The 121,896-nt window shown below is 36.3% G+C and overlaps 3 protein-coding genes across 5 annotated transcripts; all 3 read right to left on the bottom strand.

Annotated features, from left to right (window-relative positions):
* Positions 1–1,101: 1,101 nt before the first annotated feature.
* Positions 1,102–14,131, bottom strand: LOC120475930 (uncharacterized). Its single transcript, XM_039666755.2, has 5 exons — positions 13,846–14,131; positions 13,402–13,472; positions 13,059–13,218; positions 5,105–5,234; positions 1,102–1,590 (listed from the first exon to the last, which is right to left on the bottom strand). Exons 2-5 carry the CDS (start codon positions 13,419–13,421, stop codon positions 1,388–1,390), a joined length of 513 nt encoding a protein of 170 aa, XP_039522689.2. The 5' UTR covers positions 13,422–13,472; positions 13,846–14,131; the 3' UTR covers positions 1,102–1,387.
* Positions 14,132–15,240: 1,109 nt separating this feature from the next.
* Positions 15,241–17,802, bottom strand: timm21 (translocase of inner mitochondrial membrane 21). Its single transcript, XM_039666754.2, has 6 exons — positions 17,408–17,802; positions 17,053–17,115; positions 16,123–16,220; positions 15,945–16,018; positions 15,764–15,869; positions 15,241–15,668 (listed from the first exon to the last, which is right to left on the bottom strand). Exons 1-6 carry the CDS (start codon positions 17,661–17,663, stop codon positions 15,564–15,566), a joined length of 702 nt encoding a protein of 233 aa, XP_039522688.2. The 5' UTR covers positions 17,664–17,802; the 3' UTR covers positions 15,241–15,563.
* Positions 17,803–20,149: 2,347 nt separating this feature from the next.
* Positions 20,150–105,893, bottom strand: neto1l (neuropilin (NRP) and tolloid (TLL)-like 1, like). 3 transcript variants are annotated; one of them, XM_089125475.1, is made up of 13 exons: positions 105,674–105,893; positions 104,777–105,557; positions 103,875–103,928; positions 103,654–103,788; positions 102,505–102,753; positions 44,546–44,587; positions 44,319–44,446; positions 34,539–34,767; positions 30,205–30,318; positions 27,873–28,449; positions 24,990–25,064; positions 21,635–21,666; positions 20,150–21,081 (listed from the first exon to the last, which is right to left on the bottom strand). In XM_089125475.1, the coding sequence occupies exons 2-11, from the start codon at positions 104,802–104,804 to the stop codon at positions 25,004–25,006; spliced, it is 1,617 nt and encodes a 538-aa protein (XP_088981601.1). In that variant the 5' UTR covers positions 104,805–105,557; positions 105,674–105,893; the 3' UTR covers positions 20,150–21,081; positions 21,635–21,666; positions 24,990–25,003. The 3 variants fall into 3 exon arrangements, 2 of the variants coding, with proteins under 2 accessions (XP_088981601.1, XP_088981600.1); XR_016149125.1 differs by having other exon boundaries at positions 21,635–23,472; positions 104,777–105,893; XM_089125474.1 differs by having other exon boundaries at positions 104,777–105,893.
* Between the last annotated feature and the right edge of the window lie 16,003 nt (positions 105,894–121,896).

The raw sequence follows: 121,896 nt of genomic DNA, 5'->3' as shown, positions 1-121,896 counted from the left end.
TTGCAGGATTAACAGTTTAAATCAAATTATGATTAAATGAAATTATATAGTGAATGACCGGGTGTTCATTGGAGAAGGGGGGTAGAACTATAAACACATATTCTAAAATCACATCCTTTCATGTGGACTTTTTTTTTTTTAAATACAAAAAAAAATATTGATCCCATTATGTGAACCTGATATATTGACAATTGCACAGAGATGACTTCATGCGCTCACCAAAGCACATAAACATTTCCACAAGGAAGTTCTGTTTAATTTCATCGCACAGTTAACATGCCTTACACACACACACACACACACACACACACACACACACTCACACACGGAAGGTCTATTTCAGTTAGCAGAACTTGTTAATAAGGGCACTGTGATCTCAAATGCATCAGTGTGTTACATTTAACCTGATAAGCGATACAACACAGAGTAGGACTTCGCACATTTACACGTGTCATAACCATTAGCCAAATTTTCCACACCGGCTCTGGTTGATTCAGGAATATTGTACACTTACTAACAGACGGAATTAAGGCAATTACAAAACATTAAAAGTGCTTCAGAGGGCAAATGTTTTTTTTTTTGTGAGTGTGTTTTTGTTTTTTTTGTAATTGTCATCACATAAACTGAGGTTATAAATAACCTGAGGCTAGACCTCTATACTTTAAGAGATAGTCCAGTCAAAAATTGTAATTCTGTCATCATTTCACCATACGCTGCATGACTTTCTTCTGTGGAACATAAAAGAAGACATTTTAAAGAATGTTAATAGTTTCGGTTACCACTGATGTAGAGTCACACAAGTTTAGAATGATATGGTGAGCAAATGACAGAATAATCATTTTTGCGTGAACTACACCTTTAACCTATCCCTTTGGGACTTTAAAAAGAAAGAAAGAAAGAAAGAAAGAAATGTGTCAATGACATTGTCTAAGCAAAATGTGCTTGGCATCAATCAACCCACTAGCCTATTTACAGATCCTCAAGCACGCAGCCACACGTGATTATGGCGTTAGTCTTCAGCACTGCTGAAAATAAATGACGGTGAAAGTAATCATTTAAAAAATATTGAAATGGCCGTGTGCTGTGATTTTGCTGGAGGAAATGAACATAAGGCATGGGTGAACTGAAAGCACCGGTACACCAGCGTGGGCAGAGCAGTTCTCGACTCTGCCAGAAGATGGCATCAGGCCAGTCTCATTCTTTATACCGCCTATTGTGTGCCCGATCCGAATTCTCTCATGTCATAAGAGAATGAGCAAGATCCACCACCAAAGTGAAATCTTTGTATAGTTTAATTAAAAAGAAAATAAGTCCAGATGGAAAAACAAGACCTAGAGGGGCTAAAGCGGTTGCTAAGCCCTTGTTGCATTTCTACATTGAGAGAAATCTAACTTGACATTCCCTCAGGTTGTGATTGGCTGTGGCTGTCTACTTGCTGATTGGCTGCAGAGGTGATGCTGGGCGTGTAAGGGGGTGGGGCATCGCTAATTGCACTGGAATCGTTGGCGTCCGGGATGGTGATACTCAGGGATGCATCAGTATCGTCGTTTTGAGCGTACTCGCTGTACGGCGGAGGCTTCAGGTCATTCGCTGCACAAAACAAAGGCGAGAGAGCACAACGATCATGGGAGAGGTTTAAAACGGCAAAGAAAACAAAGAAAAAAACAACAATGATAACACAAAAATGTTTTCTCATTGTAAAATAAATCTGGTTGTATTAACAGTAAAAAAAAATGGTAGCTGTGTTTCACTGTTAAAAATACTGTGAGAAAGATTCTGGGAGTACGAAATCGGTGCATGTATATTTTTAGATTTATAAACAGGAAATTTTGTGACGTAATATTAATCGAATAATGTACTTGAAGCACCAACATCTGCATATTACCTTAAAATGTACTGATAGCCAGCGTAATAGTTAGGGCTGTCAAACGATTAATTGAATCCAAAATAAAAGTATATATAAAATATTTTTTTTACTTTATATATAAATATTTTTTCTTAAATATACATGCATGTGTGTTATATATATATATATATATATACACAATAATTATATACAGTGCACCCACATATTTTATGTAAACACAAACTTTTATTTTGGATGCGATTAATCGTTAGACAGCCCTAGTAATAGTAATAAAAAAGAAATAGGATGTGTGAGAAATAGGCGGGTTTGTGTGTTTGTGAGTGTGTGTTGGGGGGTATTGATCACTAAAAATACAAATACAAAAAAAGAGAATAATACCAGTAGTAAAACTAGAATCACACTAGGACACAACTAAACCTTCCAATGACTCATCAATATAATACGCATGCAAAATAGCAAGGTCATTCTAGAAAAACACAAACAATTTTCTGTTTCAAGCTGCAGGCCACTGCTAACCATCAATGCCCTATTTGGTCTTTTAATAGCAAACAAAAGCAAATTGCCAAATATTTCCATGGAACAGGTGGCACAAACTACACACACAGCACTTGAAAAAAAGGGGGGTTTCCATTCATTCAACTATCAAAAAAACGGTGGAAACGCTGAATGATGTGTCATTGAAGTTTGAAAAAAAACCACATCCTGCCCTGAATATTTTATTTTTCACTCTTCTGGGTCAAAGGAAATGCAATATAGACCTTAGCCCTGCCCCCCTTTTCAGTGCATGTGTGTCTCAGTGTCTTGTCTTCCAGTCTGAATTTTCACAGCGATCTTGCCTATTTTTGAACGAACGGCTCTTTTTAAAATCTTCCCGGTCTAGTGACATTTGTTAAGACGTCTGCTTTAAACATTACGTTAACTTTACATTAAGTAAATCCACTTCAAAAGCTAATTACTCCTGGACAGCAATATCATAGAGATATACAGAGGGACCACAAAACCTTCTATTCTAAAGATGGCGGCACCCTTGTTTCTATGCATGCGTTGCATCTTCAACCTCATGTTTTGTTCTTGAGGGTCTTCTAGACACCTAGAGATCTACTTGCTGAAATCTAACATTTAAAAAGTCATTAGACATTGTTAGATAAAGAGAGCACAAATGGAAATGATGGAAATGGAGCTGTGAGCCAGAGTCTGTCATTTGCTGCCAATCCACACAAGCACCAGAAGATTTCCTTCTCTGCTGCTGAATGAACAATCGGTCTCAAAACAGAAACTAATCTTTAGTAAAGCCTACGCACAAAGCTTTGATTGCCAAATTAATTTTAATTTTAATGTCAATATCTGGCAGCTGGTGTTCATAAATGTCCTTCTCAACAACAGCATGTCAGTTAAGAAGCATTGGTCTAATTTGGGATGGCTGATGTCTGCAGGCCCACTCTCCACCTGTTGCTCCCTCTTGTCATAAAATTGTCCCTGTTAACCATTTACAAAGCATAAAGCAGAGAGGGTGAAAGCACAAGACGTTCCCTGGAGAGATGTAATGCGTCTAAAATGCTGTTTCTCATATTAGGGTGAAAAGTCAAGTATTTAGCGTTTGTCGAACCCTTAAAACTTGACAGTCTCGCCTCGTCAGTCCTCACCATACCGTACATGTATTCTTTCGGATTTTCTTGAAAACATATCGACCGTTACTGTATTAAGCTTCTCATGCAGAGATGTTTTTAGGGATGAACTTAAACTGTGACCCACAAGAGAACGTCAGTGCAAGAGCTCATAGTTCAACAAACATTAAATCATTCACATTCCAACTGCGCTGTGAGTGATCGCTTGGAAAAGCACTTTCAGAGATGATTTTTAGTGCAGCAGTCTACATGAACGCTGCAACAATATCGGGATTTGCCGCACATAGATACACAGAGCCAGAAATATGGTGAAATCCATCCTCCAAACGCAAATAGAAATAATGATTAGCAGACAAGTCCCCATGACATTGTTAATGGTTAACACTCCATATTGACAAAAAAAAATCTGACTGTATAACAGATTTAAGTGATTTAATGAATGGTTTCATTTAAGTTCCCTTATTACGCTTTTTCAAATATTACCTTTCATGCAGTGTGTATAATATAGCTTGTGAATGTAAAATGTCTGGAAAGTGCACAACAATAGAAAATAAATTATTCTAAACTGCCGAAACAAGTCTACTTGACCCGTCCTCAAACACTGCAGTTGAAGCTGAGACTGCAAGTGTTTCGCGTTGTCGACATGTTGAGAAGGCACTGAGAATCCACTGTGCATGCATTTTAAAAGGATAAGGATTTGCGTTGGAATTGATATGATAACTACGCCAATGTCACTGTTCATATTACTGTCTATACAAGTGCTGAGGAAGACTCTGGAGCTGAAATTCAGATATGGTAATGAGCGTTTCATTTCTGACACGCTGTAAGAGGTAGATACAAATTGATTTAATTTACAAAATAAATAAAACAAAAAAACTTAACTTAAATTCTTAATTTGATACAGTTTTTGGAATTGTGATGTCAGTCCCTAAAACTGTGGCATGTAAAGGGGAAAAACAAAACACTTAAAGGGATACTCCACTTTTTTTGGAAATAGGCTCATTTTACCACAGAGTTAAACAGTTGGGTTTTACCGTTTTCAAATCCATTCAGCCGATTTTCGGATATTTAGAAGAATATCATTAAACAGACAGTTTCTGGTCTCATTGACTTCCATAGTAGGAAAAAAAATTACTATGGAAGTCAATGAGACCAGAAACTGTCTGGTCACTGATATTCTTCTAAATATCCAAAAATCGGCTGAATGGATTCGAAAACGGTAAAACCCAACTGTTTAACTCTGGGGGAGTGGTAAAATGAGTCTATTTCCAAAAAAGTGCAGTATCCCTTTAAACAACAAAAGAAATACTACTTGTTGGGGATCAGTGGTCTTTAAAGTGGTCCTTTATGTTGAGTATATATATATATATATATATATATATATATATATATAAAATAATTATACACAGTGCACCCACATGTACAATGTAAACATAAACTTTTATTTTGGATGCGATTAATCGCGATTAATTGTTTGACAGCCCTAGTAAAAACTTTTCTTAATCTCTTTAATTTACACATCTCTTAATTTCTTACATTTTCTTAATCTTACAATAAATGATTTCTGTCCCAGTACAGACTGGGGTGTAGTCGTACAGTGAGTCAGTCTTACCTCCAGACACTGCCTCATATGGAGGAGGCATGTCCAGTTGAGACAGTGAGGATGAAGGTGGAAGAGAGGCGGAGGGTTCACCGACCGAGCCGTCATCCTGAACTCCGTACCAACTGGGCCAGATTGAAGTCTGTGGAGCAGAGCAGCAGTGCGAGTTAAACACTCACAATTAGACGGGAATCAGATATATCACCCACAAGAAGCATCTTAAAGATGACTTTAAATATATGTAGCAGTGAGATACACGATCCAGTCGATGTTTGCTGTTAAATTGTGGAATTCTGCAGTCAGACATGCATATAATCTACAAGACCTTGTGGTCTCAGTTTGGCTGATAAACACAAAAAAATAGAGAAGTGTCTCATATACCGAAACTGGGAAATCATTATGTCATATGCAGTTTCATAGTTCACCTAAAACATTTGCTTACAGAAAAGGTCATCTTTTAGGTTGGATCTTAATGGTCTGGTATTTCCCTTCTTTATTACACTATTGCTCATTGAAGCATTTGTTTGTTATTAAACAAGTTACCGTTTAACCATTATGTGATACATAGCGTAACAAATGACCCCATAAGGGCAAACCGCATTTTAAAAATGCTGTTAAGAAGAACAAAAACAACTACATGTGAATGTGTACGCGGGCTAAAAGTTGATCATCTATCCTATCTAACTGTTTGTCGTCAAATTAAGGGCATTTCCTGTGTGGAGAGCTACAGGCAGCTTGGGTTTCTAAAAATAGACCTATACATTGTTCTCTGTTAGAAGAAAGAGAAAATAACTTGCTAAGATAATCTAAAACCTTTTTTATAGTCATATTCTATAAAAATTCAGCTTGCAATGGTATGATGGGCCAATAAATGCCCATTTTTATTTAAAATATCCAGTCAAATATTAAAACAGAAACCTTATTTGAATGGCAAAGCTCTTGAAACGGTCTTCAATGCTTATGCTACAAATTGCTTCCAGATGATTTTCTGAACACAAGACGCTTTCTTTTAGAAACAAAGGGTTTTTTTCTGAATTTGAAATACATTGTTACGGCTTCAATAAACACATTCTATGTGTCAGACTCTAATAAAGAAATCTCATTTATAATACTGTCACAGATACTATAACTTAACTGTCCGAGTGAATCCGCTTTAGTCAAACTGACAAAAAAAAAAAACAATTAAAGCTGCAAGCAGCATTTTGCGGGGTTCAAGCAGTTTAGGCCTTTAAGGCCTTTAAGCACAAAAGCATCAAAAGACATTAAGTTTTATGTAGCAAGCATTATTTACCATGATAAACCATATTTCAATGTTATTTTTCATGATTTACCATGTTCTAGTATGATTTACCATGAATCTAACATGATTTTCCATAGTTTACCTTGATATACCATGTTATAGGATGGTTTACCACAATATAGCAAGTGAAAAGACTATTAATAAGAAAAGTGGCCAGCAGAGGGCAGTAGAAGACCACTTATTGGCACACTTCCATTTTGAAATGCTTTGTTTCTCCACTATTCTGCACTAAAGCAAACCATTTTTTCATGTTAACTTCATAAAGCATGCTTACACACAAACGCACGCACACACACACACACAAACACACACACATTTATAGTGTGTACAGTATATGTATAGTTTGACTGCAAAACATTAACAAAAAGAAATTTGTTAAATAAATTAACTATGCAAAATATAGTGTGTACTAGGGGTGGAGCCGAATACGGTATTCGGAAAGGCACAAATAATGTGTTTTTTACGAATACTTATTCCGAAGAAATACTTAAAAAATATTTGTGTTCGGGAACAAGAAATACTGTATGTCAAAAAGCTGCGTTCCTCACGAGACCGCAGTGCGCGAGTTGAGTGAGCGACGTTCAGGAAGAGGTGACTGACACAGGCTGCTCCACACAGCAACAGAGAGGGCTCAGCTGAGCGAAAAAACACTTAACTGCATCACTATTTTTGTTGAATAGATGTTTGTACCTTAACTAGGTTCCAGAGGCAGTTTATAACTTTCGGGAAGCGGAGTTTGATCGGGAGTATATTCCATTATTGACGTCTGCAGACGAGTGCTCTCCTGTTCGCTCTGTTTACGTAGCTCTGTTAGCTCGGTAACGGTAATTATTTGTTTCTTATATGGCTTGGTTGAATTCTAATGTAGAGTGCGGTCTGTTATTATAACAGGCCGCTGCTTATAAGTATAACACACCGTTGCCATGAAAAACAGAGCGTTGCCATGGATTCTAAACGTAGAGACAGAACGGACTATTTTTCTTTTTTATCGGCAATCGTTTTTTAAATCAATAAACTCCTGTTTATATCTATATTTTGAGTCAAATTATTGATTTACTTGGTAGGTAGCAATGTAATAAGCAGGGTAATGTAGAGCGAGGCGGTTGTTATAGCGAATATAAACCCGCAGGCTTTGCGTAATCCCTAACTTATTCTGTCTGTTAAGCGTCCTTCACCGTGGTGTTGGGGTTCATAATGTTCACAATTGTATTTTATTAGTTGTTGGTTTAACCATGGTTCATGAGGTAATGGCTGACTGTTATTTTCTTCTCAATGACTTTTCTTGTTACATGTTCATTGCTGGATTTATAGAAAAACACCAACCAATATTGCATAATGGATATAATTAAATAATTCATAATAGTAATTGAAAAGATTTCCTTTCTAATCTCTTTCAACTCCATTTCGCTTTTTCAATGAGACTCTGCCACTTCACCATGCACGACTCACCTGTTGCCTATAAATTGATTGTGAACCCTTTGGCTCATTCTTTGCACTCTTTCCTGGCATTTTGATGCATAACTGTGTGTGTCTTCATGAATTACGTGAGTCCATCTATTAATTTGATTGTGTTTACATTGTTTATGCCTTTTCATGATTTAATGTCACTGTCAGCCTGTGCGCTGCTAATTGATTAATTTGTTTGCCAGACATGTGCCCTGAGCCATGTTGAAAGATTGTTTGTTTCAATGATTTTTTTACAGCCTGTTTTATTGTGATTAGTACTCATATCTTTGTTCATTTATATCATTGTTCCTTTTGTGTTGATTGATCACTGTCACCAATTGTATTATTTCTTTATCTCCTTATGCAACAACACACAAACAATGCATTGATCCAAAGTCAACAGGCACCTAAGACGAACTCTTATATTGCGCTGCATTACTGTGTTGTTGACTATTACTGACGGTAAGGTTAGTACTGTTGACCCTCGCGCAGCCTCTCGAGCAGAAATCTACACAAATGAGCGCAGAACACACTCAGACCCCATTTACACCTGGTATTAAAATGCGATCTGTATCCAGATAAGTTATCCGGATAATAAAAAAACGCATGTTAATGCAAGGTGTAAATGCATTGTGATCGCGATTGGATCTGCCTGACCACATCTACAGGTAGTCTGGCTCGCATTGTGTCCGGATCTTTACTAGGTGTAAACGCAATCTGGTTGTTGAAACCACATATGTATATTTTACTCCTCCCAAAAAGGCAAAAAAAGCGTCTATTCATCGAGCCAACGTGCAAACATCGCAAATAAAAGTGAAAGTAAGTCACAGACGCTTAACACACAATCATCTTCAAGTAAAGAAACGAAATTATCTTACCAGCGGTGTTGCCACTCTTTTATTGATGTCTTTGATTTGGAAATTAGCTGATGATCAACGAAATGCAGCTCATATCTGTTGCTTTTGGTGTCGTTCAATCCATTAAATCTGCATACGCGGGAGTTTAAGATCGGATTTATATCCATTTTGCAAAAACACATGTATGTGGCCAGGTGTAAATGGAATCGGTACTTATTATCCGGATAACTTGTCTGGATACAGATCGCATTTTAATACCAGGTGTAAATGGGGTCTCTTATTCTTCCTGAACACCATCACGATTGAAAATGTGACATTGATTTCCTACAACAGTTCAATAAACAGTAAAAAATTAAATCACTTACATTTTAGATGCTATATTGGCTGTTTTTGTTGTGTTTCAGCAGCGAAAATAGTTCCAAACAACACAGCAGAACCACGGCACATGTCACAGGAACACTCGACGTGTTTTCATTACTGAATCATTCAGCATTTTGAACGAATCGATTGAGTCAAAGATTCAAAGACACATTCAAAAACATCGGTCTCATTCTTGAATGATCAGCCGTTTGAACGAATCGTTTGAATGAATGAATTGAATGACTCACTCATTAAGACGGTCGCCTGCCACCACCTACTGGCGGTTTAGTGTTAAATGTTTAAAAGTAGTATCATTCTTTCCCAGTTTCTTATGTAAATTTAAATAAATGTCATAACATTATTTTATGCAATTGTGTTTTTTCAGTGTAAATGATTTAATTTGATCAGCCCCTAGAGTAACAGCCCATAGTGTCTTATTATTCGAAATAATACACCAGAATTTATAGTTTACCCACCTCTTTTTTTACCACTACACCTCTGACCATAGTGTACATTAATTTACCACGTTCTAGCATGATTTATCATTATTTACAGTGATTGGGGCTTGGATGATTGGATTTTAATGTGATTCTAGGAATATAGTATAGCTATTTACCACGTTAATAGCAATTATGTGAAGATTCAGAACAACTGAAGTGATAAACTTTGACAAAAAAAAATGATTGTGATCAATATTTGACTAAATGTGATTGCAAATGTTAAAATAGATCATTAATAAAGTCATAATATTAATTATAGTTGAGTAGTGAGACACTATTTTGAACAGCAGAGGGCAGTAAAACACCACTTATTGGCTTAATAGACCATCATTTTGATATCATTTCACCTTTTTTAACTGTTATTTAGGCATATTTTGTCAGATCTGTCTGAAAATGTTCATGATTATTTAATGTCACGTGTTCTGACTTGTTTATTGAAGAGATCAACGCTTTCAGGGACACTGAAAGTGTAGTAATAGATGGCTTCAACACACTAAATGTTGAAGCCATCCTATTATAGTCATCCACATGACGTAGTTCAACTTTTTGTTATAATTATTGATCTAGAGAGTCCAGAGAATTGTACTGCACTGGTTTTAACATTATGATATGATCAGAGATGGAAAACACCATTTACAGCCAATACTGGCAATTTACCATTGGAAATACATGGTTTTAAAGCTTTTTAACAGTTATAGCGCCACCTATGGTCCGATCTCCATGAAACTGTGCATGCTTCTTCAGCATGTTATGACACATATGCTCATCAATTTTTGTAAAGTTCTGAGTTTTCCTTTAGGATTTACAGGCTTTTGGGGGCTTTTTGTCACGCCCCCTTTTGTAAATGACCCTGTTATAGCAAGACAAATGACAAAGTTGAACTTTTTTTGGATAATTATTGATCAAGAGAGTCCAAAGAATTATCCTAGACTAGTCTGGTTCCGATCGGGCAAAAAACCAGGGACTAGTTCGCAAAAGTAGGTTTTTAACATATTCGTGAATATTTAACGAACGAATTGATTGACAGCAATGGTTCTTGAGGCAAAGTTGTTCATCATGAGGAGATCTATCAATTGATATACATTTTGTGGGGGTGTGTGCAACACCACGTGATTACAGAGCAATAAAACTCGTTAGCGCCAACTAGTGGCCGATTTCTTTCAAAATTTTTACAGACCTCTAGGGCCATGAGTCGAACATTCCCAACGAGTTTCGTTCCGATCGGCCTTCGTTAACCTTGTTTCATAGATGCTCAAACTTCATTGGCCGATGGCGGCCATGTTTTTTGAGATACACCAATGTCCTTATAGACTTACATGAGGCCTTGGACCAAGACACTGCATACCAATTTTCAAGTCAATCGGACTGACGGTCAGGTGTTTATCTGTTTTTTTCATTTTATAGCGCCACCTAGTGTTCAATCGTCGCGATTTTTTTACTGTCACCTCAAATTGAACTCTTACACATGTGTACCGAGTTTGGTGAAGATATCTCATTTACTTCTCGAGCTATAGCCATTTTAGTAAAATAGGCTCCTCCCACAACGTTTATTTTGCTTCCCCTAGCGACCGGAACGAGAAATTTCAACATTTTTTTGATAATTATTAATCTTCAGACTCCAGAGAACATTTCTGCACTGGTTTGGTTCCGATCGGGCAAAAATCCAGGGACTAGTTCGCAAAAGTAGTTTTTCGACAAAATTCAAAATGGCGGAAAATCTATCATGACGGAAATGAAATCGGAGATATACGTTTTTCTCGTCAGGTGACCAGCTTTCCAACGATATAAGACACTTGAGTGTACGACTTACGGTCTAGGAGTTATGAGCAGTTTTGCGCAATTGGTCGCTATAGCGCCACCTATGGGCCAATCGGGCTCATAATTTGATAACCTCTCCTCGATTTTTGTACTACCATCTGACAAAGTTTCAGAACTGCAGCACTTACGGTTTGGTCTGCACGATGCGTTTTACGGCAGAATAATAATAATAATAATAATAATAATAATAATAATAATAATAAAAATCAATACAATTACAATAGGGTTTCAGCACTTCGTGCTTGAACCCCTAATAAAAAAAAAGTTGTCAGGACTGTCACGGCTCTTAACTCTGGGTCCTGTTCTTGTTCCATCAAGTCTGCTTCTTCTGGCTTTTTCACAGGCACTGGTTAGTTTTGACGAGTGCTGTGCGCCAACAAGGGAAACTATTCTTCTGAACAGAAGAGCTCACACATTAAGAGGCCTGTGCGAATAACACAGACACGAGAACTGACACTCCTGCCCTCGGTTTGGTTTAACAGACCCTTGTTGCAGCTTTGAATTTAGTGAGTGAAACGTTTTACATCATGGGTCAAAAAAATCCAGAGCACCAAGGTCAAAAATAGAGTTGTGAAACAGTAAAAGTGGAAGTTCACCAAAACCTTTCCTGTAGATAAATGACAGACATAACATGCGTCACAATAAAATTGTGCACCACATTAGAATCCGCACTGCAATTCAGTCTGAAAAGCAAGCAAATTGAAACCTTTGAGCAGATTCAAATGTCCAGTGTTCAGATGTATTAAAGATTCCCTTATAGACTAACATGCCTTTTAGGATTTGTTTTGGGTGATCCGATAACAAGCGTACAAATACATGTGTCAAAAGGTTTTAAATTACTCAACCAACATAAAAAAAAAGACAAATTAACATTCATAGTGTAAAAGCTAATCTGTCCTGATGTATCCCGGACAACAGTGAAGGGCCACCTATTCATCTGTCGATCTCCATTATAACAGAGGTGTAAAAAAAATGGGTTGGCAATTTTTTTTAGATTAATTTCTACATTGAAGAACAACAAATATCGAATAATAAAAAAAGTAAAAACTTCTTTGCTCCATGGGAAAAAAAATGCAAGTATGAAGGGGTTAAATTCAGCAGTTTTCAGGCGTAAACAGCAATATGTCTGACACTTTAATATCAACAGGAAGATTAGTCCTGACATGAATACTTGCCTTTATTTGATGACAGATTAACGGTTTCAAATGTAAAATAGAAAATAAGACCAACTAATATTGATATAGATATTGGTGCAATCCACTACTGTATGAGCGTAGACTGACTAAACAGTGATAGATTTAACCACATTTTTAATCACAACATTCCTCTTCCCCCAACAAGTGCTTTATCAAAGGGGAAAAGATTTGTCTGCTTATCAGCTTATGAGTCTCTCTGTTATTTAACTAATCAAATCTCCTGTGAAATGCCACTTAAGGTCAACAGAAGTTACCATAACACATTGCCTTTGAGTCTGTCTTATTGTTTTGCATAATCTACACTGAATCCAGAAGACCCACACAGTACTACACAGGAAGCTAATGTTTGTCATACTTCCAAAAATGCGATAATATCAGTAGCGGCTGACGCACAACCAACTTGGCCACACCTTTTCAAAAAAAAAAAAGAAAAAAAGAAAAAATAAAGTATCTGATTGAATTGAAGTTTGAAGGTTTAGTTTTACTCACATTTTGTCTCTCACAGACCTGGTGCAGGTACGCACGTCCTCCCACAATGACGATCTGAGCGTTTCGGGGATTGCTGAGGTACGCAGCGAGCTGTCTTTGCCTTGAGCGATACCAGCAGATGTAGAAGAAGATCTTAATCATAATAAATATTATGACGACTCTAAAACAAGATAAAGAACAAGTTTAAAGTATCAATAATAGACTTTATCAACTGATAATAACTGTAATTATTACAACACATAAATAAACCAGAACTAAAATATAAAATCAAATCAAAGATGATGTAAAACAAAAAAACAGACAATACAACTGTAATTACATCAACATTCTACCTAAAACTTACATGTACCAGTACAGCTCCATGCTTTTCACCAGTTGGTATCAATTACCATAATCAGCTTCCAAGCTGTCAAACTGAAATAAGAACCAATAGAGTTAGAATATCATTTCGACATTCCTCGTCTTATGTTTAAAGAAGCTCAGATTCTAGTCACTCTAGAAACAATTTAGAGACTTTATTTTATATATATATATATATATATATATATATATATATATATATATATATATATATATATATAGTGTAACACATAAGGTTGGGTTATTATAACATAAACAAAAAACTGAAAATAAACTCACAAGCTTAGTTCGCCCATATAACAGTTACATAAACAAACAAACAAACATTACAGAGCACGCGCACCCCTTACGTGCATTCATTGGGATTTATTAAAGCCCATTTTAGTTATGACTTTAATAAAACTTTTCATCAAGAAAACAAGCTCACCTTGTAAACGCGTTATAATTCGCGTTATAATCCAGCTTTAGACAGCTAGCGAAGCATCTGCTCCTTATAGAGGAAGTCTCTTTGCTAACGGGCTAATATAGTTAAATCAATTTACCTTTATAAAAGAACAACACGGTCACCTAGGTGTATTTTTTTTTGTTCAAACAGCTCGGGCTCACAAGCACTATGTAGGCCGAGTGTGGCGGCTCCTCTGTGTGTGTGTTGGTAAATGCTAATACTTCAGACACTCAAGGGCTTCCGAGAAATGTTGAGCGCTGTGTTTTTTCCATGAGCAAACGAACGGGGGTTTTGTAGTTCTTGTGTTGTCTCGTAATGCGTCCGTACTTCCGTGGATTCATGGCAGAAGAACATCAAATTAAAAGTCCCTTGCAGTTTGTTTCACGTTTTTATTATTGTAATTTAATTATTTAAATGTAATTTTAAATGAATAATAATAATAATAATATAATACGTATTATATTATTAATTGTATATTAAAAAATAGTATAATATATATTATATTATTTATCTATAATATTAAATATTTTTCTCCAGCTCTGTTTTGTACCGGAAGACATGAACCGTTAAGATGGTACTGAAGCGTCATCTACCGGGAACAATAAATTACTGAATGACGTTCATGAATGCAAGATTAATCAAATGTAGCCTACTTATGCTGCATTCCAGGCAGGTTTTTGAGCACGTAAATCACGACTTCAAACCACGACTTACGACTTTGTAGCATTCCAGGTCATCACGCCAAACTACCTAGATGTAAACAAACCAGCATGGCGGACCTTACGGGGCTCACGCGCATTTGTAATATAATTTCTAACGCCAAAGGTGCTTACTCCTTGTTTATTTGTGGGAAACTGAGGAGGAAAAATAGCGCATGAGGCAAGATAAGCTGTTATACCTTTTATTTTACTTTATTTGTATATTTGGAAATGTATTTGGATGTCAGTCCATTGGGTGCAAGGATAAATTTAATACCAAATACATTTCCAAATATACAAATAAAGTACAAAACTACTACAAAGTCGTAAATCGTGATTTACGTGCTCAAAAACCTGCCTGGAATGCAGCATTAATCTCAGATCAATAAGGCATTTTCTCTCTGGTCCGTCAGAGATCTACTGAAATATAAAAATTGGGCATAATACTGCATGTCAAAACATTTGGCATAAAAAAAACACATGACTAAGATGCCACCTATGCAAAATGAAAGGATCATTTAGTTTTATATTTGTTGGTATTCATTCCTCTGTTCTATAAAACAATGACAATAAAGAACCTTAATACATTTCACAAAATTAAAAATGAAATCTGAATAGAGAAACAGGTCAGATTCATTTATATTTTAAACACTTCAGGCAAAGGAAGAATTACAGACCATTTGCAATAAAGGTATTGCTTTATTAATCTGTATTCAAGTTACATTAATTAAAAACTGCTTTCTATGTTAATCGTTTATCTTCATTTCAAACCACACATTATATAAAACAATCGTGCATATCCTTGTACAAAATACAAGATGCGTCAGTACAAACCCTCTCCAAATATCCACTTCCACTAGTCTAAATTAGCTTGTGATTATCAAGACAAAAATATTCAAGCATGACAAATCCAAGCTTTATTAATCCGAGTAGCGACACATTCAGGTTCTTCAGAGCTTTTAAGTGCATGTCTACCATTGAAATTCCTAATGTGTTTAACACTTAAAACTGATTGAATCTGTTGTCTTCAATGACCACTGTCCTCCTGGGATATGAGTCAATCTCTACAAAAATATACTGGAATTCATACTTTCCAGTCTCAGGATTCTGTAAGACAGAAGAAGCATTTTGTTATATATTTGTCAACACTATTTTTTGCATGAAATTAAATTGTTTGTTGTTTTCATTGAGATGTATTGTACCTCCTTGGATTCTGAATGAACAATTCCCCGTAATCCTGGTTCAGATCCCTCAACGTAAAATTTCAGCCTCATGTACTTGATTCCACCCTTCATGTACTCTACATGACTAAAGAAAAATCATCTTGAAAGCATATGTGGGGTCTAACTAAAGTTTTTATTTATTTATATGAATTAATTGTACCTGACTTGTTGCCTTCTGCCACGCCGACTGGTCTCTCCAAAGCCCTTGATAGGCTCTCCAAAAGCTCCGATTATCTTCACATCCAGCAAACAAATACACAATTTATTCATGCCTTTTTAACGTAGTTGGTTTGTTTATCTTCGTATAGCTCATAACAAATGAATCACCATTTGCTGACCTCTGGGTGAGTTCTGCACTTCTCAAATGCTTTTCCATAAATTTTGCTTGGACTTGAAGCAGAAAACAGCTCTTGAAAGACCACATACAGCAGTCCACCTAATAAGGATGACAATCAGATCATTTATTATACTGTTGAGCATATATAAATGCATGGAAATGTCTGAGCAGGGGATCTTTAATTGATCTTTGATGACGATGGCATCATCAACTAGATGTTTGAGTGAGCCGGATCATGCACACACTCCTGGGCAAAATAGAAAAAAAGTGGCATGCCCAAATTTGCCAAACAATCCACTTTTAATTTAATTTATTTTTAAGCAAATGCACTACTTAAAAAGCCGATATCATCACAGTAAAACACCAAAGAGAGAATTAAGTTGCATAATGATGCTCCAGAGCTTCGTCTTTGAAAAATCTGGCGAGAAATATAATAATAAATGCATCTTGACATAAAGCATAGAGCTTTTTAGCTGCTTGTATTGGTGAGCTACTTTACTGTGAAATGCAATATAATGCTTTGGAGTACAGTATATTGCAGAATGGCTTGCTTATCACAAATGAAAATTTGTTATCTAAAGAGAAATTGTATTTTTTCCTGCACAAATTGGAATTCCATCAGGCTCAAGTTTTGGCCGAGTCAGAGTCCAGATTTGACCCCTATAATGAATATTTGGTCTCACAAATTGAGTATACAGGAAAAAGAGTCAGTGTTTTTCTAAACCTATCTGCAAGTTAACAGGGAAGGCTATTCTGTGCTTGATCTTGACTTCAGATGTCCAGACCAAGAATAGATAATAATAATATTTTTTTCCATTTTTGGCTTGGTACATTATTTTTGGCCAGGAGTGTGTGTGTGTGTGTGTGTGTGTGTGTGGTACCATGATGATCCACAATCCAGCCCTAGTTTTGATCAAATCAAACATGTCACCTGTTACACCGAGTCCAATGAGCACCACAATCAAATAAGTGAAATCTTTGCCGGCTTGTTTAACTGTTGAGGAAAGACACATAGAATCAGACTAAACCATGACACTACATCCCTTTAAAAAACATTAAGGTTACATACTTCCACTTCCTGCCAAAATATATCTACTGTAACGTTAGTAGATTTATAGCTGGGATCTCTCTTTAAAAACTAACCTAGCTTTGTTTTGAGAATCTTTGCTTTAGCCTACTTTTTCTAGTGACTGCTTGCCAATATCAATTCTTAATCATTACTATGGTATTTACTATTTTGAAAGAAAAGATACGGTCAATATGGTAATTCTCTGTAATGCACGTACCTTTCTGTGCAGCAGACGAGCTTGGAGGTGTGTATGGACTTCTGGAAACTGACTTGTCAGTGTCCTTCTGTCCATCGTTTCTACTACAAAAACGAACTCCTGTATGAAACGAGCGAGTGTTTGACCCACAACATAGATTCGTTTGTGTCTGTAAAACTGACATCTGTTGTGGTAACGTTATGGCATGCACACGTTTAAATATGTGCTGCACACAGTTTGTCGTCTTTCCGATTCTGAAGAAGAAATGCATCATCATGATTCTTAAATGACCGGGCTATAAGCAATTAATCTAAAATATACACCGTGCATTACTTTAACATGTTTTAATGATGACTTTCACACGTCTCCTGATCGTTTATTGAAGTAGAGAACTAGATGGCATTTTAGTCCTTGGCTTCACGCTTTCTGTCTTAATTTTCAAAATAAAAGTACCACGCCATGTCGTAATAGTCATAGGCCCTGTCCCAATGGTCTTTCTTGAAGTGCACTTGTTGAAAGTGCACTTAGCGGTGCGCAAGGGCCCGAAGTTGTGAAGAGCAGTTTTGCCACATTCTCACTTCTGTTGTGATCAGGGGAACAACTTTGACATGAATTTCATGGCTAATTATTATTATTTTTTATATTTATATTTGATATATACCTATATATATATATATATATATATATATATATATATATATATATATATATAGGCATATATATAGGCATATATATATCAAATATAAATATAACAAATAATAATAATGGCCTTTATGCACAGCTGCACTACGTCCTGAACTTCAGCCAGCTCCTTGTTTCCTGTCTGCCATTATTGGGCAAAATTGATTAATTCAGGTGTGTCTGATTATTGTTGCCATGACTACTGAGGGCAAGCACACCTGAATTAATCAATGTGTCCAATAATGGCAGACAGGAAACAAGGAGCTGGCTGAAATTCAGGAAGTAGTGAAGCTGTGCATAAAGCATGTCAAATTTGTTCCCCTGATCACAACAGAAGTGAGAATGTGGCAAAACTGCTCTTTTGGGGGCGCAAGTGCGGATATTGGGACAGGGCAATAGTCTCTCAAGACCACGAACGCCGTTCATTCAGTTCAGAAGTTCGCTGAACTTCATACAGTTCAGCTCAATTAGCATGTTGTTCATGGTTCGACATGTCGGGACTGTTTTCCAAGATGGCCCGTGTCTGTATATACAGTACACGAAGTGTACTTTATTTTATTTTACATTTACATTTATTTTATTTTACATTTTACATTCGATTATCATGAAAACAAATATCAGAGAATGGTCGATTGTACCAATGTGTTATTAGACCAAAGGTTCATTTTACGCCGGAGTTCTTCTTTAAGGGTGATTGGGACAGTTTTTGAATTGACTTCCACCTTGTGTAAGGTTTTGCCATAAACTAAAAACATGAGCCCAACACACCATGAATTTCTGTAATACTGAAGATGTTGCATATTTGAATAGGACAGTTTATATTATAATGAAAGGATGCGTGACATTGTGTGTAAACTTGAGCCTGAATCCCCCTTTTTGGTAACATTTGGGTGATTGGGACATACAGATCATTGATTTAGGCTATAGTGTAAGCATATTATTATTACACAAGTTAGTTCATACTTTGATATAATTTCATAAGATGTCCCTTTTCTGTTTATCATTAGGCTACTATTTCTGTTCAACTTAATTCCTCAATGTTTTTAAATCTGTATGTTGGCTTATTGAGGTAAGAAGGCTTTAGGTCCTTGAAAAGTGTAACCAAGTGAAAACAGGCAATAGCTTATGTAATTTCCAGGGTCAACTTCCTGTTTGATGTATGCCCCGCCACCTACATACTGTCACACTAATGAGGGCATCCAATTTTGATTATATGGTCTCACAGCAGGCTCAGCAAAAAAGTTAATATTTTCACTCATTAGGTGAGAAAATAGACTGTAGATACTGTCCCATTTGACCTTATGTCCCAAAAATCCTTACTTCATTGGTTCAGAAATGTCAATAATTTCATATCTTCTTTTAAATATAAAAACAAGAATAGACCAAGTTTTATTCAGGTTTTACAATATAATCTGAACATTTGAAAGTTTCTAAAGTATATTGAAAATACTGAAATACAACTATGGCAACATTATAAAGTGTGTGAAACATTATTTGTCTCAATGGCAAAACTTTAATAATGATGAACATTTCATTTATTTGGGGGGTAAATTAAAGTGAATACATGAAATAGTTTATTCATGTTCATATTTGTTTTCTTACTTGTAATATATATATATATATATATATATATATATATATATATATATATATATATATATATATATATATATATATATATATACCTCAAACCTCTTTTCTAAAAACCTTTTTATGTAAAATCAACTAAATAGTTGATTCAGTCATACATTGTAAAAAATGAATATGCTTTATCTAATCAATAGAATTGTGGCAACAGATTACATATTAAGCAATATTTGTTAAATATTAAATTTAACAAATTAGAATTGAGTAATAATTAATCAAATTATTCTTTAAAAGTTAACCATTTAAACTGAGTAAAGTTTACACCAAAAAAATGTAACAAAAATATCTCACTAACAGACAGATGTCAAAGATTATTTAAGAACTCTTTATTTTCTATTGCCAACATTGAAGACACCTGATGTTAACAAGCAGAATCACGGAAGGAGAAAAACGTAATTTTAAAACAAACACCAATTAATTAAAGATCAATCAATGTTTTTTTTTTGGTTGTTGTAAGTTTAATCATTTTAAATGGTTAACTTTTAAGGAATTAATTTTATTAATTAGTACTCAATTCTAATTTGTTAAATTTAATTAATAATATTGCTTGTAATCTGTTGCCACATTTTTTTTATTAGATAAAGCATATTCATTTTTACAGTGTACATAATAAATTCAGTCATTCATAATAAAGTTCCAATGTTTGTCCAAAAAACACTTTTGTTTCACTTTATTTAAATCAATGTGTCCAGCATCAATCAAACATATTAACTAAATGCGTGTCAAATTAATAAGTTTCTGTTTCTCAAATCTAGAAGGGAAATATTCTGACATTTCTTATCAGTAAGCAACTTGATACCAATTCGTTGAAAATCTTGCTCCGCACACATATATTTTACTGTATGCATAGACATGACCATAACTGACCTTAATGTTGAACATTAAGAGAACAAGTCTTGTGTTTTAACATCTGAGATGCTAGTCAGATACATCTAACTAGGCAATAGTCACAGTAAAATCACCCCTGACCTGGAGGATTACAAACTAGGTTCAAGTATCTTAATGAATGGTTTGGCAATATTTTAAAGGTCTTGATCTATGCTTTCTGCAAAGTAAAAAGGTTATGCACCTATACTCAGGACATTACACTTTGTATTGAAAAATAATCTGAACATTACAATCATCAAATCAGAGGAAACAAAAACATGTCTGATTCATATTCCACTGAATGAAAAATGTACATCAGTTTGTAGAGTTTCAGTCCAGTGTCTGAAAAATGCTTTTTAGTCCCCAAGAGCTTCACAGTATCAGCTTTAGAACAAGATATCCCCCATCAAATTCTAAAAAAGCAAACTTGTCACTATGTTGCACCCCTTCAAGTTCTTAGAGGCTGCTTCCACAAGATGTCAGTACAGAGAAGTAATAGCCTGTAAAGAAATTAACATACAGAATATGTATTGATTGGGGTCTGTCGGTAATATTTTTTCAGTATTTTTTTTGAAAAAAGTATCTCATGCTCATTAAGGCTGCATTTATTTGATCAAAAATACAACAAAACAGTAATTACAATTTAAAAGAACACTTTTTAAAATTATTTAAAATGTAATTTATTCCTGTGACGGGAGGCTGTGTTTTCAGCATCATTGCTCCAGTCTTCAGTGTCACATGATCTGGTGTTCAAAAACATTTCTTTAAATGTTGAAAACAGTTACTTAATATTTTTTCTTGATTTTTTTTTATTGTAAGCTCAAACAGCTTTCTTTTTAATTGAAATATTTTTTGATCAATTCAATGCATCCCAAGTGAATAAAAAGTCAAAGAAAATCCATTAACTGAAATATTAATTTTTCATGTTGCATTTAAAGTGCATTATAAAAGTGCATTTAAAGGGCCACACATAAAATACAATTTAAAAACAAATAAACACAAACTTATATACTGCAACATCAAAACTTATAGAAGTAAAAAGTTTAAACAAACCTTTGTGCCTTCCACTTCAGATGACATTTTGTCTACATATAAGAAAGTGGAAATTCATCCATAATGTAAATTCATTCATTCCTCAATATAGCATTTATTTTCCTTTATATAGTTTAAATTCTAAAACAAAAATGTAATGACAAGGAACAGACAGACAGAAACACTGACAATTCATTTTAATTAGTGTGATGACTAAAAATCTAGCTTGACAAATCTAGCTTTCCATACTCTGTATATGTGAGTGTGAGAGCGAGAGAGAGAGAGAGAGAGAGAGAGAGAGAGAGAGAGAGAGAGAGAGAGAGAGAGAGAGAGACTGTAAAAATAAATGCGACTGAATATGTTAGATCTAATCAATAAAATTGAGGCAACAGATTACAATCAATATTATTAATTAAATTTAACAAACTAGAATTGAGTAGTTATCCAAATGAATTACTTAAAAGTTCACCATTTAAAATGAGTAGAATTTACAAAAAATTGTAAACAACTCATTGTGTTTTAAAATAATGATTATGTTACACCACCAAGACTATCAGATCATGTCGTTATAACTCACGTACAGCAGCCAAACACCATTGGAATGAATGATTTAGGGTCAAGAGCCCAACAAAAACACACACTGATCACCATAATGGTGACAAATTACGGTTTTCTCCGTCAGTGATTCTTCATTCATCTTTGACGTCAGTCTGTTAATCCGATATTTTTGTTTAGAAAAATGTGTAAACTTTTAAGTAATTCATTTGGTTAATTATTACTCAATTCTAATTGAATTAATAATATTGATTGTAATTTTGTTGATTAGATTTAACAGTCATATTAATTTTTACAGTGAAAGATAAAGAGAATGAGAAATGTTTTGAGGTCTTGCATATGGTGTTTTATACTGATCTTTTCATCTCACATCTGATATTCACAGTAGGTTGTCACATAAATAAAAGTCTGAAAAATAAACTTAAGATTTATAATTACTAATGTCATTATTTATAATAGTAGTTTATTGTTCTTTGACAGAGCTTGTATGGATGATTGGGAATCTACAAAAGTTTGAACACAGTCAACATACAAAGTTTGTGTGCTACTAAAATGTAGCAAATGTTAACTTACTGTCATCCTTCATTTGTCCAAAACATCAGCAACTGAAAGTGTTTACAGTGTTTCATCCCATCTTGAATCATACTGTAGATCTTATAAATCTGATGATTTTAGCATGCAGTTAGTAAGTACTCTATAGCAGTAAACTATAGGGGAGGGGAAGGGTATATGTCATTCCATTTGCTTTAATAGATATATATTTTGTAATTAAACCTATCAACAATAAATTAGTCTTGGGTTTGATGCTGTACCTAAATGCACAGTCACTCACTTAGAAATGATAAAGGAAATATGCATGCAAATCTTAACATTAAAGTGACAATTATGTGGATAGAAAGTGTTTGCTAAAAGTCACAAATACCCAATGTCTAACAAATATAAAGACGTTTGGTGGCAAAACATGACAATAAAACGCATGCACTACGACAGTCCTGAAAGCACTGATTCACATGTATTCATGTAAATGAACAAACTACCATGTAATGTTCTGCAATCCTAAATAAGTAACCTTCAAAAAAAACGGTTATGAGACTAAATTAGGAGCACATATTAAAGCGATTTCAACACAGTCACTTCCTTTGTTACTGAATCCATGTCCTCCTTTACATCTGCAGGTTGTTTTGATAAATTTGTCTTTAAAATGTCCATGTTATTATCATGCTGGTGTATATCTCTGGTCCACATTTTCATATTTCATTGAAGCCCGTTCGTACTGATCCAGGATTGCACTATTTTCAAGAAGTCTACACGATGGAGACAATGCATGATGGAAGATGAGAAAAAACACAGCATTGCACATTACACAACACACACAAAATCATTTGCAAAGCACAAACTACACAAACAAAAACGTCATGTATTTAACACATCAAAGTATATCACATTATAAGTAAACTGCATTATTGATAAAAGAGTGTTTTGAAAGTGTGTTTCTTTAATTTAAAGCTATCAGACATTTTTTTAAATGGATATTTCCCCAACTCACTCTCATGTTGTTTCATACTTCCTTTCTTGTGTAATTCAAAAAGGTGAGTTTTTTTTCTTTATTATTAAAAAATGTATTGGAATAAAGCTGATTTCTTGTTTCCTGATATCCTAAAGAAGTGTAATTTTGAGTCTGATTTGATTATAGAAATGCTTGCAAATAGATTCATCATTAGAAATAAATGTTTCAGTACTAAAATTAAATAACTTAAATAATTAAAGCTTTATAGAACGATTTAAAAATAGTAATTAAAAATTACAAAACCACAACATGTCAAATAAAGTCTAATTAAAAATAAATATATACTAGGTAAAATTTGAAGAGTTCAGATGCAAAAGCCTCTAAGTGCCATTTGAAATTTTCTTCTAAAATGATCATTTTTATCAAGCTTGTATATTTAAGTTCAGTAATTTCACTTAAATGGCAATGAAGATTACCTATTAATTGTCATTTAAGTGAAATTACTGAACTTAAATATACAAGCTTGATAAAAATGGTCATTTTAGACGAAAATTTCAAATGGCATTTAGAGGCTTTTGCATCTGAACTCTTCATTTGTTAACATTAGTTAATACAATAACTAAGAATGAGCAATTTATTTTTAGAGTATTTATTAACTGTTAGTTAAAAAAATAATAATATTCATGTTAATTCACAGTGCATTTATTACCACGTTTCCCATGTGTAAAGTATTTCATGAAATTCTAACACAGTTGTTCTTAGTTCATGTTAACTAATATAGTTAAAAAAAAACTTATAAATTGTTACCCGATAATAATACATAACTAAATGAATACAGGTAAATTATACATTATTTGCCAAGCAAGCTTTGTGTGTTTCACTTAAAAAAAGGGGTGTGTATGACAGTTTTTTTGTTTTGTTTTTAATTTCCTTAAAAGTTTTGTTTTTTTTCCCATAATTTTGTTCTTAAACTGCAACTTCCTCTCAGTGGGGTTGAATAATGACTCAAAGTGTATGCAAGACAAGCATGGATGACCCTCAACAAAGTGATGTGCTTTAGCCGACCCATAATTTTTGATACCTTGTCAGGATTTGCCAAAACAAATAAAAGAAAGTAATCATGACGGTGCAAGATGCAACCAATGCAAGATGGTCATATGTCCTACAATGACCGTCTCAATGACAATGATGAAGGGTTTTGACAAAACACAAAATAAGTAGTACAATAAAAAAAACAACAACAACCGAAAAAAACAGACACTGACTAGACAAACATTTAAATACATAAAATTAAGTGTGTTTAAAGAGTCTTACCTTCAGATTGTCTGTTACACCCTAGTTGTGTTGTACTCAGATTCATGTTTGTTTAGAGACCCAATGAGGCAGAACCTGGAATATCATTGCTTGTATGTTTAATATCATGGTATTTTTTTGCATAATGAATTATAATGCACATTTACTTTGTTTGCGGACTACTTTTTAAAACCGTTTCATTAACCCTGTCATTTTCATTTAGTCAAGAATAAACACACTGTTCAAAAGTTTGGGGTAGAATATATATATATATATATGAAGAGTTCAGATGCAAAAGCCTGTAAGTGCCATTTGAAATTTTCTTCTAGAATGATCATTTTTATCAAGCTCGTTCATAGGTTCATTCATAGGTAATCTTCATTGCCATTTAAGTGAAATTACTGAACTTAAATATACGGGCTTGTTAAAAATGATCATTCTAGAAGAAAATTTCAAATGTCACTTAGAGGCTTTTGCATCTGAACTCTTCATATATATATATATACTGTGACTATGTCTCCCGGCTGGCCTGGGAACGCCTCGGTATCCCCCCAGAAGAGCTAGAGGAAGTGTCTGGGAGAGGGAAGTCTGGGCATCTCTGCTTAGACTGCTGCCCCCACGACCCGGCCCCGGATGAGCGGAAGAAGATGGTATGGTATGGTATATATATTGTATATATCATTATTTTTTAATTGTTTTTGAAAGAAGTCTCTTTAGCTCACCAAGGCTGCATTTATTTTATCAAAAATACAAAAAAATATTATTGTGAAATATTATTACAACTTATGATATTTTTATTTTATTTTAATATATTTTAAAATGTAATTTATTCCTGTGATAACCTCATTACTCCAGTAATTCAGTAATTGTCAGCATCATTACTCCAGTCTTCAGTGTCACATGATCCTTCAAAAATCATTCTAATAAGCTAATTTAGTGCCCAAAAACATTTCTTATTATTATCAATGTTGAAAACAGTTGTGCTGCTTAATTATTGTTTGGGTGGATGGATGGATGGATGAGTGGATGAGGCATTTATATATTGCTTTTATATGTACTGCACACCCAAAGCACTTTACAATCATGTCAGGGGATCTCTCCTCAACCATCACCAGTGTGCAGCATCCACTTGGATGATGCGACGGCAGCCACCGTACAACGGTGCAGTACGCTAACCACACACCAACTATAGGTGGAGAGGAGAGAAAGTGATAGAGCTAATTCAATTGATGGGGATTATTAGGAGGCCATGATTGGCAAGGGCCAATTGAGGTGATTTGGCCAGGACACCTGGGTTACACCCATACTTTTTACCAGAAGTGCTATGGGATTTTTAGGACCTTGGTTTTACGTCTCATCTGAGGGACGGAATGTGGAAATCTGAAATGTGATGCATTTTATTTCAGGATTATTTGTTATATATATATATATATATATATATATATATATATATATATATATATATATATTACTCACCCCAAACTTTGAACAATAGTCTGCATAAAGTCTTGGGTTACAAATATAACCATGGTTTCCTGAGAAGAGGAACACGACACTGTACTATGGAGTTGCTGCTATGGTAACACTCCTTGTGAGTTGGAGTCACAGTCAGGTGACGTCACAGGTGTGCCAGGTGAGTATAGGTGCCTATAAAAAACTTTATCAGCCTAATTTTTCTGAAGGAAGCCATACAAACATGCCAAAAGTGTGGCAACACAACGCAGTGTCTCATTCCCCTTCTCAGGGAACCATGGTTACAGTCTTAACCTGAGACATTCCCTTCCAAAGTGGACCTCTACACTGCATAGTGAAGTTCACACTATTGGAACGAAATACCCACTATACCATACTGCCCAAATGTCTGCTCACTGTGAAGTTAAATCATCATCAAGCTGTAGCCAAAGATTGCGCACCTAGTGACCCAGAACTTCAAAAAAATATCACCCATTTTACATGATCTACAGTATGCCAGGGTAGAACTGACTAGGTAGATTGCAGCCTCTCTGTATCTACAACCAAAGAGGAGGGGTAGACTAGAGAACTGCCACCTGGAACCTCAGCCATAGTTTCTAGAGGGACCACCTCCTCCAAGAGTAAAAATATTGAGCATTCATTTCAAAGGTCCAGAAGAGGCCTCAGGATCAATTGGCAGTGGAGCAGGTCATTTTGTCGACCAGCTCCTCATTTGTGGTGGTGAGGAAAGAGACCGACTTATTCAAAACATATGCCTCAACTCCCATTACATCTAGTTTCTCAGAACTAGATCAGGCCACAGAGTGGGCTTCCGGATCTGGCATGAGAGCTGAAGAGCTAGGAGACAAAGAAGCTGATGACATTCTTTCTAGGTGCCCTTATATACTCTCCCAGCATCTGTGATGTCACTGTGGCTGCGCTATCCAATCAAAATTGTTGTGTACTGTAACACACGTGCTTCAGACACCAGCTCAACTCCATGACACAGTGTATAGTTCCACTGCGAAAGGGAAGCTTGTTAAAAAAGAAACCCTTTCGATAATTTCACATATTCTCCCTGAAAACGGACCTAAAAAAGGCTGTTTATTTCAAAGTTCCATCTTAATGTAGCATGTCTTTAGCTGAACATTAACATTGAGAAGTGTCAGCCTTTCCCTTGCTGCATGCATTTACTTAATGCATCTGCATTTCTACAGCTTTTAGAAACTCAGCTCTGACTGGGATGCTGTCTCAGTGACAAAAAAAAGAGAATATCAAAGCAAAAAACAAACAAAGGAAAGAAAAAGATAAGATAGCTAAAACAACCAAACAATGAGAAGCTGATTAGAGGAGCTAAAGAGGAATAAAAATGAGAGTGGGAGTTAATCCTTCCAAAATGTGCATTATGATGAATTTGTACATTTGTATCATCAAAAATCAATGGATACTAACCGCTGCACTGCTTTCTCATGTCTGGACAGCCTGTGGCTAGTGGTGGGCACTTCCTCCAGGTCATCATCTAGGTCACAGGCATCTGCGGCGTCTTGTGAGTAGGTGTGTCTCATTACCAGAATGTTCCTGCGGTTGGTTTGGGGAGGAAGCGGCCGCATGGGTTGTGGCGGGAGGTCCGTCAGGATGGCCGCCGCCGCCTCGCGGGCGCACAGGTTGGTGTGGCTGCCCTTGTTGCTGGACAACTGCGTGGAACCGCAGTGATGCTCGTGGACACAGCGCGAGGAGGCGCTCCGCAGCTTGTGGTAGCTCTCAAAGTCCTCGGCCAGCTCGGCCAGGTCCGCGGATGTGGCCGCCGCGCTGCGGAGAGTGCACAGTTCATAATGCGGTGGCTCCTGGAACACCTCTTGGAACATGGTGGGGTCAAAGTCTTCCCGCCTCAGGATGTACTTCTTCCGTGGCTGCTTGATTTGAACGATCACAGATATGACAAGTAGGATCAGTACGATGCAGCACGTCACGCCGATGATGGTGCTGTTGGTGTTATTGAGGTTGTCCAGGATGTTGGCTTTCCTCTTTTCTGCAAAACACAACAAGAAGCATAATAAATGATTACTGCAGGCATGCAATGTCACCGTGGGTTACCTTGTGTTGAAACAGTTGTATCAAAGAGATTACAAACTGCACACAGAAGCAGTAAATCATTCTAATGGGAGAGCGTTGACATTTATGTAGCACAGTGAGCGTAAAACATCTGCGCTGGCTTTGGTTCAGAGGAGACAAGCATTTGCATTCAGATGTGCAGACAAACCCCAAACTAAGGCCTTATGATATTTTTCTAAATTAAATCATTTGGCTTTTATAATGTCATTGCACCAAAACCAAAAGAATCTGCATGGTCTTTGTATATATATATATATACAATTTTAATATTCATTATTTCTTAATATTTATTTACTTTCTATACTTTTTGTTTTTATTCGTTATATTTAAGGCTATTATAAGGTTGATTTAAATGATATGATATTTAATAAATAACATGTTCCATTCAATTTTCAATTGTTTTAAAAAGGAACTATTTTTGCAACATTTTATTTCGTATTATTTTTAACTTTTTTATTACTGTTTAAAACTAAGTCTTAATATTATGATTTACAATTGAACTATAGAAAGCAAAATTAAACAAGTCTACTTTAGTAAATGTGTTAAAAAATGTGTAAAACATATATAATTAATAACTGAAGATAAGGAGAACCCTGAAAAATACACTTTGTTAAAGAGTAACTAAACACTAAAGCAACTTTTTTTAGTTAATGATCTGTAAGAATGGATCTTTATTATTGATTCGAGTAACTTTTTTGACATTTGTTTATAAAGTGTTCTATTTCTACAATATATGGTGTAAAAACGTCTTAGTGCTGCCCTCTTCAGGTTGAACGGTGGCTACTGCAGTTGAATTTTCCTATTGGATGTTCCGCACTACGTGACGTACGCAGGTTTCAGCTCACCATTCACCATATAAAAACCATATTGTGTCGTCAAAACCACTGTAGCGAGTCAGGAATTGGAATTGTGAGTATTGAAAATGACCGGGATAGTGTGTTTTAGCATCTATTTCGTCCCCTCTATCTCCGCTGGGGTCAGACCACTTTTTCAGCATTTTCAAATATTGCCAGTAGGTGGAGTCAGGCTCTGACCAGGGGTTTAGTTACCATTTAAAAACCTTCATTGGACCCCCAATATAAATATGATTCAACTAACTTGAGTATTACATCAATTAAATACTAATTGGTAATAACTGATAAATTGTGTTTGATGATGTCAAATATGTTTTAGACAAAATGTCAAAGTTTTAGGCCTTTTTAAAATAATTTCTCCATATGCCCCTATTGTGGAAAACAAGCTGAGCTAAAACAATTCTCAATGGAGGGTCCCAGCAGCATTATTATCAACATTCAGTTAATTTAGCTTGGACAGCTTATGCAAAATATAAGCGTGATATAGCTTGAACTGCACTTATTCAAATCCAGCCAGAGCAAGTCATTCACATATACAAATGAATATCTAGTGGCCTGCTCATTTTTCCCAGCAGCAGCATTGCAGTGCAAAATCAATCAATGAACCCGTGCAGAATTTTGAAGGCTTTACAAGGTCTTTTTTTAACAGCTATGAGTTATATTTGATTGATTAGCTATAAAACATGAACAAAAAGGGGACAAATTTTAAGACAATTCTTCTCCTCGGGGATTGATCATCATTTAGAGAAAAACAGGGGTGAGATATGCACTCGAACCACTCGAGATTTGACAGGACATTTAACAAAAGTACAATTTACCTTTGCAGTGGTTCTCGTCCCAAGGGTAGACGCAGTTCTGGACTCCGTTGCACACCAGCGTGTTGTTGATACACATGTTACTGTGGCAAAAGAAAGCATCTGCCTCACAGGGAGCTGATGAGAGGGAAAAATGGATAATGCTAATGTCACATTACACTTCATTTCTCCCTGTTAATAAGACGCTGTCTATAATCTTATCCCATGAACACAATTAATCTCACAAATGTCTATCTGACTGTGTCTGTGCATCAATACAGTTCAAATTTAGAAACCCATTACTCAAACCAACCAAATCAAATTCTGTTGCCTTCTGCTATGCATGAATTTTAATATAGCTCTTCAAATATGCATGGAAACAAGTCCATGTCTGTAGAAGCTGCACAGATATTTTGTAATATTTCTATTAATATTATTCTGGTTTCACCTCAAGAAAGAGTCCATGCATGCATATACAGTGAATAAAGTGAATAAAGATAAAAATGTATACAATAAGTTTACAAGTTTCAACTTGCCAAGATGTGGTGAGGATAACTATTGCCAAGATGATAACGAATGCAGACACAAACTGCAAGTACTTCAATATTTATAAAAGCACTAATATCATTCAAGATCAAAGCAGATTAATCCAATATTGGTGTGAAAAAAATATTAGGGAGAGTGTTCACGCAGTCTCCGTTTGAGCTGAAAAAATGATGAATGTCTCAGCTGAAATTATAAAATGAGAAATGAGAAAGTTTATGCATGAAGACAACCTCTCATAACATTTACAACATCACTATCTGGAGGCTCAGTTACAGCCAAGGTGACTTGCAGAAGGGGCGGGGCTTCGGTCTCAATCGCCTCGCGTGCAACACGCCCACCAATGTGTGGCCAGTTCCCTTCCCACATACCTCACTTGACATTTTGCAGTCTGCAGAGGACATAGATCACCTAGTTCATACAAAACCCCCCTAAAATAGCAGCTTCAAGGTTGACTGAATGTACCTTGAGGATTTATTAATGACAGTATTCTCGAGCTGCTCCCAGATGAGGAATAACAACGTAAATTAGGATGACTCATAATTCCAGAAATGCAGTCCTCACGACTCTCTCGCCTTCACGTTCTGATACAGTTCCATTAGGTGGCGCTGCAGCTCTGTATTTCTCCTAAACAAGGAACTGAAAGAGACTGGACTTCCTTTCTCGGATGGGACACCAATTGACTTCCACAGTATAGGACAAAATCACTATTGAAGAAGTCAGTGAGGTCCTATCCACTGTTTGGTTACCCAATTCTAAATATCTTATTTTGTGTTCAGCTGAAAGAAATTCATACAGGTTTGGAACAATTTGAGGGTGAGAAAATGATTTTCAGAATTTGAATTTTTTAGTAAACTATCCATTGAAAAGGCCTTCAACCTCCATAGAAATTATTTTCCAGAGACCTTACAATAAATGCACAGAGCAGCGTTTGTTCATAGTTCGAGGTAACTAATGTACTGTTAACAAATGAAACCTTAATGTAAAGTGGCTGTTTACACATAGTGCATGAATTACACAATCTTACAAAATAACAACAATGCATACAGGCCTACACTTTCTTAAAAATAAAGGTCTTGCACAAGATATAAAACAAAGATTATTGATGTGTTTTAGAAGAAAAATACTATATATATATATATATATATATATATATATATATATATATATATATATATATATATATATATTAGGGCTGTGCAAAAAATTGCGATTAATCACATCCAAAATAAAAGCCTGTGTTTACATAATATATTTGTGTGGGCTGTATATAATTATTTTGTATATATAAATACACACACGTGCATGTATATATTTAACAAAATGTGTTATTCATATATAACATATTTATATTTATATAATATAGTTTATGTATTTTTATATATATATATATATATATACAGAATTTAAGCCCAAATAATTCTTAAATATATACATGCATGCATAGATATTTATATATACAAAATAATTATATACAGCACACACAAATATATTATGTAAACACAGACTTTTATTTTGGATGCGATTAATCGCAATTAATTTTTGTAATCGCGATTAATCGCATCCAAAATAAAAGTTTGTGTATATACATGCAAATATTTCTTAAATATATACATGCATACATTTGTGTGTATTTACATATACAAAATAATTCTACACACTACACACACATATATGATGTAATTTTGGATGCAATTATTGGATGCAAATATATATATAATATCCATTTTGCAACTTCTTGTTTCTTAATTAGGCTATAATTGTGAAATTTTCTACCAATTTCTAAGTGAATCCAAAATAATTGTTCATTCATTAAGTCTGTCATCAGATTGAAAGGCTCTCAGATATGCTGAATTAATCACATTATATGCAAGAACATACAGTTTCACTTATTTAAAGGTGTGCTGGGCAAGACTCTTTCAGTAGATGGTGGTTTCCCCCGTTCAGCTGCTGAGGCTAGCAAACCAGAGGGAGAAAGTGAGTGCATAAGTAAGTGCCTGGACAAGTTATGCAGGGGTGTTACCCGGGCAACCGCACATCCTGTGTTCATTCACTGGATAGGGCTGCACAAAAGACACTGGGCTCCTACACAAATCCACCTATCGCCATTCACCAAGACTGACGCAGACGCGCAGCTGCATCTTTCTATCCCAGAAAGAGCACTATGTGTTTTCTGCAGCCTCAAGGGCCTCAGAACCAAAACCACAGACTCATTCCCTCCACCATTCTTCTCCCGCATGCTTCAGGATATCCGCCTCTCTCTTTAAACGCACACTAATGTCCATTAAAGCCCCGCAATCAATCAGAAGAAGTGGAAGCTGTGCTGCTCTGCTGCTGTCTGGTACTCTGCACAAAATTGCTCATTTACTATTTTCAGCACCAGCGGTTTTTAAACTTGTTGATGCCGAGGAAGTACCCTAAAATATGATGATCCCCTTGCAAGGATGCAAGGAACAACTTTGCTAAAATATAAAGAAGGCTATATATTTTTAATGTTTAAAAAAGGAACTTTTACTGCATATGACAAAGAGATATTGTGATTATATATATATATACAGTATATATATATATATATATATATATATTATTTGAATGCATGTAAAGATATTTATTGTATTTTATTAAAACAAATATTTTAATAAAATCTGAAAAGTTATTGTTCTTACTGTTTAAAACAACTGCTGTAAATAGAATAAAATAATTGTGTGTCTACTTACATACATTCACACACATGCATGTATACATGTTTCCAAAATGTTGAACTTGGTAATAGCAGTACATAATGAAATGCACCAACTACAAAATCAAAAGCAGTATGTATTTTTACAATTATTTGCTGGGAAAGTGACAGATTTCATAATTTTATTCTATTTAGCATTTGTTTATATTTATAATTGTACATATATAAATTATACTGCTACAGTATACACTGCTTCTTCTGTGCACAATGAGGGTGGTGGCATCATTTCCTTTTAATCTTTTACCCAGCAGCATCGGCACGGCGTGCTTAGGCTGAGGTCGTTTTTAGGGACCACTGGGACAAGACAAATGGCGATGGGGCGTCACAGGAACGGTGTTGAGACCATTACAACGAAAGCCGTTTGATGCCGGCAGTGTGCACTAATGATGAGTGTGCTACCAGCTAAACATTAAACTCACATTTTATCACCCTATTTTCACTTTCTCTCTCTCAGCACTTCCTCTCATAGCCAGATACTCAATCTTTATAGCTCCTTTTCTGTCTCTCCGTTCCCACAATACTTCATCCTCTTTTAGAGCACCCATCCTTCAAGTTCCTCTCTCTCTCTCTCTCTCTCTCTCTCTCTCTCTCTCTCTCTCTCCACCCCCATTACACTCTATAGTTTCTGATGCTGCTAGCGCTGCCACCCGGAGAGATGTGACTAACTGCAAGGGACCACCGATTCAAAGACGCCCGGGTGGCGGGGCACCACCGCAGAACCCATGTTTCCAAGAAAACGCTCTGTCCCAGCAGGAACAGCTTATCCCTTAAATTAATAATCCTGTTATTCTGTGCATCTGTGTTCTCCCGTGTAGCCCGTATAAAGCCGTATAAATGCTACTTAGCAGAGGGAACAGGGAAAGTGACTTTTTTTTTTTTTTTTTTACAGACAAACTTTTGAACAGAAGTGCAATTTCTGATTGTTTCTTGTCATTTTGATGTTAAATATGACCCATCCATTTCTTCATGAGATTCATTCAGTGTAGGCCTAAATAATAAATACAGTAAACACAAACAACGGTTGGAACGGAGAGCTTTAAGTGTAGTACTGTAAGTGTGTGTGTGTAAGGCTTACGCTCTTGGAAGGTAGTGAAGAGAATCCGGAAACGGCTCTTTCGGCTGCCCTCGTCGGCCCACATGCGAACTACTCCCAGCGCGGACACCAGCATGACGTCGTTGGCCACCGTGCTGCAAAACTTATTCCTCAAGTCTTCCACCGAGCTGCTGCCGTCGTACACCGCCACGAAATTACGTTTACACTCATTGGAGTTCTGCATCTCGTAGTCTAGGAAACGTAAATAGATCTAAGAGAGAGGGGAACAGAGCAAAAACAGACTATTAAACCCATTGGAAATCTTTTACTTCTAACACACTAGGATTTCCACACAGGAAATGGACAATTCTCTTTCAACACAACAATCCCAGATGTCAATGACATCTAGATCCCCTGGTAAACTGTGTTTGCTTTACAGAACAGATCTCTGTGGTCAGAAAAGCCTCAGATTGATGATAATTGCACAGATAGATCAACAACGAGAACACAGAAGGTTATGTTTAAAATTCAACTTGAACACAAAATTCAGAGGTTTCGAAAAGTTGCAATAATGAGCTCTTGAAGAACGGCAATAACCTGCACATCTACTCATGCCAGCTCCTTTGGGCTCCCTAAAAACCAGGGAGGTGTTAGAACAAACCATCTGTTCTCCTCTCACCCAATCTGACCCTAATCAAGCTTAATTCACACCTCTCTTCAACCAGACTCCCATTTTCACTGTTTGAAATATTAAAAGATTCTGTCATCATTTAGTCACCCTCATGTCCTTCGAGTTTTTGAAGAATATCCAAAATAGTTTCACAAATGTGTTTCATATGATTTGTGTCATTTTCCAATGCTACTACCAAGTCGGTAGTATGTTCATATCGGTTTTCTAAATGCATATTATTAATCTAAGTGTGAATGATTTACCCATGCATATGTTTAAAATGTAAAAAAATATTGTAATTTTTAATTAAAATATCATCCAATCATCTAGTCCACTTTCAGATCTGCCTTCATCCAATCAACAACCGATGCCCTGTAAAAAATAAAAGTTGCTGCCTTAAATTTTTAAGTAGTCAACTTTAATGTTATTTCAAATTCAATTACATTAAAGTGATTAAATAAATTGATTTGAATATTGTATAACATTGCATATAAAATTGCATAACATTTTGATGAGTTGAAGTAATGCAAAAACATATGTTGTCATAATTTTGTCAAACCCATTTTTTTTTTCTTTTTAATAATCTGTTTCATTTGGATGTGTGTTATAGTACGAAAGAAAAGATCAGTCACTACTTAAGTAACATCCTGACATTAAGGGTGTATTCACACCAGTAAAGTCCGATAGTTCACTTGCTTTGGTCCGGACCAAATAAATTATTATTATTATTATTTTTTGGTACGGTTCGCTTTCACACTGCTCTTTTTGCAAGTGAACCAAAATTTGTAAACCAAACCACACGTGTGCTAAGGTCGTCCATTCATTGGACAAGGATTCTCAAGGGAAATCAGGAAGTGCAAAAAAGGCTCAGCATGGAGATATTTCCATATATTTCATACTGCAATATTTGTTCTTTTACTAATTTTGTGTTAATTCTGTACAAACGCAATATGAAGAAACTAATGAGTATCATATGATACAATGTCATCTATACGAAGTTGTAATTCGGATTTTGAGAAGACGACGAGTGTAACGTTTGAGTGGCTCTATAAACGCGGGGAAATACGACAACTCTCGTCTCTCGTGCATCTTTTCATTCGACCACCTTCTGTTTTTTTTTTGATCTCTGGGCAACATCTCAACTTTGCGTTACAAGTGACACTGCACAGAAGACGGAGAAGGTATAAAGTTTTCATTAGCGAGGGGCTATGTTCACTCATTCAAATAATGAGATTCTTATTGTGTACTAACAAGTGCTGTCAATGTTAACGCTTGCGATTAAGTTTGTCCAGTTTAACGTAAATTAACGCATCATCATCCTTGTATTGTAACTATCCTTACATTAATAATAATAATAATTCATTACATTTATATAGAATTTTTCTCGGCACTCGCTTTAAGGGGGAAACTCGTCAACCACCACCAAAAGGTGGTGAACTGCAAATGCTTTATGAACTGCAAATTATATTTTTTTGCATCTTTGCGCGATTAGACATTCACACACGACGCGCAGAAAGACGCGCAATATTCTCTTTCGACGCAGTGCTTTCTTGCAATTGGGTCGGTTCACGTTCACACCGTAAACGAACCGTACCAGAGTTCGTTTGGAACCGTACCGAGACCACCTCTTCAGCTGGGTCTCGGTTCGGTTGTTTGGTCCGCACCCGAGTTCGATTGCTGTATTCACACCTGCCCAAAAGGTCCGCACCAAGGGGGCAAATGAATTAGAGTTCGATTCAATCGAACCAAACAAGGCAGGTGTGAATACACCCTTAGATATACAATAACTTTGTGTGACCACAGTTCATGATGATAACAAGAATCCATCAGGTTTTTTTTTCTTTTTCTTTTAATCATTCTTTTATAGATCTCGTCAATGGATCACTAAACTGTTCACAAAACCATTTTGAATGAATCAATCACAAATCAATTGGACTCTGTTCTCAACTCACAGATTTGGACACAATGGTTAACAGATTACTGAAAGAAAAGGCCATCAGTGAAAAATCGGTTAAACATCCGTCTTCCCATACGTAGGGCTATCATATGTCTTCAGAAGATCCAAACAGCTAGCTTTTATGATACTTTTATCATGGTTTTGCATCCTTTTTGTAGATTTAAATCTCTCACTTCCATTCACTGTAATTGCATTAAAAAAAGAGATCACAACGTTCTTTAAAATTTCTCTTTGTGCTCCACAGAGAGTCAGTCAAACAGTTTTGAAACAACACGAGAGTAAATGACTGAGTTTTAATTTTAGGTATAGTACTATTCCAAATACACTGCTAAAATAACCATCACAATGATAACATTACACTATTTGACAGAATTAAACCTTCCAAATATTAGTACAGCATGTTCTCCTCTCAGCAGGTGGAGTTTGCAGTATAAAGTGAAGTGATTTTACATTTAATGAGCACTTGGTGTTCCATTATGACAAGTAAATGAAGCACCCCAGTTCAAGCACTGGGTAAAGGCTCATGTGTTACTCAACAACTCAGTAAATCTTTCCACTGTTATAGCTTTTAATTCAACCACATTTTCCACTTTTATAGGGGGACTATATATCGATGTGTCATGCCAGTGACATTGGTTGGTTTGTCCTTGCCACCAACAATATGCTCACACCAACGATATAAGTAATGAACTAGTGACACCGTATTCTTTCTGGGATGCTGTGGTGTGTACAATCTTACATCATCAGCAAAAAATACTGTATATAAACCCCACTCACTCACATCTGGACAAATAAAACATAAAGGAAACGAGGGTTTCTAATATGCTCAGAGAATCACATGAAGACGAAAGCAGACTCATATGTGCCAGCTTGTTAGTCCCAATTCACTATGAGGAATATCAACAATGTTTGAGACAGTAATTAGACTGAATTGATTTTAGAAAGTTGCCCAGATCAGTAAATGAAGCATTAGGGAACCTGTCTGGTTATTAAGATAGACTCTCCTAATAATCTAACACCTTAAGGCAGCTGAAAGCAAAATCCAGAAACTGATGCTGAAAGTGAATCCACTGAATAGCCAATCACTAACAGTGCCTTATAAACCCTAAGGTAGAGGAATGTACTGTATAATGTGATAAAAGCAAATATTTAATCAAAAGTTTTGGGCGGTCCTCAGATCAGTCACAGTAGTCTTATCATTACACGCTAATTTAGTGGTGCTTGCTTTTAAATTTTATATTTTCAACCCCAAAAGTTTGATACAAAACTCATCCGACACCATCTATGCTACTTACTGAATAATGTGTACTTGTGCTGAATAAGGAAAAGTATGCTTTTAAGTGATCAGACATATGGTTTCTTAATGAAAAAAAAAACAAACAAAAAAAAACAAAGACAAACAAATGATCAATTTATGACCCATATACAGTCAAATCAAAATGTATTCAGACACAAGATATAATTATTGATATTATTTTTTTACTAGTGGGTGCAGGGCACTAGTTGATTTATGGAAGTGAGGATAGCAAAATAAAGTAAACTGTGACATATAACCAACATTTCTTCATAAATGGTCGCCTTGCTCTCTACTGTGATGCATGTTCGTGACTCTCCTGTTCAAACTCGTTCATCAAAACGAATAAATCTTTTTCCAAGTCAATTTGTTCATTTCGTTCGTTGAATGAATTAAATGACTCGGAAAAAGATTTCAGTTTGAACTGGAGAGTCACAAACGTGCGTCATAGAATACAGTAGAGCAAGGCGACCATTTGAGCTTATAAAACTTAAACTTTGTTATTTATTTATTTATTAAATGAGCGATCGTTTCACTTAATAAGACCCTTATTCATCTGGAATCGTTTAAAGCCCTTTGAAAAGTTTGCAGCTTGTACTGAAACTGTCTTTTGGACCTTGAACCGTTTGGTTCCCACTGAAGTCCATTATATGGAGACAAATGCTGGAATGTTTTCATCAAAAACCTTAATTTCTTTTCGACTGAATGAAAGACATGGATATCTTGGATGACATGGAGGTGAGTAAATTATCAGCAAAAGTTTTTTGAAAAGTGAACTACTCCTTTAAGTGTTTTTTCTTTAATTGCTAATACAACCTTTTTACACCACATACTGAACAAAATTAAGCATGGTAATTGGTTGACCTAAATTGATATTATCTAATTGTGTACTTACATTTAATTATGGTTTATTTGCATGGTTCGGGAGGAACACGTTCTAATGATCAAACAATCAAGTCATTCCAAACAGCTGTCAGCAATTAATATTCAACAGGTCCACTCAATCAGCATGAGTAATGCCTATAAATACACGCAGTCGACTCATCCATATTCCTCGACAGTTTTCAGCATCCTTCCACCACCCCATCTCCTCACACTTGCCTGGTTATCTTCCTAACGAGAGATATGGGGGAAGTACTCTGGTCTCCCCCTGGACAGCACGCCAAATACCCATAACAATTTACTCTCTGATCATTTGTGAGTGTGAACTTGTGAAACAGCTGACAGCTATTCAAATTTGTGAGATATTCTAAGGGTACATTTACACCACAACGATATGCTTAAAATTAAGAAGTTTTTCAGACGACCCCCATTGTCAAAATTATCGCCATTCACACGTATCCGCGAAAATGTCACGCTGTATTCTGCTGCCAGGCCATTAGATGCAGATGAAACATAATAGACTGAAAACGTAATATGTATGTGCATGACATGCGTTTTTGTTGTTTACACGGAGAACCTTTTTAAAACTTGCGCTTGTTTTGGAAACTTTGCAGTTTTAGGCAACCAAAACGCCATTGTCATGTAAACAAACCGCCAAAACGCATCAAAATTTTAAAATGTTTAGTTGAAAACGGTGTTGTGCAAACAGCCCCTAACGGCCAAAACTAGATGGCCAAAACCAATGAAATATCAACTGATTTGATAATTATTGTCATATTTTAGTACCATTTTCAAAACTATAGTGAATAAACTGTGACAATATGAGAAATATTGAAGGTGTCTAAATACATTTTGGGTTGACTGTATATATATATATATATATATTAGTGCTGTCAAACGATTAAAATATTTAATCGCGATTAATCGCATTAATGTCATAGTTAACTTCTAAATTATCTTTTGTTTTCTTTTTGTTACATTATTTTTTCTCATTTTAATATTCTTATGTTTTTTTATTATTATTATTGAAAATAACATTGGAATAGTGTTCAATTTCACACTAACATATGTAAATAATATATATATATATATATATATATATATATATATATATATATATATATATATATAATGCAAATGGTATCTAGCCAGTTTCAACATTGAATTGTTAGTATTGCATGAGAACACCACTCACATTTCTTGAGAAAACGCAAAGCTGTAGCCTTTAAAGAGTAAATCTATCAAAATGATCTGCGAATCAGTAAAAAAAAGACTATATGAATTAAAACCTCCTGCACCCCCTCCATCTGAAACAAGCCCCCTCCTAACCCAGAAGCAGGTTTGAATGCTTGAGTACAGTTTAATTACCCAGTACAATAATTGTATCTCAATAACTCAGCTTTGTTCTCCTATACCGCTCTTCTGGAAATAAATTAGCCAGGTCTGTCTGACATCGAGACACCAACCTCTGGCCAGTTCGGGACTGCTGTCTCTTCAGGGCATGTGGATGTTTTTGAGGTGCTGTTCACATCCCCCTCTATGCTGACTTATTACGTTCCCACCAGAGCGGAGAGGACAATCAGAGGACCGGCTGCAGCCCAAAAATGCATGTGTGGATGAATTGCTGCGAACACATGATGATATAATACACCCCACCCCCTTTTCTTTTCCTATCAGTCAGTAAATCGAATAAGAAACCAAAAGATGAGATGTACAGTACATGTCTGGGAGGTTTTACTGTTGTGGATTTAATTGGATGAGATATATGAAAGCCTGCGAGAGATGTGGGGAGGACAGGCATTTGAGGAACAGTAGCTGGTGTCTAGAGGAAGACACTACGCTTTCCCTGCCATCTGTGCTCCAAACAATCATTCCTGTGAGATTTCAGAGCCAGACAAACATGACACTGATTCAGAGCTGCTACAGAAAATTATTCCAATGAAATGGACAATATTACACTCGTGTGAAGATGACGTGAAGTTCTATGCTTATTACGAGAGACGTTGGGAAAAGGAGGACAAAAGTCATTTTAAAGGCAAGTCAGTTTGGTCTTAGGTTAAAGGCATACAATAAGAAGTTTTACTGAAATATTATAAACATTTGAAAAATGCAGACCCCTTGACTGAGTATCAAGGTCAATTAATTTATAAAAATATCGTAACTTTGTGTGACGGGGTAAGGTTGTGAAATGTCAATGTCAGTAACATTCATGAATGATTCAGTTAATACATTAAAAATACATTTTACCTTAAATATTTTGCAAAAAATATTATATATTGTACAAAACATACACTACCATTTAACAGTTTGGGGTTGCTAAGATTTTTAATGTTTTTAAAATAAGTCTTTTACACACATACATAAACCGCATTTATTTGATCACATCGTTTTTATTTAAAATACCTGTTTACTATTTTAATATATTATAAAATCTCATTTATTCCTGAGATGGAAAGTTGTATTTTCAGCATCATTACCAGTCTTCGGTGTCACATGATTCTTCAGAAATCAGTCCAATATGCTGATTTGCTGCTCAAGAAACATTTCTTATTTTTATCATCAATCTTGAATATAATAAAAAAAGAGAAAAAAATAAGAACAAACTGAATACATACTTGCTATTGTCAATCAAACTATAGATTTAATGTACAAACAAACAAACTTACTGAAATCAAACTCTTGAAAGATAGTTTACATTAAATTTTATTCATAGTTTTCATATTTTTTTATTCAAATTCATATATCTAGATTCGGATTAAAGATGAAAAAAAAAAAATTAACTGACGTGGTTAAATACTGGATAAATGCTGGTTTATCAACACTCTCTGGAGGAAAAAAGGCGAAGTCGTCATAATAACCATTGTGTGCAGATTCATATAATTGCAATCATGAGTCATAGCTCTGAAATTTTTAGTCTCCCTTGAGCAGTGCTGGCGGATGATAAAAATGCTTGAATAACTGTGTGAAACGGACAAGGGCATATGCTTTTGATTTGTGAATCTGGAAGGACATCAGATCAAGTTCTGAAACAATAAATCATATTAAACACAAATATGATCACAGAGCCATGGCAAAATAGACATTTTTGGAAAGATATACAGGAAATGGAGACAATTTATTGTGTTTAGTCATATGCTGCTGATTAGTTCCACAGGTAACTATACGACTCTGGGCAAACCCATCTGTTCCAGCTGAAGTGTGTTTAGTTTTATTGATGATAAAATGCTTTCTCTTTTACCTGCTTATTTGCAGTGCATATATATGCTGTAAATTCTAAAATAAATTAATATTTTTATTCAGTAAGGACATGCTAAATTGATCAAAAGAATATGAAGCAACTGCTTATAATAATAAGAACACTGATAATATAAATGCTTATTTAGCAGTACATTATAATGATTTCTGAAGGATCATGTGACACTGAAGACCATAGTAATGGCAGTTGGAAAAAAAAGTAAATATTAAATAAAACAACAAAAAATGAAATTGTAATAATATTCACAATATTGCTACTTTCAATGTATTTTTGATCAAATAAATCCAGCATTGGTGAGCATAAGAGACATTTAAACCCCAAACTATTGGTTAACTGGGACAATGGTCAATTGTGCAGTTTGGAATATTATAAAAGAATATGAGACTGCAGAATTATGCAATTAACCACAATACAGCAATAAAACAACATGGCATCATGATATTTGTGTAAACACACACGCCACTTTCAAGTCTATATGCATTTTGAGCTATCCACGTGTATGGGTGTATGTCTACACCGTTAAATGTCCAAGTGATTCCTCGTTTATGTACACGCCGTTAAATGTCAGAGTGAAACGAAGCAAAATGTAGATCTACATCTGGGGAGTGATATTTTTTTCCCAAGGATTTTTTCCCTAGGGGAAGACTCATAAATGGTATTAACCCCAGTGATAGGTAGGTTTAGGGACAGGGTTGGGGTGGGTCATAGATTTATATACAGTAATGTAACATTAAGTCAACAGCGTTCATAAACACGCTGAAAAGCGATTATGCATGTTGATAGCATGCCAAAAATGAAAATACGAATTGGCACGTCATACATACGCCATTTCATGAGAATCCTATTCTAATGAGGGTACTGTTTTCCCCATTTGGATCAGATTACATGGAGGAAAATCTTTTTCACTGTAACATAAAAATGGAAAAAAGACAGGCTAAACTAGGGTGGTGATGGTGCAGTGGATAAGACATATACACACCTTTGGTGTGAGAGACCTGAGTTTGAATCCACTGTGAGACACCGATGTGTCCCTGAGCAAGACACTTAACCCCTAGTTGCTCCAGAGGCGTGTGACCTCTGACATATATAGCAATTGTAAGTCGCTTTGGATAAAGCGTCAGATAAATGTAAATGTAAACTAAAGCAGTGAACAGTTCTTGAAAAAAAACTTTTTTTATTATTGTGAAGAACCTTTTAAAAATCTAAAAACCCCTTTTCCATTGTAAGGAACGTTTTTTTTTTTGCAATGGAAAGGTTCTATGGATGCCAATAAAAAAGCTTATAAAATCGTAGTGAGACAAGGACAGCTGTAAACTGATCCACTGGCAACAGTGCCCCAATTATAAAACCAAATCTGACCCCAAATAAACTTGACTACACCTGACTTTTTCCACATGAACACTATCCCTTTGATTCCCATCTGCCATAAAAAACAAAACAACGGCAGCCCTGCGAGAGCTCATTCTGCTGTATGTCATGCGCCTAAGAACTGCCACATTTTTATCCTCAACAGAATTCCACCTAACTGCATACAAATCTGCCCCGAGATGTTTTCACAATGGCCGCATAATGCAAACGACTGCAAAACAGAAATCCAAATGCTGAACTGTGAGGCGGTTACTGCACAGCTTGAGGCAGATACAAGCTGTCAAATGTCAGAAATGTGGCAGGCTGGGTAACACAACGACAACAGGGAAACAACTGGAGAGTTATTAGACGAGAGCAGGGGAAGCTGGTACGGGGCCTGACTGCGGGGGACTGACCTTGGAACGAGGAGGGGCACGGATGTACCACTTGCAGTCCACTGCCTCTGTCTGCAAGGCTTTGCCGTCTTTGGTGATCTGCTGCGATTCAATGATGCCTTCAGGTCCTCCCATCTCAAACTCACAAACTGTAGTGGAGGAGACATAAGAAGACAGATTACGGAAAATGAAAAGCCATTAGATATATTCATATGTAGGGTGCTTATAAATGAATGAATAATACCCACAGGGAAGAGGTTTGGGGACTCCAAAGTCTTTAAAGTCAGGATCTGAAAAAAAGAAGAAGCAAGAAAATAGGATATCAAATATAATTCAGATGACTGATAACCATAAATAGGTACTGTGCTGTGATACATCATAACCATTTAATGCACTCAATGTGTACGTTGAGATTGATCAACTCGATTTGTGAACTGTTTAAGACCGAGACTCTTGCAAACTATTCTAACTCAATCTTTCCAATTTGTAGATTTTAAAGAAAGATTGAAAGAGTTGTTGGAAGCTTATTCATGGTGATTTTTAAGACATGCATCTGTGGGATAGTTTGTATAGCCTAACTTGTAGCTTTTACATGTGGTGACTGTATTTAGGCTTCAAAATTCTGTTTATATATGAATATGATCTTGATTAATAAAAGAAAATCCTATTGAGTTTTTCTCAAGAGAACAAGGGTGATGCTACAGTAGCTTTCGGGTTGGACTGAAAAAAAATACGTTCTGCCTGCATCACTTAAAAAAGAAATATTTCAGTTTAAACACATAGTAATGGAAAGCCATAATGGTAAATGGTAAATGGTAAATGGACTGCATTTATATAGCGCTTTCATAGACCTAATGGCCACCAAAGCGCTTTACATATTGCCTCACATTCACCCATTCACACACACATTCATACACCGACGGCGGTGTCAGCCATGCAAGGCGCCAGCCAGCTCGTCGGGAGCAGCTGGGGTTAGGTGTCTTGCTCATGGACACCTCGACATTTGGTCAGGTGGAACCGAGGATTGAACCACCAACCCTTCGGTTTGTGGACAACCCACATGAACCACTGAGCCACTGCCGCCCCATAATCTAAATTATATTGATCCAACTTTAAATGTTAAAAAACAATTTAGACTTTAACCTGCTGTGGAGCATCATTATGTAACCGTACATTCAGTGAAATCTCCTCAGTTCCCAGTGGACTCAATTCCTCTCTTAGTTGAATTTCTTTGTTTTCAAATCCACTTTAATCTAAAAAAAAGTACATATTCAAGTCTATGGAGAACCACATTTATTGCAAATATCACACCCATTCTAACAATAGTGGTTAAGCAGAATGTAAATGTGCAAGACATTATTGTTAATCCAACAATATAGTCTCATATAGTCAATAAAAAAATTGTTCAAACCGTTTCAGACTGATACAAACCGATAACCGAAGTACGCAATAATGTACGAGAGGCTGTGGACGATACAGCACTTGCCTCGAGTACCTTATTGCTTTTATAAAACGGTTGCCACGCAATAAAATATTAAAGTAAAAATGTATTAGTGCAATTTTCATGAATTAAAATCACTAAAAGCCTTCCTTCCGCTAGAAAAAAATAGTCCCTGACCATGAACAGAGACAACGTTTCAATGTGTAATATGCACGAAAGCTCAAATAAAAACAACTGCAGTGTTGCGCAGTGATAACTAGAACCGTCAGGTGAAGCGGTCATAGCCGTGTTTTATCATGAATAAAGCGAAGCTATTGACCAATCAGAATCAAGGATTGGAACTAACCATTTAATTGTGCATTTTAACATAAGAATCAGATGTTCTGTGGGGTTGCTTTATGTCAAAATGAATACAATCTCATGCTTCAATACAGCTCTACTCTTTATCCTAACATAAATGAGCAGAGTCTATCAGAAGCGGCATTTTGCTATGCAGAACTAATAGGTGGGCAGTTTAATTACTCTCACCCCTCTGTGATTAGATCGGCTTATATTTAGTATGGGTGATATTTAGCTCCGTGATCCCATCGTTCACTCTGATATTCATAAATGGACAGAGACAATGACATTTACAGAAGCGAATCTCATTGAAGATGACTTCTCTTAGAAAAGACACACATGTATACATATACACATACAAACGCACAGAAAAGTCTGCACCCATTAAGAGAAGATTGGATTGTGCCCAGTTATATTTATATGAGAGACTGATTGATTTGTGGATTGATCTGCTGAAAAATCCTGATTTATTTCTCTCATTCTCATTTCACCCTCCTGTGAGCACTTATGTGGGTCACTGTGTGTGATCGCAGAGGACACCCATCACTATTATGACATATTCACTCCTATTTTGGACATGGTTCCTGGCAATATGAGACTGTAGGATATGCAGCAAGATGTTTTACTAAGTCCACTTCTAATGTGAGTCCGCAAAAAAATTCTAATTTAATTGCATTACCACCTTGATCTCTGTTGTGATTGGCTAATCTTTGCATGCCAGAGTTGCCCACATTATCTTTATTAATTTTGGATCAATGGGTCAAGGTAGTTAGCATGCAAATAGCCTCAGCAGTATTGTTAAAATCTGCTCCAAGATCATTGGAGTTCAGTTGACAGACCTGATGAGCTCCCTCTGGAAAAAAAACGGGTGCTCCAGAAGGCTAGACAGGTTATGAGTTATCTCCCCCCACTAGATATGTGTCAGGCATTGTAAACCTCTGTATTTACTTAGTATTATCTATTTATTTATCTATTTATACTTGAACGTTGGTCCTAACTTGGTTTATGTATTGTGGCCTGTGTATTTGCTTTGTTCTTGTGCCCAAATGAAATTTGATGTCATTGACAGTGTTTCTGAATGCTTGACTAAGTGTTGTCTTCTTGTCTTGTTGATACGACTGGTAGGCTAAAACTGAATTGCTCTACGGGGATAAATAAAGTAGTTTGAATTGAATTGACTAAAATGGAAGATTAAATAACAGAACAGTGTGGAAACTGAAACTGGGTCCTGCCACTTACATTCAAAACTTGACTTCTTGGTGTCAATCAGTGTACACAAATGCTATTACATATAGTCACACAATAGAACATTGTGTTATAATGCAAAATACACTGGGAGTCACTTCTATAACCAAAATGCCCGTCTTAAAGGGATCACAGTGTGACCCTAATGTTGCTTATATAGTACTTATTCAAAATAAAATGAACAGTTTGAAGCCACTGTTGGTTGATTCAGATTTGAATGATGAAAGACAATTATTTTGTCTAAAAGCAGAGGCGCTGCTCTGATATTCTGTACGCTTAGATATTCATAAAAAATAAATAAATAAATTGAAAAAAAAAACGGGGGCCATGAAATTGTTTTGAAAATGGTCAAAAATGCTGGCGGTGACTGACAACGTTTAAGAAACAAACAAAAAAACAAAACAAAAAATGCTGGCGGGAAAAGAGTTAAATCTTTATTTTTTTTTGTAATGCAAGCAATGTTCTTAAGACTTAGAATTAGGCCTATACTTCATAAAGTTGCCTTTAACTACTACAGTATGTAGTTTGAGAATACATTTACTGTGTATACTGTATGTTTTTACATTATAATTATATTGTTTAAAAACCTACAGCTGTAATTAACATCTATAATTACATGCATAATTACACTATTGACCCTTCCCTTTGCCATAATCCACCCATAAACCTAATCACAACACCAAACCTGTCCACTGTATCGCATCTCAATAGAGGCAAAAAGTGTTCTGCAATACATGAACACAATATGCACATTGTACTAACAATTTAAAAAATGAATAATAATTGTAATAATTGTAAGTACATAAAAGTAAAGGACACCTATAATAACCACATATTAATTTTCCAGTAGTGATTACATTTTTGTTTCATTATACTTATTGGACCCCCCCCCCTCCCCTGTTTTGATTAATATTAACATATTTTTGTCAAAATTATGTATCACCTGCAATATATGACGAGCTATAGAGTGTGCTCCCACAAGCCTTAGACCATTCAAAATGAACAAGTTGGACTTACTGTAAGCTACAGTGTCTTCCAACTTAAACTAAGCATTGCTAGAGAAAACCTCTGAAACATTTGACCTGTAACAGTACAGCAGTTAGAACAAGACTGCGGAAATAAACCATTTCCTTGTTTTGTTGTAGAAACTGACTGCTACTCTCCCGCTCACAGTTTAATCAAAGGTAGCTGCCACCCTTTATTTGGGTTTCCACAGAAGATGTGGCTCCTTTCTTTTAGCGAGGGAGGAAAAGAAAGGCTGCTTGAGTGTAGGGGTGTTATCTGATTGTACTTGTCTGTCATCCTCCTTATTCTTTATCTGATAATCTCGTGAAAGAGTAGCACTGTAAACCCACCCACAGCGTAAGCGGCGTGAGCCGAAGGGAAAGCTGCTCTTCCCTGTGGATGGGCTGTTGTAAAGTTGAAAACACCCTTCTGTCCGTTCAATTCCCTTTGCCAAATATCTGATGCTTATTTAAGGGTAAACCTGGGGAAATGGGCTGTCAATCAACATAAGAGAGAAGGTGGCTGCTTCCAAACAGCCACGATTTATAAACACTGTAGAATATCAGTTAGAATATTACCACTTCAAGAATCAATAAGGCATAAGCAATAAAGTAAATTGTGGGGGTAGATATGGATGGAAAATTCAGAGTGGCAGGAAGTTAATGAAACAATGACCTTCAGGTCAAGAGAGCTGGTTGCTGGACTGATTTATGATTTGGATGTGGCATCACTTAACCCACAAGGTCCAGCAGACCCCATGGGATCAGTTGTCAGCCATGTCACGTGTAATATATAGGATCCCTCCTAAGGTTATCTAAAGGCATCTATCATCTGAGTGTAGGAAAAGACACTCATGTCTCTAAATGTGAGATAGGAGATATGAAATTACAATGAACATGTAAAAAGGATGGAGGCTTTCTTTTGTGTGGTAATTCAATGTTACCACTTCAACATCTGCATAGCAGGTAAGGTACCTGATTGTATTTGTTATCTCAGATACAGCCTTTAAAAAATGAAGAGACTTGGGTAACAAAAACACAAAACAAAATCAGCGCCATTTATAGATTTATTATTAAATAATATTTCACAAAGGTCTGAACAATCAATTCTCTCAAAATAACATATTGCATGGGTATGAAACAAACAAACAAACAAACAGGAAAATTACATTTACATTTTCAGGTTGGCATCTATACACGCATGAGTGTGTGTGTGTGTGTCCAAATGCTTTTGGGAAACGCACCCCTGAATGTTAAGACTGACAATATCACGATGAGATCAGCAATAACACTCTGTGAACTATAGTAATATATTTGCTAATATACATTACATAGCTAAACACATTATTGTTTAAAAAGTTGGCAAGATTTAAAAAAAAAATATTTTGTCTCTTATTTTGACCGAGGCTGCATTTATTTGATCAACAGTAGAAAAATTAGTCATATTGTTAAATATTGTTACCAATTATGTTGTTACAAATTTGTTTGTTTACCATTAATTGTATATATTAAAATGTAATTTATTCCAGTCATTCTGCGCTAAAAAAACATTTCTTATTATTATCAATGTTGAAAACAGGTGTGCTACAACATATTTTGGTGGAAAACGTTTTTATTTTAGGATTCTTTGATGAATAGAAAGTGAAAGTAACATTACAAATGTCTTTACTGATGAATTTAATTCATTCTGGCTGAATAAGAGTATTTATGTCTGAATATAGAGTATTCATTTCTTTATATTCATGACTAGGTTTAGCCTGACTTCGTCATACTCATATTCTTGTCGTACTCATATAAACTGCTCTGTAGGGCTTTGATTATGAGGCGTGTCTTAACCGAACCAGGAAAAAAAAAAAAAAAAAAACACTCTGAAAAAAACTCTCTGGTTCTATGAGAAGGGGAATGAGACACTGCATCTAGTATTGACACTATGGGTGAAGGCATCATCGTGACCGGTGTCTGAGGCACGTTTAAAAAGCTAATAATCATTGGTAGACAGCAATCCATGAGTTGCTTGTTATCAAATCTTTTGTCTGAAGAAAATGCACAGGCAGGCCCAAGGTATGGCAATTGGCCATACTTAAAGACTTTACCTAAGACCCAATCGCTCTTTGTTTTTTAGCACTAGAGCATAATATGTGACAGATACAAACATTCTTTACTTATTAGTGTTGTCAAACAAGGGCTAGTAGAGTATAGTAGAGCACCCATCCAAAGGGGAGCATACTCAACAGATTCTCATCCCAAGGCATCATCTAACTGACACTTTTGACCATGCTTCAACATCTGACGCTTTAGGTACCCATTAGCGTCAGTTAGATGATCCTATCCTAGGGCATCATCTAACTGAAGCTTTACCTTTACAGTTAGATGATGCGGGTAGGTTTAGGTCTGGGGTAGGGTTAGGGATAAACCACTAGGATAGCGTCATCTAACTGACGCTAAAGGGTGCCTAAAGCGTCATTTAGATGACGCATGGTCAAAAGCGTCAGTTAGATGACGCCTTCCTAGTGGTCTAACCCTAACCCTACCGTTAGGGTTGGGATACCTGGTTACATGACCAAAAATTCGGGTTAGAAAAGGGGTACCCCAGGTATAAAATCCCGGTTTTTAAAATCCCGGATATGAGCATATTCAGGTTTTTGCCGGTATTTACATGGCTGTTGGCGACCGGGTTATTGCTAATATCCCGGTTTTGAATGGGTTATTGGCTGCATGTAAAAGTAGTCAGTCTCTCCACTTGCAAATAATATGAATATATGGGAGATACTACACAACACATGAATCAGTCAGGTCGGAAGCTGCCACAGAGCAGCTTCTTGAATTGACATGAAAACAACAAAACAGGAGTTTCCCAAAAAGGAAAACGCCTGTCAGGCTCCTCCCTATGTCCTGCCTACAATCTAGAGCTTGATCCCACCCTGCCAGATCGGCGGCTGCAGGACCCAAACCATGAGGCACTGATGTTCGACAATCTTCCCTCAAGAGAGAGACAAGCATGGGTGGAGCTTCCTAAAGGGATCACATCACAATTGTATTCAGCTCCCCTGAGAGGCATATGCTCTCTGTACAAGTGCTAGATTCTTATCTTTCTAGCAAGAATCAAGCAATAACAGTGCCTCTTAGTGTGAAGGCAACGCCATGAGTGCCTTCAACTCCCTTGAGAATTGAACTTGCTCCATGCAATTGCTAGATTATTATCCTTCTAGAGAGACTCAACCAATAACAGAACTTCTTACTGCGAATTTATAACCATGAGTGCCTTCAACTCCCGCGGGAGCCAAACGTGTAAACTCTAGATTTTTGTCCCACAGGAGAAAATCAAGCAAGAGTAAAGTTCTTACCACAAAAAATGTAATGAGCTCATCCAGCTCCCTCAAAAGACGAACGCTCCAACAGACACTTATCTTAAACGCACATACAAACAAGCGACTCCTGAAGATGAAAAGTTGATGCTGTGTAACTCAGGCGCTCCTTTATACTCACAGGTGCTCCGTGTGTGACATCATGGACTGCCGTCTACCAATGTTTATAGGCTTTTGTTTACAAGTGCCTCAGACACCGGTCACGCTCATGGCATTCAACAAAGCGTCAATACCAGATGCAGTTTCAAAGTTCCGCTATGAAAAACAACTACTTGAACTTACTTTGTAAAACATAAATGCAGAGGAAAAATATCACAAAATGCTACACTTGAACCCATGAGCACACACACTCACACACATTGTCCTGATATACTAGGGAATTCTCACACCCAACATAAATCCTGCAGATTTTTTTTCACAGTTATAAAGCACTGTGAGAGGACAATATGGAAGCTGTAAATCCTCCAACGCTGAAACCATGACCTCTGTACACAACATCCTCAGTATCCCAGTATCCCAAGCTAATACTATTATATAGCATTTTTGCCTCGTCTGTCAACAATGGGAGTGTGTGTACACTGTATGTTTATGTATACTTCCAGATTCCCCCATAATACTTCCAGACTCCCCTAGTGCTTGTGTGCAGCCTTGGTTTGTAAACCCTGGCTTAGACTATAATCTTTTGAAGATTACAGTATTTACCCATAACAACCTAGAGGAGATTTATATTTTTTCAGCCTTAAAAATTGTGCCTGCCAAAGATATCAGTAATCTGTGTGAGGAAGTCTCGTAAGAATACACATGCGTAATGCTCAGTCAACATAATGTCAATACATGTGCATTGTTAACTTCTGTTTGACTTCAATTCCTTCGAAAAAAGAATTCTGGAGTGCATCAGCGCAGCATCCTGCTGTCTTTAAAGAAACAGCCATTGGATAATTGGCAGACACTCAAACATCATCTCGTACCCAAAAGGACACGCACAAGAGTGTATAAATTGCTTTTAATTTCAGTGTCCTTAAAATAGCTGTTATAAACCAATCCAGATTATCCAATTGTGGAGTAGCTATACTGAAAAGACCACATTTCCCATTCTGCTTTTTCCAGGTGACAGTTAAATAAGCAACTGATTAATATCTTCCAAAGTGTTAAATTGGTAGATCAAACTAATGAATGAATCCAATTAATCAGCCAATCCCCAGCTGGAGGCGGTACCACATCCTCCCAGCTCTGCCTGACTCGGGCTCCTCTGTCTTATCAGTGTTGCCTGATGGCAAATGCTGCAACCTGCCACAAAAATGCTGCACACATAGACACATGCGTCTCTCTCTCTCTCTCTCTCTCTCTCTCTCTCTCTCTCTCTCACACACACACACACAGGCATTTGGATCTGCAGTGTATACTGTGCATAAAATAGACATTTTCAGCATAGAATGCGCTGGCAATCTACAACAATTGCCAAAATAATGCATGCAAGAACACATTCTGTAATGAAATTGCCTTCCATTTCCATTTCCCAGGGTGGCGAGAAAGACGAGGCCGAGGTCCATGAGAAAACGGTGCGAGGCCGGTGTAGTGATTAATGCTGAGCATCACCTGTGTCATTATATGTGGCAGCAGTCGTCCGTGAGGGGCTGCATGCTGTCTTTATTTTCGTTTTGTTGTTTATTGATTTTATGATTATTAAACTTTGAGAACGTTCAATGGTTCCCACCTCCTTCTTGCCATAACTTTTCTACACCCAGTTTTAACATCCGTTTTTTGATTAATTATTTGATCGGACTGCCAATAGTAAATTTTTATGTTTTTTTTTTTTATGTTAATTTTTACGTCCTGTTTTCGGTCCACAGTAGTCAATTGTCGAGTTCGTGCGCACGATCATTGGTATCTAAGCAGTGGCGGAACTAGAGTTTTATACATGGGGTGGCCAGGGGGTGGCCACTGCTATTTTTGGGGGTACACACACACACACACACACACAGTGGAAGCAATTGGGTCACTCTGTTTGTAATAAGCGTTGAACATCCAAAATATTAGCAGAAAACAAAGCTGAAGCACCAAGGAGATAAGATACAGTAGCATGTGTCTGTTTTGAACTGCTATGTTTATTTACAAAAAAAAAAAAAAAAAAAAAAAAAAAAATCACATTTACAAACATTTTTTTTAATTAGATACAGCAGTCATCAAGCAGACATCTACTTCAAAATTTAAACAAATTTTAGTGCCCATCAATTAAAACAACACAATTCTGCGGTTCTGATGAAGAAACGGAGAAAAATGCCTTTAAAGTTTTTTTTTATACCAGCCAGTCAAACATGTGTAGAGTGGTAATGCATCTCCGAAACAGGACATAATTTAACCCAGATATTTTTTCACAAGACAGACATGTCATAAAGCCCATTACAAGTCTTAACTCATTTTTGACCAAATATCATATGTAATTTTCGTTACTGTGCTTTGCCTTTGTAGAACAGTGTGTGCAGGGCTGCCAACTCTCACGCATTGAGTGTGAGACAATTCTCACGCTACACCCCCGATTTCTCATGCTAAAGTGTCAAGCCGGTCACTAAAATACCTGAAAAAATGAGTTTATCTATAGTTCCACCCGTTGAGCCACTCGTGATCGACTAGTTTTACCGCAAATTAGTTAATTAAAATATCCTCTAATCTAGAGCGAACGTGCATACGAGACAGATGTTGAGCTCCTAACGGCGCGGACGCAAAGCCAGGACTGGAGCCAAAGCCCGTTCCTCTCTGCACTCTAAGCGTTCTGTTATCACTCCGCCTCCATCCACTACGGGTTTTCCAGTCTCACGCACAGGAAAAATTGACGATTTTAAAAGATAATCTTGTTTTATTTTTTATTTTTATGTATCACAAACGTCTGAATTTATAATACTCAATGTAATGACTTGGAAAGTATTCTAGCACACGTTTAATTCATTTTCCAGCTGCCTTTTTGCACCCAGGTAAAAAGAACAATTATACAAATTCTACGAACACTTTTAGTTTGCTAACAAAAATATCGTTGTCATTGAACTATGCCGTTAACGACCGACTTGCGACCATAGTTGGCCAACCTTTCGGGAAACGCACCCAGAACGCATCACGGCATGGTAGCCTACTGTATGCGTATATTAATGTATTCGGAGTAAACAACCCTGATGCTAAAACTTACTTTAAATATGATGTTTCTTCTGTGAAGATGAAGACGTATCCTGACTTGCAACCATCTCTCGTCCTCTGCTGCTCGTCTGTTTGAAAAATGCGCGCGTGCTGACGAAAGGTTTTTTTTTTTTTTTTTTTAATCAGCATCAGCAACTGCCAATAAAATTTTGGGGTGGCACCCGGGGTGGCCAATCGCATGTCAGGGGTGTCCAGTGCCACCCCGGACCCCCCTCTGGCTCCGCCACTGTATCTAAGCAATAACGCGTGAACTCAACAATCGACTACTGTGGACTTCGACCGAAAACAGGAAGCAAATAGGTATGTAATAGGAAGCAAATAAGAAAAAAAGGTATGTGCGCTGGCTGATTTAACATCATTTTTTATTAATATCTTTCACATATACTGCAGTCAGATTGACCGTGGTAACTCTAAATAACACCACTCACATGGCTAAGGATGTTAAGAGGCTAAATGCAGGTTTAGAACTTGCCCCATTGAAGTCAACAGGGTACGAATTTTAAAAAGAGGATAACACTGTGTAGGCAACACCAATTTGTGTCGTTTTTGTCTGTACTGACAGCACATGTACAAAAAAATTAGCTCAATGTGGAGTTCTCCTTTAAGATGATGTTATCAACATATACATATAAATGTACAATGATCATGAGGTCATGTGACAACAAAGGAATAATGTTACATTTACTATTTTTAAAGAACAGAAGGTGCAGAAGGTTCAAACAGGTAAAAATGTACATTATTTAAAGCATACTGCACTTGTAAGGCCTGCTAAATCGATCCAATGGCGGTACTCCATTAGAGGTGAAGGTCTCACACGTGTTCCGTCTCTTCCCAAGGCTAAGGGATATACAGTATATATATATATATATATATATATATATATAAACCCTGCTTTTTATGTAAAATTCACTTTATACAAGACCCACATTTCTAAATTTCATTCATGGGGATATTTTGGAAAATGCAGTTTTAAAAGTAAAAAAATGATCACTTTATCACTTAGCTGCAGAGCTCCACTATTTACTATTTGTCTATCTAAAATACATTTTTCTCAAAAGTTTTTCGAGTTGGATTCATACATTGTGAAATCACAATTATTACAATAAAAGTGGCTTTTTGTCAAAGTTTAGTAGTTTTTGCAGGTTGTGTTTAAATATTCAAGAGATTATTAGATGCAGCTTTTTGGGGTTTGCATTGAATGTTCTTCGACTTTTATACATAATACATTTGTTAATGAATAAAGATTGATCTGTTGAAAGCAGTTATTGTACGGCGTTAACGCAAACCCATTTTAACGGCGTTTTTTTTTTTATCGCGCGATTGACAGACTTTTTGGCCTAGCAAACTTCAAGTCAAGAAACAAGATGCATGCGAATTCTCCACCCCCCACCCGTCAATATCAGGACCTCGTCAGTATTTCTTTCACCCTTTTATTGATGGACAGTGTTACATTGTGTGAGAGATTATTAGCTCCAAGTGAGAATTCTAGTGTGAATTTGAACACAGTATATGCCAGCCCGTTCTCATCCTTTAACGTCATATAGAACGCTATATGCAAAAACGGCACTATACTACGCACATGGCTCCCTTTATTGTTAATATAACACGCGAACCCAAGACGTTATAAATCCTTTAGCGTGAATATGACACGTACACCCTACCCCACACCTAAACTTAGCCCTCACAGCACGTGTTATATTAACGATTACGGGTGCCATGTGCGTAGTATAGCGCCGTTTTGTCACTAGCGTTCTATATGACGTTAAAGGATGAGAATGCGTTGTATATGCCAATGTTGTTCAATTAAAAAAAAAAAAAAAAAAAAAAATTGCACAAAGCAAGCCGATCCACTTTTCCCTGGTGATAAGAGCATTAAAATGAGAAAAAAATAATGGGACAAAAATAAATCAAGAGACATTTAGAATAGATAAAAATGTGTGATTAATTGCGATTAATCGCGAGTTAACTATGACATTAATGTGATTAATCGCGATTAAATATTTTTGCGATTTAATAGTTTGACAGCACTAATATTTATATATAGGCCTATTATTTGTGTGTGTGTGTCTGTGTATATATTTACATATACACATATGCATACAGTATATAAATATGTGTGTATCTACAGTATAGACCTACATATAACATAAAAATATAATAATATATACATACTGTATATATATATTATGTAAACAAAAACATTTTATTTGAGATGCGTTAAACCAATTTGACTGCAAAAAAAGAAATACATCATGATAGGACACTTTTAAGACAGCAACTTTCAAATCCACATAGGTCCTAAATTACACCAAAACCGCACTGCTACATTTTCAACAACCAAAACGTGTCTTTCACTGCATTAAAACCGCATGCAGCAGAAGCCGGAACGTTCTCGGCTCATTTTATTCCACATCTCACTGGGGCTCAGCTTTATTGCTTTGGACAGTGACTCCTCATCAGAAGAGAATAGGTGTCCTCCCTGTCATTGATCAAGCTGTTAATTTAGCAAGAAAGTGCAGGAGGGGCCACAGTTCGGCATTCCTATTTCCTGGAGTGTAGCTGAGGACACATATTGTGTCTTATGCCGATCAATGCCGTCCACCTTTGAGTGAAACTCTGACGAGGCAGTTGTACACATGCTGACATTTTATTTAAATAAATGCTTTCCGATAGCAGCTATAAACACTGCTCGCATTGGGCTATTCATGTAATAAATCAGCACGATACACTAGAGCTCTTTCATTCTAGTAATCGTAGAGGCCTGGAACGGAGCCGAATCTCAAATATGATTTCGAAAAGAGTATCAGATCGCATATCAGACAGCATTTTCGCTGATTCGCTCACTTCAAATATGGCAAGATGCTGTTGATGCATTCATCTAGATATTTGCATTCAAGCTCATCTGACTTCAACAACAAACAAACGAAAACGCTTCTAATGCAGAAGAGACAGGATTAACAGCTCTAATCCTTAAAAAGGAATCCCAACTCCTTTGTTTGACACATGGAAATGGAGTATAAAGATTCAGCTTCACAGGAGCTGCTGATCTATTTTAGTAAGAGTTTGTTGATATTAAAGTATCAGAATCCCTTAGCACCGTAACTTCTGTGCTAATGTCCGACTCTCTTTTGCGGATTGATGAGTGGAATTTAAAACGGAGTTGATTAATTGAGTGTTTGTGCGAGAGCTTTTAATCTGCTCTGGAAGACTGCCGCGCTTGGCTCTGGTAAACAGAAGGCTTTCTCTCAGAGTGTGTGTTTGTCTTCAGAGAGGACACCGCATGACTTACTTAACTCTGCTGTACTGCCGAGCGGTTTACATCGGTTCATGGATTCCTGCATAGACGAGCTGCAAGAAGCCATACGTTCACAGAAATCCTCGAAAAGATTCCTTATATCACCAAAAGATAACAAGATCTCTCAGCACATTGTTTTGTCAGATTTATGGTATTTATAAAAATCTTTAAACATATAGGCAAAACTAAATATTATCAATAAATCGTTATCTGGGCAACGATTAATCGCGATTAATCGCATCCAAAATAAAAGTTTGTGTTTACATAATATATGTGTGTGTACTGTGTATAATTATTTTGTATATAAAAATTCACACACATGCATGTATATATTTAAGAAAAATATGTTATTAATGCATAAAATATTAATATTTATATTTAATATAAATTATGTATATATATATATATATATATATATATATATATATATATAGTATACACATGCATATATTTCTTGAATATATACATGCATGTGTGTGTATTTATATATACAAAATAATAACACTACACACACATATATTATGTAAACACAAACTTTTATTTTGGATACGATTAATCGTGATTAAATAAATGGGTGGTAAACCCTAAATTAGGGGGAAAATGTCTGCAAAAAGATCACTGTCCTTGTGGAGAGTTTTTTCAAAATGTAAAAATGCGGAAAGTTTTCTGTGATGGGTAAGTTTAGAGGGTTAGTGTAAGGGGATAGAATAGTTTATAAATCATCATGTCTATCATATAAAACATGAAAACACAACATGTGTGTGTGTGTGTGTGTGAATATTTTTTTTTTTATCTTGTTAAAGGCAAAAATTTAATTTCTTTACATCATATAGATTATATTATATACATTTTTACATTACAATTATCACACAAAGAAAATTCCTAAACAGGATAGAAAAATAGGGTAGAAAAATCTTTTTTTATCTCTAAAAAAAAACAACCCTTAATCTCTTTTTCAGTTTTTCCTTGCAAATACATTTATCTTCTTTCAAGAACGTTAGAGATATTCCTCTGTAAAACAAGGCAAAAGGTACTGATTAATGATTATTTACAGTGACCAGCATCGCATGCTGCTGATGGATTCAGCTGGGAGAGATTACGCTATTCATGGTTATGAATCATTGGGAAAACAGTGAAAAGAGCTCTTTCCCACTCAAACTTCCTTTATTTAAATGTCATGAAGTGGCATTATTGAAATCAGCTTCAGCTCCAACGAATTATACAAACCAGCTTTCTGTTGACTTTCTATAGTGGCCAAAAATGCTTATAACAGACAATTAAGTGCATCATTCCTCCCTACCCACTCTCAAACTCTAATTAAAACATTTAATCTTACCAATTTAGCGAGTCAATGCATCAGAATTGAGTTCGCAGAATCGTGTGGGTAAATGCAAACAGTTCCAGATAAGATCAAATCATGCAATGAATTGCTGTCTTTAATTTGTGCACGGTGTGCTAGATACTTTGTGACACTGTCACACATGACACGTTTTAACCACTCTATATATTATGATGATTGTATGTATATTTGACTTTTAATTGGTTTACATGTTGTCTTAGTAATTTTAGTCCATTTTATTCCTCTTATCAGTTTTAATGTGTGGATGTCTTTTATCCATACTGCGTGGGCCTGTCATGTATGGAAGCTTGTTTCCGCCACAGAATGAAAAATAAAAAAGGTAATTGCGAATTTTTATCTCACAATTCAAACTTTTTTCTCACAATTGCGAGTTTATATCTCACAACTCAGAATTGCGAGATGTAAAGTCAGAATTGCGAGATATAAAGCCACAATTGCGAGATATAAAGTCAGAATTGTGATATAAAGCCACAATTGCGAGATATAAAGCCACAATTGCGAGATATAAAGTCAGAATTGTGAGATATAAAGTCACAATTGCGAGATATAAAGCCACAATTGCGAGATATAAAGTCAGAATTGTGTGATATAAAGTCACAATTGCGAGATATAAAGCCACAATTGCGAGATATAAAGTCAGAATTGCATGATATAAAGTCGCAATTGGGTGTTATAAAGTCAGAATTGCGAGATATAAAGTCAGAATTGGGTGATATAAAGTCACAATTTTGAGATATAAAGCCACAATTGCGAGATATAAAGTCAGAATTGCATGATATAGTCACAATAGCGAGATATAAAGCCACAATTGCGAGATATAAAGTCAGAATTGCGTGATATAGTCGCAATTGCATGTTATAAAGTCAGAATTGCGAGATATAAAGTCAAAATTGTGAGATATAAAGTCACAATTGCATGTTATAAAGTCAGAATTGCGAGATATAAAGTCAGAATTGTGAGATAAAGTCGCAGTTGCGTGTTATAAAGTCAGAATTGTGAGATTGAAACTATTATGCGGGGGGGGGGAAAGTTAGTCTTTTTTCCCTTAGAATTGGCCTGATAACTCTATTGCGAGTTTATATCTCACAATTCTTTCTTTTCTCAGAATTTATATCACGCAATTCTGACTTTATATCTCACAATTCTGACTTTATAACACGCAATTGCGACTTTATATCACGCAATTGCGAATTTATTTCTCACAATTTTGACTTCATATCTCGCAATTGTGAGATAAAAAGTCGCAATTATTTTTTTCTTTTTTTTTTTTTTATTCAGTGGTGGAAACAAGCTCATGTGACTGATTACTTGACAGAAAACCTGAAATGTCCTGCTGGCAATGTTGAAACTCTATAAAAGCAGTAAGTTTAAAGGTGTCTTTTTAGACACTGTCACTGTGTTAAAACACAAACAGCCCAATTATGCTTCTTCACTAAACCTACTGTCAAAATAAATAAAGTGCTTCACTATAAAAACTATTTATAGAAGCAGGCTTACTTTTTCAATCTATCTGCTTTAAAACACAATTACACGCTACTCTCACCCATCTCTGAACAGAATGTCAGCTTATGTTTTTCTTTTCAAACAATTTGATGAAGCTCAATAAATGGTGTAATGGACCATGACCAGGTGGTGTCGTGCTGCTCATCATTAAATAATGCAATATCACAGCACTTTAATAAAGCCTCTCATCAACCTCCTCATAAATTGTCATTGCAAAATAGTCCTGCATACGAACACATGCATTAAAAAAATGTCTCCGTTCGGAATGAAATGAGGGTGAGTATATATATATATATATATATATATATATATATATTTTTTTTTTTACTCACCCTCATTTCATTCCGAACGCATATGACTTTCTATCTTCCGTGAAAAACACAAAAGAAGACATTTGCAGGCATGCAGCAGAAAGCTGCCCTTTTCTCTGCAATTGCAATGAAGTGACTAAAGCTTTCCAGCTCCATGAATGCTTTTCCAAGATGAAAAGATGATTCTTATTGGTATTTTCCAAGTCTTCTGAAGCCATAAGATAAAAAAAAAAAAAAAAAAAAAAAAACCTCATTGGCACATTCATTAGAGAAGAGAAGAATTAGAGAAGCCAATTGGTAACAGAATCAGGTTAACAACTTATCCTAAGGTTTCCATGTTACAATGTAATTATACATTTACTAACCTCTTATAACCTCTATAACCTATTATAACCTAATAACTCTTATAACCTGTCTTACTGTATAACTTTTTATAACCTCTACATTAAGTAATAATTGTTAACTACATGTACGTCTAGGGTTAGAATTGTGGTTAATTGCATTCAATTATGCATAATTTATAGTTATAACTATGTAACACACAAGAATCATTTTATTTAGTCACATTGTTTAAATAGTTCACAGTACCAATTTGAATGATTTGTTCACAAATCAAATCCTTGGTTCTTGATTTGATTTACTAATTCAGTAGCAGTAGTGTTATTTTAGCATTATTCATAACAAATTATTCTTCACACAATATATATTTTCAGTTTTAATTTAAGTTTTAGTAATTTCATCATGTTCTTTTGTTTTTAAATATTTATATTGAAGTTCTATTTCACCGTAAATGTATGAAAAATAAAACAAGAGACATGACATGAGTAAATGATCCTCTGTTTTTGAAAAATCCTAATCCTTGAATCTCCCTTAATGCTGAGCTTAACAGGCACTACTAAAAAGTCAATATATCATTCAGACAAAAGAGAATGATCCCAGTAACTGAATAGGAACGTGATGAAAAAGATAATTCACTATTTAGAGACACAGTTTCTCACAGTTTTTCTAGACAGTGTTGATCAAAAGTTCAATGCGCAGGCCTGGTGCAGGTCTTCACTTCTGAAAAGTTTGATTCAGATCAAAAGAGTAGCTTTCACACATTCCCAAATGTGAACTGCAGACAGATTTATCAATAAACTTTGACGTCCAGAGGAGGATTCGTGGCTCAGCACGAAGGGGCCAGTGCACAGAGGATAAGTCAATCGCAATCTGGATATACGATGAAAAACTCTGCCCACTGTTTTATTAATTTGATCTATTTTATTCAGGGAAGATGTTTCTGTTTCAAGAAGTTTGTTTGGACTCTGATTTGTGTGTTCTGTTTGGATGCATGAACCTGGACAGTTTGGCATACTTATTCCACAAAGATTTGACTATAATCATTAGATCTGATCTAACTTACACCTGGCTAGTACTGGGTTGGATCCCCTTTTGCCTTCAGGGCTGCCTTAATTCTTTTTTAAAAAGAATGATTTCTGATTTGGTTCCATGTTGACAGGATAGCATCACACAGTTGCTGCAGATTTGTTGGCTGCTCATCATTGGTTTGAGATGATTCAAACTGGTTTGAGATGATTTTCACACACACAAAAAAAACTTTTTTGTGAGACTCTGAAGCAAAGCAAAGTAGCAGAGTTTTGTATTACCAGGCTGGAGAAATGGTTTGGTAGAACAAAATGTAGTCTGACCAGAAAAAAAAAAAAAAAAAAAACACCATACATAAAATCACATCTATGAGTTTTAAAATCAGTGTTTTTTGTTGCTAACCTGTATATGTAACCTAGCAATCATGTCTGCAGCACTGGCTGAAGTCAACCATTTACACTCACCTGTGGAATTTACTACGCACCGAACAAGCAAACAGTTTCAGGCACAGCATATGTGACTAAATACAGTAATCCCTCAGATGTTCATGTTGCTGGTGTGTATGATTTAAGCACTGCATTGGAGATGACGACGAACACTGTTATGCTGATGCTTCAGCCATCACTATGGCAACCTATGTAGATATTGTATGCCGGATATCGACAAATCTGATTACAGCACTTACAAAATGACAGACGGTAATAAAGTTGTGAAAAATAAATTGGATTTATGTGCAGTATGAACAAAGCCAAGGAGAGTGAGGTGGTGAAATCAACAAGATATCCGTCTCACTCACGTCACATTTGTCAGAGCCGTCTCCTCTTATAATCTTATCATTAAAGTAGGAAGAACAATAGCTAATTTTGAGAGCGTGACACATTAGAAGCAGAAGCGAAGGAAATAATTTCAATAGATTTCCTCAGGGAATGCGTAAATAATAGCTGTTCGTGTCATCCACGTTTGGGCTCATTTTGTTTGACTACCAGTAAAATAGTGTAACAAAAAGCTTCATATTTCTGTTTTTCAGGATGTTTTATTGCATCTGCAGCTTTACTACAGAGTCAAATGAGGTAATAGTCCTCATTGATATTTAAACGATTCAATGATTTAGAAATTTTCAATTCATTTCATCACAAGTAACGCAAGTTATGTAATTAGATTACTTTTTAAGTAACTATAATCGTCACATGAATTCACCAAATGAAGAGTGAACTCTAAAGAAGGGTTTGTGTTGAGTTGTGTTGCACAATAGCCAGTCAAAAAGCGTATAAAATCCTGAATCACAACCATGCTGCAAAATCCAATACCCCTAAGGAGATAATTCCATCTTTTAGTATTATAAAAGACTTCCATTTAAACCCCATAGAGCCTAAGAATCAACCACAGGATTTTATTAGAAAAGAAAAGACCCCTGTAATCTCAAACCGACAAGTGCACTAGAACTTGGAAAGCACAAATATCTTTTAAAGCAAAGAATGTTGCTCTTTTTTAAAATCTTATAGTTGAGAGTGAAATGCAATCACTGAGGAGAGAGGGGGAGTTCAATTGGGACTTGAACCTGCATCCCTGTGGAGCACCCTAGCCCCCATATGTCAAGATCAGTGGCGTTTGGAAATGAGGAGGTCCCACTCTGGGTTCGGGTTATTTAGTCCAATGTAAAGTCAAGTTCCAGTTCCAGTGAATATTTCCAGATTGAAGTCATTTGGAAAAACCTGGAAGTGGCCCTTTAAATGAACCGACTCAAAGCTGCTCTTCCGAAATGTAGTCTGGCTTGCACAAACATTTGGCACATGTAAAAGCAATCAAGCAGCCCTCCATAAAGCCACACAGCTACCATCCAAAGTTCAAACTGTTCCTGAAGCAGATGCTCTTGTAAAAAAAAAAAAATCCCAAATCAGGAAGCATCAGAGAGTCAAATACAACAGTAGCTCAAGCCGTGCACTGATTCTCTTCCCTGGAGCAGAGGTGCTGCAGCTCTGCCTGTATTGTGATAAAGGCCAGGGAGGCATTTGTGCTATTCTCATAATTGATTGGTGGTCTGATTGAATGCAGAGTAAGAGGCTTGAGTGGGCAGTCATCCATTATAGGCAACCTTGGGGAGCAGTGTGTTGCAATCACATCATTTCCTCCCCTCTTCTGTCCTCCACTCCCTCTCTTCCTTTCCCTTATCACTCAGTCACATGTGAGCCAAGTGAGTCTTAAAAGTCCTCATGAAATCAAAATTTACCCTATTTACTTTGTCAACACACATTACTGGTCTTAGGGTGAACAATTCATTTGTGCAAGTCCACACAGAAACAAAACGCTCAAAGGGTTAGTCCACCCAAAAATGAAAATGATGTCATTAATGACTCACCCTCATGTCGTTCCAAGCCCGTAAGACCTCCGTTCATCTTCAGAACACAGCTTAAGATGTTTTAGATTTAGTCAGAGTTTTCTGCCCCTCCATTGAAAATGTATGTACGGTAGGGGTGTAACGGTACACAAAAATCACGGTTCGGTACGTACCTCGGTTTTAAAGTCACGGTTCGGTACGTTTTCGATACAGCAAAAAAGAAAGAAATGCCGGAGAAATGTCCTATTTGTTTAAACATATTTTTTCTTTAAATAAGTTGAGTTTTCCTAGATCTTGAAACTTTCAGGTTTATAAATGGGGGTCATCTTTGAAGAATGAACAAATAATTTTTGGTCATCACATTAAAAATAACATTTAAATATATATTTATTTATATAATATTTGAATTTTGACGTGCTGGAAAAAGATGTGTGAAGTACTTGAAAGCATTTCACCATTCCAGCCAAACTGGTTCCAGTTAGTGTTACTATATTAAATCCATGGTGAATGTTGCTGGTCTGTGGACGAAAGTATTATTAGTTCATTCACGGCACAATGTTTCTCCTGGTTTCCATGACAGCGCTGTTTGATCTAATAGAGATCTACGGTAAATAACGGAGAAATGTGAATGCTTCTCACTGACTAGATCTCGCAGCGATGTTATTACCTCAGTGGCGAATTCAATTATTTTCTTTACCGGATCTCTTAGCGCGGTGTGGTAACAGTGTTGCTTGATGGAGATCGGCTCGCGCTGCACAGATTTTGCTGGTCCAAACTGATAAACGATCCATGAAGCACATAACGAGTAGCGCAGTTTCGTTCTGCTTTCATTACGCTTGCCATTTGATGTTGCGCAACGTTATGTTGGCCGCGTCAGCACGAATTTTGCCGGCAGGAAAAATGGTCCAAGCAATCGTTCGGTTTGTATGCGTACCGAACCGGAAGCCTCGAACTGAAACGGTTCAATACGAATACATGTACCGTTACACCCCTAATGTACGGTATACTGTCCTTGTCCAGAAAGGAAATAAGACATCATCAAAGTAGTCCATGTGACATTAGTGGGTTCGTTAGAATGTTTTGAAGCGTCGAAAATACATTTTAGTCCAAAAATAACACAAACTACGACTTTATTCAGCATTGTATTCCCTTCCGGTTCTGTTGTCGAGCCGGGTTCAGTGACGCTGATGACTTAAGACGCGGCTTTTTTATTCATAATTTTTATTTTATCATGAAATATCATGATGTGTGAAATGTGTTTTGACTGGAAAATACATCAGACTGCAAATTGGCGCACAGACAACTTAGACCACAAGCTTCTTGTGTGCATCATTGTAACAAGAAGAAATCAGTCTTGTGCAAAAACTCCTGTCTCACATCTTATGGCTTTTATCACTTCTCATGTGTGTTTGTAGACCAGACAGAGCTTTTGCCGATTCTTCCTATTGAAATGTTGTGTAATGTGCCCTGTCGCTGATGTGTAATGTGCCGACAGCACCCCAGACAATCGTGTAGTGTAAGAAGAACAGTGATCCTAAAACTTTGAAAATCCTGCAGTGGTTATAGCAGAATGGTCAGAGAGAAGGGAACTTGACTGAGAAATATGACTCACACTGTCTCATTAGTGTCAGCGACACATGCTAACCACTGGCATCTGAAATATGTGAGAAAAAAAAAAATCTGATTTTGACAAAAATAAAAAGCAAAACAACAAAAAAAGATATAAAAAGATAAAATAAATAGGAACATATTTAATTTGACTAATTTTACTAACAAAATACCACATGCTCAATTGTCTATCAATTATTCAACTTTAATAACTTACATAAATTAAAATATATATATATATTTTTTTTTTACTTTTTGCAGAGGAAATTAGAAAAGCCTTGGCTGGCCCTTTTCCACCATAACTAAATATAAACCTCTTTGGAAAAATTTCAATAAATAAATAAATAAATAAAAAAGTGAGTATTTGATTTAAAAAAAAAAGAAAAAAAAAGAGTAAGGTACAATGTACACCCAGACAGTTGTTATCGCAAAATATATTATACAAAATATTTTTTTAAAAATCTGATACATTTTATTATCATCTGTGGTCATTATTATTGTCACGGGTGGTTTCTGGCAGACAGATGAGGAAGACGTATACGATTCAATTCAAAAGGTTTATTCTCTAAAGATCTAACAGGAAGGCAAATGGATAGCAACACACTGAACATAGACAATACTAGACACTAAACTCAAACAGAACTGGACATATACAGGTGTTAACGATGGTGACTGATGAAAGCACAGATGAATGTGATTAGTGTCCGTGACAACAAATGAGTCATGAAGGCAGGTAATGGCAAAACATAATGAGTCCAAATTCAAAATTAGGGAAAATTGTATTGAAGAAATGATAAAAAAAAAATTAAAACAATTATAATCTTAAATCTATAATCTTATCTTTTCTTTAAAATCATCTTGGGGTGAACATGTCAAAACAGTCCAGATTGACCGGCTCTCTATATTTGATTTGGACCCCATCCCACCAATCACCAGCCTAGATGATGATAATACTTCTCTATTATCTGGCCAATATATAATTGGGTTTACTGTATGAAGGTTTGTATTGAATTACATGTGCAAATTGTGTTTTTCTTCTTCTTCAGTGTCTCTGTTTACATTTTTTGTAATGTATTGTGTGTATATATATATATATATATATATATGAAGAGTTCAGATGCAAAAGCCTCTAAATGCCATTTGAAATTTTCTTCTTTAATGATGATTTTTATCAAACTTGTATATTTAAGTTCAGTAATTTCACTTTAAATAACAATTAATAGGTAATTATTATTGCCATTTAAGTGAAATTACTGAAATTAAATATACAAGCTTGATAAAAATGATCATTCTAGAAGAAAATTTCAAATGGCACTTGAACTCTATAGATATGTATATAGTATACATATATATCTATAAATTAACATAAAGAAATATATATATATATATATATATATATATATATATATATATACATATTATATGTTTAAATGCATGTAGAACAGTGTACACCATAGCATGCATTTATTGATCCACGTGCTAGATTATATAGAAGACCTTCAAGGCACAGTGCGTTATCGCACCCATTCCTTTGGCTGCAACACAAATCCTTCCTGCCTCTTGTGGTCGCCTAATTCCAGATCACAATGGATGTAGGCTGGAGAGATTAAAGCAATCGGGGAAGTTCCTTTGCAATTATCTTTGCAGCGCTGCTACATCTTAACACTTATTAAAACATCAAACCACATTTAGTTATAAAGAAAATATATTCAATTTACATTGCTGGACATAGCGGTCTAGTAGGGCTTTCATTCGTTAACATTTAATAGAACCACTCTCTGAAGAAATCTTATAATTAATGCATTTCTTACGACATAAAATGCTTCTTTAATTATAAGAAACATGATACTTTCAGCTAATGGCTTAGGGGAATTAATAAACTTATGACTTAAAAGTGTCATTGAGTACATATTTTAAAATAACAAAAGTACAATAAAAATGTTTGATCACTTGATATAAATAATTATGTATTATTGTTTATACCATGATTTGTCTGAAAACTCTGTTCTGATTGGCTCTAAAGTGTGCGTTTAAAACGTGTGATGCACATAGTCAGTTTAGCTCTATAATAATATGCTGCATACACTTATCATACTGCGCCACAACATTTATTAATAAATTAGCTTCATTATAATTCATTAATAAATTACTTAATTATATTACTCAGCAGCGGGGGGTAACATCACTGTTTTGAAGTAATTAAACCCACATATTCACTGTTATTAGAGTGAGACGCAGCACAGACGCAAGTAATTTACACGCACACCTCTCTCTCTCTCTCTCTCTCTCTCTCTCTCTCTCTCTCTCTAAATAATTCATTCAAATAAATTCAAATCAATCTTTGTGTCTGATTTAAATCAGGCAGAGTGCTAAATCCAATGAGCCTTAACTGACAAATATTATATTAACTGATGTGATTTTAACCCTCCCAGTTTGTGGAGAAGGCACTTTGCGGCGTGGATTATCCCCTAGTTGATATAACTATTAACAATTTAAATCCAGTTCATAATGACATTGAGTTGACCTCAGCTGTGGAGCGGGCACGGGACATAACCATACGGGATCGCAAAGGGGCACATGTATGTGATATAGTCACTCTGCAGGGTTTGTCCTGTCACCACTGTTGCCTCATTACGGAGTGCCAGTAGGGAGGATGCCACAGATCATAGCCTCCCCCTCTGGTTCATTTACATGCCAGCGTGCTCTTTTAACTGGAGTCCAATCTGCCTCAGATTGCAGCCAACTAGGGAGCACCTTGTTTATCAGCAGGGGAGCATATGTTCCCCCATCCCTCATTCCGAGGTGCCACTTGAGAGTGTCTGGGAGGGCGGTAAGTGTGTATGTGGTTGTACGATGGTGGTGTGGGTCGGTTGGTTGTGTGAAATGTTGGAGAACTTGCTTTGAAATGGTTGCTTGCCAAGATCCGAGCTACTCGTCATTTAAACTACAGCCTTACTCTTGTGGGGAAAGTATTTTTTTTATTAATAATTTGCTAAAAAAAAAAAAAAAGCTAAAAGCAAAGCTAAAAGTGACTTTTTGCAGCATTTTCAAGTTTGGGGGACAATGAAGACGGGAGTAATGGCTGCTGAAAATTCAGATTTCCCATTATAGGAATTCATAACATTTTAAAATATACTAAGCATATGAATATCATACATTTTAAACAAATTATTTCACAAAACAGTAAAATCTGATTGATTTACTGAATGATCTAAAAAGTCTTGATTCTCTAAAATGAATCACTTTTAAAGCTAAACATAGCTTATTATTGGTAAAAGCAGAATATTAGCCTACTCTCATAGGTTAGTTCACCCAAAACACCATAAGACTTTGGTTAATCTTCTAAACACAAATTAAGATATTGTAAATAAAACCTAAGAGGTTTCGGTCCTTCAACTGAAAGTCAAGGTAACCAAAACTTAGAAGAACCAACAAATCCATATGAATCAAGTGGTTAAATCCAAGTCTGGTGAAGAGACTATATCGCGTTATTGTGAACAGATTTAAAGTAGACTTTTATTTACATCTAAACAACGATCGGCACGTATACATCACATCACACATGGGAAACAGAAGCTGTGTGTATCGGCCCATGTCAAATATTAATTTCATAAATAGTAATTTCTTGTTTTTTGGATCCTTATTAATTTCATCTCAAATACAGTTTCTGAATGTTATTTATATATAAAAACAATTGCTATTCATGATCAAGTATCGTATTAAATAGAAACTTATTTTTACCGTTGGTAACGTGAGGCAAAATAAGTTAAACTGAAATTCACAACATTTCAACACAACTTATTAACATATTTGAAGGCAGCTATTGGTTCATACAGGCTAAATGTCATACTATGCGACTAGGCATTACTTTACGGAGAGTTTACGACCTAACAACGTTAAACCTTACGAACAAATGGTGCAATGGAATAAAGTACGGAGTTAGTTACAAAGTAGTTACTAAGCCTCTAGTGTGGCCTTTACGGTACAATTTAAGAAAGAATTTACGAACGGTTGGTGCAACCCTACCCAGGACTATCAATGGAGGGACAGACTCGTGCATTGTCCAATTGTTTAATAGTGCTTGAGTGCTGAGAACAATAGAGTTGTTCTTCAGTGAATGGATGACATATCACTGAGTCATACACACACTGCATTTCCATCACAACACAAACAAAAAGCACCATGTAACAGAAAAAAAATTACATATTTTATATATTCTGAGCAAATCTGATTCATCAATCGTGTTGAATCTGATATGAGCAGTGGGGATAATCCGAAAAACTCTGTGACATTTACAGTGTGAATGAGATCTGCCTTCTCTCCCATGTTAAAACCTCGATATCTGCTTCATAGTTTGCTGCATGTAAATGGAAATTGCAACTCCAAATGTTCAAGTTAAAGTTTTTCTGTTAGACCATCTAAGAGCAGGACATTCTTTCAATTCTACCAAAAGCACATAGTGTAACTCAACTAACACACAGCTGGTGTTACTTGGCAACTTGAAAGTGAACAAAGAAAATAATCTGGTGCACAGGGCAGGAAGAATTACAAAGAGGACGAGCAGAAAAAAAAAAGAATAAAGGCTTGTTGGGGTGCTATATGCTGTAAAATCTCGCCTAGGGTACCAACAGAGCCCAGGCTAATGTTGATAATTAAAAAAACAAAAACAAAGCCAAAAATCAGCCGATATATCAGCCACGGCAACCAGACAGCAGAAATAGACTGATATCAGTGATAATCATTCAATCCAGTGAGCAAATCAGTCATTCACAAGCTAATCATTTAGACCGGTTTTGAGAACTGGATCAACTGATTCATTGCAAAGATCTGATTCAAAGGAATGAATTGTTCAAAATCAGATATTGATTTGTCTCTCATGACTAAATTTTAGGTCTGTTCCTCACACAAAACGATTTGACTTCACTTTGGCATCCTCTTTTCAAAGCTTGGAAAAGAGCGACCAGCTCGATATTTCGCCTTTTGTGATATACAGGCGAATCCTGATATACAGTATTGTTTGGAATCTTGTTTATGCCACAGAATAAAAAAAGGTAATTGCAATGTTCATATTCTGAAAGCCTTTTTTCCCCTTACAATTTGCATGTTCATATTTTGCAATTCAGACTTTATAATTGGCAATTGCGAGGTTATAGCTGTTTTGGACTTTATTTCTCAGAATTGTGAGATAAAAAGTCACAATTAATTTTTTTCACATATTTTACTTCCATGGGTTTGGAATGACACGAGGATGAGGAAATGACTTTTAGGTGAAAGTCAGGTGAATTCTCCCTTTTATTGTTTATACAAAATGCTTAACATTTGTTTGCATTCAATACATTACTGGCACATTTTCTTAAAGCTGCATTTTGGGTAATAACATCAGCAGGTGTGTGCGTGCACACACACACACACACACACACACACACACAGGCAGGCAGTGTTGGATATTCTCTCCGAGCCTGTCAGCTCTCCTGGCTTTGAAAAACAGTCTGTTGGAACAATTCCTAGAAAAGTCCCCCATGCTTTTGAAGTTAAGTACTGCTACACCCCATTCTGCAGCAGACAGACATGATGATGTTATTAGTACATATTCTGTAAATACCTGTGAGTATCCTGACAGCCACCTCCGCCTCTTTGAGTCCAGTGTTTATGTTTGTGAGAGTGGCACTATTCCCAACACTAAACAAATTGGCTACCTCCACATACTGCATACATTTGCCATTGGAGGCACCTGACATAAAAAAACTATTATTATAATATATACTTATATTATTCGCATCGCATTATAAAAGAATACTGCATAACAATTCACCTTTTCGCTGCTTGCAAAATATACAGAGCAAAAACAAACACTATTCAAAAACTTAATTTGCTGGAATTACATTAAAGAGAACATGGCATGAGAAATTAAATTTGCTTTGATGTTTTGACATATACTGTAATATGTCTTTGTTTCATTGACACATTTAGCAAGTTTCATATATTAAAACATCCTCCTCATTATAAACTAAGCTTTTATTTAACATTTTGATATTGTGGGATTTCAAAATGTTCAATGTTAAACGGCTGACATTTGCCTACACTGGATGTGTGTCGTGTCGCGTCAAAAGCAAATAGTACTCATTACAATCACTGATGCTGTCTACACTTAAGTCTGTCAACAGGACAAATGGAGGACTGAAAAAAAAAACTTTTTGTCAAATTTATACAGCTCGTTTGCATCTTTGTATAGACCTCAGAAGGATCCCAGCATCGAAAACAAGTGGATGGCGGTAAACAAGGCACAGTGTAATGGAGAGTTTGCAAAGAAACTTTGGTGGAAGATGAAGCATCCTTACTCCCAGCAACCAAAATAGTGGTTACTGGGAGATCTGGCCCGAACACATGGAATCCATCTGGGACAGACACTATGTTGCTGCCTGGGCTGTATCTGACAGCTGCATTACAGACCGTAAGTAAGTGATTTTATAATGCTTTGTCTGTACATGACCGTTTTATATGGTAGGATACTGCTTTTAAAACACTTACTCATGTGCAATAGCGAGTGGGTTTCTATAGTTTCCTACACTCTAACAAATGCTGGGTTGATTTAACCCAACTTTGGGTCATATATGGACAAACCCAAACGTTGGGTTAAAAATGTAATTAAAAAAATTTAACCCAATGGCTGGGTCTGTCCATATTTGACCCAAAGTTGGGTTGAAACAACCCAGAAATTTTTCGAGTGTAAGCTATGATGTGTGCCAATCATAAAAGAAGACTCTTACTGAAAAGCAAGAGGGTCAAAATGAGGGATGAAAATGATCGTTTTTCTTGCATATAAATATTTTTTTGTGCAAAAAAAACTTTATTAAGACCCACAAAGCCAGAAGGATCATGAGACCCTGCTTTCACGGTCCGTAATCATACAGAAAACCAAGAACTAGCAAGCTTTTGCCCTTTTGCTCCACGGGACATTTCTGTCCTTCCTGAGCTCGCCTTACGACACATGTGTTACCGTTTAACAGGTGTGCAACTCATTCAAACTCCCCACCTGGCACTGTTCCATGGGGCAGGTCGCGTGGAGGACCAGGTGACCGGCCCACTCTCGCAATTGACTCCAGAAGTGAGAGCCAACCGGGTAAGTGGGGAAACGATAAGAGTAGTGTTTTTTCCCATGCAGTGGGTGCATCATACACCCCTCATGTCTCTTCACAGTGTCAGACAAGCTCAACAGGTTCTTCTTTCCCTGCTGATTCTGCCAAGATCTTTCCCTTGGCTGTGGTTTCACTAGATAGCAGGTAGTGACAGTGGGAATCCTATTCATTCATTAATTCATGCGCTTCGCTATTAGAATGACGAAGCATTTGGCTAACTTAACAATATAAGTGAAGCTAAAGGAACATGTCATAACCCCTTTAATCAACCGACCTACAAAATGTGACAGATGCAGGGATAAGGTTATTAAATTAAACGTGTCACAACTTCATTTCAGGCTTTCATTAGGAATGGCTGCATTATGCCAAAAAATAGCAACTCAATGTGTGATTGATATTTATGTTTAAACGATTTTTTGGACATTTCTGAAAGCAATGTTATGGTTTACCATTTTGCCTATCCGTGTTCGCGGATCTGTGTAAAATAGTAGAAAACTAATCGAAGTGGAAAGGAAACAGAACTTTATAACTGACTACAATGAGAAGCACGTTCTTTTAAAACGGCAGTGTTTTCTCTCACATCCAAATCACTCACGCAGAGACTGGTGAATGGGAATGGTGTTTAAGAGGAATGATTAAAAAGGCTTTAAACCTACATGGTAAAAACCTGCTGATTCACAATAGCACACTGTTTATTTCTTTCAGTGTTTATTACAGACTGAGACTTTCAGTCTGAGTGTTCTTTGGCGGCACTCAAAGCCTGATTTTCTGGTCATAAAAAAAAACTGGTCGAATTTGGTCTGAAACGTAAGTTATTCAACAATGTTCAATGCAAACTAAAAAGCCATTTAATTTACCTGTATAACTGTTTTATTTGCCATTCTCGTCTGCACTTTTTCCATGTCCATGTTGTATTACTTTGACCTATTTTGGGCATTTTTGGTTGTTTTAACTTATCAATATTTTTTCACTTTTTGATGATTACTCTAACTATAATTTCCAACCCATTTTGGGTTAATTTTAACCCATTAGTATGGTAATTATATAAACAAAATTGCCAAAGTGACTCAAATTGGGTTGTTTTTAACCCAGGATTTTTTTTAGAGTGTATTCAGCAAAAAACAAAGGAAAAACACTAAATTGCAGATGATACTACAAGTGAATATAGGCCAACAAAAACTAATTAAATGTCATAAAATGACTTTATTCCACTGAAATACAGCAAAATTCTCTACTTTAGCCACTTCCAAGTTTTTGTAGGTATCAAAAAGCAAATATCTTTTAAAAATAATGATCCCTATAGTCCTCAGTTTTCTCAACAATCCCTTATGTAGACAGTCGTTATGTAGACGTTATACACTGATTGGTCCACATCAATAAACATCAAGTTAAAATCTCATCAGTTGTTCTGGATTTTATCCACCCTCCATTGGAGCCGCCGATAAGATTAGGTAAAACCATCCGAGCAGCTTCATTTCAGGATTTAACAAGGTGTCCTCTGTGTAAATGATCCCTCAGCTCATTTCAGACACCACTTAACATTCCCTCAATACCAGCATGGCAGTTCCCACCAATTTTACCCCTTTTCCAGTTATCGATTCCGCTACATTTGTTCATGTATCACCTCAGCATTAACCAGGGTGACCCAGGTACCGGTCTCACATTCTGGGTCTGCCCGACCGGTTGCCTGTTTGATAATTGCTAAGGAGAGTGAGACTCCGGGGGTGAAGTGAGACATGTCATGAAGACAGAAAGAAGGGAAAGAAATGAGAAGTAGAGAGGTGATAAACAAGGACATGGACAGTTTCAGCTGCCACACGAAAAGCCATGCAGGGAGAAAGGATGAGTGGAGAAACACAAAATCTACTGAGGAACAACAAATAGGAATCGATACATGTGCATCTAATGAAGAGGAGAGAATGAGAAGGAGGTGTATGCAAGCAGTGTGCTACAATCTACGCAATGAAACAATGCATACTGATATTATATTTTACCATCCTGGAAAATTCACTCCAACAAAACAAACACAATATATGTGCAATAAAATAATGTATTTAAATATGTATTTTATCTATATGCCAAAAGCCTATTTCCACCCATGGTGTATATTTGTGAGCTTATTCAGTTAAGCGCAAGCAAAAAAAATAAAATAAAAATCAAGCATTGCGATGTCTAATTGGCTAATTATTCTCCACCACAGGGGATTGCAATAAAAAAAGAATGAGTTAAATTAAGTCACTAAATACTAAGCACTGATAAAACAACTACTAATTAAATGTTTTGATTTAATTTGGTCATAAAAATATATTTCTGGATCCAAAATTTAAAGCTTTCCCTCTTTTAATTACATGAATGTTGTAATTCTAAGGAACTTTGAAAAGTAATTCATCACACAAATGAATTAATACTTCTTAATAAGTAATAATTAGTAATTATGTAGTCCTCAGTTCTATTAAATATGCTTGTCACATTGTTTTTCAAACATTGTTATTTCTCAGCCTTATATTGTGCAGTTTCTGCCGGTGTTCAGATGTAAACACCTCAGTGTCAACACTTAAACATTTATCTCTGTATTTGCACACATGCACCATAAATCCACATGATAAGCTGGCACTGGAATCCATAATATATAGAGTCTGTATACAGTATGAGGTTCGAAATTACAGCTTATCATCATAGCAGCAGTGTGTGTGTGCACCTGGTATTATATGTTATGTCCCCATAAGGATAATAAAACCAGTACATGTGTATTTTTTGATCCCAGCTTATAAATCAAAAACAAAATCAAGTGTTCTTTAAAAAAAAATGCTGAAAGTTTTCTATGATGGGTAGGTTTATGGTTAGGAGATAAACCTACAGTATAAACATATATAAACATACAGTGTGTACAGAATAAAAATCATGTCCTGCTTTTTAACTCATTCTGTTTAAGAGTGACGATGCAGACACCTTCGGCATACATCATTAACCATTCAAGTACAATAGTCACCAACTCTAAAGTTGGAGTCCAATTACATCAATTCTGGCTATCCCACGAATATCTGTGATGTGCGCCCAGACCAACTGACAGCACACTGACTGGCCTTTGATGTGCACATTAACTAGCCCAGACCGTTTGAGTATTCGGGGTGACTTTGATATGCTCCATTAGTGTCAGTCTCCACTCATGCTACCTCAAAGGGAAACACGGTATTGTTTGCAGACTAAATTAAGCCAGCACTGTTAAGATCAGAGGGACTGTGTCAAGTCATGCTAGTCATACAACACGACCCCCGTCTCCTTGTGTGAATCCTTAAAGGAGAACTCCGTCGCAAAATGAACCTTCGGTCTAATTACACATTGGTACCTAGTCGACCGTTCTCTCAGATTTGTTTTCATGATAATCGAATGTAAAGAGTTTTATCTCTAAAAACTGTTTAGCGTATATGCTATGGGGGCATATAATAAGTAAACAGGGCTCAAAGGCTCAAAATAGCCCCACACTAACACAGTAACAATGAGGGTTCCCACATGCAAAACGACGCATTGAGAACTTTGTAAGTGTACAGACTGTTTAATAAGAAGACACGTTATAAAGACAGTCCACTTTGTGTATACAGACAGGAGCCATCTTGGAAAACAGTCTTGACTAGTCGAACGACGAACGATGTTCATACAGTTCAGAAGTTCATTAAACTTCATACAGTTCAGCTCACATGGCACGTCGTTCGTGGTTCAACTTGTTGAGACTGTTTTCCAAGATGGCTCCTGCCTGTATACATGAAGAGGACTGTATTTATAAAATATCTTCTTATTAAACGGTCTGTACACTTACAAAGTTCTCAATGCTTTGTTTTGCATGTAAGGACCCTCATTATGTTACTGTGTTAGTGTGTAGCTATTTTGAGCCTTGTTAATGGTATTAACTAATGATTTCTCTGTACTTATTATATGCCCCCATATACTAGCATTATACGCTAAACAGTTTTTAGAGATAAAATTCTTTACATTCAATTATCATGAAAACAAATCTAAGAGAAAGGTCGACTAGGTATCAATGTGTTATTAGACCAAAGGTTCATTTTGCGAAAAAGTTCTCCTTTAAACTGGCTTTGGCAAACGGAGGAAAGAGGAGAGAATATGCTGCCCTGCAAAGGCAAAATACAGTAAAAATGCAGTTTGTGGACTGGATTTCCATTGATAAAAAGGAATAAGTGAGTGAATGAATGAATATTTGTCACAAAACCTAGGGATGACCCAGCAACATATAACACACAACTTGCTCAGACTTTTGTTCTATCTAAATGAAAAGGAGTATTTATAACCAACCTCAGGAGCAAAAGTTAATGGAAAATGTGATGCATCAATTGAGCTACATTAAAGCGTCTCTGGGAAGGAGCGATAACAACATCCCTTTCAAATCATTTTTAATTTTCTAATATTGGCTTTTTGTCTGAGAGGCACGTGTTACTGAGGAAGCAGTAATCAGTGAATTGGCTGGGATTAAAAGATATACGGAAAGAGATCAAAAAGAGTTTCTCATGCCTGTAATGAAATCATAAAGAAGCTAAAGAATGGCTAATAATTACAGCTTAGAAACTCACCCAGGCATGTGCCAGGACAATCAATAGACCCCGTCTTCAAAGATTGAAAATAGGTAATGATTCAGCACAGTGCAATTAGTTGGGTTCAAGTTTTGGGTCAAACCTCTGATTTTATGAGTTCCTTAGGCAAGATTGCAGTGTAAAACACGTAAATCCTTTGGATTGACATTCTGCTTAAATGTCATAAAAAATCATAATTACTAGAAATGTTTAGTAAAGGTTATTGCTGCCACAGGATGTCAAGCAGTCATTAGAGACAATTAATGAATAAATATAACATGTTTGACTTAGTTTTTTTTTTTTCAATTGGATGTTATAAAGTCGCAATCGCGACTTATAGTCAGAATTGTGTGAAATAAAGTTGCAATTGTGTGTTATAAAGTCAGAATTTTACTTAATAACTCACGATTACGAGTTTAAATCTCACAATTCTGAGAAAAGATTTCATAGATATAAACTTGCAATTGTGTTTAATAAAGTCAGAACTACAAGTTTATTTCTCATAATTGCGAGTTTATATCTCACAATTTTGACTTTATAACACTCAATTGAGTTTATATCTCACAATTTGAATTTTATAATACGCAATTGTGGCTTTAAATTCACACAAATTATTTCTCAGAATTTTGAGATAAAAAGTAGCAATTATCTTTTAAAATGTTTTATTCTGTGGCGGAAACAAGTTCCTTATGCTCTCAATTATGTATTTATTGGATCAGATATAGTGTAATATTGTGAAATATAACAATTTAAAATAACCGTTTTCTATTTTAATATATTCTGAAGTGTAATCTATTCCTTTAATGGCAAAGGTGAATTTTCAGCATGCAAAATGTCATGATCTTTCAGAATTCATTCTAATATGCAGATTCATATTATTATCAACAGTTGTGATGCTTAATATTTTTGTGGAAACCTTGATACATTTATTTGTCTTTACAGTCACTTCTGATCAATTTAATGCATCCTTTTTGAATAAAAGTATTCATTTCCTTAAACCATTTAAAGAGTAATGAAGTTAATCCAAACGATTCATAGACATACACACAATGCACTTTTGGTACAACATTTAAAACGACCCAAACAAGAACCAATAGTGTTTATGAAAAAATTCATGTGCTCATACATGGTAATGTTTCCAGAATAAATCCTGCTGCAGTGAGACTGACAAGGGAGTTCCAGTTCTTTATGGTCTATACAATCTTCAATTTGATCAGCTCATCCGTGGGAGACATTCAGATGAATTTAGCATTTCTATTAGCCATTCAGTATTCTGCTTGAGTGGTTGTTTTTCAGTACATTTAACTCCTTGAGATGACAAAGATGCTTAAGAGAAGAACAAAGCCATAACAAACAATCTTTATTCTATCACATACAGTATAATCTTTTCAAAGCTTCACATAAAATCCGTCTTTAACTGCAATAAACAGATTTTTTGCACTTGGATTTTTTTTTAAAGTAAATAAGAATACAGCATCCTCCATCTTAGAGCCAGCCATGCTTGAATACAGTGTTCACTTATATAGAAAGATTGCAAATGTATCATAATTAGTACTAATGGTTACCAAGTGGTTCTATTTTCAGCCATCATAAATGATAGCCACATAATACCGCTTACATTTCTAATGCAATTAGCCTCCAAGCAGGTGGGTCATTTTACAAAGTAAATGTGTAAAGCTCAGCTTTTTTTAATTCCAGAAGAAAAATGAATGAACAAAACGGTAAGCTGAAACCTGAAAGAACAGAGGGATTACATTTTTTTTTTATTTTCAAATATAGAGCGTAAGAGTGCTCAGTGTGATTTCATTTGGATTCATATATTTATACTTAAAAGTGAGCACATTTTTGCATGTTTAGATAGACACTGAAATGTGAAAAAAGGAAACTAAAACAAGGAAACACTTTGAACAACTTTAGAGATGTACAAAACGGATTGGCCCAAACTTTTTGCTCTAAAAAGTCTGATATTTTTTAAGTTGGTTCTTTTGAATGAAAAGAATACAGCGCATTTTTTTTAACAAATGACTCTGTGGAGTGAATAAAAACCATAACTAATAACAAAAACGACCGACAACTAACAACTGAAGCACAGAGGTTGCACAGACAAACAAACTAAACCAGATAACAAGGAGGCGGGGCAAATTAGAAACACTTGGAGACTAATAAACAAGAAAAACTACAAAGGACTACAAAACATGGCACAATACAGGAAATAACAAAAGTCCACACAAGTTAAGGAAAACACAAGACAGGAATCGTGACAATTACTAACATGGTTGTGTACATGCATTTTATCATTAGTGTTTTATAGATACTAATAAATGATACGTCTGCACATTTTTATTTCATTACCATTATTGTTTAATATATCCAGTAGTTAAAGGTGCTGTGGCGAGCAGGACGAGGCTGAGGCTCCATATCTCTTAAGGAGGAGTGGAAGCATACACTGTAAAAATGAATATTCTTTATCTAATCAATAAATTGTGGCAACAGATTATAAGCAATATTATTATTAAATTGAACAAATTAGAATTGAGTAATAATTAACCAAATAATTCCTTAAAAGTTAACCATTTAAAATGAGTAAAGTTTACAACTTAAAGAAAAATTAACAAAAATATCTGAATAACAGACAGATGTCAAAGATTAATTATTTTATATTATCTTTATTTTATATTGCCAACATTGAAGACATCTGATGTTAACAAGCAGAATCACTGAAGGAGAAATCCGTCATTTTAAAACAAACCTAAAACAAACACTGATCACCATAATGGTGACTTAAACATACTTTTTTGTACGTTTTACTCGTTTTTAATTGTTAACTTTTAAGGAATTAATTTGATTAATTATTACTCAATTCTATTCTTAAATGTGATTAATAATATTGCTTGTAATCATTTTTTTATTAGAAAAAGCACATTCATTTTACATTGTAAAATTACAGTGTAAACGAGGAGCGACGACAGTGAAGACCGAGAGAGGAACAAGCCTGAACTGTTTTTTTTTTTTTTTGGTGTTTTATCATGTGACAGCAGTCGCCTGTGAGGGGCTGCTATCTTCTATCTGCTGTCAATACAGCATCAATCCTTCTTCCAAAATGTGTTTTTTTTCTTACCCTGAATTACTAGCCCGTTATAGCCCTTTTTGTGTGAAATTGTGCACTCACGACGCGCTCCGTGCGTTTCTCATTATATCTGTAAATATATGAAAGTGAATGTGAAAATGCAAATTTGTGAATACTGTGACGTCATGTAAGACGTAATTTTTTGCAAGAATACTTATAATGTATTTATTTTTGAAACATTATAATCATTTGCCAATGGAATTTCCATGTTTTCTAAATAATTTCCTTTTTGTGTGAAATTGTAAAAATATAAATATAAATATAGCTACTAAAAGAATCATTAATTGAATACTCCACAAACGTCACAGAATTTATAGACATCTCAAGTCTAAGCAATCTTAGTATAACTAAATTGAACTATTAGAAACATATTATTATTATTATTATTATTATTGAAATAAACTAATACAAATAAATAAACTAATAAAATTAGATGAAAAACTTAAACTTCATAGAAAATGTGAAATGTGGCCTTGGCAACTGCAGTAACTGAAATTAAATAAGTTTAAGTACTAAATTGACAAAAACTAAAAAGTAAAGCTAAAATCTAAATATTAAAAAAGCACAAAACAAATTGAAAAATGAAAGTATAAAAATAGAAGCTAATTCAAAATAGTAATAAATAATAGTAAACAAAATATCAAGTATAGTTTACACTATACACAAACTATTACAAGCTTGTTTACTACAGTATACAAGCTAAGGATATCTTTTAGAAGTCGATGTTGTGTTGACATCGGTGTACCAACACTTCACATATGAATGCCTATGAATACTAATGACATCACATAATAGAATTACTCATTATGGGTTGAAGAGCTCGATCCAACCACATCCCCCCTCCAGTATATAATCAATCAAAGGGGCGTTGACTCAAGAAAGATTGATGCACAAAGCAATCAACATTCGCCGAGAGAGCAAACAACATCACTTATATGCCATAATGATGTCAGCTGGAAAATCTATGCTGGTAGTAAAGGATCTTTTACCTGCACAAAACCGAAAAGTCTTCATTACCATTAAATTAGCCATCCTGCATTGTATATCAATATGTCCATTTATGGTTCATGATGCACAAATCCACTTCTTCAAATGCTACAAAAAATGGCATACAATGGCATAAAGAGCCCACATGCTCATGCAATCTCCAAAAAACGTGCTTCATAATAATACATATCGAACCAACAGTCGTTTGATGCATGCTGGGAGGTTCAGTTGTAACAGCACGTCTATTCCTCAGTCCTGCGGTACTCTAGAGGCTGTGTATCTAGGGCTAGCTGCGGGTTTACCAAGCCTGAACTTAAATCCACTGCACAGTCCTCTTTCTCAGATGACAGGGTAGGAGCTTGCTCAGTGTTTCTGGCTGCGCCCCCAGTCAAACTGTTCATGTGAACAATTCAATCCTGCTCCCTAGAGCAAGTCCACAACCAGATTGACGTCGACTGAATATTGAAACAGCCTTACATGTATTGTAAAATAAGAATCTGAAGAAAGCCCCAAATGTGTTAGCTTGTCCTCTAAAGCCTACAAACTACCACTAGTATGATACCTGCAATAAACTAAAGCTTCTGTTTCCTATATATGTCTATATACGTTCCTGGTCTTATTGTGAATGATTCATCAGTGCGATCCAAATCAAATTAGTGTTCGGGTTTCAAAAGTAATTCATTGCTTTTCGTTTTGAAACAACTTTTCTTTTCTGCTGATGTCACCTGTGTGGGCTGTTAGCCAAATAACTTCTTTGACAAACTAATTTCCTTTGACATTGTTTCAGCAAACTCATTGGCTGCGTTCACATGCACATCTTTTGTTTAAATCAGAATGAATTCATTCCAATGAATGAATCTGAATGTATTGTTTACATGAATGCTAAATAAAGTGATCGGGTTGATGAGGTCGGGATCAAGAGGGCAAACGCTAAGTATGCACAGAAAATACAGAATCACTTTTACACCAGTGACCCCAGAGCATCACTGATCACTACAGCGAGAAAAATACTGTTTGCCCTCAGGATCCATCTCATCCCGATGCCCTGAACACATTTTATGCCCACTTTGAGACATCCAAACCCTCTCTCCCTTCTCTGGATTCACACTCCATCCAGGTGAGCTGCATTTTAGTGTGTCCGCTGAGGACATCGCTGAGAATTAACACACGCAAAGCAGCTTTTCCGGATAATTTCCCGGGGAGGGCTCTAAAGGCTGTGCTCATGAACTGGCTGGGGTGCTGACTGACATCTTTAACACCTCACTCTCCCAGGCTGTGGTGCCAGTGTGTTTCAAGATCATCCCTGTTCCCAAAAGCTCGGGCCGTGACGCACATGAATGACTACTGTCCAGTGGTCACTGTGATTTTGCCAAGTAAGGTCCTGGATCAACATACCTGTCCCAAAATGTAGTCCTTACCCAATCCCTACCCTTAAACCTAACCCTACCCATAATTTTTCCCTAAAATCAGAGGGTAATGATAGGTGAATAGTTCAGAGAATCGGATCTGTTGGATTTGCAGCGTCAGTTCCTCCACTCGTCACAAAATACATGAAAGTAATTGGCTGGTGAACTGGGAGAAGCGAGCAGGTCTTGCTCACCTTTTCCACCATTGCTAGGTACGAAAAGTGTTCTGCTGTTGACAAGAAATCGCAGAGGGTAGTCAAGTCTGCCCAAAAAATAACTTCTAGCAGCCCCCTCTGTTGAGGACATTTACACTAGCAGGTGCAGAAGCAGAGTATCCTGTAGTATCGCCCCCGGCAAACAAACTCTTCGATCCCCTTCCCTCATGCAGGAGGCTAAGAAGCGTTGTACAGAAGGACAATAAAAATACCGTACCTTACCTTACCTTATGTGCACAAAGCACACATATACAGAGTTTCCCATTGTTTATGCATAATATCCTCCTACATTGCTTATTTTCTTTGTTTTAAAGAGCAGACTTGTCATCTATTTCAGGTACTCATAAGGAGACGACGAGCACATGAACAGTTGTGCCGTGCTGCTTATATTTATCAAACAGAAAAAATGCAGTAAAACAACAGTAATAAAGTGTCTGTGGGTTAGAGTATGAAGTGAGAGCTGATGGGACGTAGTTCTCCTCCACTTCACAGACAATTGTGATAGGACAATTTTAGAATAACACAAGTCATTTATGACATTTATTTTACCACAACTGCAGCTTGTTCCAGGCATCATACGTAAATACGCCATTTCTACGTCATTGCACATGCGCAGTCCTTTCCGGCTTCGGTTTTCAATTCGATCAAGTGTTTACATGGCGTCTCTTTTGGATTAGAAAAGGAATAAACCACCCAATTTCAGTCCGGTTGAGCCGTCAATCCAATTACTAATGGATTATTTGGTTGCATTTTGTTCGAGAACCAATCAATTCTGGATAAAATAAACCAATGGATTGCATTTCTTTTCACGGTGAAACATTTATAAAGTTAAACTATTACATTTATTGTTATTTTTTGACCTCCAGTTTTGTTACAGGTTTGTAAAAGGTGCAGTGTGTGATTTTTAGCGACATCTAGCGGTTCGGTTGCGAGTTTGCACTAAGGGTTCGGCCCACTGCTCTCCCCTCCCTTTTGTATAAGCTACGGTGGCTAAAACGGGAGAAACATATCGTCGTCTGAGACAACAGAGAATTGCCAGAGTAAGACAAAAGTGTGTAACATTTTCACTGTTTCGTACCACAGTCCACATCATGGATAAAGTTTACAAAGCCATAGTCAGATGAGGATCAAGGGTCTTATTATATAGTATAATAATAGTAATTAGCTGATTGTCTCACAATCGTAACCAGCACATTTCTCCCCACATAGCAAACCCATAATACAGCGAGGGAGAAGAACCACATGAAACTATGCGACTATATATTTTTTCGATGAGCTGTTACTATGGCTGAACTGGTTAAAGGGGAAATGAAGCAGCGAATCAAGTTTACATGATTTACAAGATGGATTTCCAATATAATCAACCAATTATATAAGAAACATTACAAATGTAAACATTTAGAAGAAAAAAAGAAAAAACTTTGTATCTTTCGCCGCCAGGGCGCCGCCATTGTGCAGTTGACGTCACGGGGTTGGTTGGCTCAAGTTTAACTTCAGGCTCTGGGCACTGAAAATCGCGACATCAAACTGTGTTTACACCAGTGTTTTGACCGCGAACGACTAATGTTAGGTACAGTTATTAGACAAAAAGACGACGTCTACTGTTATATGTTGACAAACTGCACATAGAAACATTGTTCGCGATGTCTGCCGTCAGATATTCCCGTCTCGTCAACACCATGTAAGTTACGTTGCTGTGTAGAACAGCCGGTGGTGGTTCGGGGCGAAGAGCGGGTTTGCAACGCTAACTTACCAGGTGTCAGTGTGGCTGTTGTAGCGTTACTTCGATGCCCTCCGTGTCAGAGTCCATCTGTTGTCAAGAGGTTGATCTTGAGCATGTATTGCGTGGTCAATTCTGCATCACCGGCGTGCACGTTTACCATGCTGTGCCAGGAGTTAGACGTGTGGAAGCAGCGATCTTTTCCCTGAAGGATGTCAGAGCGGAGACACTTTTTCCTAGCATGTAGGCTGTAGCTACTAGCACTACCAGTGCGAAAATATGGACGTTTCATTTCCGCTTTAACAAATAACGTTACATGCGAACTTACATGTTGTTGACGAGATGCGAATTTCTGACAGCAGACATCGCGAACAATGTTTCTATGTGCAGTTTGTCAACATATAACAGTAGACGTCGTCTTTTTGTCTAATAACTGTACCTAACATTAGTCGTTTGCGGTCAAAACACTGGTGTAAACACAGTTTGATGTCGCGATTTTCAATGCCCAGAGCCTGTTAAACTTGAGCCAACCAACCCCGTGACGTCAACTGCACAATGGCGGCGCCCTGGCGGCGAAAGATGCAAAGTTTTTTCTTTTTTTCTTCTAAATGTTTACATTTGTAATGTTTCTTATATAATTGTTGATTATATTGGAAATCCATCTTGTAAATCATGTAAACTTGATTCGCTGCTTCATTTCCCCTTTAAAGCGTAAAGACTTGTTTAAACTTGACGCGTCCGTATGAGCCGAATGGTATGCGAGGGAAAAATTACATGATTGTAACAGCATGCGCGCCTCCACATCCCCTAGAGACAATTTACTACACACAATAGGCTTTTTTTCTCTGACTATGGAAACTCTTCAAGATCGACTTAAAATGCTTCCAAACTCGAAAGTTACTTACACAATTTGTATTTGATAAGAAAAATAATTATTTTCGCCGCTTCCATAGATATAAGTCTGTATTTGATTTAACTCTAAATATATGATTTTTTAGTAACTTACTTATGTGAATTTAAATGTCTGAAACCTAAAATAAACATTATGTGGTTGAAAACATTATGTGGCTGAATAGTTTTGATGTCTCTGGCTCAGAAAATATGTGTAGCCTACTACAGAACAGGCTCATTTTAGACACTAAATTAGTTAATCAATTAATTTTGAACTTTCAAAGTGCACAAGATTTATGAATTTACCTTTAAAACGTGCAAACTTTTCTTCCGGGGGAGCATGCCCCCAGACCCCCTGGGTGCAGAGGTCCACACCAAACACACAATACTGTGGGAAACGCAGTACCTTTATTATAGTTTTCGAAAAATACAAAATACTAATTATTATAAAAAATACCTAAAATACAAACATTATTAGGATTTTACCACCTCCGCTTCATTGTGAGCCAGGAAAAACCCTGAGATTATTATTATTCTTTTTCAATTTTGTTTGTTCTTGTTGCATGCAGTTTGCGAAGTGACAAAATAAAGCTAATAAACTAGTCTATTTTCTCCATTTCTGAATTTGATGTTATCAAAGGCAAAATACAAACACAATTGCATTATTATTTTTTAGGGCTGTGCAAAAATTAATTGCGATTAATCGCATCCAAAATAAAAGTCTGTTTTACATAATATATTTGAGTGTGCTGTATATAATTATTTTGTATATATAAATACCTATGCATGCATGTATATATTTAAGAATTATTTGCACTTAAATTCTGTATATATATAAAAATACATAATCTATATTATATAAATATAAATATTTTATATAGGAATAACACATTTTCTTAAACATATACATGCATGTGTGTGTATTTATATATACAAAATAATTATATACAGCACACACAAATATACTATGTAAACACAGACTTTTATTTTGGATGCGATTAATCGCAATTAACTTTTGCACAGCCCTATTATTTTTATATACTGTCATGTTTTTTGTTATTAAAATGTACCCTTCCCTATACCTTCAAAGTGGGGAATGGCAGAATAAATTTGAGAAACACTGTTCTAAGGTAATAAAAACATTACGGTTCATTAAGTAAGTTCTTTATACACCACTGAAAACAGTTATGGATGTCATATTGCATTTCTGTTAATAGTTATTCAAAGTTTTTACACATTGCACCTTTAAAAGATGTCTAATCTGCTTATTATTAATTGTCTAATTATAATGATTTAAAGCTGAATGAGAATCAAATATGCTATAATTTACGAAGGTATCAGTATTGTATTGAAGACATCATGTGACTGAAGACTGGAGTAATGACTTCTGAAAATTGCATAGGCTCATTGTAAAAAAAAATGATATAACGTATCATCCTGCACATTTCGTGAAACTTTCAAATTACACGGAAATGCAGTGAGTGGCACTAAAAGAGTTCAGTTTTATCTGAAACAGATAAACGTCAATCTGGCAAAAATTTATTACGTTAGTTCATATCGCAGTAGTTCTGAATTGAAAGGTCCGGTGAGAGGCACTAAAAGGTTAAAGGTTGTATCAATGATTTCAGGCCCAAAAGAAGCCCAAATCTAAATGATCACATTCATCTAATCTTATTTGGGCCTGAAATCGCTGTTACAACCTTTAATGCACAATCGCATCTGAAAATAACGTACCACCTATACATATCCGATAGTATTAACAAAAAGCAAATGTGGCTCGTTTGTCACACATGTGTAATGTATCCAAGTGCAGTGAGCTACCGAGCAAGGTTACTCAGAAAGCCACATTATAGCGAGCTGGTTATGTGATGTAAACGTAATGTATACGTTTTGAAATTGTGCACTATGGCAAAAGTGTTATGAGGCCATAACATGGTAAATGTTCATTAATTTGGTTTATTAATATTGGTGTTTATTAATGTTTTTACTATTAGTGCCTTTTAATATGTCCCTGTAATCATAATTGTATGTGAAAAGGAATACAAATTGTAGCTGTTTTACAGCTGGAAACTGTAGTGAATTGAGTTTTGCAAAAATTATAGATGTGAATTTTTTTTTTTTTTTTTTCAATGAGCCTGTGTTGGAAAATTCAGCTGTCATCACAGTAAAGGCACACTGGCCCATTTTACAGTCAGAGTTGAAAACAGATAGTTGTCCTTTTACAAATGGCGCAGGCTCTCTTGCCAAACCCCATGAATATTCAGAGGGAACAGGGCCTTAGGGAAGCACACTAGCACGGAACTGTTATCAGACACTTCTCTCCTCTACAGAGCCACGGTACTTTCTTTTTCCCCACATCTCTCCATTTTTCTCTCCGAACAGCTCTGCATTTTCAGAGACTGGATATGATAAAAGAGGAGAGGAGGATTTCCATGCGACTGGTGTGATTAATTGAGCTTGGCAAACAGAAAATAAAAAGACAGTGGAGCCATATTGTTCAGTGGCTTGTTTAGTGTTTGTGTCCCAGAGACGATGAGCTCACATGATCTGCAGCCACGATGTTCTGCTCTATGAAGTTAATATTCCCACTGGGAAAGCCTCATATAATTGACTTTCTGGACTTGCACGCTTAACCGTCAGCGACTCAGCGGCCAAGGAGAAATCGGCAAATGGGAGCATAACTAACAATTTGTGCTTGCGTAAACAAATGCTGCTAGCCTTAATCAAACACACACACACGCTTCCACACAAATGGTGAAAATGTCACACTCTGAAACCCCAAGAACAAAAGGTGCTGTAAGATCAATTAATAAAGTAAGCAGCAGTAAAAAGTGCTGCAGTGGATTCGATACTTGTTGGCGCACCTTGCGTATTACATAGAGTATCAAAAGATGTCAACCTTTAGCTGGAAGCCTTAGAGCCCGATAAAATGCTAAAAGCTGACTGTTCCTCATAGCTGAAGGGGAGAGCAGGTCACGAGGGATAATATTTAGCGGGGCCCTGACCTCAACGGGCCGAGTGCCATCATGCCTATGAATGAGATGCGGACGAGTCCAGAAATTCATGGGGAACTTAGCCTCATGAATGCTGAAAAGAGAGAGCTTTGATAAAAAAAAAAGCGAACGGCATATTCAACCCTGTGACACTGCGGTACAAAAAAATCTGACAGAAAGTGCTAAACTGCCTTAAACAGAAATCTGATATTTTGATCTTGAAGTTTGATCTAACACATTTCTATAGCTGGATGAGGAGATATATTAGTGTACAGTAGGTGGACCAATAACAGATTTTTGTACTATTAATACATGAAAAAAAAAAAAACATTAACAATGCAATTTAACAGATTTCGATATTTCTTATTGTTTTTGAAAGAAATCTCTTATGCTCACAAAGACACAGTAAAAACTATAGTATTGTTAAATATTATTACAATTTAAAATAACTTTTCTATTTTATATATAATTATTAATTAAATAACTTGTTTCAATTTCAATAAATTCAATAAATTATTTTGGCCATTCACTTGGCCATTTTGCAGTCAAGTATCCCTGGTATCAAGTAGGGGTGTAACGGTACATGTATTCGTATTGAACCGTTTCGGTTCGAGGCTTCCGGTTCGGTACGCATACAAACCGAACGATTGCTTGGATCATTTTTCCTGCCGGCAAAATTCGCGCTGACGCGGCCAACACATCGTTGCGCAACATCAAATGGCAAATGTAATGAAAGCAGAACGAAACTGCGCTACTCATTATGTGCTTCACGGATTATCTGCTTCACGGATCGTTTATTAGTTCGGACCAGCAACATCTGTGCAGCGCGAGCCGATCTCGATCAAGCAACACTGTTACCACACCGCGCGAAGAGATCCGGTAAAGAAAACATTTGAATTCGTCATTGAGGTAATAACATCGCTGCGAGATCTAGTGAGATGCATTCACATTTCTCCGTTATTACCGTAGATCTCTATTAGATCAAACAGCGCTGTCATGGAAACCAGGAGAAACATTGTACCGTGAATGAACTTTACGTCCACAGACCAGCAACATTCACCATGGATTTAATATAGTAACACTAACTGGAACCAGTTTGGCTGGAATGGTGAAATGCTTTCAAGTACTTCACACATCTTTTTCCAGCACTTCAAAATTCAAATATTATATAAATAAATATATTTAAATGTTATTTTTAATGTGATGACCAAAACATTATTTGTTCATCCTTCAAAGATGACCCCAATTTATAAACCTGAAAGTTTCAAGATCTAGGAAAACTCACATTTATTTAAAAATATTTTTTCTTTAAACAAATAGGACATTTCTCTGGCATTTCTTTCTTTTTGCTGTATCGAAAACGTACCGAACCGTGACTTTAAAACCGAGGTACGTACCGAACCGTGATTTTTGTGTACCGTTACACCCCTAGTATCAAGTGATGTCAAGTAAGTTTAAAAAACACCAAACAAACAAACAATTGAAACCAAATACCAACCAGTTAACCTTTCGCAGGGAGATTGATTGACAGGCAATCTGACCAATCATACAACCCGACAAAGCAGTCAGGAGAGATAGTAGATTAAAGTTGGTGGATTTGAACTTGAAAATCGATGTGTACTGATGTCTTTCCATGGTTGAAACAACATTCCCTCTAATGTTCATTCATGTTTATGTGACGCTATATTAAAAGGGACACTATGCAGGAATTCCGTTTTTGTCAAACAGCGACCCCTAGAGTCACTGTGGAGTACTTGTATTTAACGTTACTGCCGTAAATGCCGCTCACGCAGTGCGTGACATGGCGTGACGGCCACCATTCAATCCGAAAGAAGTCATAAAACAATTTCAATAACTCCGAAGCTGTTCAGTTAACCTAAAAAAAAAAACTACATAGTGTCCCTTTAACTAGAAGGAAGACATGATCGGTTCACAAGCAGCTTTAACTGAGGCGCTACAGCGATTTTTCACTGCTTGAGAACAGTGAAAAGTGGCATGGCTTGTCGGACATAGCAACAGTAACTAAAGGCGGGTCTTTGCGAATGGTCAATCGAAAGCTCTTTGAACTTGCTTTCACCATGCCAGTGACAAAGCCATGATGGCAGAATAGGAATTATATAGAGCAATTTTAGAGATTTTGATCAGACTATGTACAGGGCCAGAGGCAACACTGTAAATCTCACCTAAATCCTTCACCTTGTAACGTGCTAGAGCGTTCCTACAGCATGTTCTGGGATATCCCATTAACCTCCTGTACTCACGGCCCCGCAGTATAAGTTTCTCTTTACGGTTAAATGGGTGTAAGGATTAGCGAGGGAGTAATAATAAAGCACACTGTAGGCAAGCCATTATGAATGGACGGGTAAAGAGATGACTGTTGTATGTGGTTAAATTGAGCATGGGCTTTCCAGCTGCTGGGCCTGAAAGTACAACACCAAAAAAAAAAAAAAAAAAAGACATAAAAAGAGAAGGGGAGACAGTATATGGAGCAAACAGCAGAACAAAGAGAGGAAAGAAAAATGTACTCTTCCTTTCTGCAGCTTTGAATTTGCCAAAATCCTTGCTAAGTAACAGTACACTGAAAAACATAAACATTCTGTCCGAACTTTTATCTGTTTGCAGCAAATTAGCTCGAAATGTTATTTTATTTTTGTATAATTTATTTATAATTAAATCAGCATTAAAATTGGAAGGTGCGATGGTCTTTTCCCCTATTGTGATGTATAGACCATTTTGCAAGATGTAAACACTGGTCCAAAAACACTTCCTGTTTCAGTTTGTAACTGTTTTCTTTATTCACATGTAAAGAAAAAATCTTAAAGATGTTTGATTAACTTTTTGATTCAGTTTTATATGTTCTGTTGGCTGTATTTTATCTCAGCTTTTATGTAGTGTTAAAAAAACTGAAACAGGAAGTGCTTCTGGACCAGTTTTGTTTACATCTTGCAAAATGGCGGCTCTTAGATTTTTTTTTTTTTTTTTTTTTGTCTGCTGGGAATTGATTGGATGGTGGGATGGTTGTGGTTTGCTGTGATCTCATGTGAGTGACAGGTTGTCCCGTCTTCATGCCATTACACACATCATCAGAGAAGTGCTATCATTACAACTCTGAGGGGAAGTCATTTTGATAAAAAATGATGCCATATATATCATTTAATCATTTATCACAGAAAAAATAATTATAACAAAACAGCAATATTCCATAAAAAAAAAAAAAATAAGAATTGTCAATTTTTCTTTTATGGTGACTTTTGAACTTTGAACATCTCAACTTCCTGTATGAAATATGTCAACATAGGAAAGAAAACTGTTTTTTAATTTAAATTCAAAATCCTCATTCAATCTTGTCCTGAAAAATCCAAATATGCCACACAGTCGAATGTGGAGATGCCTGGAGCAGATCTAATTTGCTAAAGTAATGCTATCAGACTGAGCTGTTTGGCACAAGTGCACACGGACAAGGTGGAAAAGAACGCGGGGCTCCTGCTCTTGTTGTTTATCTCCTCCAGACTAATTTGGCTGTTTGCATCGTTTCAGTAACAGGGAGCCAGGTGCATTCTAGACTGGTTAATGAAGCATTGAATTGGTTTTAAAGAGCAGTACTTTTTTTGCAATTTAGAAAATGCTAGTCTTCATAAATTGTATCATGAATAACAGTTGTCAGGTTTTATGTTTAATGTGGATTTTTTTTTAAAACATAACATAATATAGGCTAATTTGGAAATAATGTTTGTGGGCTGTAGTAGAGCTCAATGGTCTGTGTTACATTACACACCAGCTGCAGTATAGAGGTCGCTCCTGAAGCACTGGCCTCGTTTGCAATCACAGAATGTGCACAGGCTTATCGAACTCTACCTTTCACTCTAGGGAGATCTGTGTTTATCGCAGCCACCAACCAAATCTTAAAGAATCCAATAGTACAACGTTATTTAGCCACCAACATTTGTATCTCCCTTTCCTGACCCGTTTTCTCTCCCTCCCTCCCTCCCTCCCTCCCTCCTCTCTCTCTCTCTCTCTCTCTCTCTCTCTCTCTCTCTCTCTCTCTCTCTCTCTCTCTCTCTATACCAAAGCCAATTACCCCCCTAAATCAATGTGTGGACTGACTGTGCTTGCAGTCAGATGGTGAGAGAGTGAGTGACAGGAGGAGCAAGAGACACACACACACAGAGAGAGAGAGAGAGAGAGAGAGAAAGAGAGAGATCACCTCATTTTATTGCTCTGTTCGCCAATGGTCGTGTTGTTCTGACTGTTCAGGCGCAACGTTGGAGCGTCTAAAGTCAATGGCGCAGTTTTATTATTTTTTTGTCATTAAAAGGGTGCATTTGTAATATGTGCCTATAGGTGGTACACTGTGCTTATTACACACACAGGGACGCGCAGCAGCACACCACCATGCCAGATATCAAAAATAAAAGGATTACAATGTAAATGATTAATAATAAAGGTATAGGGAAATCCGGCTTGTTTTGTTGATGGTCTGCTTGCGCACTTTAACGTCGTGCATGAGTTTCCCCCCTGAAGAACCGTTCAGTTTTTCCGCTTCCAAATTCCTCCATGTAAATAGCAATCCGCCAAGGCGCGAGCTGGCTTTTAAAGGGAATGGGAGATGATCCTCTGATTGGTTTATTGCACAATTTTTAGACCATGCGCCGGGCACGCCGACCATTTTTCCCGTCGTTAAACTAGCAAAAGTGGATTTGGTGATGCCCTGAGTACACTTGCGCCCTACGCTTTATACCATGTGGTTAGATCGTTAAAATAGCGCCCTGAGTGTCACAGTGTATGGCATGGTAATAGACATGACAATGTTGATATGTTTGGTCTTAGTAGAGTAGATCTGCTACGCTACTGTTGTACAGGGCTTGCTACAGCCAATACGTACATGACACACTGCTATAGAGCTTAGATCGGGCCCAAAAAAAATCAAGCCCGACCCGACACATTAAATGTAATTATGAGCCCGAGCCCGATTTAATTCCGACCATTTTTTAATGTGTGGGTCATTATAATTGACGATCTCTACTTTCTGTTACTTTCACCTGTCCACAAAGACTTTTTTCTGTACCTCCAAACACTTTAAAGTTAGCCTATGTGTCGCCACCTTACACATCAGCATAAATGCTCCTGATTAATTATTTGTTATCAAAGCATTAACACTGTTAATTTAACATCAAAGCAAGCAGTAATTACCTTTGCACAAAGGGCCATGAGGGTCTGATTTGTTTTATTACATATTAATAAGCAGTGAAACGTTTTTGTAAAAATATTTTTTTGCTATGATATAAAATATCATGCGAAATGCACTTGCCTTTTCAATAACTTTTATTATTATTATTATTATTCATTATGATATTACAACAATTGTTCTAATAATATTGATATGAGAACATTTTTGACTATATGACCACACAAAATATTCAAATTAATGAACTTAAAAACATACTCATCATATAAAAGTAGTATCCAAGTACTATAATAAATGTATAGATATTAAAATTCAAACATGAGCAGGCCATGATCATCAAAGGAAGCACAGCCAAAGTGCTTTGTATTGTTCAGGTTGATGTTTTCAAAGATACATGATTTCATATGCCAGATTTTCTCATTCAGATTCCTCACTGTGTTTGCACTCCTCAAATGAAATTTATGCTGTGCTGACTTTAGGTCCTTTCACAGCGGAAACCCATGTTTTTTACTCCTTATACTCAACCACCCAGAACAGAATCCATTTTATGAAGGGAGCAGCATTACGTGTGCCTCTTTCAGATTTTTTTCCTCGTAACATCTGAAGCGAAACACAAAGCATGCAATTTTCCACCCCAAGCTTCCAAGACATCCTAATGGGTAATAAATGCTGCCATATTAAAGTGCACTATTCACATGTTCTACGCATTGAGGGAAAGGTATTTGACTCCAGTACATTTTCTGAAATTCTGCGACATTATTGAGATTAAATTGTCCTTTGACTCGAGCAAAAGAGGCATGCAATAAAAGTTGTGCAATCAAAATTAGACCTGATACTTTGTTTACCTTCCGCCAGCTACAACCAGTAATGCAAAATCTACATTAATGTGTTATTTGTTAAGATTCTCGGCTAATTACCATTATGTACACCCACCTTTAATTGAGGAGAGGATGTGAACCATCCTGAAATCATAATGACTGATTATTGTGCCTTGAGATGGAATTTTGCTATGTCAAGGACTTCATTAAATCTATTCAACCTTCCAGAGGCTGAAATGTCGATTACACAGAGGATTTCTCCATCCCTACACTTTATCGGGCCTGAGAAAATAAAGTAGATTGTGAAATGTGGCCACCTGAATGTCCCCAAAGTTCATTCCCTGAGTTCAATTTTCAATTTTTTGGTTTGAATCCATCACGCCTCGGTAATATAGCTGGGTCCTTGTGCACAGAGGAGTCATATATCCAGCTACCTTTTCTAATCTCAGATGTCGTTAGAATGATTTAAATTCAATACAATTTCGAGTACACAAATTAGAAGATTAAATATCTTCACTAAATCATGGCCTCATAAGAATTATTGGATTTGGGATGAGTTATTTCTGGTTTTGCTACATCCTCTGTGTCCAAATAGAGTTGAATAGTTGTTCTCACCAAGAAGCACACAGTTATGGGTGCAGTGAACAAAATGCACAGCATAGCAAATAAGACACTTATACTGTACTACACTTTTTATTCTTGTTAAAAGTTCAATGTTATATGTCAACAAACTGGAAGTTTCAAACCAACAGCGTGACTGCGAGTGTGATATTGCTTTTAGACGCAGTTCAATAAACGTTGTTTTAGGCACATGATACCAGTCTATTTTTGCTTGGTCAATGAAAACAATTCCAAATGATCACATTGTAGCATCTCAGAGCAACAGTTGTTAATTTGTTGTTGTTTTTATTTTTCTGAATGAATCTGTGTTTTGAACCATTTGGCTGAGTGAATGAATCAATGACTCAATAGTCAGGCTTGCTTTATTCTTGGCAGTGTTACTATACACTGTTGAATAGCCACACTACTAAATGTATATTGCAACATGCTAGATATTGCAATATCTATAAAAAAATCTTTAAAAATGAACAAAAAAAATGTCATGCATTTGTTCCAGCAGCTTTGCTGTATAGCTATATAGCAGGGTGTCCAAACTCGGCCCTGGAGGGCCATTGTCCAGCAGAGTTTAGTTCCAACTTGCTTCAACACACCTGCTTATAAGTTTTTAGCATGCCAAATGACCTTCAACAGTTAATCAAGATCTTGATTAGCTGTTTCAGGGGCGTTTAATTGTGGTTGGAGCTAAACTCTGCAGGACAGTGGCCCTCCAGGACTGAGTTTGGACACCCCTGGTCTTGTATTTGGCCGTATATCTGTCAACAGTGTTAGAAGTTAAAATGAGCTGTTTATGACTTCAGGGCTCATGCAATGCAATGAAACTGAAGCCACAATAGCAGCAGGGCAATCGGGTCTGACAATTTTTCTTAATTGCCAAAACACTAAACCCCATTCTCTGAACCAAATTCTCAATAGCCCAAACCAATTTGTTGAATACATCACTCATTCTGTAAAACATGCAACAAGTTCAGGTATAGTTAAAACACTGTTTACAAATCTCATGAACTCTTTTTGCACAATTATAAACACATTCTCTGATGTTTGCGCTGTTCTGGATTATGGGCTCTATGCACGGCGGTATTTCCGGTGAAGGTGTAAGGATGCTCGATAACTTCCGCCGATCGTAGAGTCCAATCCAATACAGATAATGTATATTGAATTTTATACTCCATGGTTATACTAAAGAAACGTTAGTCACAAAAGATAAAACAGACACCCCTCATTGTGTTTATGCTTCTTTTTAAAATTTTATTAAATAAACATAACTATATATAAAATTACATCTAAAGTATGAAAGTTTCGTTTCAAAGACGGGAGGACAGTAAATTTTGAAGACTCTGCCATTATCCCGTTTTCCCCGGTTTTCCTCCGTTTTAATCTCCCCAACCGGAAACTGTAGATTATCCTTGCGTCAAATGCGGAACTTTTGCGTGCATATAGCCCATTGGAAGTGGCTTGCGGAGCTGTGCAATGTGGTGCATTGTGGGAGCTGTTGTCTTACTGTACATACAAATGCGCCCTAAAGTTAGAATCACCAGTAAGCTGGTGTGTGGTGGGCGTTCTGGCGCAATATGGCTGCCGTCGCATCATCCACATGGATGCTGAACATTGGTGGTGGTTGAGGAGATTCCCGCTTCCATATGTGAAGCGCTTTGAGGTCCCAGAAAAAGCGCTATATAAATGTAACAAATTATTATTATTATTATTATTATTATTAAAGGGATACTCGAGTTGTTTTTTTTGTTTTTTTGGAAATAGGCTCATTTTACCACTCCCCCAGAGTTAACCGATTTCAAATGTATGCAGCCGATTTTTTTTAATATTTAGAAGAATATCTGTAACCAGACAGTTTCTGGTCTCACTGACTTCTATAGTATATATATATTTTTTTTTCCTACTATGGAAGTCAATGAGACCAGAAACTGTCTGGTTACTGATATTCTCCTAAATATCAGAAAATCAGCTGAAAGGATTTGAAAACGGTAAAACTCAACTGTTTAACTCTGGCGGAGTTCTAAAATGAGCCTATTTCCAAAAAAAGTGGAGTATCCCTTTAAGAAGGGACCAAATTCAAAATTGTTTTAACATTTCGACTACATATATGACCCACGTTTGGGTGGGTGGGAGAAATGCCAACCCGATCTCACGACCAAGTCGTACGAATTCGAAGAATGATTAAAAAGTGGTTAATTCGTAACAATTCATACAACCTCACTCGTACGAATTAATACGATTTTGCTAAATTGTACATATTTTACGAATTGGCCAATTCATATGAATTCGTACGAATGACCTACCCCTTACCCCACCCCTAAACCTAACCATCACGTGGGTTTAGACAAATCGTACGAATTAGTACGAGTGAGGTTGTACGAATTAGACACTTTTTAATCATGCGTCGAATTCGTACGAATTGGTCGTGAGATAGAGTTGGAAATGCTCCTTTAAGCCCCCAAAACGCCATCGCCGTGTAAACAAAATGCACATCTGATAAAATATTTGTAAGTTTTCACCCGCATGCGTTCTTGTATAAACGGCCTAAATGAGAAAATTTTCATTTTATGGTGAACTATGCCTTTAATATCAATCGTTTACATGGCAAGTCACCTTATTATGTGACAGCAAAAAACATACAACACAAAGCATCAGAAGGCACAGAGCTATATTTCTTAATTGGTCCTGACTGTGTTTCGACATTTGGACCTAAGGGACCGCTCTCAGGTCCTGCATTCAACTTCCACTTTCCCTACATGCGACAAAGCTATTGAAAATGAAAAGAGGAAAAGGCCACATGAGGCTTTCCCAAACAAGGTTATTAAATGGCCACTGGATCAAAAAAGCGGTCCCTGAAATGCTTTTTAGTCAATCTTGCTTTTCTTATTATTGCTGCGTCTGTTTACAGCGGGGACGAAGGCTTCAAACAGCCAGCGGCCTGGGGAAAGGCACACGAGGGAAGCAGCTTTCCCTGTTATTTAACACAGCCAGATCTTGTCTGGTAACACAGCTTTATCTCTTAGAAAAGAGGAGGGGTAATAAGGTCAGTCAAGCCCAGGAGACAAGGAAGTGAGACTCGGGAGAATGAGCGTGTGAGTTTTCTAGATAGTGAGAAGGAGAGACGGAGAGAGAGAGGACAGATGGACAAAGGGAAGGTAAGAGACAATTGACAACAAACACAAAGCGTCCTGCATTTGCTGCTTAATCCAGTTAGGTGTATAGCGGGGTAATGAGAGGAAGTGACATCACAATGCACAGTCTGTCTACAGCCAGCAAGATCTAACAACTGGAATGAACTCATACACTGTCTGCATAATAATTGCATCTGAATGCTGTGAGTGACTGCACACAGCCATTTTTATTTTCACATGATATCAGGAAGTAATTACACACAGTGTGCACATCATTCTACTATTTAAATCATCTCTCCAGCAATGGATTAAGCCATGCAACTGCAATTTCAGATGAAACTAACCTTGAGTGAAAACACCTTTAATTACTTTATAACCAAACTTTAAGCATTAAAGCCATGTGATGTTTGAATATCTTAAAGGTGGAATACCTAAGATTTAGATGCCGCTAGAGGGCGCTACATTCAAAACAACAACAACAACAACGGCTTTGCTTGATGGAGGAACGCGGAATGATGGGAACTGTTGTTTTCAACTCCACCGTGGATAAATCAGTCAGACGGGAATCGAAAATTAGTTGTCATGGATGAGGTAAAGTTCGATTTCTATAAATGTTGCGTTTAATGACATGCTTGTTTTTCATTAAACTGAAACAACCGCAAGAAAAGTCAGGTTTAAAAGTAAATTAGTTATCACAGATGTTACTGTACGAGTCACTGGACGAAGTGACTTATTTTTGTCTCAAATCGTTGCTAATGGATCCTGACTTCGCTCTATGCTGCAATATGCATTAGTTTTGCATTCATTTACAGAAATCAGCTGCTTGAATAACAATAGCTGATGTTAAAAGATTTTTCAGGTGAGATTCTCAATTGATTCAGTTAACGGATGATGATCTGAGGTAAAGTTTTCAGAATGAAGACTCAGCAACGATTGTATTTAATTGTACAGTACAATAACATAGAACAGACGTTATCTTCCTTTCATGTCATCAAAAACATAACAATATTGCTGTCCATACACTGATGAGAAAGTGCGCGTCCGGTGTTACCTGGAGTTGTCCCAAACGTGGCGCGGCGCTTCTCGTCTGGTGTGCGACCCCCTTTACAGCCAACAGTTCACATTCCGAGAATAAATGAAAAGAATAATTGTGCTCCATTCCATAACAAATGCGCGAAACAAGCTGACGTTTGTTGCTTGATAGACGCTAACGCACAACTACAACTTTCTTGTTTAGGACTACACGTAGTACGAGCGGAAACCGAGGTATGACGCGATTGACTGGCGACTCCCAGCTCACCCCTGCTCCCACGCCCCGTTTCCTTGGTTAAAATCTAAATTTTCTCGCGATTTAAACATTGTTTGAAACATTTGGAATATTGCAAGTTATCATCTTAACTAAATATATAACACTGGCCTTGTGATTTTGGGATATTTTAATGCAAAAATCTTAGGTATTCCACCTTTAAAACTGGATGCTTGTTGTCCCGGTTCAAGATTTACATCAGTCTACAGCATTCCCACACCTTATAACCAATTTTAGAAATTAAACTGATTTAATTTCAAGTTGATCACAAAGCTCTACTACAGTAAGGAGAAGAGTCTGGAGATTAGATTTGTAAGTAAGCTGCATTTTAACTGATTTGATATGAATCAAGCAAGTCTGATACAGAGAATTTCAGTAGTTTTGCTGCCAGAGCCCCAGCATGACGAAAATACACTGACTAGACGAGTTCCCCCTCTTTCACACTGCAGATTGGCACATCTTTGATTGAGTGGCCGTTTTGTGACAAGAAGCATTCATTTTGAAATCACTAAATACAGTGATTTCTCTTTCTGTAGCCATAAAATGTGAAAAACACCAAGGAAGATGAATACATGCATTTTCTATCCTTCCTCATTCCCTGCTTTTCATTCATCTGTTGTACCTTCTGCATTAGCATGTGTTCCCATTGGCTGCAGCAGAGCAGATGCGCTCTCCACTTTTTTGGGGGAACATCAAGGGAAGTGAATTCAGGGACTTTTATCTCCTTAATTATGTAAATTATATGCCACTGATATTCCTTATCAAGACTAGAGGAAGCTGTGTTTCTTCCCTGGCAAGTTGCGAAGCGAGAGTCTGAAACCATTCATGCTGAAGAGTTTCTCCAAACTTGGTGAAAGAATTTCCTCCTGACTCACAATAGGATGGAAAAATTCTCGACTCAAAACTCATTTCTCAGATACGAGTCTAAATCAGCGCTGCCTTCAATTGTGTGCTACTTTCTCTTGTACAGCTGTGTAATTCATCAGCAAGGCCCTTAAAGCTCGACCGCTCTGTGAAATTCTTCAGCTTTATTCAAATATTGCTTTTAGCATTCTTCACACACTATCTATCGCTGTTCAATTTGCACAGCGTTTACGCAAACATCTCTCGCTTAAACTCAGGTACAGTATTATATGCAGTTCAGACTCACAGACTTTAAATCAAAGCAAATGATCAGAAAGCAGAGAATTTGAATACATTGAGAATGAGACGTCTGATAAAAATCAACGTGCTTCGAAGCATTCCTTTGAGGGGACGTGAAATCAATTATATGGAATGATGTAGTTGTTACCACTTAGCATCTTATTGGCAATCTTGAGCATCTGAAGCAGGTCCTGGGAAGGATTGTCAGCATTCATTGTGGTACTAAGAGCTGATCAAGGTAAACAATTTAAAATGGTTTTAGATTAATTAGAACATACGGGCTGTTCTTTATTGCAATGGAATGACTAATAAGCTCAACTGCAGATTGGGATCATTGACAGAACCAACATGGACCCACAATAATTGCTATATGAATCACCGGCTTGGATTTTGAAGAGTATAGTTACTGATTGCATCAGGAATTCAACTCGACATGCAGAGGATAACAATAACCCGAGGGTACCGAGGTCACTCAAAACCGGTTCCAGAACTCTTAAAAAGCATCAAGGAAAGCCAAAAACTCACTGGTGTAATAAGTCTTTCACAATCGTAAACATTACTGACACTGCATGAAGGAGCATAAAATAGTAGGCCTACCTGCTGTGAAATTGTAGCTCGCAGAAAATCCCATGGCTTCCAATTCACCATCTGCAACAAATTTTATCCATAGGTAGCGGCTGCTCGATCTGATGTATGGAGGGTTCTGCTCCCCGCAGTAGCGTCCAATTATTGGAGAAAAGCCAAAGGGCCCATCTCGGACTTCAATATGGTCAAATTTACATTCCCATGAAGGCTCTATTGAATACTTTTCATCAAAGAAAAGATCAATGCATTGTCTCGGGGGAGCTGCAAAGAGTGAAAAGAAATCATGAAGATTGGCAGCTGTAATTTATGATGGATGATGTCATATGAAACATACTGTCATGGCAATACATAACTATTTAATGTTGTGGCTAATTCGTATGAATTTTGTACAATCTGCTTATGACCCTCTGATGGTTAGGTTATGGTTTAGGGGTGGACCTCCATGTATTATTTCTTAAAACTATTCACTTATGTACAAATCACACAAATTCAAAAGAAATAGCAACATCGTTGAATAATTAAGTTTTCTTATGAGATTGGTTTGGGTATGTCTGCTATTATTAGTACACAAAGGAAGTTTGTGAGATCAAAGGTACATGGATTGCAACCACATGCATGTATTTCTACTGGCACATCAATCGAAAGAAATTACTGTATCACTAAAGAGTGGAGACCACATGGGTTTAACAGTGGTATTTTTACTAATAAGATGTCATAACATTTGTAATCTTATCATAACAGTCAAAGATTATCACGTATAAACCATCAGATTGAAGACAATTGCTACTAGCTTCTTAGTTCAATATGATTATCAGCTTGCAGCAGCACTGCAGCATACAGTCAGATGTGACTGAAAGACAAATCAGTTTCAGTTTTTTTTTTTTTACTGAAATCTAATTGAGATAATGAAATTGACTTTCAAATATTGAGAGATTGTTGATCTATATATCCTTCTGTTATAAATGCAAATGAAACACTAGTGTTCTGTTTATTAGCATTGTGGTGCTGCATGGGATTAACAATCAACTGATTGCTCCAGCACGAGCAGCCTTCACTTCACTGCGCTACTGAACAGTTTAAAACAACCCCCTCCATCCAAGCGTCACATGAAAGATTTGCTTGTGAGCTGCATTTACTATTTGAACAAGGTTATTTTTATACCTTCAATGATGTAGATGCATTCTCGCTCTGGGGGATATTTGTTTGGGTAATTGGGTGAGGTGAAGAGGCCTCCCTCTGGTTCTTTCACCCAGGTTCCACACTGCCCTGCCGGCTGCACTCCTGAATTGTTTTTCACTGAGAGAAAGCAGTCAAATGTCAGAGATTGCCAGGAAACATGGAGATAGAAAGTGGGTGGGTATTCTGTGACAAAACATCATTACCTGTTTCTTTCTTTGTTGCCCCAGACAACCCAAGCATGAGAAGACCTGCAACAACTGCGACAAAAGATTTAAGATCAAAAGATCATAGAATCACGAGGACTTATTATGAACATACAGATGGACTGAAGGATGTTGCTCCTACTGCACATCACAAAACAGAAATACTTCAAGGAATAGTTGAAAATCAGAGATCTGAAACCTTATCCCTAAGGAATTTGGTCTATAGCTTGAAAAAGTTACTCTTATTTCTATTAGTGTTTTACACAATACAAAATAAACACAGAATAAATAATTACATTCATTCATTTTCCAGACTAATTAACTTGCTGGATGTACAGTACATTTGGGGAGATATATATATATATATATATATATATATATATATATATGCAAATTGTTTTTAGCTGGATAGTTGACTACAGATTAAATATAGTATGTCCAGCAAGTAGCCACTTTGTTTTTTTCCTAGATGTTCTTCCAACTTCAACTATTGCTAACAACTAGCTTAGACCATTAATTATTTGGCAAGCTAGAAGATAAGAACCAAGTAAAAACCAGCCTAACAACTTTAAGCTGGTAAAACCAGCCTATAGATTATAGACCAGCAAAAACCAGCTAATAACCAACTTGCACCAGATAATGATCATCTGAGACCAGCTAGAAACCAACTACCAGCAAGCTGGATTTCCCAGCAGGGAACAATATTTATCTGGGAAAATATTATTTAGGCTAATGATGCAGTAGCAACGCTTAATTTAACACTAAACACATTCAATCCTTTTAATCAGTTTACAATCACACACAAAGTTCCTAAAGGAATAAAGGACACACCGGTAAATTCAGATAGACATGCGTAAAATGAAAGGGAGAGAAGAGTGAAGTTAACTGGCAGCTAGACTCACCGTGAAGGAACCTGTTCCCATGTACCATGTCTATTCCTTTCACAAAGGGCTTTCTCAACTAATTCCATTTAGATCGGGATTCTTTCAGAAGAAAATATGGATATTTCCCAAAAATAAAAATTAAAATAAATAAAAACACAATCACAACATATTTGTCAAAAGCCCTGAATTCTTTTAACTATATTAATCAATGACAATGGAGATTCCAGCAGAGATCCACAACTATACATTAGTAGTTTCGTATAAAACCAGAAAAAGATGTAAACATTTCCATCCAAACGTTTCCAAACCCCTCTGGTGCTTTTGATGGATTAATAGGTCCGTCATTAGCTTTTCCTGATCGCTCCACCTTTCCAGTCACAACGAAAAGATTCATAAAAGGCTGGAAAATCGTCCTTCCATCTCTAAGGAACATTTATCAGAGTATCCATTCCAATTCATTTTCCCATTTTTGAGCAAAGCCAACTTCAACAAGCAAACTCGCAGCGACAAGAAACGTGTTTAGAGCTTCATTCCAGTGTTTCCTCGGCAGTAACCTAAATGCAGTACAAAATCCCGTTCCAGCTTCCCTTCACATCAAAGAGTTAATTCGTATCACAGCTCCTCTCCGGCCATTCATTATTTTCAGTTCTTCAAAAGAGTTATGTCAACATGATGCGGCAGCACGCGGAACTGTTCGTCATCTATCCACTAAAGATAATGTAGATGATTCTCTCAAAGAAGCACCGCAAAGCCGGTCAGACTGCGGGATCCAATGAATCCAACACCTCACACGGCAGCACTAGAGCAAAATTAAGAGGGATAGGCAGAAAAAAAACTGTATGAGGAAAAGAAACAAGCTAAGAAAAGGACATCTAGCCAGAACTACAATCAACATCTCCAGTATATTAACTGCACCTGCAGTGCTGGATTGGCGAAGAGCATCTGCAGCCTGCGGACAATTGGAGTGAAGTAGCGAAGCATGCAGACACTATAAATTCATTCGAGGGTTTGTACGTGGCTCGTGTGAGCCAGCCAAATCCTTCCAAGAAAAATCACCTTGTTTATCTGGCTTTAAAAATGTTAACTTCGTTCATCAATAAACTTGACGCGATGTAAATATTCACTCGCGCTGCTTTCTCTCCAATGAATAAATGTGCGCAGTGTTAAGCTATTATGTTTACATGAGTTTGTTATTCACGTGACAATGCTTCGTAGAGTAGTATCTATCTATCTATCTATCTATCTATCTATCTATCTATCTATCTATCTATCTATCTATCTATCTATCTATCTATCTATCTATCTATCTATCTATCTATCTATCTATCTATCTATCTATCTATCTATCTATCTATCTATCTATCTGTCTACTATATCTATAAGAATAAAAATGAATCTGATATTTCAATTTAATATATTTAACTATATATAATTTATTCATAAATTCTAAGGCAATTCCTACCTTATAAAATGAACTTGCAATTACATTAAAGTTAATTTATCACAGAAAACACTGCTCATACTGTACTCGTGAGTTTTGCATGAAAGATAATCTTATTTCATTAATAGATTATTAGCATACAGGTAAATCCTATTATTCTTGCTGCTCCCATACATTATAAAGAAAGCTACATGCAATAAATGCCAAGCTCATTTTTGTTGCCTAAAATGCGTGCATGGTCTTCACAATATTTTGGCAACCTCTCTCCATTTCATACCAGAAAGTACCGGAAAGTGCCATTACACACAGTGTTTTTTTTTCATTGCCGCATTGATTTTTATCCTGTAAATATGTGTGATAATCTCATCAACCATGTGTTTTTAGAACATCAGTCTCCCTTTGCTGCTGTTCGGTCATTTTTTACTGGAATTTTTTTTTAAATTTGTTTTAGTTCATGGTGCAAAACATGTCACACTTGTATTGTTCGTGGTCAAAAATTACTGTATTGGAAATGAATGGGAGACGAATTTCATTATGTTAAACTTTGGTACTGAGCCAGATCAAAATCTTACTGAATGCTCATTTCTTGAGATATCAACCTCAAATTTGGAGCACAATTTGTTTAGATTTATTCCTTTGATTTTTCTCTCAGTTTTAGAGTAAATCATAAAAAAATTCAAAAATCTATTTTTTTTTATTTTTTTTTTGTGAATCAACTGTTTTTTTTTTTTTTTTTAATTTTCACTGTTTTAAACTGTTTTTCACTTTGGTTATAATCTGCTAAGTATCTTCTTTAAAAAAAAGACCAAACCCTTAAGTGCTCCAAAGCAGTAATTATAATTGAGTAATTTTAATGAAAATAAATAATAAATGAAAAACAAAATTCAAAAATATTATATTGAAAAAAAAAGCCCAGTAATTTCTTTGACCGCCACACGAGCAGGACCAGAGGGTTAATCATGCTAATGTGAAGTACGCTGCAGCTAATCTTTATAAAACATGAAAGTCAGCACTAAATCAAAGGTTTTTGTGTATACACAGACAGCCACAAAATTGAGTAATTAGAAGAAATTGCCCCTTTTCAATGATCAAAAAAAGTTTAAGAACTCAGAGCTTGAACAGTTTTCCAAGATGTGGATTTAGGCACATATTATGTGCTCGGAAGTGTGCCTTCGACACAAATAGGCTGTCTGACAACTAAGAGTGTATTGATGTTGACAGTAAAAAAGCAGTCTGCCCTGCCCTAACAGTCCCCTCACTCAGTATCGGCTGCTTTAACAGAGCTAATGATGGGCCACTCCATTAAAACGCGACTCTGAGAAGTAAACTCTGACACTGAATGTATTAATCTTCAGAGTAATATGCTCAATGTTGAAGCTCAGAAAAAAAAAAAGGAAAAAGAGTTGACACTGAATGGGGGTTTTTCCTGAAGAGATATTTAAATCTTAATTTCTTTATTTAAATATATTCTTAACATACCATAAATTGCAATCACAAACAGATTAAAGCTGCATGGTGATTAGTAAGGAGCAATGCAAAAGCACCTGCAGATTAGTATTGTTGGAAAATTCCAGCAGTTATGAACGCTCAATAAGTTCTGACTCACGGCAATGGCAGTATCAAATTTAAAAGCGGCCCCAGGACTTGATTTATTTCCTTAGACAGATAGCAAAAGAAAAACACAAACAGATCCTTTTCATCACTATGAGCCAATATACCTGATAGGAAAGCGCAGGAGAGGCCCGATTGTTTTTGTCGAGTGGTAGTGCTTCTCGAAATTGGAATTTTCTCAGGAATATCTTACACAGGACCTTATTTATGAAAAGATACTCATGATTTATGCAGCAGTCTATTATCATTATCATCCATCACAGTCACAGCAATCAAAGGATTTAAAGCTACACTGTGTAACTATTTTAGTTTATTCTTAGCTAAAAACACTTAGTTATTTCAAAAATATATGTGCTCATTAATGTAAATTTACTTCGTTCAAGTAATAAAGTATTCTCGTGAGTGTATAATATGCCATTGAAAATACATACGGGTAAGGGGTTCTAATGTCGGTCGCCATGTTGCCCCTCCATCTTGAAAGTACATTAGCCAAAGAGGGACATACCTGTTAATTCAAGCTTCGCCTTTCGCGTTTACGTTTGAGTTAACACTCATGGACGAGGTCAAACTGGAAGCCATGTTAATCTTGGACTACATTGGCCACCGTAGGAGTTAAAACCAAATCGGAATTGAGCGGAACATAAGCTAATATTCACTGAATGGTCATATACCTTTTCACTGCTAGATGGGGGTAAAAATCACACAGTGTAGCTTTAAGGGTGATTTCTAGATAACCATAAAGATATTTTTAAAAATCGTTCTAAATATAAAAGAATAAAGAGTCCATACCACAACTATAACAGCACAGATAAACAATATCCTTGAATCACTTTCAGAACGATTATTTTTATGGCTTGATATTTTGAAACAATGGCAACCAATCAGAATCCATTATACTTTAGAGCTTGAGCATTTAAAGCGGCAGACGACAAAACTTTTTATCTTTCTTGTGAACATATCTGTACTCATCAAAGGTTAAAAACGGCTTTAAAAAAGTGTGGTTAATGAATTATTGTGTGTGTAGCAACCAGAGTGAATTTTTGTTGTCAATATAGCTTCAACAAGGCACTGTCAGAGAGATTTGAATATAAAACACTAATCCTATTAGAGATCTTTTTTGTTATACCGTATTTCAAAAGCTGCAAGACTGCAATACCAGTTAAATATTTGTGTGACCAAATCACTCAAAATTCAGCTCACCGGTTGGTTATATTAGGGATGACTAATGACAAAATGGCAATTATGTAAATAAGGGCTTATCTTGCTTACTGTATGCAACACCACAACTGCAGAGTTCAGTTGGTTCAGCTCATCTGCAAAAAAAATATGAGGAAATATGCAACCTTTGAAAGCAGTTTGTTCTTCTTTCCCTAAAAAGTAACCTAATAATGAAAGGTGTGAATCTTTATCATTTGAAATGAGATAGTTACGGTTCTGCAGTTTGTAATTAAAAACCTCGGGGGAGATGGGAAACAGTCATTTACACATAAACACTACGTTCATGAGTAAATGAGAAACAAAAATGAGTGTGAATATAGCCTCCACTGAATTTAATTAACTTTTTCTGATTAAGTGATGCATATGAGCATTTACCAATATTAAAAACAATTAGGGGGTGGAGCATTCTCATTCTAGAGAGCATTTGACTGGACAAAATAATGGAGTGCAGGATGAGTCATTAAACATTTCCCTCGTTTTCCCGACTGACTGTGCCTTTTAAATGCATTCATCTGCTAAAAATAATACTTTTGTCAGCTTTTAAAAGTATAGATGGCCTCAATGCTAATTGTTTTCCAATATCAATTTGTGAAGTATAGATAAGCATTTATTCTTGTCAATAAGATAAGATTTACTTATATGTTAAAAAAAAACAGCATATCTCCAAGCTATCTGGCTTGACTGAGAGACCGGAATTTTTTTTTTAAGTATATTGTGCGGCAATGGATCAGAAATTTTGTCTTATCCTCTCTGATGCTTGCCAGTTTCATGTTGCATTTTAAGAAAAGGTTATAGGAAGGTGAGTAATGAGAGGCTGTCAGTCTTCCATGTAGTGCTAAACTTATCAGAGTTCAACACATAATTCACTAAGGTTTGCGTGTAAAGCTTTCTTACCACATTTTTTCTAACTGTAGAGGAAAATATTGTTTATGAGATTAAGGCATTCTTGAATAAAGAACTGTGTGTCAGGATTACAACATAAACTTTAATTTCTTGTATATCTTATGAATACTAGAAATATGTAAGAGTACTATGAAGTGACTCAAATGATCGATCATGTAAACAAAGTAGCACCATACATCAGATAACACAAGTCTATAGGCTACATGATGTTCCTGTATTTTGGCCCAAGTGTTCAAGTGTGTGTAACTTTTGATTATTCGATGGGACTTATATAGTGTTGTAAAAACCAAGTATTTACTTGTTGTCCCACCCTCGTGCCGATAAACATGTCACCAGAGAAGAGAAGAGATTTCACCTATTAAGCAGGAAATATTTGAGTTTGCGGTTTTGTTTTATACAAACACAACTTAGTTATCGGTTGTAGTGAAAATTACATCAGAGAACGGTAATATTACTGTAATATTATAATGATGTCATCATAAATAGACAATAAACATACATGCAAGAAATAGATTTTTTATTTAAATGGATTTTTTTTCTTAGAGGATACTTTAAAATAATACACATGTTTTTTTTTTTCAGCAGAAGCTTTAAGACAGTTTTAAAATGATTTTGATCGAAAAAATGAAAATTGAGCGGAAGTACAGGAGGGCGGAGCCAGGCTAGTATGGCCGGTAACTTAAGAATTTTGTGGCCAAATTGGCCAGTGGGTGAAAAAGTTCATTTCAACCCCTTATATATGTAAAGAAAAAAGATTCATCAGTGATTAAAACAAATTAAAAATGTAATAAACTGTTATATAAAAATAGAGATTAAATAAAGTATGCCACAAGGTTATCATTCAACAATGCATCTTTTTCAAGAGAGTATGGTGTCCAGGCCATGAGCAAATATTTGCAGACACTTTACTGCTTTATTAGTTGACAGTAATTGTCAGCTAACAGACTTAGACAAGTTTTGATCCTAAGGCATGTAGAGGCATTTTTAGTTCATGTCAGTAAGTCCCGATGACCCTGAAGGATATTCGGTGATACCAGCATCATTTTTGTTGATATATTTAAAAAAAAATGCCCTCAGGATTTTTCCCTTGACTTCTTAGATTTTGAAAACTAGAGAAAACTAAATATTTTCTTTATGTCATTCAGCATTTATCATTTGGAGGGTTTTCTGACACAGGGAAATGCAATATGACTGATCTTCAGCTTTGCAAATGAAAACAATAAGATTTTGATAATAAAAACCAGAATGTAATTATATTGGAATTGCCTCTGGGGGTCTTGCTTCACCTCATATACTTTTTCCTTTTCTTATCTAATAAGGACTATGTCTTCCTGTCAGTTATTGTCTTATTTTTATCTATATTCTTAATGTTAGCCATTTTGATATCTGTCATATTAGTTGGCAAAAACAAGACTGCATCGTGAGGCCCCCGGGCACACAACTTTAGGGGCCCAAACCTCTGTCCCTGAATAATCTGCACAAAACAACCAAAACAAAAACATTGGAAGAATTTAGAAAAATGAGTTCATATTAGTAAGAAAATCGTTTGAGTTGTATGATGTTGACAAGACCACAGGGGCTGACTGACAACACTTTCGCACATTGTACACCACAAACGACGAAATGAAAGCAAAAATCATCTGTAGATTTCTAATTGTCAAGTGCTATTCCTAATGCATTTCTGCTAGGTTTGCATGTTTCTAAAATAACGAGGTTGTTGGTTAGATGTTACATTTTCTTTAATTAATGTTATAACTGCTCAGCTACAGTTGATTGTAAGGCTGAACAAGCGACATTTAAATGAATTAGCACTAGTTTTCAAAAAAGTCCAGCTTGTCCTGGCCGTTGGCTTTTTTTGTTCTCTCTTCAATCTGGTCCTCATTCATTTTGCCCCTGTAGTTTGGCTCTGCAATTCATCACTTGACCTCATTAACATGATGGTAGGGGTGGTAGAGCCGACTGCCGAGTGTCGCTCCTCGGGCCTCATCACCTCCATAGGGGAAAGGGACAGCCACTTCCCCTCTTAACCACAGGAAGCTGGAGCTTCTGGCTCTTCTTGAAATGGAGAGGAAAAAAGATTGAACAGCCATTGCACATTTCCTATTGCCCCATCCATCTTGCTTATAAGGTACATTCAGGCGAAAATATACTCCACTATCTCAGTGTGAAACCCTTCCACACCTGACCATGCTCTTTTGCTGCAGTTATCTGCAGATGGCACTTTACTGGATAAGGTTTAACTTTTATGATTCATCTGAAGCACACACTCAAGATACAGATTTCATGACAACTAAACGTTTTAAGTGTCTCACACCAAGTGGAAGCCCTTGTCAGGGCCACTGTCCTTCAGAATTTATATCTCAAATCAAACATGTGTCTGATCTGCCTGTCACTTTTTCAAGCATTCCTTTAAACTTTTGTTATTTGACAGCAGGACAGTGGCCCTCCAGGACTGGAGTTTCCCATCTCTGAAAACAGGAGCTAATCACAGGAAGTCTGAGCAGGACCAGGAACAAAATAAGAGTCCTGAGACACAAAACAGGTAACAGGAATCATAACACCTGTATTGCATCACTGTGAAAAATCCCTTTATGAATGTTTATTTTTAAGAGTGATGTATTTAATTCATTTTGCAATTCATATTGGACAAAACCAAATGCACAAAAGTAATAAAATGTAATCAAATAATTACAAATCTTCATGTCGTTCCAAACCAAGACCTTCCTTTAGATTAAAATACTTTTAATAAAATCTGAGAGCTTTCTGAACCAGCCGTAGGCAGCAACGTCATTGCAACTTTCAATTCCCAGTAGACATCGTTAAAATAGTACATGCAACTATAGTGGTTCAACCTTAATGTTAGGAAGTGGCGAGAATACTTTTCGTATTCCCAGAAGTGCTGAACTGGACGTGATTGGAAGACTGATACAGAAGAGAATACATTGTTGAATAAAGTCGTTATTTATGTTAGTTTTTTGTGCACAAACGTATTCTCACCATTTCATAACATTAAAGTTGAACCACTGTAGTCACATTGACTATTTTAACGATGTCGTTACTACCTTTCCGGGCCTTGCGTCGATGTTGCTGGTTCAGAAACCTCTCGGATTTCATCAAAAATATCTTAATTTGTGTTCCGAAGTTGTACGATGAGTAATTACGGACAGAAATTTCATTTTTGGTTGAACTAACCCTTGAAAAGTCAAAGCACACACTATCTAAATATCAGATATAGTTAGCTAATTAAAACAAATGAGTGACTGAACTCTTTCTAGTTCTGTTAATAAAACTTACATTAGAACTGCCTGACATATGGATACATGCATTTGTAATGAGCACAGTGCACATATGGCAATATGTGGCATCTCAATAATTTATCCCAAAATGGCCTTCACCAATCTTCCATGTCTTGTATACTGTTAATAGCGTTTTTGCCCTTTAACACATTTATATCGTGATAATGTCTTTGTTTTTGTGAATTAAACATCAGTAACTGCCTGGAAACTGACAGCTTTGCAAATAAAATTAGTTAAGGCTTTCAGATTTCAATGTATTCTGAAAATATTGAAGTGCAGAGTAATATAAGAAAATTGAATTTGAAAGACAGTTCAAAATAATGGGCATTATTCATGAAACACAACCCGAACACACAACTATGTGTAAATCAATGTGTATAAAGAACTTAAATTACACAGAAATTAATTCTGCTTGTGTTTCATGATTAAGGCCCAAATCTTCAACAAGGACACATGACATTAAAAAAAATGCTGATCAATTTAACTTAGAGAGCAGTGGAATGCCTCATAAAAGCATAGTAGTATGAAGTACGGATGTACGGAGTGGGGCAGCAGAACCCCAACTACATGATGAAAGTCAGAAATGATTGATTATGGTTGTGAAAAAGATGGTCAAGGTGGTTAGTGAAACTAAAAGAATCTTTCCTGGCAGAGGACCTGGCAGACCAGATGGTGGAGGTTCAGGCATACTGTCCTCCAGCTAAACTCAGTGTGTGTGTGTGTGTGTGTGTGTGTGTGTTTGGATGAGGAGAAATTGGGAAGAAAGAAACTAAATTGGATCATTCTCTATGTAAAATAGAATTTTAGAACTGTAGAATTTTACTACTCGAAATAACATTGTAACCCCAAAATGCTTAGCTAAGTTTTACATGTACAAATGCACAACTACAATTAGCCTACATATTTAACTTTTAAAATACTTGTTTTGTAAAAGAAAAAAAAAAAAAAAACGAAAAAAGAAAATTTAAGTTTGTACCTAACCTTTTACCTTCTGGAAATTACATTGAATAAGCAATACAATTTAAAATAATTTAAACTTTAATTAGATTTTTATTGAGTGATATAATGTTTATATACTACTTTATCAACTAGAATCTGTCTTTTTACCTTAGTATGCAGATAACACCAGAACAATGCAGCGGGCACAATAGAAAGCCACACAATGAATCAAGTGGCCTTGTTCATAAAACATGTTCAATACGTGTATATAGACTGCGCACAGAGTCATGCACAAAAATAATGAAATACACATAAACTAACAGTGAAATTACCTATAAAGTGCTGTTGAACCATACGTTTTTTACTATATACAGTAAGGTAAATTACATTTAACAGTATTTTACAGTATTCTTCTGTAAAAAAATATAAACAGTTTTTACTATTGTGTTTACTATAGCCCTGTTGTAAGATCGTTTCTGATGAAAGTGAATTTGGACAGATGCTGCTGGCTCAACAATTTTATTTAAATTTGCTAACCCTAACCCTAACCCTAACCCTAGCGCTGGGATTTTGAAGCAGATTTTGTAGCCTACGTTACAAAGATGGACGCCGCCGTCGAACATCACTCATTCGAATCAGCTATCGCGTCTGTTTTAAGCGATTTGAACATTTCCTTTTTGTTAAAAACCGCGCAAAGATCAACACTCGGAGGCCACCTCTCTGCATTGCCTACGTCAGGGGTCCCCAACTAAATTGGCAAGAGGTCTACTAACCCGATGAGCCCAGTAAACGAGGGTCCGGACATGCAAACACACCCGGCAAAATAAGTTTTCCTTCATTTTATTAAATTGTAACCATGTCAACAAATTGACAAAATCTTTGACAATAAAATCTTTATCTTTAAATGTATTCAACTGATTTTGTTGAAATTCATTCATGTATTACTTCATTTTAGTCCAAATATTCAAATGTCAAACCTTTCAACATCAATAACAGCAAAAGGAAGCATAATTTTTATTGGCGGATAATTTTCATTGAAAGTTGTGTGTCTTGTCTCGATATGCCACTTGATGTTTCCACTTTTAACAACAGCAACAGACTCCAAACAAATAAGACACACGGGCCTCGTAGAGCTCGATGACGGCAAAAATGAACGTGTACACGTCAGTCCACTCATCTCGAAAGATGCGGTTTTCAGAGTCCACTTTTCAAATTTTTGACAAAGCCATAATAATCAATTCTCGAATATCATAGTAATGTGTGTACAAGCCAAAGTTTGTGATCTCTCCAGACCCCGGCTCTTGCAAAGGACCTGACACAGACATAGCTGCCCGCGCGCACACCTGTTCAAAAATTACTTTCGGTAAAAATTCATTAGATTTTTTTTTCTAAAACTTTTTAACGGAAATGTTTAAAGGTCCGGATAAAAAGATATTGGGGTCCGGACCTGGACCCCGGTCCGCCAGTTGGGGACCCCTGGCCTACGTCATCTCCTTCATCGCTCTGAATGGTTTTAGGTCTACCGTTGGTCAACGTCCGTTGGTGATGCCCCTCTGGAAATGATTTGTCTATGACGCTTTGCCAGACCATAACTCAGTTACAACTGAGAATGGTCTGGTTTTAACCAGGCTAGTGCTACCACAGAAACTGAAAATTATCTGGCCAGCGGCATGTGCCTATATTTTTAATCTTAACCGTTCTATTTAATCAGAAACAATCTTAAAATGTAAAGTGTAAAATACCAAACTTAATGTAAGTTGCATCGGTCGCCAACATCTCACTCAGTTAGACACTCTGCAGCCCATTACAAGACCATATCGGCCTTCTTCGGTATAATTGAACAGTGGATACTGACAAATAGTTAAGCACTCTAGTAATACATCAATGTAAAATGCTTAAGAGAAAACCCATTCATTCAACAACTGATAATCAGAAAAGTGCATGCAATTGTTATCAGCTTCAGCCACTGATCTGATAAAGTCAAGAGACTGCTGTGTGTTTATTTAAATAGAAAAGTCCCATTATACATGATGAAAATGCAGGAGAGATGGAGGACATATGAAGAGTTCAGATGCAAAAGCCTTTAAATGCCATTTGAAATTTTCTTCTAAAATGACCATTTTTTATCAAGCTTGTATTTAAGCTTGTTCAGTAATTTCACTTAAATGACAATTAATAGGTAATCTTCATTGCCATTTAAGTGAAATTACTGAACTTAAATATACAAGCTTGATAAAAATGATCATTTTAGAAGAAAATTTCAAATGGCACTTAGAGGCTTTTGCATCTGAACTCTTCATATACGTTACTGGGCGTGTCCATTGTGTTGCGTGGGACCAGGTGGTTTTGTTGACAACTGGGTAATGACTTCTCAGAGCCAGGAAATTACCACGGATGCCAAAACACTGCATATAGCACCAGCCAAACTCACTGGGGAATAGGAAGGCATGATTAGCATGCTGTCTTCAGAGTGCTTGGTTTGTAATTAAAATCTTTATCTGTAAACAAACAACCTGTGTCTTTTCCTCCTTGAACTCCATGCTTTCTGAACTAGAGGAAAAACATACTCATTTGTCATGTTCAATCCTTGGCTCCTTATTGACCTAGTTCACCTTCAGGATATCCACGTAAAGAGGGGATACTTTAGAAAATGTTTAGAAACACTTATTCCATGAGTAACAATCCGATCTCAAATGAAAACAGAACTATTTATTTCATATTCCTTTATACATTGTGAAATGTACACAATAAAAAAAGCATTAAGTGCCACCCCTAAACATAACCATCACTGAAGCATAAGCAGATTGTACGAAAACATACAAGATACACAATCATTCACAAAAATGTAAAAAGTTAAAAATGGCATTAGATTGTGTTGCAATAACGAATCATTCTGGCATTATTTATTTATCTATTATTTATTTTTTAAGGGGCACTGGTGACAGTCAGAGTCCTGCCTAGCTTGGTGTGCTTGTTAAGATAAAGCAGGGATAAATAATGGGGGGGGGGGGGGGTGGGGGGGGTTTAAAGTTAGTTATCAAAGTGTAAAAATACAATGTTCAAATATATCAAAATAATCTAATATATCATCTCTGGGTTATGTATGTAACCCGGTTCCCTGAGAAGGGAACGAGATGCTGCGTTAGTTGCTGACGCTATGGGAACGCCTTCACCTCCAGGAGATCCAGCTGGGATAAATCTTAGAGGATCACTGGGGAAGCATGGCGACATATCTCCAGTCTACACTACCACTGCTAAAGCTGCAGGGAGCCGACAGAGATAAAAAGGGGATCAAATGCAAAAAATAAAATAAAATAATAATTGCTGTACTAGGGGGAAGATAGCTTGTGAGCACCTTTTCAACCTGGGGCATCTTCTCATATTCATGCTCATGCAGTCCCTCCACATTTAAGTAATTCAAAGAGCCACATACAGTTTCGCTCATGCATGATCATGAAACACATACATTGAGATCGGGGAGAAACAGAAAGCTTGTGAGGGGGAGTGTCGATTACCTGCCAGCAAACACTAGTAGGTCATCACAACAACCCACTTGTCCAAAATGCCAACCCGGTCTCACCCCAAGACGTCATATAACTGACGTTTTGGGACGTCTTTTGACCATACGTCAATATTCGCCTTTTTATGGCCCCCTTAAACGTCGGTAGATGAGGTTATGGGATCCTAACTCTACCCCATACCTAAACCTAACCCTAAACCTAACCCGTCACCTAACTGACGTTAAAGGTAAAGCGTCAGTTGTATGACGGCCCGGGATCGCCATCTACCGACGTTTAAGGGGGCCCTAAAAAGGCTGATATTGACGTATGGTCAAAATACGTCCCAAAACGTCAGTTATATGACTTTTTGGGATGAGACTGTGTTAAAAATGCAGAAGCTGATGATCAAGTCCAGGAGCGTCGTTAGGCCCTTTTTAGGGGGGCTTCAAACTTCTGCCAAAACCCCCTGAAAATGTGTGATACACAAATTCCTGTTCGCTTCAGTCTTGTTATAATCAGATTCAGCGTGTTCTTCATCTTCAATCCGCAGTGGTGTCGAGCAGAGAGCACGTCAGAAACAGAGGACACTGTGTGTGTGTTCATTTGAGCTCATTGGTCTGTCACCGCTCATCAATGTCAGAATATTTGAGATGACAAATCAAATCAAAGTAGGCGGGCTTTATGTTCACAGACGCTGCTAAGCGCAAATTTTAACAGTGCGACTCAACGCGTATGGTCAAGTGCGAGATAAGATGTAAGTAGTTAAACTTAACATTTCATATTTGACTATTTTTTTAGGTCATAAAAATGAATGACAAATGACAAAAAATAATGGGTACGTCTTAGCCCCCCTAAAATGAAAATCCTAGTGACGCCCCTGATCAAGTCTATCAAAAAATATGACTCTGTTAAGCTGCTTTTAATCTCATTGAAATGGCTACCTGTATGGTATAGAATTATGTATGAGACTCTCATCTTCGTTTTTAAGGCTCTTCACAATCAGGCACCTTTGTTCATGTCTAACATGTTGTCAACTTCCCCCAGATCCTTGAGATCAGAGAATCAGCATCTTCTATCTGTCAGCAGGAGAAAAAAACAAACAAACAAATAAAAAACATAAAGGCAATAGAGCCTTCTCACGAGTGGGTCCACAACTTTGGAATGATCTCCCTGACTGTCTCTGTTAGATCACTACTTTCAAATTTTGGCTAAAAGAACTCTCATGAAGGGGTTTCGAGTGCGCCTGTGTCTGTTTTATGTGATTCTATGAATTTTTTTCTCTATGTATTGATTGTCGTTCTTTGAAACACTTTGGGTAACTCGTAAGAATGAATAAATGAAAAATGAAAATGAAACGAAACACTCAGTCTACTTGCAGCAACTTCCTCTTTTTTCTCTGCCAACCAGTCTAGACTAGTCTGTGGCGTGGGTCATGAGCTCAACCAGCCCCTTGATTATAAGGCTAATGAAGGAGGCAAACTCACTGAAAATGTCTGCCAATAATAATCCAATCGAAAGAAGCCACAGAGCAGGTTTCTGGATCTGGTGCGAGAGCACTGGAGCTAGAAGGTGAAGCCTGAGAAAGGGACATGCCAGAAAGGGAGAAAATGACTCGTAACTCACAGGTGAGCAGGGTATACTGTATTAAAATTTAATGCATGGCTTCGGCAGGCCTGTATTATAGCTTGAAAAGCAAATGTACTGTAAATATAAAAGCTTTTTTTTTTAAAAGAAGTAAACTGTTGAAGGTGCGATTCAACTTGAAAATGAGTCTGCCACACTGTGTTAAAGACTAATCTCAGGTAAAAACTATCTATTTGTTTAAAAATAAATAAATAAATTACATTCTAAATCCATATGGCTCAAAAAGTGTGCCATTTTGAGTTTGCATGACACTTCTGAGTTTTGTCCTGCCACAGTAATTCAGCCAATGCTTTTAGTAGGAGGCGTTACTATGGGTGGGTTGACCGTGTCCTTCTCTCAAGATGAGGAAAAAGTTTTTCTGCCAAGATACACGCCATAACCCTCGCTTCAATTTTAGACACATTCACATTCCATCAGTTTCCCTCAGGCATCTGTGCCTTATCAATGAATGTCAGAGGCTTTGTCGGTTGGCGTACTAATGTGCATTAACCATGGTGACATTGCCTTCAAGAAGACTGCTGCTTTGTCTCCATTTCTCGCTCTCCCAGAGCTCCCATATATCTCTGCACATTAAAACACAAGTCATCCTTTCATTTGTCTCTGGTTTAGAGACATCCATCAGCACAGATATGAAGCAGGCTTCTGGGTCTTTTTCTGAGTCGCACTATATAGATTGATACCTCAAAATAGTCACAAAATGGCAGTGCTTATTCAAGTTGGCACTGATTGAACGACATTCAAGTCTCACTCAAAGAATTCACAGCATATGAAAGTTAAAAAAAAAAATTACCAGACAATCCACTAGCTGGCCAATAAAAAAAGAAACACTTAACACTGGCAGAATTCGGTAACATTTTACAATAAAATCTTTAACATTATTAAATGCATTGACTAGCATGAACCATCAATGAGCATAGGATTTTTCTTTTTCTTTTACAGTATTTTTATGTTAATGATACTTACTAAAATGTTACCAAAGAAACATTAGGCTGTGCAACAACTCTTTGTCATGTACTTAAACTCATTTTCCTTAAATTCATTGGACCTTAAATTTAATTATTTAAATATTACATTTCAGAGTTCTTATTTAAAATAAATAGCATGCATTACTGTTCTATTTATTTTATTTTATCCAGCTATTTATTACATTTTTAAAGGGGCCATATAATGCCATTTTCATACATAAATAAATAAAAAAATAACACATTAATTTATTACTTAGGGTCTAAATTAAAAGTTTGTAATATACTTTAACTAAAAATGCTGTAGGAACACACTAATTTTACCTCAAAACCGTTTCAGTGCATATGCCTTTAAATAATAATGAGCTTCGCTCACTCCGCCCCTCGATTCTGCGGGTGTTTCGACAAAACACACTGGAGTGTTGCCTTGACAACAGTAGAGGGTTTATTTTGGAGAAATAATGGCAGGGAGTTTCTGAGGACACATCAATTTGTACCAGAGTCGCACCTGGAACAAGATGACGGCCGCAAAGAAGTTTGACAATAAGGCTCGAACAAGACATTTCTGAATGTCACCGTCCCACAGGTGGGATGTTTGCCATTATATTTGAAAAACAATAACATCTTAGAAAATATCTTATAATATTGACAAAATATATATCGTATGAAACCTTACAATCTCTAGTTTCCATCCTTGGTGACTGATTTTCAAAATAAATTACAGAGGAGCCGTAATTTATCAATTTGCAACCAGAATAGTTTCAAGGTGGGGACAGAAAGTTGCACAGGAGCTGGAATACACCAGTGGAGACAGCGGATCCAGGGGACTGGATGTCAGGTGGGAACATTGGAGTTGGAAGAGTATCCAAACAGAAGGACGGGACTGGAAGACCACGTTTCTTCTTTTTACTTGTTTTGAGGGATGTTATCCTGTAACAGGATTGTTGTCGCAATCCAAGATGCTTGACGCACATACTACATATAGGGAGTCTTTAATTAACCAGTAGAATACACAGGGTAAATACACACTAAATTATGACGATGAGAACCGACAAAGGACACAAACAGCGAGTATAAATAAATGGAGGACTAGACAAGACACAGCAGTAACTATAGAAACAAATAAAAACATAACCGGAAACCCAGGAAACAAAACTAAACAGAGCAGGGAAACAGGAACTAAAGAAAAACAAAACAAGAGTCCATAACTGTGACAATATAAACAAACCTGCAAGACAAGTAAAGCACTTCCACTATGGTGAAGAGTCTCAGAAAGGTCACAAAGAAAAAGTTGGAGAAAAGTTATATAATTTACACAATATGAATGAATAAAATACATAAAAATCATTGCATTCCTAACACCGTGTCCTAAATACACACGACACTGCTGCAGTAGGCCTATCCCTGCGTCCCAATTCGCTTACTTATACTACGCCCTAAAAGTATGTACTCTTTTTGTGAAGAAAAGTACATACCCAGACAGCAAACTGACATTGAATCAACGTGGAAACGACGTCTCTCATGACATTGAAACAACGTTGATTTGCTCATCGAATTAACGTTGAACCAACGTCAGACGCGGCATTCTTCAAAGCTAAATGAAATCGAAAATTGGTTTGCTTTC

This window comes from Pimephales promelas, chromosome 22 (genome assembly GCF_988280905.1).
Source record: "Pimephales promelas chromosome 22, fPimPro1.hap1.1, whole genome shotgun sequence".
NCBI lineage: Eukaryota > Metazoa > Chordata > Actinopteri > Cypriniformes > Leuciscidae > Pimephales > Pimephales promelas.
Note: the sequence above shows the minus strand (reverse complement) of the source record. Positions and strands in the feature narration are given on the sequence as shown.

Coding starts and splice junctions, on each gene's coding strand:
- LOC120475930 (XM_039666755.2), bottom strand. CDS start 13,421: ATGGAGCTGTACTGGTACAT. Junction 5,235..13,058: donor AGGTCTGTGAGAGACAAAAT/GTGAGTAAAACT, acceptor TCTGCTCCACAG/ACTTCAATCTGGCCCAGTTG. Junction 1,591..5,104: donor ATATGAGGCAGTGTCTGGAG/GTAAGACTGACT, acceptor TGTTTTGTGCAG/CGAATGACCTGAAGCCTCCG.
- timm21 (XM_039666754.2), bottom strand. CDS start 17,663: ATGATGATGCATTTCTTCTTCAGAATCGGAAAGACGACAAACTGTGTG. Junction 17,116..17,407: donor CTCGTCTGCTGCACAGAAAG/GTACGTGCATTA, acceptor TTTCCTCAACAG/TTAAACAAGCCGGCAAAGAT. Junction 16,221..17,052: donor CATTGGACTCGGTGTAACAG/GTGACATGTTTG, acceptor CATCCTTATTAG/GTGGACTGCTGTATGTGGTC.
- neto1l (XM_089125474.1), bottom strand. CDS start 104,804: ATGGTACATGGGAACAGGTTCCTTCACG. Junction 44,447..44,545: donor AGTCCCCAAACCTCTTCCCT/GTGGGTATTATT, acceptor CCTCCACTACAG/TTTGTGAGTTTGAGATGGGA. Junction 34,768..44,318: donor GTGCCCCTCCTCGTTCCAAG/GTCAGTCCCCCG, acceptor CCTCTCTCTTAG/ATCTATTTACGTTTCCTAGA.